Source organism: Megalobrama amblycephala, linkage group LG22 (genome assembly GCF_018812025.1).
Source record: "Megalobrama amblycephala isolate DHTTF-2021 linkage group LG22, ASM1881202v1, whole genome shotgun sequence".
In the NCBI taxonomy this organism is placed as follows: Eukaryota; Metazoa; Chordata; class Actinopteri; order Cypriniformes; family Xenocyprididae; genus Megalobrama; species Megalobrama amblycephala.
This window is the reverse complement of record NC_063065.1, coordinates 16,235,743-16,379,921: the sequence shown is the minus strand read 5'-3', so window position 1 is coordinate 16,379,921 and position 144,179 is coordinate 16,235,743. Positions and strand designations below refer to the sequence as shown.

At 37.5% G+C, this 144,179-nt stretch overlaps 3 protein-coding genes across 12 annotated transcripts in view; 1 reads left to right on the top strand and 2 right to left on the bottom strand.

Annotated features, from left to right (window-relative positions):
- The window catches only part of LOC125258247 (guanine nucleotide exchange factor VAV3), a 69,906-nt gene extending 62,190 nt beyond the window's left edge, over positions 1–7,716 (top strand). Inside the window, exons 25-27 of one of the 2 annotated variants that reach the window (XM_048175144.1) lie at positions 304–390; positions 1,365–1,516; positions 3,935–7,716. In XM_048175144.1, coding sequence (XP_048031101.1) covers positions 304–390; positions 1,365–1,516; positions 3,935–3,979 — 284 coding nt within the window. In that variant the 3' untranslated portion in view covers positions 3,980–7,716. The remainder of the gene's footprint in view (positions 1–303; positions 391–1,364; positions 1,517–3,934) is intronic. The other variant, XM_048175143.1, reaches the window with a different exon arrangement.
- A 17,875-nt stretch (positions 7,717–25,591) lies between these two features.
- Positions 25,592–128,405, bottom strand: ntng1a (netrin g1a). Of its 9 annotated transcripts, none has more exons than XM_048174206.1 (8): positions 128,108–128,405; positions 115,575–116,303; positions 74,269–74,912; positions 49,867–50,039; positions 40,523–40,549; positions 34,991–35,158; positions 32,242–32,376; positions 25,592–27,216 (listed from the first exon to the last, which is right to left on the bottom strand). In XM_048174206.1, exons 2-8 carry the CDS (start codon positions 115,818–115,820, stop codon positions 26,963–26,965), a joined length of 1,647 nt encoding a protein of 548 aa, XP_048030163.1. In that variant the 5' UTR covers positions 115,821–116,303; positions 128,108–128,405; the 3' UTR covers positions 25,592–26,962. The 9 variants fall into 9 exon arrangements, with proteins under 9 accessions (XP_048030163.1, XP_048030162.1, XP_048030164.1 ...); XM_048174205.1 differs by lacking the exon at positions 128,108–128,405 and adding an exon at positions 125,839–126,715; XM_048174207.1 differs by lacking the exons at positions 34,991–35,158; positions 128,108–128,405 and adding exons at positions 37,691–37,735; positions 125,839–126,712.
- Positions 128,406–133,970: 5,565 nt separating this feature from the next.
- prmt6 (protein arginine methyltransferase 6) lies at positions 133,971–135,441 on the bottom strand. Its single transcript, XM_048175140.1, has one exon. It carries the CDS (start codon positions 135,396–135,398, stop codon positions 134,331–134,333), a length of 1,068 nt encoding a protein of 355 aa, XP_048031097.1. The 5' UTR covers positions 135,399–135,441; the 3' UTR covers positions 133,971–134,330.
- Between the last annotated feature and the right edge of the window lie 8,738 nt (positions 135,442–144,179).

The following is a 144,179-nucleotide window of genomic DNA, read 5'->3' as shown; positions in this document are numbered from 1 at the left end:
TCCACAGCCGAGCACAGGCACTCCTGGAGTTTTATGAGTAAACCCAGACCTCACCGAAAGTTCTCAGTGGAATGGGACTTGAATAGAAATATCCCACAACTGGCATTCTACCGTGTATAACCAGCGTGAAGGCCAAGTGTTGATGCACGAAGTTAGCGTTTGTTTACAATCTGCTCTGTTTGCTTGCAAATGTTACGTTTCAATTAAACATGCTTTTTCTTTTGCTTTTCTTCTCTTTACCCTTGCCGCACCCCTACCTCACTCTGTCTCGCCCCACCGCGCCCATGCCTCCGCCCACCTCAGCCCCGTTGCTCTGCGGCCTGTCTTTTCTAACTCCTGCCGGCTACAGCTTTGTCCCCCCCTCTACCGCCCCATTCTGGTCAGGTACAGGTACACGTTTTCTTATCCATTGGTGTCATTTTGTCAAGGTCGTAAGAGATCTGAGGCTGCCATGCCCTGCGTTTAACCCCGCCTCCCATCTCATTGTGCGTGTCTGTTTATAGATCATATCATAGCCGCTATCATCTCCTTTAATGCATGCACCATATGTCTTTTGTCAGCAGCACGACACTGACTGACAGACACTACGACTCATCATTATCTCATTTCAGGTAGTTAGCTTATTAGATCCGTCATTACAGGCGGTTTTGTCAAGGGAGCTGTGATGAAAAGGAAGGAGTCGGCCTAACTTTGTGACATCTCTCTCTCCCTTCTTTACAAACTTCTCGCTTTGAGCATGACGGCAGCTAACTGGCAGCCAGTTCTCTGTCTGTACAAGTCTTGCTCACTTTAAAACAGCTGAAGAGAAAGCATCCTGGCACCGAGGCGGATCTCATCAACACACGTCTGGCGGAGGGCCTAGCTTCTCTGGCTGCCGTTCACAAAGTCCTCAGAGCCTCTGAAGTCCGATAAAACAAAGGCTCATTTGAATCCGCCACCACGTATTTCCCTCGGCCCACCGCGTTTAGAGAGAACCGCGAAACGAGTCCAACAAAACGTCCAATAGTCAGTGAGCTGGTAGAAGGAACATGATGTGTTTTTGATGGAAAAGTCTCCTGAAATGTAATTAACCCAGCGGATTATGCTGTTGACACATCTCAAGACATAATCAAAACAGCCACTTCAGCTGTGATTGGACCCGTCCCAGATTCACGAGAATCATTTATTTAGAGTGGATGTGCTAAGGCAGGCAAACACATGAAGGAGTGCGGTGATTACAAGAGTCCTCAGGGAAACTATACAGCCCGACTCTGCTGCATCCATCCTCTCTCTGTTTGTCTGGTTAATTTTGTCTGATTTTCATCTTCACTTCTGTCCTGGGATGTTTGCTGCTAAACGTTCACTCTTATTTCTTGTCTCTACAGTGTTCACTCCCAAGGTGATGGGTGTGGCGATAGCCCGCTACGACTTCAGCTCCCGGGACACGCGGGAACTGTCTCTGCAGGAGGGCGACGTGGTGAAGATCTACAGCAAAACTGGAGCCAATGGCTGGTGGAGGGGCGAAGTCAACGGGCGGGTGAGTGTGTGTGGATGTGTTTGAACGTATGCTAGCTTGCTGCATACTACATATTAAACACTGCATAAATAGTATGTGAAACTCATGCAACAATAAAAGTTTTAAATAGAATTCTACAAATATGACATGATTTCGTGTATTGTACAACATGCCTTCAAGTTATCTTCAAGCAAAATTCAATCAATCAATCAATCAATAAAAAAAACAATGCTAAAATAAAATAAAAAAAGTGACAGTAGATATTTAAAATGTCACAAAAGATTTCTATTTCAAATTAAGCTGGTCTTTTGAACATTCTATTTATCAAAAATCCAGGGGAAAAAAATGTATCAAGGTTTCCACAAAATGAACTTTTTTCAATACTGATAATAAGAAATGAGCAGCAAATCGGCCTATTAGAGTTATTTCTGAAGGATCATTTGACACTGAAGACTAAAGTAATGGCTTCCAGTTCATTTGTCAAACTGGAAACAGGTTTAAAGGAATGCTTATCATTATGGCATACAGTATTTCTTGGAGTTTGCTTCAGTTTACACTGCACATTTTAACACATAGTTAATCGCTAAATACAATTTGCTTTATTTTATAACAATATAAGTTCACTAGATAGTAAAATATTTAATGTATTTAAATATTTAAAAAGTACATAGTAATCTGTATTTTAAAATATAAAGTGCGTTTAGTGCACAGTCACAGAGTCTGTTTATACTGTCTGTTGATAACATGCTTCTCTTCTCTAATCTAAGATGACAGACATCCTGCTAAGAATGTCAGAAAACTGAAACCGCACAGAAAATGTGGCGTCACTATCAAATTAAGCGGCATTATTTCATACTGAGCCCAAAAGCTTATTTGTACTTAAAGCGTATCGAACTGTCAAATGTTTTTTTGAGCCTCTTGAGCTGTCTTATAATAGTTTCATCAGGGAGGCTGTAAGTATAATTTAGTGAATAAAACGTTGCTGTTTTATGGATGGCAGTAATAGATTTTGTGATCAGTGCTTTGAATAGTTCCCCTGCCTCCTTCTGAAATGGACAGAACTGCTTTTACCCCTTTTGTATTCATTTTGTATTCGAGGTGTGATATTTCTCTTTGAATCAGACTAATTTTTCTTGAATCATGTTGTACATTAAATTATTGAAAAATAAATTCATCTGCAATACATTTATGTTGGTTCTGTAACCCCCCAAAGGGGGTTATCGCTGTGCTCCCTGCTCTTATCCAGGCTAGGCTGCATGGATGGTCACCCCGCTAGAAATTTAACGTTCTCAGAACGTCCCCACTGGTGATGAGGACGTTGCCTAATAACGTTCCCAGTACGTTCCCAGTCACGATGTGGTGTTCTTTTAAAGCCCGGAACACAAGCCGACGGTTGGCCGTCGGGCAGTTTTTGTTCGTCGGCCTACTAAGTTTTCTCAATGTGTTTTTCACCGTCGGCTGAAGTTGGTCCTCGTCGGCTTTTTTTCCGGCCGATTTGACATGTTTAATCGCTGTCGGAGCTTGTCGATCCATCAGGCCATCTGATCATTCTAATTGGCTGTTCAGCTACTGCGAGATGCTGGTACGGAAAGGCATTTCTTCTTACGCAGGCGCAGAATGGACGTGCTACTTGACCGTCGGCTGTCGAGCATTGATTTAGTGTATCAGGGCAACTTTGGACCCAGACGCTGCTGACCTGAGCCAACCCCCAACTCTGCTTTCGTCTCCACTAGTTCATTGGCTTGGTGTGTTCCAGGCTTAAGGGTTGGGGGACATTGGGGACGTTACGTAACATTCAGGATGTTCTGGGAATGTTGAGGGGACTTTACTATAGGATGTTCTCTTAATGTCCCAAATGTCCTCTTTGTAACGTTCTTATGTGACCATAAAATAACCAAAATGGAACGTCCCCCTAAAGTCATATAAGGAACCTTGAACTGCTGCACTTTCATTACCAAAAGAGGACGTTTTAGAAACGTCCCTAATGTTCTGTAAAGGTTCGGATCAGGTTCAAAGGTTCGTAACCTTTTAGGCAACGTTGCACAAGGTTACGAGAACGTCGCCTTACCCAGGACAGAACCATACTGCCAATCCAAACTGTATGTTAACTGTCAGTCATCTTTGATGATAGTGTCCTGACAGAAATTGAGTAAAACTTGTTGCATCACAAAATAGTCAGTAGACCATCACAGGAACAGCACAGCCATCTCCTCTCCCTCCCTGATTTGGCCGATCAAAAGAATGTTGGATATTATTGCTCAGGCCTGTGTGCAGCCACCAGAATTGTTTAAACAATCCAGCGCCGGCTCACTTCCCCTCCTCTTGCAGCAGGCGCATCTTCAAGGTTATCCAGGCAATGAAGTGACGCAAATCCTCTGTAATACCCCCCGCAACCTTCTCCTCTAATCACTCATTCCTTCTGTTCTGTCTCATCCACAGGTGGGCTGGTTCCCCTCCACGTACGTAGAAGAGGGCGAGGAGTGAACGGCTCAACGATTGCACACAAGAGAAAGGAAATTGAAGGAAAAAAGCAGATGGACTGCATTCGACTGGACTACACTGAGCTGAGTCACAGAATCAGCTGATTGGCTGGTGCTCTCGCTCACTCTCTGTCTTGTTTGTCTATCCTGGAGGAAGTGCACAGGGTTTGATAGATGAAGGACTGTCTCTCAGGGAGCAGATTATCAAACACAACCCCGATCCCTCAGCCAGACTGCATCTTAAAAGACCCTTTCGGCGCCTGGACGTAGCGCCGCGGATGAATCCGGGCCTTAGATGGAACGCACCGAATCGGACTTACACCGTGAGCTATTTCTGTATGTATGTGGCAGTTTGTCGGCTCACAGGGACACATGTTTGTCCTGACCTTGCCCGAGTCCTCCTTACCTCCACTATTATTGATGATACCCCCTCCCCGTGTGTACACTGCCCTGGAGGTGTTCTCACACACGGAAGACCCTCCCGCCCTGCTATTCATCTCCGATTAAGATCATAGCTCCCTGCCATGTAGGCTGCGGTAATTGATTGCTGTCTCTTCCCTGTTTCCTTCCTATGAAATCTCTCTTATTTTCAGATTTCCACTTAAAGGGAACGACCGGTTGTTTTGTGCGTCGTGTTTCTCGCGCGCTTATCTCGGAAGATATATTGTGGGGTTGTCACGGCGCGTTTATCTGATTTACGTGGTACGGCGTCGGCAGGGAGACACGCAGCGAGACGTTGACAGGAAACAAAAGAGATCGCGGTGACAGGCCTGTAAACAGCTTTTTCAGCAGGGGGTTCACAGCCCCGAAAGCATTGCGTCACCTCATCCAGAAAGGATCCTGGTAGATAGCGCAGACAGTGCCTTCTCAATCAACTAATGAGGGGGATTTATACACATTTGAAGGAAGAATTGACACATTGAAAAACAATGAAGCAGATCATTCTGTTTTAAATCCAGTGAATCAGAACTCTTGAAAGTCTTGTGATGTGTAAATTAGTGGTTGACCGAAATGGATTTTTCAGTGTCTGATGCCGATATCTAAATTTTAGGGTGGCCAATATTGCATCATTATTGAAGTGATTATTATGTTTCTGGAATATTATATGTTTAGCAACAGTTCTTCTAACCCTATTTGATGGAGTGTGTAGCTTTTCATTTCTTAAACAACCATGTATGAAGACACATCATGGCCATATTCTAGGATGACAAAGCCATGATTAATCAGGATCAAATTGTGCAAGAATGGCTTGGAGGAAGCATGAAGAATCATTTTCACACAGACCTTAAATTCATTGAAAGTCTTTGGGTTGTGCTGGAGGAGACTTTACAGAGTGCTCACCTCTTGCATTGTCAATACAAGATCTTGACCAAAAATTGATGGACATCTTGATGGAAATAACATCATTTTGTCTTAGAAGAACTGTTGCCAAACATATAACATGCTAGAAACATAATAATCACTGCAATAATGATCCAATCATAGACTCTTAAGCATTAGTTTAGCTTTAGTGTATATTGACAACCTTCTTGGCCAAGGGTTAGTAAGTCAATTCTTCATTTTATCTAAATATAGGAGCTCTCTGTACTGTTGGATGGGATACTGGATACTTTTCACTTCCTGCGGTATTCCCCTTTGGGACTCATTCTTCCAAGAATTTTCCAGTGCTGTAATGAACTAGGTGGATGCTTTACCTGTCTGCAGCTGCATGTAGATCTGTGCAATCTGAACTGCCTCTAAACTGTGATGAAATGAAAGTTTTTAGAGTGTTTAGACTGAGTTGAGGTGACAGACTCTATAACAGGAGAAAGGTCATATCAGGAAACGCTCAAACCGCTAGTTTGTCTCAAATGGTTAGATAAAAGTGCACTCACAAAGGATTATTTATTTATTTGTGATCTAAGAAGAGACTTTGACAGGAAAAGACATTCAAAGGAATACCGACAAATGACTGAAAAGCTGCAACCTATAAAAACGAAACGCATAAACAGAAATACACTCTCATGTGCCTATAAAGAAGTCCGATGTAAAGCGTCTCCTTTTATAACTGGCTGTTCTTTCTTCACGTTATGCTTTGATTGAACACAAAGACGGATCTTTTATCGTTTTACTTTCGCCTTCCCAAAGAGCTACATAATGTACAAAGTTGTCATGTGAGCAAAAATTATGTATTTTTTTCATTCCTGTAAAATGAGCAGATGTGTAGAGTAAAAAGGGTAAATATTTATTGATTTATATATCTTTATCTGTGTTATAAAGATTTTGTCTTCTAAATGTATAATGTGAATATGGCATTGATCAGTCGTCTCATTGTGTGATCTTTGTCTCAATGTAGCACAATGTAACACCACTAAGTGGCAGTATCATTACCAGATGCATCTCTCTTCATTCTCACCCTCATCTGATGAGCTTATAGTTTTCCTTTCTCCTCTTTGGTTCATTTTCCCAATTATCATAATGCTGCCTTTAAGTTCAGGAATGTCTGAACTTAAGAGTTTGAAAGACACACTTGCATTCGAATGATTTTAAAAATCAAAGATGGCATTGCTGTGAAAAAGGTCTATACTAATTAGCTTCCGCCATGATCCATGAACACATTCGGAAACTCTGGGCTCAAAGTTTCCCGCTTAATAACTTTCATGTACGCTCAACTCATAAATATGATAATTGTGACATGATTTAAAGGCAGCATAAGGCCCAATGATATTTAAAGATTCAGTATTTTCCTGTAAAGCTGTATCAGTTCTCTCCTCGCTGTTGTTATGTCACAGAGGATTCGAGTAGATTAACTTCTCATTAGGAAAATCACATTTACCAGCTGTTTATGGCATGACCATACCTCTCCCTCCCTTTATTTCTAAAGGTTAAAGGTTGGTTTTAGCATTGCCTTTTTTTTTTCTTTTGGGCTTCGACTGAAAGAGGATTTTTGGTCTGGCACCGAAATCTGGGGCGAAATCCGTGCCCGAGGCAGATTATGGTCTTCTCTTGGGTTCGCTGTTCCCTTACACTCTAACTGCGAGCGGTAGAATTGGTTTTCTAAGCTTTCTCACCGGTAATCTGTTCCCACTCCTCTCTCCCCAGAGATGAACCCTGACAGGACGGATTTAACAGGCTTCCACACATCGTTATATATTTATATACGGCAGAGTTTGTTTCAACAGAGTTGTGGGCCACTAATCACCCAGCGATCTCTAACCTCGAAGGAAAGGGATTTCTGTCTCTATTTTCTCTTTCTGTGGCATCTCCTGATGTTTTCTCCACTCACGCTTGCATAATCATATTCTCCACTCTTTATCTAGATGCCCTTCAAACTTTTTATGTAATGCTAAGGGCATCCTATGGGAATTAAAATTAAGTGAGCGCATATTTGAAGGCTGGTTTGTTGTGCTGAGAGTCACTAAATGTCTCATGCTTTTTTGTGTGTAATAATCACTATTGTGGCATTTTCTATGTGTAACAATTTCTGGGGCTATTAAACAAGCAAAAAGCCATATTTATGTAATCAACCTTGAGTAGCAGAATGACGGTACTCTGAGGCGCTCATGGTTAATGATCTGCTGTCCACTGAAGCCAAAGACATACACAAGCCTGGCCACCATGTAAACCACCGCAGTGGCCTAACCTGTAGCAGTGCAATCCGAGTGTCCTACAGCGCCACCTAGCTGCTGTATCGCACTCAAACTGTATATATGTTAATAAAGTTGCAATAAAAATGTATATTGCTTCTTCTTGCAAACTGCATTGCAGTCTTTTGTGTCTGGTTTTTGTGTGGAAAAACTGTTCAATGGAGTGAGAAGCCAGCGCAAATGTTTTTTTTTTTTGACTGATTAAATTATGAAAAGAAACCAACTTTTTTGGGGGGAAAGAAAATGTGCTGAACAGTTTGATTTTAATAATTTAACCAATTGTTTGTTAAAATCACTCTTAAATATTGTTTTCTACTGGTGTACAGAGTGATATACCAATAAATGATCTTTAAAAATTTAAATTAATATTTTATGACTTGTTTTTTTATACCTTTATTCTTATACTCAACCTCTATGTGGGAGCAGTGTTATTTTAGTATATAAACTATTATCATTTTATATTAATATTTTGATTTTTTTTTTTTTAAAGTTTTAATTTTTAGTAATTTTGTTATTTGCTTTTGTCATTTTCTTGTATTTGTTCGGGTTTAGTTTTTAATATTTTTAGTGCTTAAACTGTTAGTTATTTCAGTTAGTTGCCAAAGCAACATTTCAAATTTTCATTTAGTTTAGGTGTTTCAGCTAATATTTATATTTATATTTCGTTTCAGCTTTATTTCAATGTTTTAGTAAATGATAATAACCCTGCATTGGAGTTTCTAGTTTTAGCTAGTGCAACAACAGAATAAATCTTGAAAGGGTTAGTTCACCTAAAAATGAAAATTCTGTCATCATTTACTCAACCTCATGTCGTTCCAAACCCATAAGACTTTCGTTCATCTTCGGAACACATATTTTTGATGAAATCTGAGAGCTTTCTGTCCCTCCGTTGACAGCTACGCAATTACCACTTTGACTCTTCAAAAAGTTCATAAAGAGATCATAAAACTAATCCATATGAATTAAGTGGTTTAGTCCAGATTTTCTGAAGAGTCACAATCACTTTATACACTGAACAGATTTCATTTAATTTAGTAAATGATGACAGAATTTTAATTTTTGCCTGAACTATCCCTTTAATCCACAATACAGGAGACTTTTGCATTTCAGTTAGCTCAAAAAATATGTCAGTTCTCAAGGTTGGCAGACTTATGCATTCATGTATGCGGCTGGGAAGAGAACTTACTGTCAAATTTTGTAGTCATGTAGAAAAGCGTGCGTGTAAAATAGGGCTTAAAACCGTGCCGGTCACCATCTGTTTGAGCGTATGTGGAGAACACGTTCTGAGGAAGATGACGGGTCATTCGGTTGGTGATGAGGCGCTCGAGGTGTCTGCCGAGATTCAATCTATCGCCTCAAAGCAATGTCTGCAGAAGAAAGCTTGCTCAGATGAGGATTGATTTACAGAAAAGTCATGACTGCGGCAGAAGTCTCGAGTCCCTTTATCCCCACTTCCAGCTCCCGAGGTAAACACTCATTTGCTGGTGTAAATGTAGAGAAATCAGACAGGAGACTCATCCCTGAAAGCCTGGAACTAAAGAAAGACACGTTAAACCACATCAAAAGTGACATCTACTCGCAAAACAAACTGGTTTTATGTACCCACCTCTATCCAGAATAAACCACCTTTGACATTTAACAAAATGCACTCGCTTTTTGTGTTTTTCTCATATCGAGTTAGCCTGTACCTTGGTATTTTGATTATTATACAACAATCTGCAGAGGATATTGTTTTTAATAATGGAGCACCTGAAAAAGCTCATAGTGTTTGCTTTTTGCCCACAGTGTCTGGTAGACGTCTCCTTAAAGATCCATGTTGGGCAGCATTTGCTGCAGTGGCCATCTGGGAGCTGTCAGTGGAAAAGGCAGTAGCAGACGTGTAAATATCAAGTCCTACGGCCCACATTCACACGCCCGCATGCAGTCTCCTAATGTATTAATAGCAACGTCACTGATCTTCCTATTACACGGTCTTTTATCTTGTGAGCCGTTTCAGGAAAATGCAGCGGCCCCTAAGTTCCCAACTGCATGTGTTCACTGCTGTAGCCGACTCTACTACTCCTACTACAACAGCTCTTCTCTTAATATTTTAAAATCTTTCTTTTCTCGTAGCATGGTCACACTTTAAAACCCGATAAGCTCAGAATACTCATTTAAGTAAACAACTCAAAGATTATTCTAGTCCCAAAAAAATATTACTTTATACTACACAAATTCAGTAACTACAATTTATTTGAAATATTGAATAAAATAACACCTAATCTTTACTGTTAAAGGTGCTCTATGTAAGAATGACAGCTAGTGGTTGAAATGGGTACTGCAGTCCAAATTCAAAATATTGTTTGCCCCGCCCCCTCCTCCTCAGACTCATCGCTCTCGCGGGTTGCCAGTTTGAGGACACGCGACAGGAGCGAGCTCAATTGACATTGGAAGGCGAGGAAAAAGTTGAGATAAAATGTTGAGAATAAACTCGTTAAGTTACGAGAAAAAAACTCTTTAAATTTCGAGAAAAAAGTTGAGATAAAATGTTGAGAATAAACTCATTAAATTACGAGAAAAAAAGTTGTTAAATTACAAGAACAAATTCGTTAAATTACAAATTTGTTCTCATAATTTAACAACCTTTTTCTCGTAATTTAACGACTTTTTTTCTCGTAATTTAATGAGTTTATTCTCAACATTTTATCTCAACTTTTTTCTCGAAATTTAACGACTTTTTTCTCATATTTTAACGAATTTGTTCTCATAATCTAACGACTTTTTTCTCGTAATTTAATGACTTTATTCTCAACATTTTATCTTGACTTTTTTCTTGAAATTTAAAAACTTTAATCTCCAGATGGTTTTATTTTTTTATTATTGCTTGGCCCTAATCCTCTTCCGTAGTTTGTAGGGACATGAATAAGGGACAATATTTTTATTGTGAATGATCTCATATTTGATATTTCATGTCACATTTTATTTATTAATTTTTCTTTCTTTCTTTCTTTATTTTTTTGTATATATAAAATGCTTTATGAAAGAAGGGAGAATAACAGTGTAGGCCTACTTACAGAAAATTGATCCAGTTTTATATATATATATATTATATATATATTTCGTTTTTCATCAGAAAAAAATATTAATCTTAAATAAAATACTTTTTTTTATATATTTTCAAGATCATATTATGGGGGCGGGGCTCAAAGGTTTTTCAAAGCAAAGTGTCCTTTACCCTATAATGCCTATTGTATCATATTTGATACACAAATTCTAAGGCATCTAAATGATCCTTAGTAAAAGGCCTTTTAATATAATTCTAAAAAATGTCCCCCTTCACATGTCTTTTTGCTGTGAAGTCTTTACTGATTTTTATGTAGTAAATGTAAGAATAATCTTTATGTTATTAAATTAACACTAACTGGACTGAAGCAACTTAAGTTTATTTGATTATCCATACATCATGTTTTAGAAAAATCATGTAAAAATCTGTTTCAAAAATGATAAAACAGGCTTTTAAGGAACATTTATTTGTACATCTCTCAATCATCATTATACTGTATTAAAAATACAGAGCTTTGATTATAAAACTAAGCATTTAAATATCATTTTACAAAGACTCTTATTTTGCTCAGTTTGGGCCTCTGAATGAAATTGAGAGTATGCAAAAAATTTGATTTATTTTAATAAGCTGTCAGGATTTACAGGGTTAATGCTTTGTCTCAAAGAGTTACTGTATTTCAACATGACCTGAGCATAAAACCGAACGGGGCTGTAATAAAACCCTGAGGTCCACGGGGCACATTTAATACCGCATCCTCTGAGCTGAGCAACACGTGGAGTTACAGCATGATAGAATTCATCAGAATCCATCAACAGCAGATCTGTGCCATCACTCGGAGCGTATCACACACCGACAACAGTCTCGCGTCTATCCGGCACTTGAACCCGATAAGATAAGACCATCTCCGCAGTTTTTTTAAAAAGGAAACTGCTGTCTGCAGCGAGCAGAATCTTGCCAGTGATCTGCTGAAGCTCTCAGTGGAGGGATGTGGCATCTCTCACCCTGCCTCTTACAATGTCTAGTTTTCATGTATCAGCGGGTGAGAAAAAAGATGCTTTCGGTCTCTTCTGCTATCGGATCCTGACGTGTTGCTCTGCAGAGTCCAGGAAATCCGATTCAATACATGGATATTGTATCTGCAAAAATGACTTAACATTTGCAGGGATATAGAGTCATGTTAAAATATGAATTTGTTTTTCTTATTCAGTATCCTGTTTCACTCAGAAAGCCTCACATTGTGAAACTGGGTTGCAAATGGCGTTTCGTGATTTAAAACACTAAATATGCATACAGAATTGTTGACAGCTCTATTTATAAGCCTATAAGTAGTGATATAAATGCTTTAAACTCGAGGTTGTTGGCCTAAGCGTCCCGATCTAGCAGGTTGTTCTATATGCGGCAGGAGAATTACCAGACGGGAGAGGTGCTTATTTCTATTTGGTTCCTGAAGAACCATCCGCTCTGGCTGTGTCAAATCCCTTGCGCTCTTCCAGAATGCCTCCAGGTATATTCCACTTTCATTTGTCATCCAGAAATATGATGGCATCTGCTATTCTCTTCAACTCCACAGAGAGAGTTTTTCATAACACTGCTGCAAGACATTGACAATAAAAAATCCACCAATCACTTCTGGAGATGGGTGAAGTCATTGTGGCCTAGGTAAGCAGATTTACATTTAGAAGTTTTTAATGAAATACTTGGTTCAGTATAAAATCTCATGTTTAGTTGGTTTACATTCAGGCACATAACTTTCCTTGTCTTTTATACTGTATATGAAGGTACCTAGCTTTTGCTAATGGCTGACAACTCTGATGTGTGTGTTGAGTTTCGTGCACTTCGAAGCATGTTAAGAGTCTCAAAAACACATGAAAAGAAGATTAAAGTTTGACGCATTGTCATGCTAACAGTATTAAATATATCAAGAGTCCCTTTGCGTTTCTTGACATTATTCTGATCAGGTTTGAAGTGAATCAGTTAGATATAAGAGGGCGAATTCAAAGCAGTTTGAAAATGACACACTTCCTGCTGCCAATCGGTGGCGCGATAACTTTGACACAATAGTCACTTCCATGTGATAGGCCTCCTACCCACGTAGAAGGTGACGTTCTCAGGACCTTGCGCAACATTCCCTAAAAGTTCTTTAAAGGTGACGAAAATTCCGAACCTTTACAGAACATTCGGGACGTTCCTAAAACGTTCTCTTTTGGTAATGAAAGTGCTGCAGTTCAAGGTTCCTTATATGACTTTAGGGGGACGTTCCATTTTGGTTTTTTTATTGTCAAAAAAGAACGTTACAAAGAGGACATTTGGGACATTAATAGAACGTTCCCACACGGTCCTCTGTTGGTCATTTAATAACGTTCCCAATATGAGTTTAGGGGGACGTTCTATTTTGGTTATTTTATGGTCGCGCGAGAACGTTACAAAGAGGACATTTGGGAAGTTAACAGAACGTCGTATAGTAATAGTCCCCTAAACATTCCCAGAACGTCCTGAATGTTCCCTGAAGGTCCACCAAATAACGTTCCCCAAACCTGTAAAGGTTCTGAATTTTCGTCACCTTTAGAGAACTTTTAGGCAAAGTTGTGCAAGGTCCTGAGAACATCGCCTTCTACGTGTTTTATATATATATATATATATAAAAAAATAATAAAGTTTGAAGTCACCGTTATGGAGGCGAGCGTTTGCTTTAGATGGGCTCTTGATTCTTCACTTTTTAACATTATATTTACTCTGGTTGTTTTAACTGTGTTTTCAAAACATGCTTGTTATATCAAAAATGCAAGATCACCTTCACTTATTACAAACCACTCTGATTTTATATCTTTCAAATAAAAAACCTTTTTAGTGTTAATGTTTTATCAAAATTTATAAATGTCACCGTTACGGAAGTAAGCGCCTGCTTTAGTTGGGCTCCTGACCCTTGACGTTTCAACTTCACTTTTTCTCCAATTGTTGTAACTGTGTGTTTCTAAAGCTGATCCTCTCCAGAGGCTAAACTCTCAGTGTGTTAACTGTTTTGTATTAATTAATGGTTAGTTTTTTTTTTTTTTTTATTCATTATACAGGTAGTTTTGAACGTGTATTTTAGACTCACACGGACATCATGAATCAATGTATGATCTCAACAATGGTGACACTAAACAAAAATCTTTTTTGTGACTTTAGTAGCTTGTTTTGTGATGCTCAGAGTTAATCTGTTTATCTGAAAATATTGTCATCATTGTTAAGGGTCATATGCAGAATCTTGATGTCTGTCTGAATCTACATGATGGCATCTGAATAATTCTTGCCCAATGATAAAAAGCTTGAAAATATCAAAGCAGGAGAGGATTTTATGCATTATCACAACAACATGAAAGAAATACAAAGCTCAGAGATCAGTGAACAAGGCTGCTGAATGATGATGAAATCTTCAACAATGAGCAACCAAATCCATTCAATCTGATTTTTTTTCTTTTTTATAACAAAAGCTTTAGAAACACACAGTTACAACAATTGGAGAAAAAGTGAAGTCGAAACGTCAAGGGTCAGGAGCCCAACTAAAGCAAGTGTTTACCTCCATAACGGTGACATTTATAAATTTTGATAAAATATTAACACCTCATTAAGAGGTTTTTTATATGAAAGAAATAAAGTCAGAGTGGTTTGTAATAAGTGAAGATGCTGAGATCTATTGAGATCTGTTAGTGTTTAATGTTATTTCTGTTATCTGAGTTTTGTGAGGTTATCATTGTGCTGGAGAGTAGAGCCTGTGCTTAAATCAGTGATGATCCAGAAACACTGATGTTCTGCTGCATGTCGCTTTATTTAAAGACAGTAACTGTGTAGATGCTGATGCAGTGATACAGCAGTTGCATTAGCTCATGCTTGTGCTGTTGTCAGCTAATGATTTACTGCAAGAGATTGGCATTTAAAAAAAAAAAAAAATAATTCCATAATGTTAATCCAGGAATTACTTGTAAAGAGCTTTTTTTATTGTTGTTGAGTATTTGAGAAAAAATAGTTTTTGTTTGAACAGCCACTTTTGTTAGACAATTTAGCTCTAATTGTCAATTCAATTTTTTGACAAGGGCAGCAGCAGGGACGTTCTGAGAACATTTCTAAATAAAATACAGTTCCCTAAACGTTCAGAGAACGTCCTGAATGTTCTGTGAAGGTCCGCCAAATAACGTCCCCCAAACCTTAAAAGAACTCCATGTCATGACCGTCTCTAAACGTACTGGGAAGGCAACGTCCTCAGGACCTTGCGCAACGTAAAAGTTCTCTAAAGGTGACGAAAATTCCGAACCTTTACAGAACATTCGGGACGTTCCTAAAACGTTCTCTTTTGGTAATGAAAGTGCTGCAGTTCAAGGTTCCTTATATGACTTTAGGGGGACGTTCCATTTTGGTTATTTTATGGTCAAAAAAAGAACGTTACAAAGAGGATTATTTGGGACGTTAACAGAACGTTCCCACACGGTCCTCTGTTGGTCATTTAATAATGTTCCCGATATGAGTTAAGGGGGACGTTCTATTTTGGTTATTTTATGGTCGCGCGAGAACGTTACAAAGAGGACATTTGGGAAGTTAACAGAACGTCCTATAGTAATAGTCCCCTAAACATTCCCAGAACATCCTAGTCCGCCAAATAACGTCCCCCAAACCTTAAAAGAACTCCATATCATGACCGTCTCTAAACGTACTGGGAAGGCAACGTCCTCAGGACCTTGCGCAACGTTCCCTAAAAGTTCTCTAAAGGTGACGAAAATTCCGAACCTTTACAGAACATTCGGGAAGTTCCTAAAACGTTCTCTTTTGGTAATGAAAGTGCTGCAGTTCAAGGTTCCTTATATGACTTTAGGGGGACGTTCCATTTTGGTTATTTTATGGTCAAAAAAAGAATGTTACAAAGAGGATTATTTGGGACATTAACAGAACGTTCCCACACGGTCCTCTGTTGGTCATTTAATAACGTTCCCGATATGAGTTTAGGGGGACGTTCTATTTTGGTTATTTAATGGTCGTGCGAGAACGTTACAAAGAGGACATTTGGGAAGTTAACAGAACGTCCTATAGTAATAGTCCCCTAAACATTCCCAGAACATCCTAGTCCACCAAATAACGTCCCTCAAACCTTAAAAGAACTCCACATCGTGACCGTCTCTGAACGTTCTGGGAATGTTAGGTGACAGGTTACCCCGCTAGAAATTTTACGTTCCCAGAACATTCTCAGAACGTCCACTGGTGTTAAGGACGTTAACGTTGTAAGTCTAGACAAGACAAAAACACCATTTCAAAACACAGATTACACATCCACTTTCTCCTGCAATAGTCTTCACAATTCTTTGTGTTTTGTTTTCAGCACTTCTTTTTGTTTGACTCTTATTTTGATCTCTTTTGAGTCTTTTATTCTGCATATTTTTCAAGAGGTCAAGGTTTTATTTTTTTTGTTATTATTTTGTAGCTTGACAGCTTCAGTTCTCATTCACTTTGTTTATATTGAAAAGCAGAACCAGAATATTTTTCAGAATATTCAATCTTTTGTTGTTCCAGAGACAAAATAAACAACATGGGAATGACATGTGGGTGAGTAAATAATGAATGTTAAATTTTGGGTAAAATTTTCCTTGAATTTTCTTTTCCCCTTACAACACTGCTGTTTTAACACAGGTGGGTTCATGCAGTCCTCTCAAAATGTCTTGGCATGGTACTATGAATTTTAAATCCGATATCCACATTCACAAGATTATATTAAAGTGTGCAGCTCTGAATTGGCGACTTTTGCATTTCTTCTTTGTAGCAACATTTGTGTGAAAAACATGTGCTTTTGTAATAATGTCCTGGGTTGCAGCATATGTTCTTCACAAAAAATACTAAAATCACGTTCTTTTTTTCTTGACACTTTTGAATATCTGTCTGTGTGCATAATGCAAAATCCATCGAGAACAACTGCACAGTTGGGGTTTTTGGCAAGAAGCACATGAAATTACAGTGTTTGTATTCCCCATGGCTCATATTCAGCGCCAAGAGCTATTTTATTAGCCAAAAACCTCTCGTTGCCAAACATGACTAAAGGTAAGTAAGATCTGTATCTTTTCAACTTGTTCTGAAGGCTGATGCCAGTTTTCTTGCCAGTTCCACAGTTTTTTTTTTTTTTTTTAATCCTAGACAGCAGTGATTAAATGAGAGATTTTTGCTAACCCAAAAGTGATCTCATCAATGTCTCAAACTGTGACCTGATACGATACCAAAGACAGCAATGAAAAATGAGAGTTTTTAATATGAACTCAAACATTTATCAGCAAATTATTCCAAGACCAGTTCATTGGAGCTATGCCATCCACATTCATCATGTTTCTGCCCTGTTACTTCCTCAACAATTTTTATTTCCCCTTTAAAAAATATTTTTCAGCACATTCACACACACACTACTGTTAAAAGCAGTGTCAGTAAGGAGGTCAAGTGAGATTTTATTAATTTTTTAAAGAAATTAATACTTGCATTCTACAATTGTATTGATCAAGTGACAATAAAGACTTTTCTGTTTACTTTTTTTTTCAAATCAATGCTGCTCTTTTGTTCATCAAAGATTCCTGAAAAAACATTTCCATGGAAATATGAAATGTTTCTTGAACACCAAATTAGTGCATATTAAAATGATTTTTGAAGGATCATGTAACACTGAGGACTGGAGTAATGAAAAAAAATAAAATAAAAATAAAACTAAAATCAGTCATTTAAAATGCTAAGTTAACCTTGGTGAGGATAAGGAACTTCAAAAACATTTACAAACCAAACCAATTCCAAACTTTTGAAGGGTCGTGTATAAAAAATTGTGATAGTGCATGCAGTGTGGTTAGCTAAATGAAATTTGGGCCAGAGGTTTTCACAGTTCTGCAGCAGCAGCTCATATAGTTTCAGTCCCATCTCTGATCGTGCTGCACTAGTGAGAGCTGTCATTAGGAGGAATAGCGGGGTAGAAGCAGGGAGGACTACATTAGCCTAATAACAGACATCTGGTGGCCATTCATTAACTTGACCATCCTTGATGTCCTCGACCTGGAATGTCATCTCTCACTTTGTAGAGATTCAACTTTGGTCAAATCAACAAAAGAGATTGTAGAGAGGAAAGAGGCTTTAAAGGGAGGGCAGAGGGACAGTGCTGAGACGTTCATTAGCTGAGTGGATGCCTGTCGTGGGACGTCTTAGAACTAGTGATCAGATGGATGGACAGGTAGGAGGATGAGAGGCTCTGATCTCCGATGACCTCGGATTAACTAAGGGGATTTTTGTGCTTGTGCAACTCAGGATCTTTACATTTTGATTTACCACCCTTAAAGGGTCAGTTCACCCAAAAATGAAATTTATGTCATTAATTACTTACCCTCATGTCGTTCCACACCCGTAAGACCTTCGTTCATCTTCAGAACACAAAATATTTTTAATCAAATCCGATGGCTCAGTGAGGCCTCCATTGACAGCAAGACAGTTAACACGTAAGCTACTAAAGACATATTTAAAACAGTTCATGTGACTACAGCGGTTCAACCTTAATATTATAAAGCGCAGAGAATATTTTTTGTGCGCCAAAAAACAAAATAATGACTTTATTCAACAATATCTAGTGATGGGCGATTTCAAAACACTGCTTCATGAAGCTTCGAAGCTTTACGAATCTTTTGTTTTGAATCTGTGTTTCAGAGCGTGTATCAAACTGCCAAAGTCATGTGATTTCAGTAAACGAGGCTTTGTTATATCATAAGTGTTTTGAAATTTCAATGGTTCACCACTGGGGGGCGTGACTTTGGCAGTTTGATACACGCTCTGATTCGAAACAAAAGATTTGTAAAGCTTCGAAGCTTCATAAAGCAGTGTTTTGAAATCGCCCATCACTAGATGTTGTTGAATAAAGTCATTATTTTGTTTTTTGGCGCACAAAAAATATTCTCTGCGCTTTATAATATTAAGGTTGAACCGCTGTAGTCACATGAACTGTTTTAAATATATCTTTAGTAGCTTTCTGGGCTTCTGAAAGTGTTAATTATCTTGCTGTCAATGCAGGCCTCACTGAGCCATCGGATTTTATCAAAAATATCTTAATTTCCGTTCCAAAGATGAACAAAAGTCTTACAGGCGTGAGGGTGAGTAATTAATGACAGAATTTTCATTTTTTGGTGAACTATCCCTTTAAAACAATGAGTTCCTACCTAAACCTTTTGAAAGGTCATATTTCAACAATGACTGTAACTTGACTTTGTGAGCAATATACCGTAAATAAAAGTGTTGCTTCAAAACCCAGTGTTGCTATACAGTTCTTATTGGTTTTAGTGCGTTTCTAGGGTGCTGCTAAGTGGTTGATTCCACACTTTGGGTGGGTCTCAGAGCCTGGACCAATAGTGATGCTTTTCTTTAGCAAACAACATTATTTTACCATAAAATTATTATGAACTCAAATAACCCACATTTCTTTTCTTGCAGCTTAGTACAATAAACGAGAGTCTTGTGGTGCTGCATTCTTTTGTTGTGCAGGTTTGCTTTGGTCTCGAGCGTGGTCAAAATCTGTCTGACTAATTTATAGTAACACATAGCTGATAAAAGCACTGGAATCCAGGATTTTGTACTGGTTAAAAGACATTCATACTGGTGTTTCTTTATCATTTTAAATCTAAAATAAATTAAAGCTAAATAGATTTTAATAAAACATATAAAAAGCAAAAGCACATACACAAAATTACTAAAACTTAAAACTTAAAATATAAAAATAAAAACTAATTCAAAATATTAATAACTGTAAAAAATGACTGTGATTTTAACAGTAAAAGACTGTAAAAATGCTGTGGTGAAAAACTATCAATTGGTTTACAGAAAGTTTCCGTACTACATACGGTGAATTACTGTAATAGATCTAACAGTACATTTAATGTAATTTTACGGTAAAATACCGTTAAATTCACAGTTTTTGGAAGTGAAAAATAACAATTCATTGTAAAATTTACAGTGAAAAACCGTAAATTGACATTCCCACAATTCCCTGCGTGACACTTCACATTTGATATATTTTCGTTGAAATAACTGTTTCTTCTTAGTTTTTCTCATTTTTTTCTAATCAGTTATGTAAATTAGGGTTTTATGTTACATCTAATGTTGTTAAATTAATGTTTATTGCATTTTTAAAATTTCATGCATGTTACCATGATGGTGTTTAGTGTGTGTGTGAATGACACTGTGTGCACCTTCTATATGTTAGTGTTGTCCTTCTCAGCTTGTGGAAAAGCTGCTTGTGATGAACTTTGATTCATCATGTGATTCTTATCACCACTGTGATTGGTGACTGTCAGTGTATTATAAAGGTACAAAACAGATATTAGTACTTCATTAGGTTGGTAAATGAACATTATATCAGTTAATGAAATATGTTATTTTACCATAGATTTAACATTGCTACTGTATTTTTTACGGTAAAGTTCTGGCAACCACAGCTGTCGTTTTTTTACTGTAAATTTTACTGGGAATTTTTTTACATTGTACAATAAAATAATAATAAAATAACACTGAATTTACTTTGGGTGAATTTGTTTAGGCATTAAATTGGATTCTGCACAAACTTATTTTTAAGGAATTTATTAAGATAAATCCCACCCCCCACCCCAAAATCTGGGGAATATCGTATTCAATTTATAGGTTTATACTTTATTGTTTTCTAGGCTTTTGTAATGTAAAAAACAAAAAACAAAATAAAACAAAAACAAAATAGCCAGTTCTATAGTGACATCCTGCAGGAATTGACACCATTTTGTGGGAAAATGACAAGCACATCAGTAAGTATTAGCCATGAATTTGGATTTGTGATTGGGCCTGACTAAAATAAACTTTACAATAGAAATAAATATCTTCAATAGAAATACTTTAGCTTTTTTTTTTAATTATTAATTTGAAGTTCAAAAGGTACTGCATAACAGAAATATACTCACATAATACACAGTGGAGCAATTGTTGTGTACACCTTGTTCTGTGAATATGGCTGCCATATTATAAAACAGGAAGTAGTCACTATATAATAAGAAGAGTATTAAACCATTCAATTCTAACCCTTAGCTGAATTGTTGTTCCCAACTGTGTGTGTGCACATCCATCCATTGAAATTACATCCACAATGTCTGGTGTTCACACTTCTTGCTTATCTACTGCTGGAAAGGGCATGCCGTAGGTCTAAATAATGCATTACATCTTTAGTTTATCTTGGCCATACTGCAAAAGAAGTCTATTTCCCCACTGCCAGAGAAAATATGCTTGCAGTGCTGCTAAAGTGTCAGTGTGTGTGTACCTCTGAGACACCGAGAGGGAAAGAGAGAGAGAGAGAGAGAGATACACAGCAATATAGTTCTTGTATATTTGGATCTCTGAGTTTTGTATTCTGGAGAGGTGTGAAAAACTAACTTGGAAAATGGCAAGAATAATCTTCAGTCATACACCTGCCTCTGCCCCAGGGACTCGTCCGTGCCAGGAAATATTTTTATTTTTATTTGTATGAATTCGTCACATGAGGTTCGGTGGCTTAATGAAGTTGTGCTGGACTATATAGCTGATCAAGTGTAGAAACTGTTTTACCTACAGTTCGTCTCTAATGAAAGCACTATTTAAATTTGCATTAAATCATAGTAAGGAAAACGTGACAGTGTACCAGTGGATTTCCTTATTTCTCGCCTCTCGATTGTGATTGGTCATTCGCTGCATTCAGCAGTCAGATATTTCCCAATATTCGCTATCATCCATGGCAATCCACTCATTTAAGTAACTAACCACTTTCATGTCTCTCTCATGTCTTTCATTCAAACTCTACTGAAGCCATCTTGCGCCATTATTCGTTCTAGTGAAAATGACCTTAACTCTTAAAAATAAAAGATTGATGGGTCCACGAAGAACCATTAACATTAATTGAACCTTTCCATTGCACAAAAGGTTCTTTATAAAAAAGGGTTCTTTAGATTATTGCATGAGTTTCTCTGTTCTGTTGAACAAACAAAAAAAGATATTTCGAAGAATGTGGGTAACCAAACAGTTGCATTGACTTCCATAGTATGAAACAAATTACCATGGAAGTCAGTGGGGACCAGAAACTGTCTGGTTACTCACATTTTTCAAAATATCTTCTTTTGTGTCCAACAGAAGAAAGAAACTCATACAAGTTTAGAACAACTTGAGGGTGTATGAATGATGACAGGTTTTTTTATTTTTATTTTTGTGTGAACTATCCCTTTAAAATGTTCTTTATATTAAAAAAAGTTATTTTTTAGAACTGTTAACTAAAAGGTTCTTTGTGGATCCAAACATGCTTCTTCTATATGGCATCGCTGCAAAAATCCCATTAGAACCTTTACTTTTAGAGTGTATAGAAGTCAAGTCAAGTCAAGTCACCTTTATTTATATAGCGCTTTTTACAATGCAGATTGTGTCAAAGCAGCTTTACATTGATAGCTGGTACATAATTTGGCTGCACAGCAGCTCTTAAATAATAGTGTCAATGCAGGCAGATCAGAAGCACTGTTGAATAAATGTCAAGAATACTATTGAATATCAAATGTCAAGTGTCCCCAACTAAGCAAGCCAAAGGCGACAGCGGAGTGACTCAAGTGTTAATATTACCATAATATTGTTGCAATGTTCGTTGTGTTGCCAGGCCGAATGTTTTGATCACCTTATATTTTGCGACAATAGCCTAACTGCATAATTGTTATAGCTTTTGGAGTTTGACATGTATGTTTCTTGTAGAAAGATATCTTATTATTGTGAAAAATTAATGCTGTAACAGACTCTAAATGACTTCAGATATAATTCCCTTTTTTTTTTTTATCACCTTTTATGTTTAAAACATTGTATAGTGACGAGTTGAGAAGTTTCCGTTGTTCATGTTTGTTCTGGGATTCTTGAACTGTTTTAAATTATATTAAAATGTTCTTGGTTTTAATATTATTCTTTGTGCCAATGCTACTGCTCGCATGCATTCCTGTGGCTTTTTATTGTTTTTGAAATGAATTTCATACCAAACAACCTTGAATACCTTTTACATTTCCACAATGGTTTGACCTTCAGGATTCTCCAGCGCTCATGCATGTTCTCCAGCCCTATACTTCATTCAGGTATTCTGCATTAAGCGTGCAAACATGAACCCATGCACTTTGTTTTGCTCTCCAGCAGCTCTTCATAGAATGAGCTGAGCTTCTCTATTCCTTTAAATCTGACAAATGAACATCCTCATGCAGCCAAATACCAAATGCAGTGTGTATTCTCCCTTTTGAAAGCGCTTGTTGCCAATGTTTTTGCAGCGATATTCCCATTAGCGGCAGAGGGAACAATATCACCATTACTCCTCCAGGAAAAGGACTTAGATGCCGAGCCAATGTTGGGCTTTTGTACTGGGAAGAAAGGCGAGATGCTGAATGGTGGATAATGATCTTCCCGAAGCCCGTTGGCTGTCTGAGTTCAGGCGGCGGTTCTTTGGGTAACCTTGGTTCACTTTTCCTCCGTGTTGCTGTGATGTTATCAACTTCAGATGGGTCTACCAGAAACATATTCTGCAGTGGTTGGCAACAGGAATGTACGGAAGAGGATTAGGGCCAAGCAATAATAAAAAAATAAAACCATCTCGAGATTAAAGTTGTTAAATTTCGAGAAAAAAATCATTAAATTTCGAGAAAAAAGTCGAAATAAAATGTTGAGAATAAACTCATTAAATTATGAGAAAAAACGTGTTAAATTTCAAGAAAAAAGTCGAGATAAAATGTTGAGAATAAACTCGTTAAATTCTGAGAAAAAAGTTGAGATAAAATGTTGAGAATAAAGTCATTAAATTACGAGAAAAAAGTCGTTAAATTACGAGAACAAATTCATTAAATTGTGAGAAAAATGTCGTTAAATTTCGAGAAAAAAGTCGAGATAAAATGTTGAGAATAAAGTCATTAAATTACGAGAAAAAAGTCGTTAAATTACGAGAACAAATTCATTAAATTATGAGTAAAATGTCGTTAAATTTCGAGAAAAAAGTCGAGATAAAATGTTGAGAATAAACTCATTAAATTATGAGAATAAAGTCATTAAATTACGAGAAAAAAGTCATTAAATTATGAGAACAAATTCGTAATTTAACGAATTTGTTCTCGTAATTTTTTCTCATAATTTAATGACTTTATTGTCAACATTTTATCTCGACTTTTTTCTCGAAATTTAACAAATTTATTCTCAACATTTTATCTCGACCCTTTTCTCGAAATTTAACGAGTTTTTTCTCGAAATTTAACAACTTTAATCTCGAGATGGTTTTATTTTTTTATTATTGCTTGGCCCTAATCCTCTTCCGTAGGAATGTCTGAATACTTCAGACATTATTACTGTAATGTTATTAGCTGATAAAAATAAAAGTGTGTGTTTGTGTGTAAACTTTGAAAGTCTTACTCTCAGTAAGAAACCATAAATCAAAACCTTGAAATGGTCAACATTAAACAAATCTTCAGTTTTTCATTCCTGTTATCAATGAAAACGTTGAATGTGCCTGAAGTAAAAAAAATCATCATGTTTACTGAAGCTGAACTTCTTAACAAATGGAAAAGCTGATTTAAAAATCAATAGACTGCCTTGTTCAAGGGCAGATTAACTCCAGATGCAAGAAAAACTGACACGTTGCTTTAAGGAAAAAAAGTGATAATATATGCAGAAATAAAAACACTCACTAGATCTTTTTAGAAAATAATCTGCAATATCTTTCCTCCTATAAATAGGAGTGAACAATGGGGACGATGCAGCTGATTTTGGCTGAGCCCGTTTGTTGGCTTGGTTCAAAGAATTTGTTGAATACACAGTGGATCTGCTGAGTATATAGATGCACTGAATTGTTTATTCTCTTTGTCAGTGTTGCATATGTGATAAAGGGAATGTTGCATTTCTGAACCAATATACCACAAATGTACACAGGGTGATGTTGTGAACTCCAGCCAGGGAACAAATACAAGAGCGTCTGTGGACCAGTTGATCTGTGTTGTGTGTGTGTGTGTGTATATATATATATATATATATATATATATATATATATATATATATATATATATGGTACTTTAATCGACCTGTAGTGTGATTATATTGTTTTAAATTCATTTCCATCAACTATCATGTCATGATTAACTATCACACATGATTAAAATTATGAAAACAAATCAAAATGAAGTCATTTGTAAAAAATACTATTGATACTACTATACTACTAAAGATTGTTTAACAATTGAATCTTTTAAAACAATCATGATATTTGCAAATAATACTACACCATCCATTTCTTAAAGTAGCACTGTAATGTAAAGAAACAGTTGATGAATTGATTTGGTCACAAATTTCCCATAACAAATATGTAGATTGTGGATTATAAAGAACATAAATGTGAATATCACTTAAACAACATTTCTTTTGTTTGCTAAGTAGTCACACAAATACATGACACACGAAGATTCATAAATCAGTATCCAGTCTCATTGCAGATAAAGACAAATGTTTCTGAAGCATCTCCTTCAAAATGAATCATTTAGCAGCCCTGTGTTGTCACGCACTCTATAATTGTGAAAATGGCTGTAAAACTTTCTGTTTAAAACAAACCTGTGCGATAGATGGGCAGTTTAGTCACAGGCAAAACCAACTCCATAAAACAGGCTCTCAAAGAGACATCAATAGCTGTTAATATTTAATTTTGCCCATCCGATAATGCGTTTCACTGAAACAAATCATTACTGTATTGAATTTGAGATAAATGGTGTGCAGAAAATTCTGAGGCTTAAAGCATTTTCCACTCTTCTGCAAAGTATGCAATTTATATGCACGTGTTATATAAAGACATACGCAATTATTTATTACGCTTTCGATGCAGGAACAATTTAGATTCTTCATTTTGCAATAAAACACACATAAAACAGTACAACACAGGTACATAAAGTCCTTTTAAAGTTTTATTCACTTAAACTTTTCAGTGTTAAAGCAACAAGAAAACATTTAGAATGTCCTTTGGTGTGATTTTCTTTTTTACATGTCAGTATATATACTGTATGTAAACTGATATTCTTTGATGCCAGCACGTTGCCAATATACGTTGCCGAAAACTTCACAATCCAACTGAAGGAAAACAAAAAAGCGTAAATGAAATAAAACTTCAGACAAACATAATTGAATATTTAATTCTGTTTGCACCTTGATTGAACACACTAAAATGTTGCCCTTAAACACATTTCAGCAATAATACAAAAAAGTTTATGTTCTACATTATCTTTACTCTGTCAAGAAAATAACTTCTGTATTAATACAAAAATTAAATACACTGATGACTGTCTAAGCATTTCATCTGTTTGGGTGAAAACATACATCTTTGACCGTGGCCTCAGCAAACAGTCCGTCACATTGCAAAGTCATGAGTTTTTAATCATATTTTTTGGAGGATAGGGGTTGTGCCACATGAGTGTGACTAACATCACACAGACTGAAAGGAAACCCAAAAAATATATGGAAAAAAAAAAAAAATATCAAGGGTTACAGAATAACATTCACAAAAGCACATGGTGGAGGAAGGACGGGGCTCTTGACACAAAGGACACTCTAAAGTTTATTTTCGAGGGTGGGGTCGGGGGTGTTGGCGGGACGAGCTCAATTTGAAAGCGGATCAAATGTGACAGTCTGAATAGATTTCCTTATATCCACAATGCACTGACAGCAAAGAATGCTTGTTTCTTTTCATAAGTCTTTCTCCATAGTATTACTGCTTTATCTTTATTTTTTTTGTAATTGCCAGTTCATACAATCCGGACAGTTTTCCATCGCTTCGTATCACAATAGCTGAAAGCAGTCTACAGCCAACATGATACCCAGAATGGCTCAGGTGAGGGGCGGCAGCTGGCTTGCCGCTGGCTGAACGCAGCTCCCGTTGCCGTGGTGATAAAGGGAGGAAAGGGATGAGTCTTGTCCGCTCCGATCCCTGTCGCTCTCTCGTTCTGTTAGGGGAGTGAGTATCTACTATGGCTTTGTTCACATCTCTAGTTCCTCTTATTTGCCTCATAAAGCATATGCTCAGGTAAATTCTATAAATAACACCTTGATTTTTTTTTTTTTTTCTTTTACTTTTAGATTTTTATATTGAATCAATTTTTATAAATGCTATTTTTATTGATGTATTTATTTATTATATTTTGTCTGTCATCCTCTGAAATTTCGCTTTGATATTTGGGCACATTCCACATGGCCGGCCGAGTGTCGGTGGGTTTGGTGCGCTGCTCATACAGAAGAAGCTGGATAGTCAGAGATCTGCCTCTCAAAGGACTGTGACCCAGCAGATCTCCGTGAGGAGAACGGGACCCAAGACGAACAGCAGCAAAAGCAGGATCGGCGCAGGGGGGTGGAGGGAAGCCTTGCCCGAGTAGGACAATCCGCAGCCGGCCGGCTCGTTCTCACACCGCGGTTTCTCACACAGCAGGCCGATGTACGCCGGAGGACACTGACAACGGATGTTGTTCACACACACACCACCGTTTTGGCAACGCAGAAGTTCATTGTCGCACACCCGGGCTGTGGCATTGAGAGGAAAAGGATAAGCAGAAGACAAACACACACACAGGCTAAACCCAAACAAGTATGAACACTTCTATGATTACATAGAGCTCTATTCCTGAGATATCATATATTCATCTATTGCTGAAAATAGACAGAAATAGTCAATACAAAGTGCAGGCAAAGTATTGATTGAAATGAATCACAAGTAGAAAACTTAATATCATTATTAATAGAAAATCATAAGTAAAAAAATATTGATAGACTTTTTTTTTTTAACAGAAAATTGAACTGTTCAGCTTAGATTTTTATTATTTAAAAATTGTTTTTTTTTTCCTTCAAAAAGTTTACTTGGCATCCCTGCTCATCGGCCACCTCAAAATTACTATTTTGAAAAAAGAAAAAAGGATTAGTTCACTTCAGAATTAAAATTTCCTGATAAATGACTCACCCCCATATAATCCAAGATGTCTTTCTTTCTTCGGTCGAAAAGAAATAAAGGTTTTTGAGGAAAACAGTCCAGGATTTTTCTCCATATAGTGGACTTCAACAGCTACCAATGAGTTGAAGGTCCAAAATGCAGTTTCAATGCAGCTTCAAATGGCTCTACATGATCCCAGACGAAGAATAAGGGTCTTGTCTAGTGAAAAAAAAAAAGTATATACTTTTTAACCACAAACGCTCATCTTGCACTGCTCTGCGATGTGTCACACATTACCTAATCACGTTGGAAAGGTCACGCGTGAAGTAGGGGGAAGTACCACGGTAGGGCGACAAACTCTCATTTTCTCCTCCAACTTCAAAATCGTCCGACATCGTTGTTTTACCTTATTTTGTAAAGGGCGTTTGACTTAGTCTTTGCATGTTCGATTTTTAGACACTGGATCGATACTTCCGGCCCACGTCACGCGTGACCTTTCCAACATGATGATCGCATCGCAGAGCGATGAGAGAGATGAGCATTAGCGGTTAAAAAGTATATACATTTTTTCTTTTTTTGAAAATAGATAAGACCCTTATTCCTCAGCTGGGAACGTGTAGAGCCCTTTGAAGCAATTTGGACCTTTATCCCGTTGGTAGCCGTTGAAGTCCACTATATGGAGAAAAATCCTGGAATGTTTTCCTCAAAAACCTTAATTTCTTTTCGACTGAAGAAAGAAAGAAAGAAAGAAAGACATCTTGGATGACATTGGGTTAGTAAATTATCAGGAAATTTTAATTCTGAAGTGAACTAATCCTTTAAAGTACTATAATTTGTCTGGTTTCATTTGAAACATTGAAGAAAATGTCACTCAAGAGAGCTCAGCATTGCCATTAACCCAAACCATTAACATGGCATAAGTTTCTACAAATCCCTGATAATGAATTGCAATCTCCATTATGTGGCGGCACTGCACCCCTCAGGTGCATCGGGCATCAGTAAATTTAACAACAGGGACACCAAGGCCAGACCTGCTCCCTTCGGATGCAAGCTGTTGAGCAAGCATCAGGCAAACAAATTCCAGTGCAAACTAGCAAAAACAAAAGAAACAAATAAAAACCGATAAACAAGCCATGCCTCTCACATTTTCATCAAAGCTAGAAAAGCACTGTAAACCTGCTGATTGGAAAATAATCATCTAACACACAATCATTGACCTATCAGCTTGCGAGGAATGGTTCTGAGAGGCCTTGTGCATTGCAGCATCTGTTTAATGGCTGTTACTGAGCTATTTTGGGATGGACTGAGCTGACAGGAAGAGCTGGATGATAGAGAGAGGAGGTGCAACTCTCCCAGTCATAACAGGCTGATTAGGGAGCTGGCAGAACTACATGGTCTCCAGCTTCTCTCTCTCCATCTCCTGTGTGGATACGGGCTTTATGGTTGAGTCAGGGAAAAATGAGCCCCTGTTTGTGTCCATAATTCCCTCTGTTCATCATTGCCGAGTCTTTTTACGATGCAGATCAATCGTTCCCTAGTGAAAACCCACACTCGTACCACAAAACAAGACACTGGACCTGCAAGATGAACAAGCTATTTGAATTATCAGTGATTAACACATATAGATTGAATGTATTCAATTAATATTAGTCTTATTAGTATTTGTTAGTAAAGACATGCAAATCATACATTTCTTAACGTTTGGATACACACTGATACAGTTTATTTGCGATAATAATAATAATTATTATTATTAACAATAAAATTAAAAATAAAATTATCAGTGTGTATCCAAATGTTAGGAAATTATCATTACAATATGTTAAATTGAGTTATTAATTAAATTTTGCAAAATTAATGCATTTTCCTAATTAGAAACTGCAATAGTTTCAATGTTCTCTGTCTGATCTTTAAAGACTTATGTGTCCAAATTTAAAGCAATGCATGAGTGTTCGAACAAACTTGATTTGCAGTTACCTCTGAATATCACATGGTTGTGACAATACTGAGTGAATTTACATTCAACCAACAAGCTATACTGAGTTAGAGGAACTTAATTTGTAGCATAAACACAATATTTTTTCTTTTTAAGTTGATTACTCAAAAAAAAAAACAAGTCGCTCAAACTATCAGAGTTGTAGCCCTGGAACCAATTAATCTTAGCTATCATAGCACATGCTAACATAACTTATTTAATGTATATTTAATGAACAAGTAGGATATTACTTGTTATTAGCATTAGCACAGTCATTGCTTATTGTGTCAATGTAGTGTTTACATTCATGTATCTACTCTTCAGCACAATGGTAACCACAAAAACTTCAACATTACTGAAACTCTTTTAAATGTAAAACATAACAGCATTAAACACTAACAGGTCTTTCCCTTCACTAAAAACAACTAAATTATTGCTTAATTCCAACATTTATTTATTCATGAAATGACTATCAACTGTCCTTCTCCGAGCACATTTTTAACGTGTCAAGCCTGCTCTTAAGAAATGATAAAGAAATGGAAATAAAAAAAAGACTGTTTATAAAAGAGGTTTTATTGATTCAATGTTCTGGATAGGAGCTTTTTATCTTTTTAAATCTTCAAGTTGCCCAATGCTCTTTTATAGACAAGATGTTTCCTATTATAAATGAATCTTTTTTAAAAGATGTGTAGGGCATATTGACTGTTTGCAATCTAGACATCAATGTTGCCTCTTACCAAACTGTCCATGAGAAGGAGATTGTACAGAAAGAGGTAATGAGTTGATTGTGTCTGTGGAAAGAGTTTTAGAACTCCTTTTTGTGGGAAAGAGCGAATTGATCGATTACCTTTTCCACAACTGCGGCCTTTGGCAAGAGTGTTCTTGTGCTTCATCTGAAGACAGACTTAAAGAGGCACAGTTATGTAGGTAATGTATCTCTCAAGAGTTTGGGTCTTTTTGGTTCACCCTGTGAGTTCAACTCTTTCTGTCTCCTCAGTTTGATATCCCCCGATGACCAGAAAAAGGTGCTGAGGCAAGAAGAGTCCCGTCAGTGATTTATAGCTGGTATGGGTGCTAACAAACACCTTTAACTTCCAATAGAGGGGGGGGGGGGACGGGGGGCATGGAAACTATTTACTCTGCTGTTGGTTGAGAATGTATCTCTCATATCCTACAAACAGTTTAACCTCTGTATCCTACCCCAAGCTCTCTAGAGCCCATGCACAGGAAGGCGTTTTTATCTAATAAATATGAGCACGGGTCTATTTTAAGAGAGCAACAGAAGGTCTGTATATGTTTAAAGCATGTGCACTCATAACAAAGAAAAATGTGCTCAGCCTCTAATTCTGCATTCATAATGTTCTTGCATGTAAATAAACCATAATAAGCGAATAAATCGAGCCATTTATTTGGTTTGCTTTTGATAAGAGGGATAATATTTATTGAGAACAGCAGCAGACTGCATGGTGCTCTGGAAAGAAAAGGCTTATTTGAAGAAAGATTTGAGCTTTAATTGCATACCGAAATCTGCATACAGATGGACGGGATCAGGAAAACGAGCCTAAGATTACATTTATCACACACATTTTGGCCTTCGGGACTTTTAATGAGACAAATGCAACAAATTTAAATCTGTTATCTAGGACATCTAACAAAAAAGCGTCTGTGTTGATGACAACATCAAATTAAAATGGTTATGGTGCTATACCATAGTGCATTCCATTGGCTGAAACAGTCACATGGCAATGCATCTTCATGCTGGTGGGAGATGGATGTGTATAAAGAACGTGTCTCTTTATTTCTCTTTGAGTACATCTTCTAGAACAGACAATAATGGGAGTGCATTTGCCAAATGCCACCATTTGTACCAAACTCTGGTTTACTTTAATCTCGTGACATGTGATGGTGTGAATTTCTGCTTCTCACACAAAACCAGAATGAATGCAACTGAATGCAACGCACTGTTGCATTCAAAGCCACTCTGAACTCGATATACACATGTACTGGACTGTCCATCTAACATTATTACAGCCAAAAATCCCTTTGTGTTATCTGAGGCTTTGGTAAATGTTGACCTTTGATGCTGGAAGCCCATTGAAGAATACAAATCAATGCTTGACCTACGGATCGTTTCAACCGCAACACTTGGAGCCAAGAGAGAAGACCAGCCATCACAATGTGGCCATAACAGCAAACAGCCAGAGAACACAGCGCAGGCGTCAAATGTTCTGCTCACTTCAAATATTAGCTCAGCTGTCTGCATTCATCTGCACAAATGCACATGCATGGGATTCTGCCGAGATTTGTTTGCATGATTTATCTCTGTGCTTGAGAAGAATTCTACAGTAATACTATTAAGAAAAAACAATTCTAATAAATGATGATAATAATTCCCTCAAAATGAAATCTGCAGTTAAACCACTAACAAGGCAGTATAACAGGTGTGACTGAGCCTCGGAAGGAAATCAGTCCAAGTTTATTTGTTCCCAAGTGCTGTAAGCAAACCAAGCTGCTCATTCCCGGGTAAGCCAAAAAAGCAGCAGCAAACAGAGAAAATAGAGGGAGGGAAGGAAGAAGGGAGGGGGTGAGAGAGAGGGAAAAGAGAGCAGGGGACTGAAGCTGCAGGTTGGTTGGAGGTTCTACTTACATTTGCAGCCATTGTCCCACAAATATCCTGGCAGACACTCATGGCACTTAGCCCCTGTCGTTCCCTCCTTACATTTACAATATCCTGTGCCATTACAGCGATCAGTGTTTGAGCCAAAGGGATTACAATTACAGTCTGTAGAAACAAGACACACACATACACACAGTGGAGAGACGGGGTCTGTGGTCTTCAGCCTCTCAGATCAGCTCATGAATAAAATCCCTCTGTTTTCTACACAAAAAGCATTTTTGCTCAAAATGGGCCTCTGCTGCCTCCTTCATGCACATTGCTAGTCTACAAAGGACAGATTTATAACCCGTATATCTGAATATTTACCTTACATCTTCCATTTCAAGGGAATAAAATGAGAAGCATCAGCTGGGGAAGGTGAGTGAGGGTGGAAAATGGAAACAATGGCATTTAGTTTAGTGAGGAAAATGTATGTTTGTGAATGTTTTAAGGTCTTAGAAGTCCCATAAAGCGAATGACTGCACTGTGCATTCTGAATAATTTTACGAAAATACATTTCTATATTTAGTTTAGCACAAAAAATGAGTGGCATGAAGGAAAGGAACATACAAAAGAGAAAAAGAAAGACAGAGACACATGGTGAAGGGTTCCTGAGTAGCCCAATTGTTTGCTGTCAAATACTGATAATTTCTCCTCAAAAATATCTCATAATTAAATCCTTTGAAACTACAGGAAATGTCCTTGAAGATGACCATTTTATTCAAGTCAACATGAAACAGCATTTGCAACACATTTCACTTGCATAATTTTAATTGCATTTTTTCTGAGTGAAACAAGATACTGAACAGGAAAAAAAAAAAGAGTGTGACTTGATTTTGGGAATGTCAGTAACTCTCTAGGTCATGGATCACCCCAACTAACATTTGACCTAAAGGCATCTGGCCAACTACCCAGGGTCTGATTACTTTCTTGGTGCTGAAGGGCCATTCAAAACCTACATCTCTGGGACGTCTATGGAGAAGACAAATATTTTGAGCAGATGTTGAGCTACTGAGGGGTTTTAAATATGCAAACGTTTTTAATATTTTCTATTCAAAAGAGAATCTGATTAATTCTCTTGTGTTTCCTCTGAAGAACTTAGCCTGAAACTGTGTACTGGCATTTCTGATCACAACTGCATTTTTGTTTTTTGAAGAAACTACTTATTTTCAGTATAAATTCACCAGTATGCCCAGCACAACAGAACTCTCTATAAGTGTGAATAGCCTTAAAGGGTTGGTTCACCCAAAAATGAAAATTCTGTCATTTATTACTCACCCTCATGTTGTTCCACACCCGTAAGTCCTTCTTTCATCTTCGGAACACAAATTAAGATATTTTTGATGAAATCCGAGAGGTATGTGACTCATCCATAGACAGCAATTTAACCACCACTTTCAAGGTCCAGAACGCCAGTTCAGTATTGGCAGAGGCTGTTCATGTGAGCAGCACGACGCATTCGTGTGATGTTGACACCAATAATGAGTCAATAAATAAGATATTTTTGATGAAATCTGAGAGATATCTGACTCAATACTTTCAAGGTCCAGAAAGGTACTAAAGACATTGTTAAAAAGGTCAACGTGACTGCAGTGGTTCAACCTCAATTTTATGAAGCGACGAGAATATTTTTGTGCGCAAAAACAATCTCTTCTGTGTCATTCTCATACACTGTTTACATTCAGCGCTTCCAGGTTCTATGTCAGAACGCCGACTCATTATTGGTGTCAACATCACACGAATGCGCCGTGCTGCTCACATGAAGAGCTTTTGCTAATACTGAGCTGGCGTTCAGGACCTTGAAAGTGGTCTATGGACAAGAGACATACCTCTCGCATTTCATCAAAAATATGTTAATTTGTGCTTTGAAGATGAACAAAAGTCTTACGGGTGGTCTTACGACATGAGGGTGAGTACTTAATGACAGAATTTTAATTTTTAGCTGAACCCTTTAAGGTTTTGATACAGTGAGTAGAACACATTAATGCTTATTAATTATTAATGCTTTGCTAGAACACTAACACAAACCTCTCCCAAGATGCACTTTTCACATATTTTGACAGCTCTTTGGCCCTCCTGTGAGTACAGCTTTTGCTGGGTTGAGGTGGAGGTCAGAATCTGTGACCTGTAACACCTAAAGATGTGTGTGTAAGTCACACAGCCGTGACCTGCTCCCAGACACCTCTCTCGCTCTCTTCTTTTCCAGAGTGACATATGCAGCACGCAGCACCTTTTTCTGTGGCTGTGAGCCCTCCCAGACACCTCACTGGGGAAGTGTGATGGCAGACATCACCTCTGTCTCACAATGACACCTTTCTGGCTTTATTGTCTGTCTTTTGTTTTTTCTTTCTGTCTTATTTCTTGTTCTCTGCTTCATGATACTTTTTCTTTTCCTTTCTGGGCTTTGTAATAAACATTAAAGTTTACACTAATAAACATGCCAATTTTAGCAATTTCAGACAGTGTGTTCTGTTATTATCTGCCATGGATCATTGTGTCATATACTTGCTGGTTCTGTAGTTAAACACTAGAGCGATGTGGTTCAACGTGACATTGTTGACTCACACAAGCATGCGTGAAGAGACTCGGGTGATGACAGAGAGATGGACAGACACAGACAAGGGAGTGAAGAGATGAAGGATGATGGAGCAATAGAAAGGGAAGGCCAAACGGCAGAATTTGGGAGGATGTGTGATGTGCGATAAGCTGTGTTGGTGGTTGGGAGTGCTGGAGGACTGACCTATGCAAACATTCTCATCGTCCAGCTCTGCTGAGGCATTGCGGTAGTATCCAAGCTTGCACAGCTGGCAGTGCTGCCCTCTAGTGTTGTGCTTACAGCTCACGCAAATGACGGTGTTTAGCACCTCGATGTAACTGCAGCGATTGGAGTGACTGAAGCATTCACAGTCTTGCAAAAAGGGGAGAGAGATGTGGCTGTGTTTAGGGTATGTGTGTGCGAGTCGCGGCGGCGCTGCAGAAGAGGGGCACCATGGCATGCGAGGTTTGGATGGTCTGAAACAGCGGAAGGGTGGCAGGCACTGCCATGGATGCAGCCAGCAGTGTTAGATGTACGATCACCTTAAGATGAATGGAGAAGCGGTGTTGTTATTAGAGAGTTCGCCTCGAGCACACCACAGCAATGGAGAGGAAAATAAGAGCAGGAATGGAAATCAAACACGAGCAGATGTAATTTTCAACCTCGGCAAAATGCGAGTGCACATGCGATTTGAAATTTACATCCACAGTATTTATATTCTATTGCTCATGGAGAGTTGTCTCAAAGAAATGATGGAAGGGTGTAGTGAAGGAGCTGGAACTTTCAAACATGAGAATAAAACAATGGCTTCTATTTTCTATGCCCCCGAAATAACAAAGCCTCTCAGGTCGAAAACGGGTACACAAACTGTATCCTCTCCACAGAACTACTGCCATAAAATGAAAGACAAAGCACTTTTTTTCAGTATTGATTCTGTCAGCTCCAAAATGAGAAATAGCACAACCAAATCAGAAATAACTTCCTATCTATTTCCCCACAGCCTCCAAAGAAACCAAACAACGTTTATCCAGGACCCGCAAGGAGTCTGTCCTAGTTTCAAAGTGAAGTTGAATCTCAATACTCGGATGCTGCTCTTGGCATAACATAACAAAGTGGCGCCCTGACCTGCCAGGGACACTTGGTCAACCAACTGGCCAGCACTCTCAATCCAACGGGTCTGACAAATCTTCTCGTTCATAAAGCCTCCGTGTCCTTCCCTCCTGAGATGATTTCAGGGCTTTCGGGAGAAATGGAGGGATTCTCATTATCAACATCTGGATTGAGGTCAGGCCTCCTCAGCAGCCTTTTCCCCCGTCCCCTGACTGGAGGAGTCGAGACAGACATATCTCCTGTAAAACGATCTCTAAAGCTGCCTGGATATGTCAATCATTCTGTCTGAGAAATGTTTTAGAGGGCCCACTTTAGCCTAAAAAATTGACGGGCTTCTCGCCTGTGAGCCACTGTGGAATTATATCAGATTCAATGTTCTCATCCAAACTCGGATCAGCAACATCGACTGTATACAACACATTAATCCGGCAGAATCTACATGATGCTTCACCTTCTGATTCATCAAGTAAAATCTTTGTCTCCTCGAATTTCAAAGACTCGTGTCCCAAAAGCATTTGGGACAGAGTTTCCATGCTGATTCAGGATGGAGTTAATTAACAAGTTAATAATAAAGAAATTAAACAATAAAGTAAATACAATAAAATCAATATCTTTTTACTGGTACATCTTGATATTATGGAAAGTGGGAAAAGTAAGGTCAGGGATAGGTGTTCTGCAATTATAGAAAGTACAGGACTCACTCTGGATTCATTCAGGGGATGGTGGGAGGGTAATTCGGACAACATACACTGACACAGAGTAGTGAGAGGATATGAATCGAGTCCTCCTACCTCTCTTACTGTTTGCAACTTGTACAGAAGGAATGGTTGACAAAGCAACTTGAGGAGCTACTGGACAAAATAAATCAAAAATAAAAACATATTAAATTATAATATGAACATTACATAATGTTTGTACCAAAAGAAGAATGAAGTTGACAATAAAACAAGAATGCAGACTATTTAAATCCTGTTTCTCTCTGTCATAAACGATAAAAATAGACACAAAAAGAACACAAATTTGCATAGTGCACGTTCCATTCCTTGCAGCTGTTGCGGTTTGGAAGTTTTCAACGGCTCTGGAAAAGAAAAAGCCTGCATTGCTGGCAGAAACTCCTCAGCTGGCATTAGCGTAGTTGAGCTTCCCAGGCTTCTTGTGTGAGAGCACGTAAGGCTTAGATCCCTACATCCCGCTGCCAGTCTGACACAACAGCAGAACAACGGGGCTCAGAACAATCCCAAAGTTATCAGCTCATCATGCATTCACAAAACAACCCAAGTTGCAATGAGCACTATGTCCTTCACTAACCTCCAACCCCCAATTCAATCAAAAGCACTGTTTATTCAGGCCTGCTGTTTCCCTGATGTTTCTCTTTGGACATCTTTCTGCATATGTATTAACTTGAATCAGTATACCTAAAACAGCCATGAAAACTCCCCAGCAGGGCTGAGAAAAGATTGAGAGGGCCCAAGAGAGAGCGCCATTCCTAATTAAAATGGAGGGCATAATGCTTTAAATCATCTTCGCATGTGTCTATATGGCTGTTCAGCTTGTTTCTTAGAAATGCTGATTGCTCAAAAATCTCAGCTTTGAGACATGTCAGAAACTTGTACGTGAAAGAGAAAAAGCAAAAAGATGTTTGTCCATCTGGAATGAGTCAGTACAACAAATATACAAAAAAGACTAGCTGTCAGCAAACTTCTGCTGGATCTGTTTCACTCTCATAGCAGTCTAAAAATTGTTCTGTGAGTCAGATCAAAGGAAATTTAATCCAAGTTGAAAAATATACCCTACCTTGATTTCTGTTAGCGACACCTAGAGATGAAATGTTCTGCCGAACTGCATGCAAGCAGGAGAAATCAGGTGTTAATTGAATGCACTGGCTGTCGGATGTCAGATGCACTAGGACGGGTCTAGTTTGGACTCATGTACACATAAACAGCTACACACATCTCCAGATGGGTCATTCATAAAGTTGAGCTGATAGGCTCGATGAGAACAAGCAACCAATAGACCAATCACAGGTCATCTCTAGAGATTGTATGTAATTGAGCTGTATTGGCTAATTCTATATTAATACATGGGAATGACGGTTGACAGAGATGAAGGGAAATTGTGTCAGTCTTTCGGATGCACTGTGAGACTGGATTGTGCGCATATGTAATCATGGTTGCTTGAGATACTTGTTCAGTTTATCAAATTGATTCATGTGAAGTGTGCTTCTGGTTGAAAAAAAGCTGACAATTGAAATGATGATTTGATGGGAATATCCTCATAATTACATACAATTCATTTCCTTAGATGTGGAAATATTAAGACTGGGAATGGGGCAGTCTCTCAGTCAATCTCAGAGGCAGCACTAAAGCGAAATGACCAAACCAAACGTTCCCTCCATCCAACACAAACATGGTTAAGTCCCTTATGTGCTGCTTCATGGTTGACCTCAGCGTGTGGGCAAAGTGTGTAAAACGAGGACAGGGTGCAGGAATTCCAGTGAGGACACGTCTATGAATTTGAATCAATTTTTTTTTCTTTTTCACCAGGGACATAGCATGGTGGTTGGGGACTCGGAATGCATGCAGACGCAAGTTACTGACAGAGGAAACCCATCTTGAAGACCCATTATGAAATGGCCTCTATGTCCAATCACATTGGGAGAAATGACTCTTTTTCCATGTGATTCGGGGAATTCCGTGAAAATAAATATGAGTTTTCAGTTCAAGCTCCAGAAATATTTTATGATAGAAATTAAAGATGAAAAACAAATAATTATTCTTGTAAGATTAATAGGATAATGTGAGCTGAGGGTGTGTCAACGTTGTAAAGTGTTTCTCATTCTTTAGATTAGTATTTGTCTTGTCAGCATCACCCCATCAGTTGAAGAATATTCTGATACTCAACCACATTAAAACACAAACAAGTGTCTTAATGTGCTAAATAAACTCTTCTAAATTCTTCTAAACTAAACAATTTGGATCCATCAAACTAACCTAATATTTGGAGAAACACTTTTTTCCACAACTATTTTCATGGAAGTTTTTTTTTTTTTTTTTTTTTTTTATCCAGTTAGACACAAAGAGTGAGGACACAGCAATGAACAACCATTGGAGTTGATAACAGTTTGGAAGTTATCTGCCCTCAGAGTGATGGACGAATCCATCTGTCCTCTTTCATTACATTACATGACACTCAGAAGCCAGTGTCATGATACCCATGGGACAACGTTGAGCACTTTATTATTGATATAAAATGTGTCAAGTATTAGCAAGTGATTAAGAGCGTTGCTCATCACATCTGCTCTTCATTAATGTTTTTGTTAGTGGAAATTTGGATAAAAATTGGATAAATAAGAAGTGACAGATTTTAATCAATGCCATCCCAGTAATGAAATGCAATCCTGTACAGCCAAAATCTCATCTTAAAATATTAATTTTGCTCTAATGCCTGCATTAGGCAATTCTGGCAGGCTTAATAAACTTGAAATAGAATTGGGAAAAGTCAATAAAGAATTCAATTACCCTCAAGCAACTCTGAGGAAACTGCAGTGTTTTCTTTTTCAGTCTCAGGCAAAACATCTCCGTCCTCAAGGACACTCTTTACAAGTTCTCTCTCTGTAGGTTGTGTGAAAGGGAGAGAATGGTGTTTATAATTGTTATAGTGATGGTCAGAGGACAGTTTTTATGGCTTCAGTATCATCAAACTGTTCAGGACCCTAGTTGTACTGTGAGTGTCTCATTTTTGTGTCTTTCTGGACGGAGGTGTGTAAATTCACCATGAAGGACAGTGAGTGGATGTTCATGGTACAGTAGCATGTTTGAGGGTGGTCTGACGATTGAATAAGAAATAAAGGAGTGAGCCCATGCAGAAATGGCACAGCACAAGCCATGCTTTACAGCCAAACACAAAACACACTTGAGGAGAGGAGGAGAGGGGAGTGTCCACTTGGTTCGACGTGCATTTCTGATTAAAAGTGCAAGAATTTCTTCTCAACAAATGTTCATTGGTAACACTATGTATGTATAAATCAGATATGTACAAATCCTTATCAACTCCTGTAATAATTCCAATGTTCATTATTGAATATTTGATATGTTCAATGTTATTCCATACACCTCTGATATGTTACACCAATCTATCCAAAGAGGAAATGTGTATATTTGTCCTGGACCCAAGAGAAGTGAAGCGTGTGGAAATATTCAGGGCTCTACATGCATTCTGACTTGTTCAATATCTCTGTGGCTCCAGTTTTCACATTCAACCCCCCTGCACCTGTAACTCTATCTGTCTGCTGGCTTATGAGGCCCCTGGCAGGACCAGATAATACCAGATAGACCTGCATTTCTCATATTAAAATGATATTCCCCCCTTTTCTACTTTGGAAGAGATCCTGAAATGCTTCTAAGCCCCTGTTGTATTTATGTGGATGTTTTCTAGAAACAGTTTACTTTAACCCTTTTCTAATTAACTTCCAAACCAATCACATTAGGTTGCGCAGTTTAATATTCAACAGATCCAATGAAAATCAGAAATTAACGTTCAACCAGAAGTGGACTTGAGGTAAAGTGAGAAGCAAAGCTGTTCATCTCGCACTTCCTGTGATTTAGCTCTATGAGTTTGTTTACTTACTAACTGGACCAACGCTATTTGGCAGACCTAGAAGAGAAATGAGAGAAAAGATTATATTGATCGCAGTACATAACATAAGCAACAGCAAAAACATTAATTTTAAAATGTGATAAAAAAAAAAAAATTTGGAGAACAGTGAATGGAGAATTTCCTTTGAATGATGGAGAACTCTTGGAGCCAATGCTCTGGTGGCAGAAAGAGAGCTGAACTCACGCCCCTGCCATGTGCCATCGATCTAGTGTGCGGCATCTAATCTCTCTCTCTGATCTTTGCTTCATAGGGACAGTTAAGAGTCAAATTTATGACCTTTGGAAGGAGGGTTGAGAAATCACTAGGAAAATAGGCACCTGCAGGCACCTCCAATGAACACGAGTGAAAACAGAAAGATAGAAGAGGGAAAGGAGTAGAGAGGACAACCTGCTTAGCGAAATATAAATGATAACATCATGCTATTCACATCTATTCTGCCAATACCAAAAAGAGTCCCTCATTGATGAAATTCTGTATGATTTTCATTGATGAAATCCTAGAAATCTTTCACACTTTCACAGAAGACTTCATGCAAGTTCAACTGTGCAAACTATAGCACATGAGAGTTTTACTTACTGCTTGGTTTCGTTTTATTACCATTATTATTATTATTTACATTTTTTGTCACCTAAATTTTTTCACTGACCCCTATAGCACCCCCTTGTGGTCTCCTGGGTGTCTCAATCCAAGTTTTTTTTTATATATGGCAACAATGCAACAGCACTAAATTCTTTAATTTTTTTTTTTTTTTTTTTTTTAAATTCAAAGGAGCGCATCCCCAAGTCTCTGTGATATTCTGATTCCTAGATACAGCAAGGCTTGGTTCCCTCTGTTAATGCAAGTCTATGAGATTTTTTTTTTTTTTTTTTACTTGAATGTCATCATGGAAAAATTACAGCTTATATTGATGCTGGATCTGACACCACAGAAACAAATACAGACGTCTCTATATACTCTAAACAGCATCAACAGTGTAACACAGCACCTCTCATAGCACATTGTCCGCTCTCTTTGCTTTAAATACAGTCAGGCTTTTAGTCATGGTTCACATTCATCCTCACGATTCATGTAAGTGCTATACAACCTCATTTTTAATTTATTTATTTATTCACCTCTCCTCTTTTGAGTTGGACAGTCGTCCGCCTGAGACGGACGCAAAATATCATGTGTCATATCATTAGATTACCTTTCAATCACAGCGGTTTTCAGCCCCCCTCACCTGCTGGAACTCTCCATTATGTCAGAGAGCAGGAATCAAATTGTGAAGCCTGATGCAGAAACACATTAGGCTGCTTATGTTTATTGCACACTCCATTGATTTTTACCATCTGAACTTCTGCACTCTGGGGTCACTCGAGTCTCCAGAATCAACTGATGATGGGCAGGGTTGTGTGTGCTAAATGAATATATATCCAGGAGGATTTGTCCATTTTTCCTGTACCTGATTTTACATGTTAGATTGTCATCTTTTATGATAATGCCTGTTTAACACACCTGAAATGATCTGAATGGCCTCTCTACACTGTCAGAATTTTTTTTGTAAAAATCGTATATATATATATATATATATATATATATATATATATATATATATATATATATATATATATATATAAGATAAGATATATACATATATATATATATTATACATATATATATATATATATATATATATAAGATATATATATATATATATATATATATATATATATATATATATATATATATAAACTGTATATATATACACACACACATACATATATATGTATATTATATATCTTATCTATATATATATATATATATATATATATATATATATATATATATATATATATATACATACATATATAAGATATATAAGGGAGGCAGTGCCTCCTCAAAAATTAAATGAGAAAATTTACATATTACAAAAATAAACCAAAGCAAATATTACAAAATGTGACATTAAAAAGTGTACAAATTACTTGTTTTTCTAAAGTAACTGGCCAACAGCAACACCAGTGAGTTTTAACAGACTCCCTAAAGCTTGCGGGGGTTTGGTGGGGGGTAATTGAGAATGAATGGGAGAAAAGTTAAGTGAGAGGAGGCAATGCCTCCATCACGCTATAACTGGATGTGATTGATTTGTGCGATAAATCCCGCCTCTTGTTTTTGTGTGCATTCACAAATCGGTCTGAATGAACAAAATTATGGCATTAATGGGTGGACTTATTTAAAAGTAAGTAAACAACTAGATATCACAGCTTTAAGTCATGAATGTTATGTTTCAAAATTAAGCTTGAAATGGCCTGAAAAAATGATGACTGTTTTTTTTTTTTTTTTATATCTTTTTGTCTGTGACCAATGTTTACCGAGCTTGATGATTGACTGATGAAAATATATTTTAAAATATTATTAACTATTACTACTACAACTATTAAACAGAACAGCTCAACATCAGTTTACAAATAGAATATATATTGTTTAAATTGTTACTGCCTTTAGTTATTATTTTGGAATAAATGTAAAAATGCATTAAAGGCAAACTTAATGAGATTTTTATTTGGTTTTACATTGCCTCCTCATTTCAAAACATCACTGCACACCACTGATCTAGGAATATATACTGATACTATATATATCCTATATATATTCTATATACTGATTCTTATTTAGAGTAGGCTTCATCATTTCATTAAAAAAAATAATTTAGAATTTTGGAGATAGTTTGCCAAATTTTTATTTATTTACATTTATTCACCCTCATGTCTTTACAAACTTTTATGACTTTCTTTTTTTTTTAAGATATTTTGAAGAATGTTAGGAACCAAACGATTTTGGTTTGTAAATATATCTAAATACCAATTCAGATGCAGCTTATGAAAAAATTCATGGCTGTTGTATCCTAAAAGTTTGTTTATTCCTTCCTACATTCCTTCTATTCATATTTTTTAACAAATTCTTCCTTGATTTTGTGCAAATCTACCATTCCATAAATTAATAAGACCCTTTTCTCACAATCAAGCAATTATGCTGTCAAAATACACCTGCAATGTTGTATGAACCTGCACAGAATGATAAAGAATAGAATCTCTTGGGGAAAAATCCACCCACACACACCTAAACACATGTTATACTGACAGTTAATTTTTCAGGCTTCCTCCCAGAGGTTGACGGGACGTAATTAACCCAACCTGGGCAAGATACCAGATCTGTCCTGCCCTACATAACACACTCACTCGCCTGCCAAGTCATCCAGCTTGAGGGATTCCCGCTGGACGGCATGAAAATTGTGACGACTTCCCTTTTTTCTCATTTGAATGCCAATCTGTTCCTTAACTGCCCACTTCCGTCACCAGCGAAAAGACAAAACCCTCTGTGATGCTTTATTTCATGTTTCATGTTGGAAACAGAGCTAGTTGAATTGCTGGTGGCCTCATTATTGTTGTTCTAGTAGAACAACACCCTGACCTTCATAGAGTCTCATCTGTTTGCTTTTCTGTCCACCTGGACATTCCGGCAAAGCTTATCTACAAAATTTCTACCCTAGGCAAAGTTTGTAATTACTTTCCCTGGCCACTTACATCTCCTGGCCATCCATCATCCGGTTTCTACACGGACGTGAGCCGTGACATGCAACCGTGTGGCTCAAAACGGAAGGAAATGTGACAATCCACACCGTCGGCCAACCTCTGCTACAGTAACGGCACCTCCATCTGAAAGTCTTACAGGGCAGAGTGAATAGATTTGTACGGGAGATGGCACGTATGAAAAAGTGCCTACGATGAGTCACAGTCACAGTTAAGATTCTGGGAATGTGACACACGGCGGAAAATCCTGTGATGGAAGAAACAAATATTTGAAAGAGAGATTACCGTTGCGGCAGCACAGAGAAAGATGTGGAAAAGGCAGAGTAAACAAACCAGGTCCCATGGGGGAATAAGGAGAACATAACACAAAACAAAGAAAGGGAAAAAAGACAGAAAGAGAGAGGGAGCGTAATATGCTTTCCGAGTTGACACTACAAGAGTCAAGATGGAAATGGTAACCGTGGTGGTTGTGGAGGATATGCAACCAGGGTGGAGATGTTAAAATGAATAATTAGATAACACAAATGGTACAAAATAACTCTCCTCTTCTGGGAGAAGACAAGATGGCCACCTGGCCCTTCAGATAACACTAATTAGAGCATCCGTACGGCAGTGGAATGAGGATCGAGGACACGCTTAATTACACTTCAAGATCGTTCATGTTACAAAAGAAGAGAGGCAAACATCTTACATCTACAGGACTAAGTGCGCTCCAAGGCTGGAACTGTCTTCCTCACTTCCTCCCTGTGTGTAAGTTCTTCCTATAAGAAAGTTTGCATGTCTGAGGATGGCAGGTGGGGGAGGAAGGGTACAGCTGTTATAGTTCCAGCCCAGGAACGAACCGTTTGATTCAAGGACGCTGAACAACGGCAGGCGAACAAACTGACATCTGGCAGCCCTTTACTTATGTACACTAATTAAAAAACAAAACCAGCCATCAGTCGTACACTACGGCACTGCTGATAATAATTTACTCTCATTGCGACTGTCATCTCCAGATGTGCTGGGCTGTCTTTGCTAGCTAGGCTGAACAGAAGTAAATGAGGTATTATGAATCTCCTCCCTCGGTGGATCTCGCTCAAGCGTGATTTCCATGGCTCCTGTTGTATACCGAGTGGAATTTTGTATCCAAATAATTAAATGTTAAAAAGCTGTAAAATCAATAAGTCGCATAACAGCATATATCATGTTCAGCTTTTATCCTCACGGACTGAAGCCGAGGTAAATGAGAAGCGAAAAAAAACGTTACTGAAACTGTGTCGGGACACATCTCTCTCTTTAAGTGCTTTGATCGCGAGTAATTTACAAGGCCAGACCGGTTTGATTTGAAGTTTCATTTGCACAGTTTAATCCTGCCAGGACAAGAGGAATTAGTCAGTTCTCTGTACAGAAGTGCTGTCTTAAACCACAGAGTATTACTCAGCAGAGACGTGGAAAACAATTAGCATTGCTTGCTAATCCTCCCATTTTTAAACGCTAACAGGGGCTTGCTGATCTTGTGTGCGTGAACCATATCGAATGCCATTGCTTCGCTTGGGAAACAGCAGGCACAGTGCAGATCAGACCTTATTTTGACTCGCGTCATGAAACCCTACATCAATCTGACAAGCCATAAAACACACAAACATTAGTCAAGTATAAGAAGGCATTTTAGATTCAGATCAGCACAGGCCAGAACATTGTGTGTGAGTCCCGTTGCCGCCTTTTCCAGGAGGGAGAAAATGGGGGGCGCCCTCATCACTTCCCCTCTCCTCGAGAGCAGGAATGGTCTGTCACGGCTAATTCTCGAACTGATCGCTCTCCGACTCGCCGTTCCGATGTGAAGCGAGAACCTAGCCACTTCCCAGAAGTCTGAGCACGATTTGACGAAGAGTGATATCCAACACTCTTTCCTCAATCTCAAGCTCTTTTCTTGATTTGTCTGACCCACTTGGACTAGCAGAAACTACTCTGCTCTCCACCAACACAAAAAAATTAAGAGCTCATAATTTAAATTAGTAAAACTGCAGTCAAGATACCCATATCTATTTAAAAACAATGTGTGTATATTTTATATATATATATATATATATATATATATATATAAATATACACACAAATATATATTTAACTTTTTGTTCTATGATACCACAATTGTTAAACAGACAGCCTATATATTAAGACCTACTGTACTGCACGGATCTAATATAATGTTACACATCAGATGTTTTCCCCAACAGTTAACCAAACATTCACTTCAGACATAACAGATAATGTTTGTGTGAATACTCGCCAAGACAGATATTTTGAAATACTGTAATTCTGTGTATATGTGTATATCAGGATTGCGTTTTGTGTCTTTTGTTTTGAGATTGTTTTGTTGACATCAGAATGAGTTTGAAAATCACATTTCATTGGTTCAGGCTCATGTCATCGAGAATTCGCTGTGAATATTCACAAAGTTGGAATTGCTGCGCTTTAAAATGATACCAAACTTGTGCTGAGGGGAGCGCCAGTCATCGAGAAGTGAGCAGAGAAAAACGGCATTTTTCATAAACAAAGGAAAGGTACTCCTCTCAGAAAACGTAAAAAAAAAAAAAAACTTTTAGATGTTTAATTGCTATTTGGAGCATTGGGATCACTAGACGAGGTCTTAATGAGCTCATATTTGTGAAAACCTCAAATTTGACCAAAATTGACATTTTTCACTTGTTTTGCCTGTAGCTCGTAATTAGCCAGTGCACATTCTGAGTCATTTTGCCAGCATGGGTCTCACACACACACACACACGCACACACACACACACACACACACACACACACACACACACACACACACACACACACACACACACACACACACACACACACACACAATAAACCAAATATGAGAATAAAAGTAAAAATGAGCTTAAACTAAGTATAAACAATAAAAATAGAAAATGCATTTTTTTAAAATGCCAATTAAAAATAACTTTGTTGAAAGTATTGTGATGAACAGTAGAAATTATTTAACTAAATATTTTGCTTCCATAAAAACATAAAATGCCACGAAGCAAGCAACACACCGTTAGCCGTGTTTTGGATTATTGCCATTTCTCACTCTGCTGCATATGTAAACAATCTGAGGGGGTAAAACAGAGTAAAAAAAGCACTATAATGCAACCGCTAGTTTTAATTAGTTACTCCATTTGTCTCCATTGCCTTACCACATGGTGTCAAGCACAAAGAACTGTTGTAAAATCAGCTGCAATTGGTTTTAAAATAACAAACAGCCTTTCTTCTGTCTGAAATATTATTATTTAATCTAATTATTTTGAATCCAAAGGGAATGATCTAAGAGCCTGTCTTTTACAGCATTATTATGTTATGGATTTCTCACTCTCCTCACACAGGACCATAATAAGGGGTTTAAGGTGAGGCTGTGTTTTATAGTGGGTTCAGAGTCTGTGCTGGCTTTTTTTTTTAATAATGTCCTGTCAATCTCAGTCCTTCAAAACACTCCACCAGCTCCTAGAGAGTCATGAGGTACAAAAGCTGCCAGGAGGCACACGTCGCTCCACTCATACACATGCATGCACACGCACACACACAGACCCAAACCTTCTAACCTGCTGAAGATTGAAAAGAAAGTTTTGGCATGCACACAGTTTCTGTGCATGCTAAGGTCATATCTGTGATATGTGCTCCTGCTTTAGTCCCAGAAGCATATAGTGAGTGCTAGTTTACTTCTGGGCAAACATTCTGTGAGTTGGATTGAAGGCTCTGTCTCCTGCCATTTGAAATAAACAGCAGTGGTGGTGTAGTCCCCAGGCTTACAGACAGCACTGGTTTTCTAAAGGCTAACTGTCCTTCTGTTGTAGTTCTAACATTTGACATGCACTGTGTTCTTTGAAAGAAAGGTCCTACAAGTGTTCAGCATCTTTCTGAAAGGTAAACACTCCTTAAAGGGATAGTTCACCCAATAATGAACTGCCATCATTTACTACAAAAACAACTGAAACCTTTTTCATACAGGTTTGGAATGACATGATGGTGAGTAAATGATGACAGCATTTTAATTTTTTAGATGAACTATCCCTTTAACAAATAGCATGATTGCTTCCATGCACTTCCATGATGGTAGTACCAAGGTGTTCTCTTAAAGGTGCCCTAGAACCAGTTTTTTCAAGATGTAATATAAGTCTAAGGTGTCCCCTGAATGTGTCTGTGAAGTTTCAAGCTCAAAATACCCCATAGTTTTTTTTTTATTAATTTTTTTAACTGCCTATTTTGAGGCATCAACTATGCACCAATTCAGGCTGCGGCCCCTTTAAATTGCGGGCTCGCGGGTTCCCTGCCCCCCGAGCTCTCAACTATAATACAGTGCATTTACACTGTAGTTCACACAAACCCTCAAATGGATCTTTACAAAATGTTCGTCATTCATGCTGCATGCATGCATCGATTCCTGTGAGTACAGTATTTATTTGGATGTTTACATTTGATTCTGAATGAGTTTGAGGCTATGCTCCGTGGCTAAAGCTAACATTACACACTGTTGGAGAGATTTATAAAGAATGAAGTTGTGTTTATGAATTATACAGACTGCAAGTGTTTAAAAATGAAAAAAGCGATGGCTCTCTTGTCTCTGTGAATACAGTAAGAAACGATGGTAACTTTAACCACATTTAACAGTACATTAGCAACATGCTAACGAAACATTTATAAAGACAATTTACAAATATCAGTAAAAATATCATGTAATCATGGATCACGTCAGTTATTATCGCTCAATCTGCCATTTTTCGCTGTCGTCCTTGCTTGCTTACCTAGTCTGATGATTCAGCTGTGCACAGATCCAGATGTTAATACTGCCTGCCCTTGTCTAATGCCTTGAACATGGGCTGGCATATGCAAATATTGGGGGCGTACATATTAATGATACCGACTGTTACGTAACAGTCGGTGTTATGTTGAGATTCGCCTATTTTTCGGAGGTCTTTTAAACAAATGAGATTTACACAAGAAGGTGGAAACAATGGTGTTTGAGACTAACTGTATGTCATTTCCATGTACTGAACTCTTGTTATTCATCTATGCCAAGGTAAATTCAATTTTTGATTCTAGGGCACCTTTAAGTACCCTGAATGTAAATACAATATATGAATATGACATATGGTAATCATACAATACCATAGTTTACAGTTGGGCACAAAAGTTTCATTTAAAACTGGAAATAAAATGGAAATAAAAAGTTTATGATTTTGAAAAATGTAATACAACAAAATGATGATGTAAAATTTATTCATAGGGCTGCTATAATTTACAATAAAACTATTATGTTCAATTAGAAAAATGCAAAATAGAAGCATTCTTATGGTCTGAGACTTTGGAACCCATTTTATATCAAATTACTATGGATAACAATACCATGGTATCACCCCAATTTCTGCACTTGGTCACTAAATCTGTAGTAAACAATAATAAGCATTTAGTTTATAATTCAACAGAAGTAAAACAAATATGAAATATGTCTGATAGCCCTTCTTAAAGTTGAGAAGTGACTGTGATGTGTCAGAGTTCCTGTGAGGACCTGGTTTGAAATTGGAAGTAGGGTAATGGCTTCTGGGGAGACACCATGAGCGCATTGTGAAAGGTAGGACAGCAGTAAGAGAGATGGTTTATGGTCAGAGTAAAAGGACATGTGAGCCTTGTTATCCACAAACATAGAGCGCATATTGTTCTTTCCAGTAAGTGGAATGGGAATGTGTGTGTGTATACTCACAGATATTTGCTGTGCCCTTGGGGATGGGGAGATAGGATCCAGCGCTCCAAGCTCTGGCCTGATAATTCCTCCTACAGCGGCCACAGTCAGGCCCCGTAGTGTTGTGCTCACACTCGCAAGTCAGTTTCTCTTTGTCAAAGATGCAGCTGTTGGCATGAAGGTTGCACTTGCACCTGTCACGGTGAAAGAAAAAAAAAAGAAATAAAACATATGCCCTTGTGGATTTTCAATTGTGGAGTTCAATTACACCCGAGAGGGGAGAAAAAATTGGAACCAGCACTTAGAGACCAGGGTGACCTTGTAAATCATTTGCATTTCAAGTAAATGTGCATCTGCATGTAGAGGTATTCTGAAGCTTCCAAAAAGTGACTTCAAAACCTTGCACACGGTGTCAAGGATTCTGCAAAATCCACATCGTTATTTTTCTGTTTTGTTTTTTTCTCTCTCGAAAGATAGGTTATTTATAATTATCCCACTGGAAAAAAAAATAATTACAGACAGGTCACACTTAGAATGAGAGAAAGAAAATATTCTAAAAAAAAATAAATAATAATAATTAATTAATTAATTAATTAAGTGGTGTATATTAGGCATATATGTTGCACCCTTCTTTACATATTCACAGTTCTTATCATTTATAGATTTTGTACTATATTTACAGTCAAACCTTGAACATTTCATTCATTAATACAGTTTATTCACTATAGTTTAAAAAATGGTAATAAAATATGACAAGATCTCTGAGTTAAACTGTCAGAAAAAAATAATCTTAATTATGTCAAATAACGCTTAAGCAAAACATGGTCAGATCCAAGTGTCTGAATAATTTTTGGTTCCAAATATTTATTAATTTTACTGGTAGTCCACTGTATGTAGAATTTTTGGGTATAATATGTCACAGTTTACTTTATTTTGCTATCCTCACTTACATAAATGAACTATAGTGTCCTGCACCCACTAGTAAAAATATATATAAAAAATTGATCTAGTGTCTGAATAATTTTTGGTTTGATTGTATAATGTATAATACCAGTAAATGCTGAAACACTTGTGAATGTTTTTAATCCTCAGAGGCAGTCATGTTTTAAATGTTGTTGGTTATACATTCACGATGGCCACTGAGGACAACTCCCATGCGAGCATCTGTCCCTCACACACACTTTACAGGGAGGTTTGCTCTCCCCAGTTTGCTCTCTAAGCACGCAAATTGATTTTGTATGGAGAAAGGCAAAAGATGGATATTTCTGTGACACTCATGCAGTACTGACTGTAAAGAAATGTGATGCAGTTATGTGAAACTGTTCTGCAGCTAGAATAGAGTAGCTTAACTTGTTTATGTGTGCGTCTGTGTTTTTCAGTTCACCTGCAATTCTGTAAATGAAATTGACCAACACTTGCATATTTTATTTTATAACTTATAAACTAAATAACTTAATTGTTTTAATCTTTATCTGGATCATAATCATAATCTTTGATAATAATAAAAATATGGTCCCACTTTTTATTAGGTGTCATTTAAATGAATCATTTGATACAATGCACTTATGTACACAGACGTTTTTACATTGTACTTATATTACTATAATTAGCTGCATGCAATTACATCTGTAATTAAAGGGTTAGTTTACCCAAAAATGAAAATTCTGTCATTAATTACTCACCCTCATGTTGTTCCAGACCCGAAAGACCTTCGTTCATCTTCGGAACACAAATTAAAATATTTTTCATAAAATCAGATGGCTCAGTGAGGCCTCCATTGCCAGCAAGACAATTAAAACTTTCATTGTCCAGACAGCTACTAAAGACATATTTAAGACAGTTCATGTGACTACAGTGGTTCAACCTTAATGTTATGAAACGACGAGAATAATTTTTGTGCGCCAAAAAAAACCAAATAATGACTTTATTCAACAATATCTAGTGATGGGCGATTTCAAAACACTGCTTCATGAAGCTTCGAAGCTTTACGAATCATTTGTTTCGAATCTGTGTTTCAGAGCGTGTATCAAACTGCCAAAGTCACATGATTTCAGTAAACGAGGCTTCGTTACATCATAAGTGTTTTGAAATTTCAATGGTTCACCACTGGGGGGCGTGATTTTGGCAGTTTGATACACGCTCCGAACCACTGATTCGAAACAAATGATTTGTAAAGCTTCGATGCTTCATGAAGCAGTGTTTTAAAATCACCCATCATTAGATATTGTTGAATAAAGGCATTATTTGTTTTTTTTTGTTGCTTCATAACATTAAGGTTGAACCACCGCAGTTACATTAACTGTTATAAATACGTCTTTAGTAGCTGTCTGGGCACTGAAAGTGTTAATTGTCTTGCTGGCAATGCAGGCCTCACTGAGCCATCGGATTTTAATGAAAAATATTTTAATTTGTGTTCCGAAGATGAACAAAGGTCTTACGGGTTTGGAACGACATGAGGGTGAGTAATTAATGACAGAATTTTAATTTTTGGGTAAACTAACCCTTTAATTTCAATAATTACAGCTATAATTACACTGTTGACCCTTCCCTTCCCTTTTAAACCTACTGATACTACTAAACCTGTCCCTAACCTTACCCGTATCCCACCTCAGTAGCACAGTGTTTGCAACACAACATCAACACAATAAGTACATTGTACTTATTTTTTGATGTAAGTACATAGTAGTTAAAGACACCTAACATATAGTGTGAATAAGAATATAAAACTATAATTTAATATTTGAATACTATAAACCAGTGTTCCAATCAACATGATTAAGTCTGTGATTATGTGTGACTCCCATGAGAATAAGAAAGTACACAAATAATAATAGAATGGAAATAGAAAAATAGAATGTATGCATATAAATAAGAAAGAAACAACATATACTGTATATGGCATGAATAATAACAATGGTAAAGGAGAAGACGAAGAAGGTAGAAAATTATTTCAGACCTGACTATCCATAAAGCTTGGGTTATATGAAGCAAACTCCACCCAGAGGTGGAGGTACCCATAAGTTATACATGTCGGCAGTAAAGTATAGCTGGAAATGTAGCCTATTTAGAGAGCAAAATAAATTAAACCTAAATTAAACCTATTAGTGCTCTGGCCCACTTAAAAATTTTATGTAATTATTATATCTTAAATTCCTTGTGGTAACATACAGCATGTCACAGATGCTGCCCAAAGATATTACGTTAGAAAATAACCTGAATTAATTCTAACAGATTAAAGTAACAGTGTTAAAAAAAAAAAAAAAAATCAAAAGCTGATCAGTGACTAGTCTTTGATCTAACTTTTTCCAGACTGAAGCTCCTCACGGATTATGGGTATAACTAGGCTCTTGATGTCAGCCATCGCTCTTTCTCACACAGGTGTACGGTCTGCCCAGCATGGGTACAGAGGAGCATTATTAAAACCATTAAAACTGTTGTGTCCGAAGAGATGTGCGTGCAGGGGCTGATAAATGTGATTCACCGAATCACGTTTGGAAGTGACAAATGACTGCTCAGTCCCTGCAGGTATACACGGACAGAATAAATGAGGGGGCATTATTCTCCAGACGCCCTAATTTGCATCTCATTATATATCTTTTTTTTTTTTTTAATTTAACAGAAGGGCATGTCAAATCTCAAGATTCTAGGGCATCCTCTTTAAAAGTGGCACCTGTCAGCCAAGCATGAATCTGTTGCTTCTGTGAAATGTCAGTAAGCTTGCATACATAAAATCTCCCACCAAATAATGACATATGATGCAAATTAGTCACTGATATTATGGTGGGTCATTAAACTGCATATAAACAGCAAGTAATAGACTTCTGAGACATATTAAAACTACACAAGAGTAAAAACCATTAAAAAAACGGGCTGTTTTACAGGGGCATGCAACATTTCCAGTAGGCAATGAGGTAGTTGTATTATTCAGAATGAATGGCTCGCTAGCCTTAACTAACAAGACTGGTCCAACGACCGAGCAAAACAAAGCCATCAAGCTGCAAGGAGTTAAAGGCATGCATGGAATTCTGATGAGCCCTTCTTGTTCAGTTCAGGTGGAGGTCTCAGATTCCACGCTGCACTTCTTGTAGCTTGACCTTCATATCCTCTTATCACCAGTAACATTTTAATCACGGTGTTGATACGAGGCAGAGCTGTGCTGCTGATGTAATGAAGGGGACACAGCAAGGGCCTGCCGGGTCTCTTTGCCGTCGGCATGGTACCATCGCTAACAGAGACGAAACATTCTCGTTCCAGTCTGGTCACCAGGGGAGATGAGGTGGAATAGCTGCCTCAAGGAGAAGTGCAGTAAAAAAAAAAATATATATATTTAATTAGACTTTAATGCCAAAGCTGCTCTCCAGGGCTCCACCATAGAAACTGTCTGTCTTAATTTAGCCAGGGCTTTGCCATATTTACATTACAAGCACTGCCTTGTTGTGATAAAAGATTATAGTGCATGTGCAGTTTGTTTGTGTGAGTTTCTAAAGCAGTCTATAATGTTGTTTAAGGAAGAGTTGAACCAAAAATTTAAATTCTGTCATTATTTATATTATTTACATGTCATTGCAAACCTGTATGACTTTTGTTAATGTTTTGTTGATAAAATATATATATATTTTAGCCCTCGACTAAAGATTTTTCGGGTCAACTAGTAGTCGTTAATTTTAAGCAATTAGTCGACTAATCGCATGTTTTATAATAAACCATATAAATCATAATAATGAGCCTTAATTGCCTACATAGCCTAATCAGTGTTCAAGCACACGCACGAAGCTTAAAGCAGCGCACTGACAAAAGTAATGATCAGTGTTGTGCAAGTTACTTCCAAACTAATACATTATAAATTATTTGTTACTGTTATTTAAAAGTAATTCTTTACTTTACAATATTACAGTCTCAGAATTGTAATGCGTTACATAACTCCTGTATTACTTTTGAGTTACTTTCACCAAAATAACTACAGAGGTAGAACTTAACATTCTAAAATGACAAAATGTACTGCAGAGCATTTTCCATCCAGTAGAGGGCGATATATTGTAGCATAATGGCTGTGGGCTATCCAAGCTACTAACAATATAGCTTATAATTGGCAAAATGAAGGCTCAAGACAATGCAAGAAAGGATGACAGACAGAATCACAAACAATCCAAGTCTGTTATAAGTATGACAGAGGTATAAAGTGATTATCCGACAAACTCAAAGTAATGCGCATACGTCCATCTCGCAAATGTACAGTCTCCTTCTGCCATCTTCACCCATTAGCCGTGTTTCCACTGTCAGGCCAGTAGCCTCGTGGCCCTCCGGTAAAACCTGCCCTAAACACGCCTTCACTGGACTACGTCACACAATACAAATTTACACCAGTGAGAGGGAGATGAAATAAATAAATCGCTAAACAAATATATCAGAAGCTGTCATTTAGTCTTACAAACTTGGACACCACACGCCACATTGACTGACCACGAACAGGTAATAGAACTTACTTGCAGCATTTTTCATTTGTTAAAGTCCACTTTCTAATAAAAAATTCCTGATAATTTACTCACTCCCATGTCATCCAAGATGTCCATGTCCTTATAGTGGACTTCAATTGGCCCCAAACATTTGAAGGTCAAAATTACATTTTGATATTTCAGTGCAGCTTCAAGAGGCTTTATCTAGTGAAACGATCGGTCATATTCTTCAAAAAGTGTACGCTGAATGTCCTACACCTTCCCTATTCAACTTACGGAATGAACGCGGCGCCAGCTCTTTTTTTTTTTAGTACGTTTATTAGGGACGGTGTAGAACATTCAGCGTAAGCTTTTTGAAGAATACGGAATTGCGGTCTGGTGGAAGCACTTGTGATGCAATCATTTGTGTCTATAAAGCATATACATTTTCATTTTTTAAAGAAAATGACAGATCGTTTCACTAGATAAGACCCTTCCTCGTCTGGGATCATGTAAAGCCCTTTGAAGCTGCACTGAAACTGTAATTTTGACGTTCAACCGTTTGGGGCCAATTGAAATCCACTATAAGGAGAATAATCCTGGAATGTTTTCATCAAAAACCTTAATTTCTTTTCAACTGAAGAAAGAAGGACATGGACATCTTGGATGACATGGGGGTAAGTAAATTATCAGGACATTTTTATTAGAACGTGGATTAATCCTTTAATGCAGGGGTCGGCAATTAAGTTTGGCATCAGACCAAAAAAATATTTTGCGGACAAGAACATAGTCAAAGGAGACTTGAATAAGCCCATTAATGGCATGTTTGAGTCATGCTCTTAACAAACTGTTTTATTTCCACTTTCCATATTGTGAATAATAAATGTGTATCATTTTTATTTGCTTGTTACACAATGAAGCCTAACTTATTGTAATAATTATTTGACTAGCCTACTTTTACACTCAGAATTATTCCTTGGCATCCTCACGTACTAAACTGCATTTATTTAAATTGTTTGCGTGCTGTAGGTATGCTATTACGTTGTGTACAGAGTGATGTTAACATTTAAGCTCTGGTGAGAGAAAATGACACTATCAAAGAGTCAAAAGAGGAAAGTTGATAGCAAAAATGTGGCATACAAAGAAGAATGGAAAGACAACTATGCATTCATCCTACCTGGTTTTGTGAATGCAAAGCCGGTGTGTCTTATCTGCAACGAAGTTGTCGCTGTTTGCAAAGAATACAGTATTAGGGGCCGTTCACATGTCGTGTCTAAAAACGCGTGGAAAGCGTGCCCGCGCCTCTTTCTCCTCCTTTCCAAAGCGGTTGCGTTACCGTGGCGTCTCTTGTTGATATGCAACCATGAACTGCGCTCTCCAGACAGATCTACTTCAGAACCAGCCGCTATCAAAATAATCTGGGCTAATTTTGGGCTAAAAGTGTGTTGTAACGCAAGCGTTACTGAACATGTACTGGGTAAATATTACTGAAAATTGATAGTAATGCCTTACACTACTGCGTTACAGCAAAAAGTAATATGTTACTGTAATGCATGATTTTGTAACACATTACTCCCAACACTGGTAATGATTATGAATGCGTCGGGAGAAAGCTCCAAGGAGATTACTTTAACATTTTAGTAATTAATTTATAAACTAGTGTTTTCTGTATTTTCGACTACAGTAATCTCTGCATTAGTGTAGCTATGCGCCTATATGCACATTTCATACGGATTACATAACCTGAGAAAATTTGTTTGCCATTTGAATTGGTTCATTAAAAGTAGACATTTGACTTTCTATAGATATATTTTTCATGTCTGTGAGGCAAGTTTACATGGAGTTTTGGTTCTTTTTATTTTTGACGTGCTCAAGTTCACAGAGAGAGACAGCAGATTGCACCGGCGCCTCCATGTTAGCTGTCAGGCTGTAAGCACACTACTATTCAGCTTTCACTCTCCGCAAAAACACTTGAATAGTGCACATTTTTCTAGGTTAACGTTAGAGTGTAAAGTTGCCATGTAAAGTTGCTACTACTTACATGTAATAGACGATAACCCATATTTGAGGTTGAATGATAGGCAAGCGTTTGGATGTCCTGCCTGATGTACTGTAATTACCACATAGACCAGCTGTTAATGATCTGTCCGTCACAGAGTGTGTGATTTCGTCACTTCCTGTGGATTTTTTTTTCCTGCGACTAAGCCAATAATACAATTTTGGTCAACTAGCACTCGATTTGTTGACGGTCAGTCAACTATTACATAGCAGCCCTAATATATATACAGAATGAAGTAATGCATACAGGGTTTGAACAACATGAGGGTGAGTAAATGATGACAGAATTTTCATTTTTCGCTTGTGTCAAATTGTGCAGATGGCTAGCATGCTACAAAGAAGAATATGAAGGAGGTTTTTGTTCAATCAGCTTTCAGTCTAACAAAAAAGTTTAAAGGCAGAAAGTCCTCCTTGAAAGGCAGGGGGCAGAACATGCTTATAGTGTTTTATTTATTTATCTTGAAATCCTAGCCTGAAGCAGGAGTCTGTGACCTTCAAAATAATAGAAGATTGACAATGAAAGCACAAACAACACGTAGTCTTTAAATGGTCCTCCTTACAACTGACCTCTTGAAAAAAAGAGCTCATCTTCATCAATTCATATCTTATCTGCTCTCGCACCAGTTCAGAAAACCGACCACAAAACAGCCCCCGTTCTCAAGCAGCCTTGTGCTGTACTGACTTATCAGTGGATAATTATTAGCAATTATCTCCAAATGAAGCTTACACATGCACGGCTAAGCATGCTGATCCAACCAAAACAGGCTAAGCAAAGACAGAATGGCCTGTGAGTGAGCTAAGTAAGTGAAGTAATTATGTTCAATTAAATGTGCAGGTGTTATTGTAATACAGAGAACAAGGTCAAAACTCTCACTAAAGTAATTGTTTGCTCATGTCAGTGTATAAAAACCATTTTGCAAATCATTAAGATAGGAGGCAAACAAACTTTAAATAAATAATATGAGAGTGTTACTGAGTAACTGGGTATCGCACAGCTTTAGAAGACTTGGAAGAGAGAGCACAAGTCATATGGATTCATTTAACTTTTTAAATGACCTTTTGTGTTCCGCAGAAGGAAGAAAATAATTTGGTTTGGAACAATATATGATCACTGTTAGACTGTTAGCACTGAAGGCAAAGTGCTATGGTTCTGAGGTGGACTTGAGTCCTCAAATGTCTAAATGCAGAACTCAGGTCTGTAGCCATTCAGGTGTAGTTTCATGGGCTTTTCGAAGAACAATGGCTGCACTTTTGAAGCAGATGGGAAAACTGCAGTGTTGGGCAGTGCTGCTTTCAAAAATCCAGTTACTTGGATCCTTTTGTTCAAACTAACACATCCTGGCCAGCACAGTGTTACATTTCGATCCTTTATCTTTATCTTTTAACATCCTTCAGTAATTTTGTTCAGGAGCATCTGAACATGTTTACCATTTTTTGAAGATGTTGGCTGAATTTTGATGATGGGATTGGTTGATGTAGGGTGGTTTGGGGTTTTGAGTAAGGCCTGACTGTTTCTCATCTCAGTTGATGCAATCCTGTAGGTTTCCCATATTTTAGATAGACAGCTGGTTCAAAATTGTTTTCCCAATTTTTAAAAAAAGAACCCTGTTCTGATTCCACTTTTTAGGATGCCAAGTTCTTAGACACTTTTGTTTCTTTCTGATCTACTTGTAGATGGCCAAGTAGATCAGAACTTAGCAGATGGCCAAATAAATCAGAATTATTTGGCCATCTGCTAAGTTCTGATCTACTTGGCCATCTACAAGTTGTTGTTTTAGCACCTGATTTTCTTCTGTAAAACACAAGAGGAGCAAATTTTCTTCTTTTTCCTTTCCTGAAATTATCTTCTTTTTGTGCATACAATGAAAGTCACTGGGGTCCAGTAATGGACCGCATTGACATGCATTGTATGGGCAAAAACATGTCGGTTCGCAACATCATGAGGGTAAGTTAATGACAGACCTATCCCTTTAAGAAAGACATTGCAGCCCATTTTCTTATGGAACTGCATCACACTTTTCTATATACTTCACTTCCCTTCACTTGATTTGTGTTATTTTATTTTTTAAAATGTCTCTGCCCAGCAAGTATTACTAATCAGCCTTTCCCCCATCAAGGTAGAGACAAATTTTCCCTTCTCTGTAAAGTGTTTACTTTTTCACCCACTGTAAAGTGATTACTTCAGCCAGTTCTGACTCTTTGTGATTGGCTGTGAGCAGTAGCGTGTCATAGGCTGACAAGGTGAGGCCTGAGTACCGCACCACACTCTGAATCTGAGATAAATGAAACAGGGCATCTTGTGTGCTGACTCTAATTGCCTCCTGACAAACACAGACAACTGCTCCGCAGCACAGCACAGGAAGTGAGAAGTAGGTGCAATCTCTCCGAGACAGATCTGTGCAACTATTGCTTTTTGCTAAACTGCATGGACTTGACAGCAAGAGAAGTTAGATTCAGGGACAGCTTAATACTTTGGGGAGCCAAAGATGACCATCTGAGAAACCAACAGACTCCTCTGGGTTCAACTAGATGAAACAAAAACAGTTGGTACAACCTGCACCACATTAATCTTCTCACTCAACCGCTAATGAGTGACAAACATGACAATTCAAGTGGACATGGTGGATATTTAATGGATATTCTGTACTTGAAAAGAGGACTGTGGATGTTGTCTAAGGCTCTAGGCTTACAATTATCAGACGGCTTCACATTTGCTAAATAACAATGTTAGCAGGATGCAGTGAGGAGCTAAATTGGAATAAATCTGAATGACCCTGAAGCCAAACATTGCCACTGAAATTACAACACTATATCCACAATTCATTTAACAATTTAAAGAACATTCAGTCGTCCTACTTTTGTTTTGTGCAGCAGCCACAAGCTATTACAGATTGTTAATGTAAGTCCCAAGACATTCATATTATTCAGGGGTCAGTGAACTAATCACAAGATAAAGAAAAGCTGGAGAAACTGGAGAGGCAAAATCTATTCTGGGCTAATGCTGCATTCAATTGCTGAATTTCAAAATTCCTACTTGAGAAAGTGCAATAGAATGCCAAATGAAGTCAGACATCCTTGGAAACTTTATCTGAAATCTAGAACATTGAGCTGGGGTGCAGGTGTATGACATCATGCAAAAAAAAAAAAGAGTACTAAGGGAGATGTATACTGTTGTATAATGTGCTTAGATGCAAAATTAGTAAATGCAAAAATTAGTAAATCAAAAAGATGTAACATTACATGATAAAACTTTGCAAAAATTTATTTAAAGACACAGGCGAGTTTTTTCTGTTCAAGTATTTCTCATGTAAAACATGCATGATATAAACAAAAAAGACAGATAAAAGTATGAAGAAGCTTGATAAAAAAACGAGTTAAAAAATGACAGATCAATAGGCTGTATGAAACTTGTGTATTATACTGGCGGTAATAAAGGCACAGTCTGGGGAGGGTTTGAGATAAATGTCAAGGAGATTCTGCTAAAATGAAATAAGAATATTCCTTCATTTCTCCTTGAGTGTACCTTTACAGACACCAAAGTGTGTTTCATTGCTTTCTAGCATCCTCAATCCTAGAATAAGACTGAAAAGCTAAAATGTAGTATTTGTAAATGCAGCATATCTAACCAAAATACTTCAACATAAAATTGATTATGATGAAAGTATCTATCTATCTATCTATCTATCTATCTATCTATCTATCTATCTATCTATCTATCTATCTATCTATCTATCTATCTATCTATCTATCTATCTATCTATCTATCTATCTATCTATCCATCCATCTATCCATCCATCCTACATTTACATTTGAATTCTTTTTGATACCACAATTCAAATTCAAGAATATAATCAAAGTCTAAACACCATTTTAATTCAGTTCTGTAGCGTATGAAAGATAAAATTGAAAAAGGACATTGAAATCACTGTAAAATGCAAAGAAGAAGAGAAAGAATTTCCTATTCATCTGTAGAGCCTCATTCTGGTTTACAAAGAATCTTACAGCGCAAGCACCAGAAAAGCCCTTATAAGCCTGACAGCCGAGCTCACCACACGCCTGCCATGACCATACAGATGACATGGCTCTCTCTGATGAAGTATCGCTGCGGGAATTAGTTTTAAACAAAACTCACGAATCTGGCTTTACACAGCCAATCTGTTGTCTTGTTTCCTGTCCCTTTCACACCACTGTAGCAAACAGATTGTGTTTCCGTATTATCATTCTGGAAAAACAAGGGTTCGTGACCTTCTTCGATTGCTGAATGTGTAGTGTGGCGGATGAGGGATGTATTTAAATCTTAATGTGTTGGGTCTGAGGGTGGCGGGTAAGTGGAGGTCGGAGGATATCTGTGTTGTAATGATGCATGGCTGTATGGGGCTGGTGAATTGGCCTGGCTCAGATTGCCAAGTTCTCCCCAGACGCTCTGATTAAAGACTCTTAATCCATCATCAGAGGCGGCCTGAACCGCACAGATGTGCCCGGGGTCAGAGGGCAGTTCGCGATCGGAATCCTACAGCGCTTTGCGTCATCATCTGTCCCATACAACAGGCATCAGCCCAGAGTGAGAGAGAAATGTAAGATGTAAGCACCTCATCAATTTTTTGCCAAACCACCTTGAGACATAAAAGATGTTCATAACGCATGTAAAAGCTTTTCATGCATAGTGATTGAAAGAAACATCACGGTAATCTAAGCAGGGTGACACTTGAATGTTGTATGTGCATGTGTGGGTGGGTGTGTCAGATTGTTTGGGGTGGGGTAATCAGAGGCAGAGATGTTGAGTGAAGGTGAGGTCAATGAGGGGATTACTCATAGATATTCATCAACAGTCGTATTATGAGTGACATGACACCCCCTCCCCCCTTACTAATTAAATAGGTCATGCCTAGTGATGAGGCCGAAGCTGAATACCTTATTCGGAAAGGCACGGATAATGGCTTCAAAACAAATAACAAATAATGAAAAATTCTGATGAATAATAGAAAAAATATTCAGCTGACACAATCACTCGTGTTTACTGGAAAACAGGTGAGCTGGGGGACAGCACAATAGTATACATAAACCTCTAAAATCACTAAGCAATAATGAGTGTGTGAAGTGAATGAGTGTAAACTTTATGAATGAACTGAGCACAAATCACATAGCCGTGTTGCCGTCACCGTGTGTTTCTCAAAAATGAGAGCTTGGCAAGAGTAATATCAACTAAAATAGTATACATTGTACACATGTTCTTCTATTTGATATGCATTTTTAAATGTAGGGCTGGACGATATGACCTAAAATCAAAATCTCGATTAATTGAACATTTTGCCACAATTAGTGTTGCTTTCGTCAACGAAAATTATGACTAAATATCGTCGTCAACGAACCTTTATCACGTGACGAAAACGAGACGAGACGCAACATAAATGCTGGTCATGTGACGATGACGATAATTAAATGTATAATGCAATATTGTTGACGAATAAAAACAAGACTAAATGTGGATTACAAAATAAAACTATGCTAAAATGTCTCTTCATTTTCATTAACCAAAACGAGATGAAACAAAATGTTATAACGTTATTTCGTCTCGTTTAGTCACGTTATTATTATTATTTTGCAGTATTTCCGTTTCCTGTGTCTCACTTGCACTGCGCAGACGCAGGCGACGTCACTTCCTCTGACATAGAGAAAGGGACCGATATGTAGGTAAATATGTAGATTTCACGTGGTCATAACTTAATGAAAAATGCACAGGTCATAGAAAATGCACATCATTATTTAAAGCAGATTCTCACGATTAAAATGAATCCAAAATCATAATATATTGCGTTGATCACAAGATATTACTCACGGAATGATTTAACATACTTGGCTAAAAACATGTCTCTCATCTTTCCGGGATGCAGTGTGTATCCAATGATCCCGGACCCATCCATGTTCGTTTTCCAACATCTATGACTTAAACCTATTCTTAAACCTCAAAAGAGAATAAAACTAAAACAATGAAAGTGTTAAACTTGCAGACAAATAGTTTTTCGTACCAGCTAACATTTTTAAGATACGAAAACTGGCATGAATTGAAAAATTATGTCGGAAGTTCTCAGAATGGCTTTACGAATGATTTACACAAAATTAATTCTGCTTGTGTTTCATGAATGAGGCCCAATGGATGTAATCATGTGCCTTAACGTTTAGGATGGACTTTGTATGGAGCCAGACAGTGACTAAAATGGGCCAAAACTTTCCTCCTCAGAAGGAATGACATAAAGTTAACCCTGATTTTGACACATTAACATAATAATTCTTGTGTTACAGTGATAATCTGGAGGGAGGCTAATAGCTTTATTCCAGTCAATGGCTATGAATGGGATAGGGATTTTGTCGGAACCTCTAAATGGGATCAGCCTTTCCGGGGTAACACTATGGCTTTGCCCTGTAAAAATCCTCCCATCACCTCAGTATCAGCCCTGCTTATGGTGCTAAGCTGTGTATACATGTGTGTGTGTGTGTGTTTATGTGCATGTGAATTTGCGCATGTCTGTGGCAAGGGACGTCTGCATGTGTTGGTTTTTCACACTGTGTTTGTATACAACAAGAATTCACTGAGGTTTTCTTCCCTGAAACACATAATTAATCCATTTGTGTAGTGATTGCACACGTTCCTTTGCTGAACGCTTTGTAAAGGAGGAGGAACAGAATAAGGGCTGTGCCATCTGTGAGTGATCAGGTCAGAGAGAGATAAAGAGAGAGACACAGACAGAGACGGTATGAGTGAGTGGAATGCAAATCAGCTCTGCTTGGGAGGAAGGACTCTTTGTGGCAGTGTGAGAGAAATGTTCATCTTCTAAACAGTGATTCAGGCACATGTACACACTGACACTCAAGAAATATTCACACTAATTGCCAAGGCACTTTCACAAAATATACACGAATCACTGATCACATCAACTGCATTTAATGCACACATGAAATGACTGATTTCAAAGTCGATATGTGCAACATTTGTGCTTGTAAACACACTGGGCCTCTGATCTGCAAATTGCAGAGGAACACTGAAATATACAGCACCTTTCACATGTCTGCTTATTTAATTAATTTTAATATTTGATGTTGTCAACACTTCTTTTTTTAAAACCATTTTTAAATCAAACATTAGCAGCAGGTTTTTATTTTTAAAGCGACTGCAAATAAATGTCACCCTCTTAATTTTGAGATATATATTTTTAATTGCATGTGAAATGAGTAGCAGTGCTCCTACTGCACTGCATCTGTTTCTAAAACACCTTGTTTCTCGACAGAATAGGCATTGTATATAAATGTGTGTGTGTATACTTTAATGTATACACACACACACACACACACACACACACAATAATATATATATATATATTATGGTATGTCCACAAAGTAATTCAAATGGTTTTATTTCAAAATAGCAAGAAAACTTTTGCTACGATTTGGCCTTCTTTAAAATAAATTGCTGTCTTCAGTCTAAACAGAGTATATTGTTTAAGAAAGGTCAAAAAGTTTACAATACAGGCAGACTGGTTTGCTAACACCCTCTAGGCTATGGTCTGTCTCTCCTCTGACTGAAAGTGCTGGATCAGGTAGTCGCTGGTAATCAGTAAGGGTGTCTAGAGGCATCCAAACGTTCAGCATGTTATCATTAACACAGTTCTCAGTCAGTCAGCAGAGTCCCAAAAGACATAACATTCTCTTCACGGAGAAGCGAATGCATTTCCCAGTCTCTGGATGACTGCTACATTATTGATAAGTCTGAGTGGTTCAGCCGTTCTTCTTACTTAATGTCAAACAGGTGAAATAATTATCAGCATGTTTACTAGGCTTGCTGGTTGCAGGTCTGAGAAATCTGGAATGCAACCACGAAATGTTGAGTAGAGGTTTTTTTTTTTTTTTTAATGAGGAGAACACTTTGTCTCATGAGCTTGCTTTCTATTTGATGGACTTTCAAATACATATTTTAAATCAGTGGTGTGTGTGTGTGTGTGTGTGTGTGTGTGTGTGTGTGTGTGTGTGTGTGTGTGTGTGTGTGTGTGTTTGTTTATTCGTGCATCAACCAAAACTTCACCTTCTGTGAAACAAGTGAAGGAGAAACCACCCAACCCACAACACTGACAGACTTTACAATAAACACATACACAAATATTCAATGGAATCTACAGATCTCAAAGCAACAAGTAATTTTCATATAATTTAATTATATCAGTTCTGTTCCAAAACCTAGTGAGATATTTACCTATACAGTAGTTCAAGGCAGTATTTTAAAACATCATTCTCAACACAAATGCTGCCTTTTAAGATGCCTTATTTTACTGAAAATTCAGTCAGCACTTCAAATATAAGGCAGTCACCAGAATTCACTGACATGCTCAATGACAAAAGACATCTATTGATTATAAATATGATTATATGATTATATGTATAAATAATTATGCAATTTGTGTGCTTTTCAGTATATATATATATATATATATATATATATATATATATATATATATATATATATATATATATATATAAAATTAAGTTTATTAATTGCTGCCTATTTAGAGTGTTCCAAATCAATCACTTTTGAGATAATATTTCAGTTCGGATGCTGCCTTAAAAGGGAGCAAGGTAGCTCACTGGGGTTTGGAACAGAACTAAGATGTTTCATCCACTAGTATTCACATATTCACTAGTTAATGCAAATATATATCACATATATAGACACATATTCACTAGTAATGTCAAAAGTACTAGTAGGATACAAATACATTTATATATATATATATGTATGTGCAGTGTCAGGAGTGCTGACTTCATATACTGTGTGACTGACAGGCTCCTATCTGACACCAAGAAGTATTTGCTTTTGCTTGTAGGTCAAAAAAAAAAAAAAAAAAAAAACTTTTAAGAAAAAAAACCTTTTCAAATAATATTTAATTAATTCATTTGTTACTGTATTAATAGATTTATATGGTTGATTTTCATTACAAAATTAATATTAAAGGTCAACTGGCATTGGTATTGGTATTAACTACTGAAATTTTAGTCTTGTGACATCCCTAATATGCACTGAATGTAAAAATGACAAATACCCACTCTCTTAAGTCCTTAAATATCACCACAAAATGTGATATTTGATGGACGTTTCCTCTAGAGTGGTGCCTTTATTTAGTCTGCCATCATAAATTGCTCCTTTATAATTCATAAAATCAATTGGCCCGACAAACAAAGAGCACACCAGCATTTTTTCAAACAGGAGCTAATTAAACATGTGAACTGCAGAACGATTCACATGGAACAGAGAGAGATTAGCCCTCCCCCTTTCAATTCTGACCAAGCATGGCAGTCACGCATCAGCCCAGCACGACACACACACATGCACACGCGCACACATCTGGGACCTGGCAGCTGGGCTACCCAGATACGGCACATTCTGCTTCTGTTTTGCCGCACAACCGTTCTCCTCTTCTCTCCCTCATTTTTTTCTACCTCCACGGCCTGCAGGTGCACTGCTTGGGGAACTCTCAAAGCAGTGGGTATCTTATTATGGGGAGGCGATGGTGGAGAGAGACAGAACAGTGAGCCCCATGTGCTCAGACAGGAAGTGCTGGGCAATATGTGAAGCTCTTTGTATGAAAGCCGATGAAAACCACAGGCTGTGAAACACCAACAAGCAGATCTGTTATCCGTAAATAAGTTAAAGAGAGTGCACAGGTCAGGCAGAGACAGGGGGAAGACATGTGAAAGCAAAACAAATGAACTGAGAGATTTTCTGGACTGCAGGAGTGTCAGTGTTTCTGTTTGCGACTTGTTAAGATGCTTTAAATGAGCTTCTGCAGGTCTAATGGTAACAGGGCTGACAAGCCAGGTGTCACCTTCCATTTCCTTGAGTGATGCTACCTGTCTGCTGTTCATTCATTCTGAGAATTACAACTGCCTGTTCAAGAACAACAGAGAAAATGAGCCACAAAGAGATACTATTAAGTTTGTGCAAAGAAAAAAAGAATTACTCTTTACTGCATTGCTATTCTTGTTTTTATTTTTTGTATGCTTTCTTTTACTACATTTTTAGATTTTGACATGTGAAATACTTTCAGCTGCTATGAAAGATGCTATACAAATACTACCACTACTAAAAATAAATAAATATTATTATTATTATTATATGGGGTTGAGACGAGATCTCTCGAGATTAAAATGTGACAGGATTTCTCGATCGAGGGGAAAAACTGTCTCACAATATTGCCATGACGGAGTGTGAGAGTAAAATTAGGATAGAATATGCTACCGCTGCATTTAAATTATACCTCCAGTGTCATTTTGCTTTTTATATAAATAAAAACCATTTAATTCAGTTGGATAATGGTTGCTTCAATTCCATCCAGCTCATCCAGCACAAGCAGTCATATGTAGTGCACGTGACGAGAGTAAGTGACAAGATGGCTGACGAGTCCATGGCGGAGAATTTGTTGCACAACAGAGCCTAAGCGTATCATATGAAATCATACAGGAGAGAAGCTCAGTTTGTGGCAAAACCTTTTACAGTGCTTGAGTATTGTTTATTGTATATAGTAATTCATATTTAGAAAGTAGAACTGAAATGACATTTATAACAAGATGATTAGTTAAAACATTTCAAATGCACCTGCAGACTATTTTTCTAGTCTTGTATTTTGTCAGTGAGGATTTCTTAAAAATACTGTGTAAAAATCTCATCTCGCCTAGTACTCGTGAGCTCAATCTCATGTCTCATCTTGTGAGCTACCTGTCTCGTCACACACCTATTATTATAGCACGAACAAAAGACATACAATGTAAAACAACTGTGCATATTGAATAGTTTATTATAATCTAAAAAAAAAAAAAAAAGATAAATATTGATGAGAATGAACTGGTTCTCACACGCGTCAAGCAAACATGCTTGAGCTTCCATTTAGAAATGATGTATGTGTTGATGAATGTTTATGTGAATAAAAGCTTAAAATAAATCAGTTCATCATATAAAGCGATCGTGTATCTTCAGAAAATTTGGACTAAACCGCTTAATTCATATGGATTAGTTTTACAATATCTTTATGAACTTTTTGACAGAAAGCTCTCAGATTTCATCAGAAAGACCTTCATTTGTGTTTTGAAAACTGAACAAAAGTCTTACAGGTTTGGAACGAAATGAGGGTGAGTAATTAATGACATAATTTTCATTTTTGGGTGAACTGTCCCTTTAAGACAGTTTAAAATCATATATTCTTAAAAGGGTTCTAACAAGCACCAGCTTGAAAACTCTTTAGAAAATGTGTATGAGGACTGCTGAGAAAGGGCAGTGGTCTTCAGAAGATGGACTAGAATCAAGGTCAGGATTTAGGAAGATGTGGACACAGATAATCAGATGCAGAGAACAGAACAACTAAATGCACTCATCAATCACAGGGAGAGCAGAGCTACTCTGAGGAATTGCGAGAATTAATCCTTCACCTGCATTTGGTTTAACTCCCAAATCGCTGAAAGGAGAAGTCAGCTAATGCACTCTTATGAGAACACAAGAAAGCAAGTTAAACAGCGAGAGAGACGACTGATTCAGGCTGTGAATTCTGCGAGACTGAAAATAAGAGCTGGAATTTCTTGAGTTGGCTCAAGGGATGCAGTGACAACAGCTGTCTATCTGCAGGGTCAAGTGTGTATTTTTACACATTAAATTGTTTTCTTAGCTGAGTTGACGCCTGGAAACGGCGTTTGTGAATAACATGATGACTGGATGATGAATGAGGTGCCAGAATCAATTGGGTGTGTAATTACACTTCATCATTTGGATCTCTTGTGCTCCGATTCTGTTTCTCACAGTAGAAACACACACACACACACACACACACACACACACACACACACACACACACACACACACACACACACACACACACACACACACAGTCTCAGATTAACTGCCTGGGCAGCAGCTTCCTGATCTGTCAATGGTGTTAAGAGGTCAAATGGAATATATCTAAATCAGTGTCTGTATCAACCAATATAAAAAGTTGCACTGGAATTCTTCAATCTCTGTAACAATAGCACAAAATCAAACACTTTAAATAAAATCACAGAAATGCAAATCGGATTGCAATCATTTGAGGCCGGGAGGTTATAACATGATTAGATTAAGTTTTGTGGTGAAAGAGCATGTGGAACAGAAGACTGCTGAAACATCAGATGACCGGACCAATGAAATGTGCTGATGTGGAAGAGCTGAAGTGCCGAGCACAGCACATGAGATGGCAAGAGGAAGATACAGAGTGGAATGACTTATTCTGGAAGGGGCGGGGGGTGTGGGGTGAATCTCGAAATTAGCACAAATAGATTATCTGTCCTCCGGTTCCTGGCCTCAGCACAGCCCAAGCAGGCTGGGAAAAAAAGAAAAAAGAGAAAAACACATTGACTTCTCAGCAAACGACTGCCCGTCCGAGCAGCCAAGGAGGACCGCAATTAAGCGATCAATCACCGTATCATCGATCCCCGAGGGAGACAACTGTATCCGGCCCTAACTAAATATGCAAAGGTTTTGCACAGATAACAGAAAAACATTTGAATTGGAGTTTAACATTCTTTAACATGACCGATGCATTCATCTTTTAATACCAATGATTTTTTTTTTTTGATGAAAAAAGAATATATATATATATATATATATATATATATATATATATATATATATATATATATATGTATGTAGACAATCTAAAGACGATGAAGTATGTACTGTGTGTGTGTGTATATATATATATATATATATATATATATATATATAGAGAGAGAGAGAGAGAGAGAGAGAGAGATCTGTCATCTATAGATAATACTGTTTTATTGTTATATGTTTGTTTATTAAATTTTATCTTTAATACATATTTTATTGAAATATTTAATATTATTAAATAATAATAATTTAAATATAAATATTAATAATTTGATATAAAAATAATTAAATTATTATTAAAAGCATTTGAAATGGATTTTCAACATGATTAATAAACATTATTATTATTATTAGCAGTGACCACATACTCTCGGAGAGCAGCAGGTTTGAATCCAGTGCCATGATCCCTCCACTTTAGCTGTCAATACAATGTCTGATATATATTCAACTAATAAGTGCAAATCAAATGTCAAACAAACAAACAAACAAACAAAAAACAATCAATTGTGATTGGTCCATATACAGACCCCCTCTTTCAGTCAGTAGTGAAATGTCAACCAGTTAATAAGCCTGTACTGGTCGGCTGATAAAAGTGACAGAGAAAAAGACCTGCTCAACACACTAAATGACCCATCCAACAGCAAACTACTTGAAACACTTAATGAAGAGTTAATGCTGATCTGTAAGATCTGCTAATTCAATTTCTGTCCCAACTGTTTATCATGTAGCACACAAAGATGCATTAATCTCAAAAGACAGCAACACAGTTGTAATTCAAAAATCTAAAGATTGTCTTTTAGACATGGCTGTTCAATGAGACATTTACACCCCTCTTTGTCTTCACTGCAAGCTAACCAGGAACCGTAGGAGTCTTCAGTTCTCCTGCAGAGATTACAGTTGAGTGAGAGAGAAGGCTGATGTATAATGCATACATTATACATCAGAATGAGTGAGGGCCAGCAGTGTGTCAGAGGAGACAGAGTCAGACTCAAGCTGTTCCTCCAGGAGCCTGCTTCATCCCTCCTTTAATTACACTCTATTGATCAAACACAGATGGAGGGGGGAATGAAGAATGGAGTAAAGGAAAAAAGAAAGACATGGAAGGACAGAAGTGAAGAAAGGGAGAAATAAGTGTTGTATGTAGTTTTCACACTGAGAGGGAGAGAAAGAAACTATTTACTATTGCTGCAGTATATAGTATGTATACACTGCACATTATGCAAATGATGTGACCTACTACATTTGCAAAATGCTTACTACATGAAATAATGCATCTCACAATGCAATGTGCTTGACTTGAACTACCATTTCCAGTGTGATGGATGAACCAAAAGTAATATCAGCCATAAAAATATAATTGAAAATGGAAAATAAATATAATATAATTATAATTATAATAAAGATAATGTAATCAAAATCTTTTTAATGCCTTATATTTATGAATATATAGATTATAATAGTATATAATATATTTTAAAATATAAGCAACTAGCTGTATACAGTATATACTGTGCAGTATTTAGTAAGCAGAAAGGTAGCATTCAAGTCAGATAATCTAATAAGGTTCACATCAGGGCTTTTAGCATTAAAAGTCACTTCAGATGTAAAAAGGACAGCCTCATTTTTTCTCTTTCAACTGTTTCTGACACAAACAAAATGTCACCGCTCCATAGTTACTTCTAATATTAGATATCAATCTGCTCTTCCAAAACATACATAATTAAATATTATTTTAAATCATTATTATTCATTACGGCATCTCCATACAACAAACTTTAAGCGTGCGACAAAGGTCTGAAGTGTATATTCTCCTCTTTTCTCTTTCATTTTGCTGACCTACTTAGCTCTCTGTTCCAGGGCTGCATCTTGGCTCCTTTGTTTCATACCGATATAGACTGAATCTCTTCTGAGATCAGGAATTTTGGTGCTTGGGGTCATCCGCCTCCTGCCAGACTCTAGGGGCTCATGCACTGTGAGGCAGAACACATTTCAGGGGATGAAGGAGCGTATGCTTCCTGTGAGCATGTGGAGGGAGATGAATCATGATTCTCCATGACAGGGAGGCTCGGAGAAAAAGCCACTACAGCGAGCATGCTGCTGAACTCTGGATTACCTTTTTAGAAACAAAACTACAAGTCACTGCTCTCATAAATATCCGTCAGAGATGACACTCACCGATCATCACTGTGCACCATTAATGAGAACACAGCCTTGAGGGAGGTTTTAAATTTACAGTCTTCTGTGATCAACTGTCATCTACAACCAGTAACTCGTTCAGAAACATCCACACACTCAACACACAGCATTGTACACTCTGATGTGATATTTGCTGTAGATAAGACTTTCTTTTCCTTCGTGGTCTAATTTCCATATAATAAAACAATATTGATTGATTACTCATTGGTAAACATGCTAACGAATTTTACGTAGCACTTGTGAAAACAGATGTAAGGCTCTATCTCTTTAACGCTTTAATGTATTTAGACCAAACTTGGTCCATGTCATCACAAGCATGACCTGAGGTTATATGCTGTGTTTTGCCACCTACTGATCTGGAAATGCGAAAAATGGCTATTTTTGCTTATAACTTCTGAATGGTTTGTCCAAAGTCAAATGTCAAAGTTAAATGATATCCAATTTTCCTATATCGGCCATTTTTGGCGTCGGCCATTTTGAATTTTGAAATAAAATGCTGTATTTTACGAACTCAAAAACGTATAATTACGAAACTCCGTATAGGTCATCGCCACGATGCCCTGAGGGAGTATGAGAAGTTCTGGACCAGCACCATGTAGTGGTGAAAAACTTATTCACATGCTTATAACTTTGGATGTGGTTGACTTTTATTTATGGGAGCCATCTCCATGTATTACTGAATTCTTGCTGATTCCAACAATACCAAACATACTAGGTTTCACCTTATGGTTAGTGCAACGTTGTGATTTAGTGTTTAAACAACATTCAATAATAGCCTAGAAACCATTAATCCAATTGAGACAAAACCACCATAGGCAAAACGGACACATAGGTCATTGACTAAACACAAATGGCCAAATGTCAAAATTTTGATAGTAAGTGGCAAAAAAATGCAATCGAAGTCAGGTGTGGGTAATTTTTTATGTGTTCATACATATAAATGTCTATAACTCCTAAACGAAATTAGATATTTTCACCAAATTTGACACGCTTAATTGAACAAAACATGAAATTGGCTCTAACTACAGTACTGTTGGTCTGATTGACTTCATAATTGACATACAGTGTCTTTGTCTCAGTTGCTATCATAGTCCATTATGACATTGTTGGTCTGCTGCTAGCTTCCTTGTTTGCTTCTTTTGTGCTTGGCCCCTTAATAGCTATTTGCAGCTATATTTATTACGATTATTATTATTAAATTATATTTATTTAATTATTATTGCACTATTGTTATTATAATTATATTATTTATATTAATCTAGCATGCTCAGGTTAATTTGGTGTGGGAGATATTACTTTGGTGAATCCTTTAAAAAAACAGTACATTAGATACATTAAATATGCTTTCTTAGAATGAATTATCATGTTTATTGTTGACCTCAGACAATAATGAAATGGAAGAGCAGGGACAGATGCTGAAATTAATCTAGTCTCCTTGTTAAGACGAAAGAACATATAAAGGTGAGATGAGATGGAGGCGGGTATGGCCCCTGATACGTGTATAATTAGAGAATGAACTCCTGTTTATAGCCTGGGTGTCAGAACAGTGAATTTCACAGTCTTGAGATTGATCACAGGGCGTCAAGTTAGAAAGTATATTTCAGAATGCTGCAAAAAGTCCTGACTATGAAAGAGTTTTGCAAAACATAAAGAACAATCCAAGAAAGCTTTCCGAATTCTCATTGTGGAAAAAGAGGCACACTGAAATCAAAGAGTTAATGAGGATAGTAGTTAACAATGTTGATTCCCAAGATACATATTTGCACTTATAATAAATATTTCCCCCAGAAGTGTTCTCTTTTTTATTGCATTGTTAAAACTAACTGTAAAACCGAAGAAGTGTTATACACTGTAGTTCTGTCTAGCTGTTTATATAAATCAAGCCTATGCATAAAACATGCCCCTAAAAATATAAAGCAAAGTACATCTACCCTGCCTCCCAATACACAGAACTACAGAATGAGAAAGGGATTGTAAGGAAAATGAAAAAGAAAAAGAGCCAAGGGCATCAAACTCCAACCAAAATTTGACTGCAGCAGCAACTAAGCCAAATGTCTTACCTGCCATGTACTTTAATGTCAGAGATGGCGTAGAAGTATCTGGAAAGGTTGTTCTCATCCACCATGGTGGCACCTGTGGCAGGCCTGAGCAGACGTACGCGCAGGTCAGTAATGGTGAAAAAGTCTCTCAGGTTCTTGGTGGTGTCCAGTTGTCCATACAGCGAGGCCATGTTGTGCAGCTTTGGCCCGGCGAACAGTGCGAAACGGTCTTTGATTTCGAAGCGCACGGTCTTGTCGTTCTTCCACACGTAACCTCGGGAATATTCCTCGGTGCAGATAATGTCCAGCAGTGTGTGCTGGGTAATGTCTCTCACCGTCTTTGGCTCCATAGTGAAAGCATCAAGGCAGTCAGTAGCATAGAACTGGTAGGGCTGCCAGCTACGTCCATAGTCCAGAGACTTCTCCAAAACCATCTGCTCAGGCCGACCTGACTCAAAAGTGATGACAATGTCGTCGGTCAGCTCAATGGTCTTGTTCCACGACAGGGTTATGTTGACCGCCAGAGGTTTAGGGTATTTCTTCCAGGAGGTGGACTGCCAGAAGGTGGTGGGGTTGCGGCCCTCAAAGTCAAACATGAGCTCAGGTGGGTGGGCCAGCTCGTCTGTGGCTGCGTCACACTCGTTGTTGCACATATAGGGGTTTTCCTACAAGATAAAGCAAATAAAGAAGACAACAGTTCAGTAAGAATCCAAACAAACATGTTTTTATGAGCTTTATCATATGTGTGCAGATATGGGGTATATGGGGCAGATATGGGGTTGGCGTAGGCAAATGAGATGAAGAGTACTTATATTTCAAAAGCACTGGCCTTGGTGGTGGTACATCTGTGTTATTATGGATTTGAGTGGTTGAATCTATTCTCCAGATGTTGGCTGAATCTAGATAAGGACTGGCCATTAAACGCCCAAAGACTCATAGATCTTTTATAGAGACATTTAAAGTCGAGTTCCCTCATGCAGACAACCAGTAAAACCAGTCTTGTTTAGTACATACTTTATGAGAAGATTATTCCCTGTTTTAAGTTCCATCTATCCATGATAATAAAGAACAAGAGAATGGAGTCTCTAAAGAGCTAAAAATGGACATGGATTCATGTTAAAATGCTCATTAAAAGAGAGAAAAATATGAAGGTCAGACTGACAAATTGTGAATAATACACTCTTCTCAAGTCATTCTTTTGCATAAAGGCTACCTTGTTCTACACCTTGAGGTAAGGACACCCAGAGGTGCACTTTTGTCACAGCCACCGCTGGCAGGTGAAAAATATACCACATATCTACAATTCAGAAAGAGGCATTAAAATAAGAGTGCTGCCGGCTTGCGTGAAGACTGTTGGTGCCCTCATGTCAACTGCCCTTCTTCACTCTGTAGCCTCCCCCTCTCAAACATTCACACTAATCAGCATACTGGTATGTTCTGCTGTGCCACATGCTGGCGTGCACTAAGCAGGGGATTGTGGGGCTGTGATACTGTTGGGTGGCTGTGTCGTCCTCCAGGAAATACCTCTCAAGAGGAACAAGCTCCAATTTATCTGAACAAGAAACACAGCAGCTGATTAAGTGGGAGATGTCTGTCTCTCTGCGGGTATCCGCAGGCCTGGACACTAGGGAAGAGCAGAGTGATAAAGGATAGGTGGAGAAAGGGACTGCGGAGAAGAAAATGAGCGACACAGTGGCAGAAAAGTACACAGGGGGAAAAAAGGAGTGCTTCTGTTAATAGGCTTTTCCTCTTGCCTTGTCCTCCAAGGCAATGTGACAACGAAGCCCTGACAACCATTTAACCTCTTAATTTTGACAAAGTGGCATTAATATGCTCTTCAGCCAGTCCTCTACAGCTGTGCATGTTAGCTTGGAGAACGATCAGACCCACCATTGGAGTCCACATGCCTCTCACTAGACCATCCAGTCAAGAGGGCAGAGCTGTTCATGCTGTTTTATCTCAGCATGTGCTTCAGGCACTAGCCCTCCTATGAAGAGAAGAACTAATCGGTGTCTATAACACTCTATATTTAGCTAGTAAGCATCAATACTACTATTTCTTATACTTAGAATGTGAGATTAAGTTATTTAAACAAACCCCTATTCAACTTTAGTACATAATTTTGTCCTATATTGCACAGCTTGTTGAGGGGAGGTATGCAATTACTCCTGGCAAACAAGTAATTATTTTAGATAGAGTATTTCAATTTTAGTGACAAACTTTGAGGTTTAAGTGTAATGCAAAGTGTCAAGTAACAAAATCACAGCCAATCAGAACATATTTGCTGCAGGATTCTGGACCAATGAATTTTCACTGAAGGTGGGGCTACCCAGAGCAATTCAATAAAAATAGAAGATTGCAAATGACAAAATGTATACTAAAAATATAATAAAATGGCAAGGCTGGTTTTGAAAAAACAAACAAACAAAAAAACAAAAACAAAAAACTATAATTTATATGAAACAAATGTGATAACAGAGTCATTCATAACAGAGAGAGAGGACTGAGGATTGAGTAAGAGAGAGGCAGATTTCATTATAATTGTAAAGAATCAGCCTTTGGCCCTATTTGGGTGTGAGCAAAAACATGCCATTTTTGTGTGTGTCCCTTTAAATGCAAATGAGCTTTCCAGAAGAGGGCGGAGCTTTAACAGCTCGTGCTTCCTTTGCTCAACAACAACAAAGCTGGAGAATCTCATGCAGCCAAAATGACGATTGTCAGTAACAGTGTTCAGCCATACATTGTTCATACCGGAGTCGAACACTGATGGAGAGACTCAAGAAGTTACAACTTATATAATGCATTTGGACGTTTCTGAATGGTTAGTGGATAAATTTATGTGGTTGGACCTGCAAAGGTTTTTCTCTGGTGTGTGTGTTGGGGTGGGACACATAGGCTAACTCAGGGGTCCTCAAATCCGGACCTCGAGATCCACATTCCTGCAGAGTTTAGCTCCAACCCTAACAGTTATGATATAATTAAGTGATTAATTAAGGGATGATTAAGCTTTAATGATGAACATGTGCTGTTAACAAGCAGAATCACTGAAGAAAAGAGAAACACAAGAACTACAGCTGACTTCAGCCACAGCCTTAGATGAAATCAACTGAAGTTAAAAGAAGACATTAGACCTCTCAAGATCTGATTAAACAACTCCACAAACAGCTTCCCAGCTTCACTTATTATTAACCAGATTGATTTTATTTCTGTCACACATCTAAAGAAGTTGTTATTGAGAATTAAGAGGTTTAGATGTTGATATCTTACTGAAAATGTTTCGTTTGAGGTCACCATCATGGAGATCAGCGTTTGCTTTAGTTGAGCTCTTGACCCTTGACTTTTGTTGAGATGCTTCTTTATCAGAAATTGCAAATGTTTATGGAAAACATTTCTGCTTTGCTAAAGCAGATCAACATGTCTGTTTTAATGGTCAAATGACTACATTAAAATGGTTTAAACAGCTGCTTTTTCTGTATGTTTGCTTACTTTTGGAATTGAAACATTATTTGAGAAGAAAATAATAAACTCAACCGACGTGATAAAAACCATTTGTAATTCTGAAGTGATTTGTGTAAGATTGTCCAAAACTATTTGAAAGTCATATATGACACACTTAGACATCAGCACTCATCATACAAACCTCAACAATGGTGACAATAAAAAATCAGCTGCATAATTTATTCATGCCGCAATGCATGCTGGGATCCATGAATATGTTTTGTATGCTGGCATGAAGCATGTCACCATTGTTGTGTTTCATATGCCGAATGTTTATATGAGGGTATGAATAACACAAAATGGGTTTTAAACCAAGTTAATAATGACAGTGTTATTTATACACTCACAGATTTATACACCCATCAACCTTCAGCATCTGAAACCAAACAATGGTGTTACAAACAATATTTTTCACATTGGTTGAGTTTTATACTTTTCAATATTGCTTCAGTTCTTTAAGTCAACAATTACAGAAAAAGCAATTGTTTGTCTGTTATTAAAACAGACATGTTGACTTGCTTTATCAGTGCAGAAATGTTATCCACAAACACCTGCAATTACTGAAAAGGAAGTAGCTTAACAAAAGTCAAGGGTCAAGAGCTCAACTAAAGCAATCACTGATCTCCATGATGGTGACCTCAAACAAAATATTTTCAATAAGATATCAACATCTAAACCTCTGTTAACTCTCAATAAAAGGTTCTTTAGATGTGTGACAGAAATAAAGTCAGTCTGGTTAGTAATAAGTGAAGCTGTTAATGCTGTTTAATCAGATCTTGAGAGATCTAATGTCTTCTTTTAACTTCAGTTGATTTCATCTAAGGCTGTGGCTGAAGTCAGTTGTAGTTCTTGTGTTTCTCTTTTCTTCAGTGAGTCTGCTTGTTAACAGCACGTTTATCATTAAAGCTTAATCATCCCTTAATTAATCACTTAATTATATCATTAACTGTTAGGGTTGGAGCTAAACTCTGCAGGAATGTGGATCTTGAGGTCTGGATTTGAGGACCCCTGGGCTAACTGATGATGATTGGTGTGTGACTAGAGATGATAGACCTGCAAAGCATTTTGTTGTAAAGAAATAGTAGGTTACAGGTTAGTCATACACCAATATAATTTTAAACTGATAATAATGTACAATGCTCTGTGTGTGTCTGTGTAAGAGCATGCGAGCGGAGCGTGAGCTCAAACCAGAATACCCTTTGTGACGTGCTGGATCGAAAATATGTTAAATACGTTTTTTTCTAGTCAACTAGTAGTTGTTCATTTAAGCCATTAGTTGACTAATCACATTTCTTAAATACTGGAGAGAATAAACCATAATAATGAGCGTTTACGTATAGGCGTATAGCACGTATACATATAGCACTCAAGCGCATGCATAAAGCTTGCCATAAAGAACTAAAAGTAATGATTATGAATGTGACAAAAACAGCAATGAGACATTTTAATTGTTTATTAATAAAGTAATGTTTTCTGAATCAGTGTCGGCTGCAAAGATGAAGTTGACATTGCTGACTCTTATCATCTCCACATGGACGCGCCTGGAGAGAGAATGCACGTTTCATTCAGATTACATCATCAGAGAATAGCCTGTTTCTTTTAGTTTTGAATTATTTTGTTTAGAAGTAGACATTTCAAGCTTTCTATAGATATATTTCTCATGTCTGTGAGGCAAGCAGCCTATACGCTGAGTTTCGGTTCATCTAGCCTGTAAGACACGCTGCAATTCACGTGCAAGTGTTCGCGCCGGTGCCTCCATGTCATGATTACATTGTCTGCTATATTTGCTTCTTTTTTTATTAAATCCAGGCAATTGGTTGATGCAACATTGATTAAATTTAAGATACAATTTTTACAAAATGAAATTCACTTAAAAGAAAGGCTTTCTACAAAACTTAATGAAGTGGTCAAAATCATGTCTGACCCATCCATGTTTCCCGATATATTGCGCATCTTATGATATATTCTATCTTACTCATGCTGTTCACTTTTCATAATCAAATAAATGAATTTAAAACATAACATAGGCCTATTTAAACATAAATATGAAACTACGTTGTCTTTAATGGCTACAACACGTAGTACAGTACAGAGAAATTTCATGTCGTGAGCAAGAGCAGATCATGAGTCACAAGTCGGATCAAGCATAATTTATTTTTAGCCTTATATTTAATATTGGGGGCATCCAAGTTATTTGACATATTTTATTTTTTTTTTTTTTTTTTTAAAGTAATGCAATAATTACTTTCCCTGGTATTTAGTTACTTTTATAATGATGTAACTCAGTTACTATTTGTGAGAAATAACTAGTAACTATAACTAATTACTTTTTGAAAGTAATGTGCCCAACACTGATGGTAACAACACTCTATTTACAACAACTCTTCCTCTTCTCTAAAGCAGCCCAACATGGCCTCACCCCCTTTGTTTTGTGTTCCCAGGGGCAGGGTTTTTGTGATGTCACCAACCCGGGAAAAAGCCGTTCGTTGTAGCCCTTAAAAAGTGATTTCTGTAAAAGAAAATATCTCCCTTTGCATTAAACTTTGAGCATCATAACTTTGCAAATGTTGTTCATGCTCAAACAGCAACATTACACACTAACTAAAGTTATAAAAGTGAAATCATAATCAAGGACCCCTTTAAGGTTCACAATCTGATTTTTTTGTAACACACACCACACCCCCCACAAGCTTGTGTTATTTATTTATTTATTTTTTTGTCCAAGGACAGAAATCTGTAGAGTTGCAGCTGCAAAACTAGAAGCTGATGTGAGTAAATAGGCCACACAGTAATGCCTTACAAAGATTAATTACGTGTTTTTCTCCCAGTCACTGCAAACCTCACGTTTATCGAGAGAGAGAGAGAGAGAGAGAGAGCTCACCTTTAAAAGGAACCTCTGAAAAGCAAACATAAAAAGTTCTTTCATGCCACTGAGAGCTTTATGTAAGGATTACGTTAAGGTTTGACTCACATTAGAAAAACTGATATAGCTGTCAAATCATTAATTACTAAAGATGTTTTTATTAATCCTAAACTGACCAGGATACTTGGACCAGGGCTGGGGATTTTGATGGCTAGGCTCAGTTGGAAAAGCAGACAGCTTTCTGTGAATTGGTGTTAATGACAGTGCAAGGCTCCAAACCATGTAAGGTTAATCCCCTCCACAAAGAGCTTGATGAAGTTTGATCAACAAGAAAAAGGGTCAGAGATATAGAGAAAGAAAAACAGAAAGAGAGATGCACTGCACATGCACTCTGCTGCCTGGGTCTAATCCGAGGCTGTTGTCCCCATTAAATGTGTTCTGGGTAATTTCACACCAACAAACACGCACACAGTCGTCATGAATCACCTCTCACTTGCTTGCTAAACACAGCCTTAAAAAACCCACCCGTCCTACAAATGCCGTTTGTCTATTCAGTGCCTGGCTGAGTGTTTTTCTCACGGCTGATCACACATCTCTGTTAAATGGAGATGTATTATCAATGCAATAATTTGTCTCGAACAGAAGAGTGCAGATGAAAGCCATGTCAAAAGCCTGCCTCTTCACAGCCACAATCAACAGTGTATGCTTACACTCTGTAATGACTCCCATTATTTTCCTGCTGATAATCTCACAAATTGGGATCGAGAATCAAGACTGAAGGCTCTTTTACATGACTCATGCGCACTGAACTGAACTGAGCGTCAAGCAACAACATTAGCACTGCCTAGCATGTAGGACATTGTAGCATGACTCTCAGAGATCAGAGAGTATTAACCATGACCTTGTTTGCCACTGAACATTTGAACCGCAGCCAGTGATGACAAGGGAATTTGCACGACGTATCAATTCATGGGTGATGTAACAGAGTTGTGCATCACTCAGAATTTAATTGACAATGTCTTTTAAATTCCTGAACTGCGATTCGAAATTGAATTTTAGTAAGCAGAATTAAAGCAAAACAAAATGTAAAGAAATATAACTAATTTTTAACAATGAAAGCAAAATTTGTCAAGACAAACATTGAATGATGCTTTGACAAACCCTAGTTTGAATGTTTTTTTTAAGTTTAAAAAGACTCATAGGCCTTTGAAACCTCACAAAACATCCCTCTGTGATGCTATCTGCAGTATTTTTCATATGGAGGTCAAAGTGGTGTATGAAGCTTGTGTGAGAGGAGTCATATGAAAGGGTCTCAAAAGCATGAACTGTAAAGACAAATATTAGTATTTTAGGACCTATTCTGACCAAGCCACATGAAAAATTACTATTCTGGTGGGAATTTCTTGTCGAGGCCAGAAGTGAATGAGATACGACTGTCCCACTGGCAGGCAAGGCTTCAGATTACCAGATCACCAATGTGACCATGTATAAATTTACCGTGGCTGACAGCAGACTGAGATATATAGGACCAACCAATCAAACAAATTCTTCTGTGTGACAGATGTTTGTGACATGAAATCCGGATCAAAGTTGCTCTCTCTGTCTCCATTTCTCTCTCTTTTCCCACTCTATGGTCCTTTAACAAACACATATGTGCAAATATCCGTACACACAAGCACACTCACACATGCCCACACACCAATATGCATCGCAACTCAGCAAGCGTATTGTCTGTTCCATCCCTCTCTTGCCATGCTTTTCACGTATTTGATTGTGGCTGTTTTGAGCTCTTCAGAAATGACAAATAGATCAATATCGTTTCATTGGAAATGAAATTACTATGCAGCGGCCACACTGAGATCAGTGCTCACGTTGTGAAATCTACTGTGTAATTGTCTCAGCTAAAGGAGAACAGTGTGAAGAGCGAATTCTCCTCGATCATTTCAAATGTTAATGTCTAATCTGTCAGAGGCCGTTTTGCCAGACCATATGACAGGCTCAGGTCAGTCCATTTGCATATCTCTTTTTCTGATGCTAACATGAAATGATTTAAATCAAACTTGTTCATATGGCACGACATTAGCCACTAAATTACAAAGGAGCAAATTTGATTTTACGAGCACGGCTTGCAGGTGTTACAAATAAACATGAGGGTCTGGGTATGTAATTTCCCTCGATCTCTTTCTCTCTCTCTCTCTCTCTCTCTCTCTCTCTCTCTCTCTCTCTCTCTCCCCCAGACTGCGGTTAAATCCATCACTTGTGCATAAATGAGACCTTGGTGGAGGGATAGATTTCTCCAAGGCCTTCGGTTTGATTGAAGCTCCGACTCCTTTTCAATCTGCCTCTGTGCTCTTGCAAGCACCTTTGAGCTCGTCCTGCAGAACAGCCACAAACGCACTTGGGCTTCACCGCCACGCTTCTTGAATGCAGGAAACACAGATTACTGTGTGTAATAGACCCCAGGATAAATCCCACCAAGAATTACAGTCACATTTTTAAACTAGAGGTCAGTGGGACGAGATAGCAGACAAAAAGTGAAGCCAGTTCAATCCCTACCTGCCAAATGCATTGACACATGCTGCCTGGATTTAAAATATACAATATATGTAACACATAAAAGGTGTTCATGAAATCCTAAAACACATTTTTTGAGATGTTAACAGATATGCACACGTTGCATATCAACAGTAGCACTCATGTTTATTATTAAGGAAAAAGTGGTAATTTTTTTCATTTTCAGAGCTATTTTGTTCTTCCATTTCAAAAAGCAAAGTTGAACCAACGTCACAAAAAGTGAGGTATATGCGTTAATTCGTGACTAGAGAGTACGCATCTACATGATCAGTTTCTGAGCTTTTCTCAACCATTTTCATGAGAATGAACTCTTTTAATCCAATCCCTGCACTGTATTATGCATGAGATTTCATTACAGTGGAGAATTCAAATTTCACACAAGACGTTTCAGAGCTGTTCGTTCACCTCTGCTTCTTCAGCTTTGCGTTCGGACATATTGTAAGTGTATGTTTCCTCACTACAGTACCACAAAAGTGCTGTTTGCATTTTCCTCACGATGTGGTCAGAGCTGAAGTTTGACTACCATGGAAAATATGACTGTAACAATTTTAGATTTTTAGATAGATAGATGTAATTTCAAACAATGCTCAGAATAACTTAGCGACATCAAAGCATCATGCCTGTGACAGGAGTTTTCTGAGGCTTAACACAATCTGTTGCACTGTCTCCTCTGTGTTTCATAGAAAAGCTACAGCGTATCATTTTAGATGGCCTGGGCAACTTCCCTACGGACACAGTGAAAAGGGGGAAAAATCACAATTCAAAAGACACCACTTAAGAGGCTGTATTCACAGATGCAGATCACACCTACTGACTTCCAATATGTCAAGGTGAATCCTTGAGGAATGAAAAGTGAATGGCTGTCTGCATCTTTATAAAATGGACTTAGTAAAGCATGTAAAAAAACTGCATGAGGGCAGAGCTATGAAGATGAACCCTCATTCTTATATCATTTATCAAAAGCTCACCACTAATTATTGATGGCTTTCTGCTGTCATTTAGCGTTTAGAGAGATTACATGTCAGATCTCAAGCTGATGTGTTGTGACAGCAGAACTCTCTCTAGCTTGCAGTTGTCTGTTTGTTTTGCTGGGTCAGCACTATCAGGGCCAGAGGTTCAACCTTTGTTCGAAAATGAGAGTACAAATGAAGTCAGGATGAAGTTAGATGCTCCACCCCTAATGTTCTAAGTAGTACAGAGAACTTCAAGTGGTAGTAATTATTTCCTCTTTTCAATGTCATTAAGAGCATCCATTTCTTTTCTTCATAAAAGAAGCAGCCATTACATGCAGGGAAGCACCCATAGCTGATCTCATTAGAGAATCACAAAAGATCAAAAATACCACACAAAGTTGTCTGATGACCTGCCTCGCTCAGTTATTTCTTCTTTTGATCTGCCAGAACTAATCAGCGATATTACCACAGAGCACAGATTCACCACACACACATTGCACTTACACATAAAATGAAAAATACTCCACTCTAAACAAAAGTCTGACATACCAAACATACACACTCTCTTTTTAAAGGGACCATACAGTATCATGAAAAACAGCATTTTCTTGCTCTTTTGAAATACAAAAGTTTAATATATTATAGGCATACTCCCTGACCATTCCATTTATGGAAACTATACTACACATATTCAGTATTCAACAGCTTGTTCAGTCTTGGCAATAGTATTACACAATTGGCTATAATGGGCAAGGCAAGCTGCTCAATACTAGATGTAGACCGGAGGCTGCAGTTTCAGGACCACAGTCCTAGAACCTAATTTCTAGGACCGTAGTTTTTACTCAACCAGAGGAGAACTGATTCAAACCTGAAACAAACAGGTGTAAAGACTAGACCCACAGAAATTACATTTTTAAAATGTATTAACTTTATTTGTATTAATACCTAATTTTTAATGTAACAGTGGGTGGGCCATTTTAAAATTGAATGTGCAAGACTTCATTATCCTTCTTGATGTTGCAAAATGGTATTTGTTATCACACTATTTTAATTCATTACTGTAATAAAAAAACAAAACAAAACAGCACAAACAGTTTTAGTTTACTGCATTTTGTTAAGGTAGTCATACACCAGACGAGAAGCACCACGCCGCGGGTAATGAAATGGAAGTCATTGGCGCAGCCGCTGATCCAGAGAGAGCAGCTGTCATGTAAAGGTATGAAACCGCTTCACAGTCAACTTTTTCAACCACACAGTATTGTTATTTCTGTCTTACAAACATTCAAATTATCACATAAGTACCGGGATAAAAGTTTATAATCGGATATAAACAATGATGGATATGGATCACTTTTTGAAAATAACTTGACAATTCAAATAACAATTTTATCGATTACATCATTGCAAGTGACTGCTAATAAATGTATATGTTTATCATTGAATCATTCATTCAAGAGATTCGTTCAAAAGCGCTGTAAATTGTTATTAAAACGTTAGTAAAATGCTATTTTGTTTAGTTGTCTTTTCAGAATCATGGGAGAATTCTTGAATCGTGCAGCTCTAGCAGGATATCTTAAGATATCAATATATTTTATTTCCACGTTCTTTTGTTCCAAGAAAAATGAATTTAAAACCAGAGTATAGGGGTGCATACACTGCAGGCTCCGGTACTGCAGGATCATGCTACTCAGACGTGGTGAGGAAATAAGGAAGAAGTAGGAAGTAGATATCAGTACACCAAAACACCAGAAAAAGATACTTTTCCAATTAGTAGTTAGTTGAAGGGGACGTTTGCCAAACATTTAGCTATTTCTAGCTTTGTATAGTGTATGTTGCTCTGCAAATTCTCCCATGTTTATTTTTGACCATCATCCCTGATAATTTCACTCTGATCTAACAGTTTATGCTTCACATTTCAGCATGAATTGCTTTGAGAAGCTTTCACAATGTAGGCTTTGCAAAGAGGCTGTTATTGAAGAATGGGGCAGTGCCAAATTTATTGGACCTGACAGCAAATTTGGAACATAAAAACGTGTTACTCATTCACATTCAAAACATTTAACCAATCATATCAGAGGTTATTTAAACATAGAAGCCTATTAACAAAAATAGCCTGTTTAATTCTAAGGGAGTTTTTGATACAAAATTCAGAATTGGTGGAAGTTTCTAATATCTTTGATACTCAGTCAAAGTACAAAGTAGCCAAAAAGATACTCGAGTACAGTAACTAATTACATTTACACAAATACTTTTGACCACTGGTTATAAACATTATAAGAGGGTTTGAGAAAAACATGCTAAAAATACACAGTAAATGCCCTTAAATAAAGCACAGGGCCTGGAGAAATTTATTAAAGCGAATTCATTGGCTTTTGCAGAATTATTTACACACTCTTTCATCGTGCCATCCACTGTGATCATCCACATCATGAGTCTCTCTGCGGTTAACAAAGCATCATTCATAGTGCATGACCGAGGCCATGGTGTGGGTTACTATGGCAGCAGAAGTTATAGAGGCTAAGGCTGTTCAATGTTCACACTGTTGTAGACCTGATAATCCCGCCTTTGTCTTGAACTGACTGACAGATCATATTTTCTCTTTCTTCAGTCCTTCTTCCTCTGTGTTTTCTACCGCCAGTCAGAAATACATATTTTGCATGTCTGCTTTGCCGCTACGGCTGAATGGCTGAATGAACTACACTCTAAAAAATGCTGGGTTAAAAACAACCCAAGTTGGGTTGAAAATGGACAAACCCAGCAATTGGGTTGTTTTAACCCAGCGGTTGGGTTAAATGTTTGCCCAACCTGCTGGGTAGTTTTATTTAAGTCAACTATTGTTTAAAAATTACTGTATTGCTTAATTAAAATGAACCCAAAGTATGTTGGAAATGAACATTTATTAATGTTCAATGAATAATTATTAAACAATAAACACTTATTAAATTGCGTATTAATACATTTATATTAATAAACTATTAAACTATTAAATTTATATTAATAAAATATTAAAGCTTATTAATAAACATTCACCTTTTGTCTATTATTGTTGCCTCTAATTGCATCTGGTTTTTAATTTCCCAACTATTTTGGGTTCATTTTAAGCTAGCCATATAGCAATTTTTAAACAATAGTTGGTTTAAATAAAACTGCCCAGCATGTTGGGCAAATATTTAACCCAATCGCTGGGTTTGTCCATTTTCAACCCAACTTGGGTTGTTTTTAACCCAGCATTTTTTAGAGTGTAGCATCTCGGTGTTGACCATACCCTCCTTTGAGGGCGCTTAGGATAGAAAACTCATTTCATCTAGTAAGGTGTTCAATTTTGCAGTATTTCCAAAAGACTAATATTTTTATGATAATAGTAACGTGCTAAATGCGAGGAGACAAGCGTTGGTTGTAGAGATCCGCAAATAACATTGCTGCAATTCATAATGCCTTATAAAGATCTGCGATATGGGCCCATATTGTTCCTGCCAGCTACAACTTGCATTTTAAAAGTCATTTCTCAGCCATGTCATTGGTGAATCTCTGTAAATAGCAGCCTGAGGGTTTCATTCAGAATAATTTCATAACAACTCTTCTGGGATTTTCTTTTTGACAGGGAAATTGTCCCTTGATAAGAGAAAACTTCTTTTGAATTCTCAGGCCCCTAGAACAGCCATTTAACTCATAATACAGTTTTATTATTTTGTGTCTGCTTAATTAAGAGTCGCTGCGCAGACATTAATTACTATTGGCTGAGAGATCTCAGTTTGTGGTTAATCTGGTTTATATTGCAATTCTAACAATCTCAGAAAAGCAAAAGGTGTTTGACTTTTTTTATTTGCTGAAGGTGTCAAAGAATTCAGTCAAATGTCCCTATTTGACACCTTCACCATTCTTGGATGAAAGTCTTTTTGAGACTGTATTTTGCTCTCTTTTTTTTCAGGGAACTGGAGCACTGTGGGATGATTAAACTCAATATGGCTTTGAATGTCGTCTGTGTGTGGCAGACTGCTTTAGTGGTCTTTAAATTCTGCTCCTACCACCCCTGCCGATCAGTGAAGCCTCCTTTGGACCATCCGCCGGGGATTCTTTTACTCTTTTTCACTGCTGAATGTGAAATATGATTGACAGATGACTCTAGGGACCACAGAACAATCCTCTGTACTCTGCTAGACTTATTCATGTGTGCACATAGCACACACACAAGCATCTTTTGTGTTTACAGAGAAAGAAAGACGGGGTGAGAGAGACAGACACAGAGGACATTGCACAAAAAAAACAGTAAAAAAAAAAAAAAAAAGTTTAAAGGTGAATATGCATTCTAAGCATGGAGATGTTTTTTTTTTTACTTCTCCATGTGTAATGAAACCAGGATGTCTTTCAGTCCAGACGGACTCATTTGCTTCCTGACAAGCTGCTATTAAAAACTTTAAAAGGACCAACTTGGCTGATTAACTCCATTCCTCAGAAATAAAAGATGAATTAAGCTCTCTTAAAGTGACTAATTAAGCCTTGAGACTAATCTAATGAGACAACCCAGAAAATAGCATGAAAAGCCCTAAATTCTCATTCTACACTTGTCAGGGCTCAGCGTGGGGGTCCACAAGTGTGCGTGCGTGTGTGTGTGTGGAATCAAGTATGGATAGTTTAAAGTGTCATATTGTCAGCATCATATAACTTTAAAGAAATGTCACTTTTTCACAATTCTTTGAAAAACTAAGGATGAATTCAGATATTTTAAATATGTTGTTTTTCCTCTAAATAAAGAGGATCCTTGCAGGTTTTGAATAGCACCACTCAATGAAAGAGTTCCATGAATTTGAATTTCTGCAAATTCATGAAAGTTCTGTGTGAAAAACAAGACAGCCAAGAATTCCTCAGTTTGAATGGAAACAACAACAACAAAAAAAACCCTTCTTTTTATATCAATAAATAAATAAATAAAAGAGCGAAACGATTCCTTCTCTCCTCTGGAACAGTGAGTTCACAAACAACATATTTATCATACTTTGGATATTGGAGCTATAGCATCCTAATAAACTACCTCATAAATGACTGGCTCAAGGGACTATGAAAAGGCACAAATTTTGTTAACAGCCACTTGTGCACTCTGACTAACATACGCAGCTGATTCTGATGTTAGCATGTGACTGCTGAAACGAGACTCAAGCAAAACGCATGTACATCAGTACTGTGAGTCATAAAACATACAGACTACTGTTGAAACATTGGGTTCAGTAAGATTTTTTTTAATTATTATTACTGATATTATTTAGCAAGGATGCATTAAATTGATCAATTGCAAGAGTATTTTTACATGGTTACAAAAAAAATCTATTTCAAATAAATGCTCTTCTTTTGACCTTTCTTTAAATCAAAATGTTACATGTTTCTTGAGCATCAAATCAGCATATTAGAATGATTTCTGGAGAATCATGTGACACTGAAAACTGGAGTAATGATGCTGAAAATTCAGCTTTACAATCACAGGAACATTCACATTACATTTTAAAATATATCAAAATAGAAAACCGTTATTTTAATTTGTAATACTACTTTACGTAACTGCTTTTTATCAAATAAATGCAGCCTTGTTGAGCATTTTTAATAATTCTAAAAATCTTACTGAACCTTAAAGTTTTTGAACTGTAGTATATATGTGTACCACCTTGTTGCTGAGAAATGTAATGTAGATATTAAGTAGTGAAGCTATTTTAATTATAAAAGTCACGGAGCAGCACTAACAACAAGTTTCTGTGCTTTCTGTGAGTAAATTTTAACTTTTGGGTGAACTGTCCCATCAAAGTTAATGTTTTTTATATGTAGAGTCGAGTTAGGTGTGTCCCACATGCTTTTTTAAAACTACTCTAAAGCCCTGAAAGAACTTGTGTTTTTATCTGTGAACAAACTATAAAAAAATAAAAGTGTATTAGCCTGCGTAACCCTGCAAGCACTTCCACCCCACATTTATTAAATTATTTATTTCCATGTTTTAAATCTCTGTTACAGACTGAACATTCCACCATATTCCCCTCTTTCTGTCTCAACCCATCTTTCCTTTCTCTGATGTTTATTGTCAAACTTTTTTTCATTATTGATGTTTATTGTCAAACTATTCCTATCTCCTTTTCTGCTATTCTATCTGTTTCTCCAACAGGCCCCTTAGCTCCGACTCTCAGCCACTTCTCTCGGCTCTGTCTGACACATCTCTCCTTGAGATCGATGCAGCTGACAGCTCCGACTGAAGTTCTGCGCGGGGGCTTGTGATTTTTAGATGTGAAACGGCACAAAAAACCCTCCCTATCCTCTGCTAAAACATCTTTCTTGTACTTTTCTCTCTCTTTATGTCACTTTCTCTAAGAGAGAGAGAGAGAAAATAATACATTTCGTTTGGTTTGTATCTGAATTATTTCATTAGATATGAGTCAGAGCAAGGCCAGAGGTAGAAGTGATGTACATGTGTCTTGTATAATGCTGGCCTGGCAGTGAGGGAGCTAGACCAGCTCTGATGCAGCTATTCACAAGCACATGCTTACACATACACAGAGGAGCGATGTTTCCATCCCACACTCAGAACACCACTGCAGCACCTGTCTGTAGTATCTACCACTGTATATTTCATGTCTCAAAGCTGCCCCAGATTCTGCTGCAAACTTATGGCAACTAAATAAAACCTTTCGTTTCGTCTCTTGTTTGTTGCCACAAAGATCTGAATTTAGCATGCAGATAATAGCTGTTTCTCAATACGTGTTCTTGTGGACTTGTGAAACGTCATCAGTCGCTGTTCCAATTCAAAGTTCACATTTAGCCAGGTACAGTTCAAATCCCCTGATGTGTTCTTGCTCTCCCTTTTTATCAAGTATGCACTGAGAGATGATTTTTGCAGACTTGAGACAGCCAAGTATCCCAGAATGCCTGTCACACAACCGGCGAGTGACGGAGAAAACCCACATAATTTTCAAAATACTACTATTGTTGTGTCACGTAATGTAGTTTTAAGAGTTTATCAGGTGAAAATGTAGTTATTTAAACTTTAAACATGCAGTTTTATAGTTCGTTTTGTAATAAATATACATAAAGTGAGTATAATGCATGTGTTGGCTGAACCACATAATACTTTTAAAATGAAAACTAAAGGAGGCAGGGTTGTGTTTTATATCATATTTTGTTTTATTGCCAATATAAATTACAAGACAGGATATTGTCTTGATAAATGATTACAAGATAAATTACTGAAGTAGACACATATAACCAAGAGCTGAGCGAAGTCATCAAGTTTTGAGAAATGCCTAATGTCTGGGGGAAAAAAGCATTGCTGGTCAGATGTAAGACAAATATCTGCTGTTTTTTGACCCATCAACAATATCATTTGAGCTAATAATATCTAAAGAAAATCTTAGATGCTATGTTCAACACCTGTGCTGTCAACAAGCCAGGAAGTCAAGTCAAGGAATAGAAAAATCTAGAAAATCACTCCCGGCAAGCCTTGACATTACATCTCTCTGAGGTAAAAGGTCAGACCCAGCAGCATCTTGCATGACTCAGGGAGAGGTCTGAATGAGTTTTATACACCCCACACAAAGCCCTTTGAGTGGAAACGTCATAAGCCATCAATTTGAGGAGTTTTCTAAAAAAAAAAAAAAAATAGCTCACTCTGAAAAGACAGATTCAGACAGGTAAAAGCATAAAACATTTAGCAAAAATCCTTAAAACAATCCCATGACTCTCTGTAAAGAGCACAGGCTTTAAATGAATTAAAGGGGTCCTGTTATGCCCTTTTATGAAGTCTTGATTTTGTTGTGGTGTGTACTAGAATTTTTCATGCTTGACTGTTCAAAAAACACACTATTTTTCACATATTTTGCATTATTGTAGCACGTCTCTTCCCAGTCTGTATCAAACACACTGTTTAGTTGCTGTTTTGATGAAGCCTCTCCTTCTAAAATATGAAATGCGCTCTGATTGGTTAGCTAGTATTTGTAATTGGCGAACCACTTAGAGCGTGTTCCGGAAATGTCACACCCCTTACAATAACCGCGAGTTTCATCTGATCAGGTGTATTAATGATGCTGTCCATTGACCCTGAGAAGGATAATACAAAATTTTTGAAAGCTCATATTTTACAGTAAGTTTCAGAGTGATAAGTTCCTAAAAATTAATTTTAACCACTGTTTTCTATGTTCGTCTGCCTTAGGAAGACCAAACAAAGGGGTGGAATCGGCGTGTAAAAAAACAGTGTCTCTTCGACATGGCAACAACACGCTACTAAAGCAGGTCGTCTTCTCCGTCTTCTCTAGCGCAGCTCAACCAGGCCTCGCCCCCTTTTTTGAGTATTCCGTTGACGGGATTATTTAAATGAGTGACATTGTGAATTCACAAAATCCAGAAAAAGTGTGATGTAGTCCCAACAAGTAGTTTGTTGTAGTTCTTGAAAAGTATTTTCAAGAATATCTCCCTTTGGAGTGGACTTTGAGCTTTGTAACCTTGCAGATCTTTTTATGCACAAGCAGCAACATTACACACTAACTAATGTTAATAAGTTAATCAAATTTAGCAAATAACATATTACATTAAACTGATTCAATTTTATCTATCTATTATAGATAGATATACTATACTCTAGATAGTATAGATAGAGCATATGTGAGTGTCTATCAAGGCTTCTTCACTGAGAAATTAACACTTCCCTCCAGCAGAGCGTGTGTGGGGCTCTAGCCAGCGGCAGAGGGAGGTTGGCTGTTGGCAGAGAGGTGTGATATCCCTGCCAATCCCCCTCTATCCCTCCGCCCTCTGATGGGAATATGGAGCTCGCTACAAGTAATTAAATCAGGCGCCATTCAGCTGCATAACTGCCTAAATTACAAGAATGACAGTGAAAAGGAAACATCAAAAGAATCACATTGTGGATCTGTAATTAGTCTGGATTTAATTTGGCGTGCTACTGACGTATATACAACGAATACCTTCATGCATTATCTACAGCACAATCAGTAATTTTGCAACATAAAAGATTATTTAAAGATATCTGGTGCCATAGAATGGCACAACAATTCAACTCAAGAGATCTGATGGACCCTTCAGGACTCATGAACCGACGGGCTCTATCATGCAGTCTGGACATGCGTTAGGATTCTCCTTACTCAAACTGTGTTTAGCTGAGGCATGCTGTGAAAGCGATCCTTCATTTGATGCTGGCAGACAGAGAGGAAGTGAGAACGCTTGAGCTGAATGTAGACTGGAGAGTGGTTTTAACTGTCCCCTGTCAGACAACACTACATATCACATTTATCAAGAAGCAAAATCAGATCCAGGGGAAGAATGTATGCAGATAGCATGTACACACATACCACTTATCCAGTGCTGATGCTGGAGTCGATGTTAGGCGAGGGGATCTGCGGTCGTCTGTTAGAACCAGCCTTGTTTCCACTGACTTAGGAGACGAACAATACTGAAACTAACTATATTACTACAGTACACACTCATCCTACAAACAAAAAAGAAATCACAGCCTTATAGCTGCAAAAATATTTTATTATCCAAAGAAATTTTATTTAGTAATTAAATGTTAAAGTGCCCCTTTTATGCTTTTTTGATTATTACCTTTCATGTAGTGTGTAATAGCTTTTTGTGAATGTAAAAGGTCTGCAAAGTTTTAAAGATCAAAGTGCACAACAAATAAAGTTATTGCCTCCTAACTGAAAGAATCGATTCTGAACTGCCAAAACGAGTTGTCAGTAATTCCAGTCTCACTTCCTGTTACATACCTACGAAACAATGTAACAAATTTGCATAATGCCAGACAGTTGTCTTCATTGGCTGCCCGTGAGCAATGTTTACTTTGACCTGCCCTCAAACACTGTAGTTGTAGCTGAGGCCTGGAAGAGTTTGGGTTTACACCGTGTCCTAACCAGACACAATGCGATAAGATTCCAGCGACAAGCAGTTTGTCTGTCCACACCAGATGCAATGCGACTAAGAGATGTGATAAAGTCAATCAAAAACCACAGCCAATCAGAAGAGAGCGCGGGCGGGCACTCGCAACAAAAAGGATAAGTACATAATCAAATTAATTTATTACATCATTTTAACATTATTAAAAATACATACTGAGTCACCAAAACATTTTTGTCAGAATACATTTGTCTGTTCACAATGAGTTGACAGCTGGAACGTTCTTGTTTCCTTTAATTTATTTTGAAGATCTGAGGTGAATTGTCCATTGTTGCTTTCAGTACGGCTATAAAAGACACACAAAATGATATTCAAACTCAAATTAGATGCTTTTAACATTAAATAAAGCACATAAACAATTTCCATACTTTTTGTTGTTGTTCCAGGCACAACGTCGCAGAAAAATAGAGTTTCTAAAATAGAATCATCGCATGTTGCCGTCGCGGCTAGTTAGGACAAAAACTCTGATTAACATGGAAAAGACACCTTTTATCGCGTGTTGTGGCGTTGTGTATGGTTAGGACACTTTTGATATGAAATATATAATTCAAAGTGATCAATTCCTTCATTTATTTGTGAATAAAAAAATAGTAGCTTTGCAGTATGACCAAAATAGGATTGGACCATCTGTCCAATCAACAGAACTGAATATGACGTGCAAGATTGGCTTCCACTCTAGACAGCTTTGCTGATTATAATGGGAGCGATCTAATTCTAAGTTTGTCTAGTCAAACTAACACTGAACAGAAGTAGATGATCATTTGCACAGAATTTTTTATTGCGTGAACAAGGTATGCACACGAACTAACTGCAAATCAAATTATATAAATATCTTCACTGCAGAAAAAAAAAAAAGAATGCTGTTCGACATGAATTAATTGCATACATTAAACGCAGTAACACATTCATTTTGACAGCCTGTCAAAATATAACATCTCCAACTACACTTTCCATTGTTGAGTGACAATCATCTCCTTAATTACAGCAAGAAAACACAACATAGTCAACTATGTAATCTGGGTAAGTGAAACACCCTCTGGGAAACTCTGCTGCTTTTTATCAAGCAATCAAACAAAACCACTTTAAATTAAAAGGCAATGTGGCCACCGTGATAGTCAAAGGAAAGAGTGTTTGTTTGCTTATTAATTTTTAATTGTTGCACTTAACTGAATGGTTTCACAAGATAATGCAGCACTGTGCTACTTCAGTTCATCTCCTGAGTGTTCGTTAGTAAATGTGAGATAAATCATCCCAGCAAATGTAAACTCAAGGCTCCTTAGCTCTCGAGGTTTTCAAGCAAGACATTTTTTTCACATTTGTGAATGGAGATAATATTTGTTCCCAAATTTGCAACTACCACTTCTTATAATAAGCAGCTCAAACTGTGTCATTTATTGGTTTCCATGTTACTGCTTGTTTTACTGTTGTTTTGTAACAGCTCTGACTCCCGAGTGAACGAGCACACAAAACTCTTCTGCATGGAAAAGCACTAGCTGCAGCTTTGTGATCATCTAAATTTATCTGCAGAAATCAATAGTCCTAATGTGCAAAAGTGAAGAGCATCAAACAGAATAGAATGAGATGATGTGTATCAGAGCTCACTGCAGGCTATTGGCTGCTTTTTAAATCCTTTTTACGTACAACACAAACAAGGCTTAGAAGAGATAGATAAATTGATGAAAAAGAGGGAGCGCCTACAAATTGTGATTAGAAACAGAATTACTAATTGCAAGAAAATGAGAAACAGATATAGAGGTGCATTTTTTTTTCTTATCATTCAACCTGGATTTCAACTTCCTGTTACTTTTCCTGCCACTACCATATCTAAATTAACCCCCACACCTTTGCCTTCTCACTCTCTTTCTCTCTGGTCTCCCAGGGCTGATTACTTCCCAGGTTGGATGTCATTTATCCCCTTAGCTGTCGAGGTGTGGGCCAGACTCCTCTCAGCTCTCTGTCAGCTCTGAGGGACCAATGTTCTGAGGTTGTGACCGTGGTTAACTGGCTGTCCTTTTCGCCCACCCCGGGATGGCACACGCTGACACCATGAGTCAGCCTCCTGTCTGTTCCTGCACGCCCCCTGGGACCCACTGGCCTGGCTGAGGATATTGAGTCTTATTTTCAGATTGCACCTGATTATAGTATATTGCTGTCAAGTACATGGACATATTTGACTATAAACTGTGTGCAAAGTCATGATGGTAATGTAATGTCCCTGCTGAGATAATGTTTAACTGTTCAACGCAGCAGTGAATAATATTTAATATCAACAGATTATGGGTATTTCAAAGTTTTTGCTCAGACCAATGCATCCACAGGGGGCAAATGATATATAGTTTTAAATCCAGTGGACCCAAACCCATCTGCTATTGAAATCAAAAGGAAGAGATTTTGATGACTCCCAAAGGTCACACAAAGAAAAATCAATGCATAAACTTCAAATGCACTAATTGAGAAAAAAAGAAAACTCAAAATAAATAAACTAAATTTGCCAGTGTTTGTGACAGCTGTCAGCAGCATTACTGAGTGAGTTTGTAATTGTCATGCAGAGGACGGCTCATGGCCGAAAGGGAACGATTGAAGATGTTTTGGTGCTGCCAGTCAGAGACATATCAGCCTTCCAAAATGATCCACTGAATATTCATTAAGTTTAGCTCACTGAAAAAAGAGGTATGCCTAGGGTTCCTTCATAATAAAAGCTGCAGAAACATTAGATGTGTGTAGGTTAATGAGCGTTGGTGTTCTTTTCTGGCCTCCTTTGATAGTGGTAGCATGTCTATGCATTTTCATTACAGCTCAGTTATATGAATGCCATGCCAGACTTTCTGAATTATGCATGATGATATTGACAAAGTCAGAAATTCTGAGCAACCACACAGAAACGTTTGGAATTCTGCAGATGAACACATTAAATTAAATGAAATCTCTTAATTAACTGAAACGTATTGACAATTTTAATTGAAAAATAAAATATTGCTATTCAAATAGATATTTTTAAAAACAATTTCACGGAATGCAAAATAAATTAAAAAGAACTGTTCAAAAGGACCAATTTGTGAAAATGAATATAAAATGAGAATGAAATGAAAATGAGGTAGCTATATAAAGTATATTTATAAATGTATATGAAGAGTTCAGATGCAAAAGCTGCTAAATGCCACCTCCGACAAAAAAGAGATAATGATATTGATAGTATACGTTCAATACTTTAGCTTCAAATCTGCTAAATTCCAGTGTCAGCCCATTCAGAAAAACTGGTTCATTGGCAGAAACTGCTAAACACACTTCCCTTTGTCAGCAAAAGCCTCTAAGTCCACAGAAGAACCAATAGGAAGACGCAAATCGAACCATATGATTTCAAGATGAATGACGGTGTGCATATGAGCCGGCTTTCAATTGCCAAGCTGCAAGTTTTTATCATGTTTCGTCCATCGTTACAGTGGCAATGATAGGATTTCGCAAGTAGCACAACAGTGTTCCTTTTGCTGCTGTAAAACTGACAGAAACTGATGTTTTAATATGTCTTGTTGTCCAAAGAGGTGGACTTAGAGGTTTTTGCAAAAAAAAAAAAACACACATGGACTTGCAGCAAAAGACAGTCAAATTTGTTAAATACAGATAAATTGACTAAAGTGACATAGACTTCAAGAAGTAAGGTAGACAGAACAGTGTTTCAAACAAGATTGGAATGGGATGGTAAAAGCTTTGCTTGTGCTGTCTTTGGTGCACACCAGGGGTGTCCAATCCTGCTCCTGGAGGGCCACTGTCCTGGAGAGTTTAGCTCCAACCCCAATTAAACACACCTGAACCAGCTAATAAAGGTTTTTAGGCATACAGGAAACTTCAGGCAGGTGTGTTGTGGTTAGTTGAAGCTAAACTCTGCAGGACAGTGGCCCTCCAGGACCGAGTTTGGACACCCTTGGTGTACACCATCTAACCTAACATGGACTTACAAAATGCAGAGCTAAGCCAGTCACCCAGACAGCAGCCAGACTACATATCACCACTGCATGCTAAGAAGACCACTTCAACCTAAATGCTGTTGCACACCTTAATCCAAAACCTGAAATCTCAGCCTTTATGTTTCCTCTGCCCACTTCTGAATCAGTCACACTTGAAGGAATGGTGAACAGAGAGGTGACCCCCCCCCCCCCCCCCCAGTGAAATCACCTGATGCCCAGTGTCAACAGCAAAGCTATTCCTGTTCCACTTTAAGCCTAGATAAGCAACACATGCAAACAGATACAGAGATAATATTCTCAACCTTTTAGCTTTAAACCCTCAAACCCAATCCTAAAAACACAGCAGCCATTAACCCCAAAACGGGTTTTATAGCAAATAAATCATCAACTAAATGCAAATTTTCATATAATAATAGTACATTAAATGCACTATAAAAATGAAATGAATAAAAATTAATATTTCATTAATATAGAGAAAACTCTGCAAAAGTCATCCAACTGACAGCTATGCTGCACATAACCTAGAAGCAATATCTTTATTGAAAAGAGTACATGAAACGATTATGGCAGAAGACATGCCTAGGCTTCCAAATTGCCTGTTTAAAAATAGACAGCAGAAACAACTTTGGACAGAGATAATTCCATGGAAAGGCCTGTCGTCTGGGGAGAAGAGAGGCTTATGCTGTGTCCTTATCTACGAGCAGAATAAACCCCAACGCCGTGACACATGGCACGCTGGCACACACCTCTACTTTCATCCATTCTATGAAAGCAGAACAGAGTTCAAAAGCATTAGAAGAATTCAGTGCCAGTGTAAAGCACCGCTAGAGATCTTTAGTGCTCACATTCTAAATAGGTTTGCTCTCAGCAGCAGAAAAAAACAGGCTCTGATAACATTGACGTCCAAGCTAAAGTGCTATTAATTGGCAGAAGGCTATTACAAAGTTGGTACAGAGAACCATTTAAGCCTGGTTTTGTACCATAAACTTGTTTGCCAACTGCAAGAATATGTGCCGTAAAGTTTTCTAATTGAGCTGATCATAGTTAAGTGTAAACCTCACCGACAGCTTTAGGCAACCATAATGGGCCCTGCACTCATGGCTCACTCTAGAGGAAATGTTTGAGGGGAAATACATTAGGAGGAGTAATTAGGATTATTAGCAGGGTGTAATTTGCTCAAGAGGGAATAAAACAAATTGCTGAGGCGTTTCTAAGCTAAATCGAAAATGAATACAAAATTAATGGCATGATGAATAGAGGGATTTCGCAACTGTTGACACGAAAGGCCCTGGTGTCACCACCAAACTGCCTAATGAGCAGAGAACGCCACAGGGTCCTGGCATATTGTGCCAGATACTGTAAATGCTGACCTGTGGTTTTAATGCAGCCATCCTTTCTGTTCATATTCTCTGAGGAAATATTAATTGGCTCATATGAGTTATTAAATAAAAATAAAACAGCCATCATCACTTGCAGGCATCTGAATTGTAAGGAAGCTTGTTTCCGCCATGAAATAAAAAATATAAAAGGTAATTATTACTTTTTTATCTCACAATTCTGACTTTTTTTCTTGCAATTGTGAGTTTATATCTCACAATTCTGACTTTTCTCTCAGAATTGCGAGTTTAAAAAATCAGAATTGTGAGATATAAAGTCAGAATTGTGAGTTATAAAGTCAGAATTGTGAGTTATAAAGTCAGAATTGCGTGAAATAAAGTCAGAATTGTGAGATATAAAGTCAGAATTGTGAGTTATAAAGTCAGAATTGTGAGTTATAAAGTCAGAATTGCGAGTTATAAAGTCAGAATTGCGTGATATAAAGTCAGAATTCTGAGATATAAAGTCAGAATTGTGAATTATAAAGTCAGAATAGCGAGATATAAAGTCAGAATTGGGTGAAATAAAGTCAGAATTGCGAGTTATAAAGTCAGAATTGTGAGTTATAAAGTCAGAATTGCATGAAATAAAGTCAGAATTGCGAGTTATAAAGTCAGAATTGTGAGTTATAAAGTCAGAATTGTGTGAAATAAAGTCAGAATTATGAGTTATAAAGTCAGAATTGTGTGATATAAAGTCAGAATTGCGAGTTATAAAGTCAGAATTGTGTGATATAAAGTCAGAATTGTGAGTTATAAAGTCAGAATTGCGAGTTATAATGTCAGAATTGTGAGTTATAAAGTCAGAATTGCGTGATATAAAGTCAGAATTGTGTGATATAAAGTCAGAATTGTGAGTTATAAAGTCAGAATTGTGAGTTATAAAGTCAGAATTGCAAGTTATAAAGTCAGAATTGGGTGAAATAAAGTCAGAATTGTGAGTTATAAAGTCAGAATTGTGAGTTATAAAGTCAGAATTGCGAGTTATAAAGTCAGAATTGGGTGAAATAAAGTCAGAATTGTGAGTTGTAAAGTCAGAATTGCGAGTTATAAAGTCAGAATTGTGAGTTATAAAGTCAGAATTGCATGAAATAAAGTCAGAATTGTGAGTTATAAAGTCAGAATTTGGTGAAATAAAGTCAGAATTGTGAGTTGTAAAGTCAGAATTGCGAGTTATAAAGTCAGAATTGTGAGTTATAAAGTCAGAATTGCGTGAAATAAAGTCAGAATTGTGAGTTGTAAAGTCAGAATTGCGAGTTATAAAGTCAGAATTGCGAGTTATAAAGTCAGAATTGGGTGAAATAAAGTCAGAATTGTGAGTTGTAAAGTCAGAATTGCGAGTTATAAAGTCAGAATTGTGAGATATAAAGTCAGAATTGTGAGTTGTAAAGTCAGAATTGCGAGTTATAAAGTCAGAATTGCGAGTTATAAAGTCAGAATTGCGTGATATAAAGTCAGAATTCTGAGATATAAAGTCAGAATTGCGAGTTATAAAGTCAGAATTGTGAGTTATAAAGTCAGAATTGCATGAAATAAAGTCAGAATTGTGAGTTGTAAAGTCAGAATTGCGAGTTATAAAGTCAGAATTGTGAGTTATAAAGTCAGAATTGTGTGAAATAAAGTCAGAATTATGAGTTATAAAGTCAGAATTGTGTGATATAAAGTCAGAATTGCGAGTTATAAAGTCAGAATTGTGTGATATAAAGTCAGAATTGTGAGTTATAAAGTCAGAATTGCGAGTTATAATGTCAGAATTGTGAGTTATAAAGTCAGAATTGCGTGATATAAAGTCAGAATTGTGTGATATAAAGTCAGAATTGTGAGTTATAAAGTCAGAATTGTGAGTTATAAAGTCAGAATTGCAAGTTATAAAGTCAGAATTGGGTGAAATAAAGTCAGAATTGTGAGTTATAAAGTCAGAATTGTGAGTTATAAAGTCAGAATTGCGAGTTATAAAGTCAGAATTGGGTGAAATAAAGTCAGAATTGTGAGTTGTAAAGTCAGAATTGCGAGTTATAAAGTCAGAATTGTGAGTTATAAAGTCAGAATTGCGTGATATAAAGTCAGAATTGTGTGATATAAAGTCAGAATTGCGAGTTATAAAGTCAGAATTGCGAGTTATAAAGTCAGAATTGTGTGATATAAAGTCAGAATTGTGTGATATAAAGTCAGAATTGTGAGTTATAAAGTCAGAATTGCGTGATATAAAGTCAGAATTGCGAGTTATAAAGTCAGAATTGCGTGATATAAAGTCAGAATTGTGTGATATAAAGTCAGAATTGCGTGATATAAACTCAGAATTGTGTGATATAGAGTAAGAATTGTGTGATATAAAGTCAAAATTGTGTGATATAAAGTCAGAATTGTAGCCTGGGTGCCAGCCCGAACCCCGCCCACAACATTTTTTGGACGGGAAGTTCGGTCTGGACTCGATCCATTGTGGAGTAATTATGCTCGGCTCCCAGAAGGCCGAGCCAATCAAATTGCCAGGGCGGGCTTTAATCGATGATGGACAGGCTATCTGCGGTTACGTAACCACCCACGTCATCAAAGAGCGCTTGGGTTGAATTGGTTTTCACCAACGATGACTGCAGCTGGAGAAGTAAGATGTTTAGATTCCGCTATCACATCTGTAATAAAAGAAATCGACAGCGCATTAATTTTAAAAGACGAACATAGAACCGCAATCAAGGTATTTGTCGATGGGAAAGATGTGTTTGCCGTCCTTCCAACGGGATTCGGCAAAAGTTTAAGTACAAGTTCAACATACGTCACTTACTGCGTTCCTCTGATTGGTTGTAGGTCTATCCAATTGAGTGCAGAGTTTTTTTTTTTTACTGGTTCGGTTAAGACACGTCCCATAATTCAAGTGCAATGGAGCAGTATCAGACTCACATTCTGCCTAGAATATGAGTATGACGAAGTCAGGCTATCAGAATTGTGTTATAAAGTCAGAATTGTGTGACAAAGTCAGAATTGCGAGTCAGAATTATGAGATATAAACTTGCAATTGTGTGTTATAATGTCCAATTGTGAGGGAAAAAAGATGTTTTTTCTTAGAATTGCAAGTTTATAACACGCAATTCTGACTTTATATCGCGTAATTTTGACTTTATAACTTGCAATTGCGAGTTTAAAAACCGCAATTCTGAGAAAATATCAGAATTGTAAGATAAAAAGTCACACTTACCTTTTTAATTTTTTTATTTAGTAAAGGAAACAAGCTTCATTGAATTGGGGTTAAATGTCAGAAAATAATAATAATAAAAAAAATCTCAAACAGAATAAAAAGATAATTTGTAATCACCTTCTCTGGATAAGGCAAAATGAAGGGAGTTTTTTCATAGCAAGTCAGTCCTCAATACGGATTTACGTTCTCACAATTTTTTTTCCTCATGCATGCAAGGTTTTGTTCTTTTCTCTCTAAGGCTGCTTCACTGTGAAAGAGCAGCTTGAAACAATAAGAGCTATAAGAAAAGGCTCTAATGAGATTTCTACAAATTCCAGCATACATCAGAGAAAATAGCCCGTAGTATGGCGGCTGTCGTTTTGAGCTATGAAGTTTGGTGGGGTGGGAGAGAACGAACACATTAAACACTATTAAAGAGCCCCTTAACACGCCCCGAGATGAGCCGTTACTCCCAGAGCAACATCTGAGGCTCAATGTGTGTCACTAAATCACTTCATTTCTATTCTCTAATGTGCAGCGAGAGGATACAATACATTTGAAGCCAAGGCTTTTGAAAACGACGACCCGGTGAAGTTACGAGAGTTTCTCATTACGTTGTCTTCTCTAACTATGGACAAAGATACATCTCCCTGTAGAAAATACGTGGATAGCCACTAAAATCGATGAATAATGCCCTCATTTTCATCTGTGAGATAATTGGAATAAAAAGAAAAGTTGCAGGTTAGGAGAAATGGAGGTGAGGGAGAGGAAGGGTCCCACCCCAGTACATTCAGGCTATTTATGATAACTTATCTGCAAAAATGGGTAATATGGAAACAACCACAAGAACATTAACAATATGACCACATTTACATATCAGCACCTATTCAGCATTTTGGTCCGGCCTGATAAACACCAGTACACACAGGTTAGCCAATCATAACAGAGGCAATTTAAATATAGGTACAGTAGCCTGTTTAATTACAGAGAGAAGGTGGAAATTGCCCATAAATAAAAACTAACTTGACTTTTTTCATACAAGAAACCATAGAAAACCATTCAAATGGGGGGATGGGGGAATAAAACACTACAAATATGGGCTTTTTTTCCCTTTCTTTTTTTGGAAAAGAGAAAAGTAGATAGGGCAGATGGGAGGAGTTTAGGACAGAAAAGACATCAGTCTAAATAGAAGGGAGTGGTAAGGGAGAAGTTTAAATGCCAGACATGTGCTGCTTGCTGCCTGCGGGACACAGACTTGCAGACACTGCAGTCCATCCACCAACAGACTCAATTTACAGATTGGAGAGCAGCAATAAAGAGCTAACAATCGCACTACAGACAGCACTTCTGTAACCGCTCAGTGGCACGTCCATTTCTCTTCTTCTCATCACCCTCCCAAGAAACTGTAATTTGCTCCTGTTTTTTAATCAGGGTCTCACTAATTAAATGAAAGCTCTTGGGCCTCTCCTAATTTGGTCCTAGGACAGTCTCATTTGCACAGTAAATACTGATTATATCAAAAAGTGTTTATGAGAACTGAAGGTTTGTCTCTTTAATTAAAGAAAGGGTGATTTTTCTGAAACTGACTGCTCATGAAAATCATATAAATTATATAACATATATTATAGGGATGGGCATTTTTCCAAAATATTGTATTCGAATATTTGGCCTCATAAAAAAGAATATTCGAATATTCGTTTATTTAAATGATGTTACGAGAAAGGCGTTATTTTTTTTAATTAATCAAGATTTTGTAACCATTTCTGAACAAGCTTATGATTAGGCAATATACACAACAAGCTTACGTTATATCTTAAGCTTTTCTTTTAGTTCAAAGCATTAAACAATATGTGCAAAAAAAAAAAAAAAAAAAAAAATATATATATATATATATATATATATATATATATATATATTTAGCCAATATATATAGCCAATCAGATTTGAGAACCAGACAGAACTGATGTATATATATATATATATATATATATATATATATATATATATATATATATATATACATACATCAGTTCTGTCTGGTTCTCAAATCTGATTGGCTGATAGCCGTGCGATATTTCAGTGATAACAGCACTCCTACCTTTTCACCGTTTTTATCACTCCGCTTGAAGTGACCGCCATGGCGGCTGATCAAATCCACCGTAATTTTTTAAAATACTACTTGTTGTACCACGAACTGTTGTTTTAATAGTTTTTTAGGCGAGAATGTAGTTGTTTAGACCTGAAATATGTGACACATATTTAATAATAGTGCCTATTTTACAATTTGTTGTGACGTTTTCGGAGATGCAAGCTCCAGGGCATCAGCGGCCGTTTAGTGCTCGTGTACGCGCCGAGAACAGCTTCATCTCAGCCAGTGCTTCAGGGATTTGCTGCTTGCACTTTTAGTGGTTAAACATGAAACATAATTCAATTTGAGTACATTAAACGGGCAATCTTTGGTCTTATTAATCTATTATTTGTTCCAGAGCAAGTCGAATTGTGCTATGTTAAATTTGATAATAATTAACTTACATCCTTTATATAGCATAGCACATTGGCTACAACTAAGTTATATGGGACATATCAGACGAAGACTCTTCTCCGCTCAAACACGTAAAACATTAAACCTGATAGACATAGTGTTTTTTGAGTAAAGAAAACGCTTTACAATTTTTTTTCCCAAACATCAGTTCTTTATTTACCTTTGCATTGCATAGACGAGATGACCAAACTGAGTGCGCACTTCATTCACGAGGTGGGCGGATTTATGAGGTTTGACTGACAGTTACGAGGTTTTGGCACAAGCTCTTTAAAATCCTTTTCATTCATTAAATATTTGTAAAACCCACATACAAGCCTAAATAGTGACCTATAGATTTTTTTTTTTTAATAACTAGTGCTTTACGTTTGACTGAACTGTACAATTGTGTTTATTTGTTGTTCAATAAATATTATTTTATATAAATATGTCCATTAGTGCGTAATATGGATTGAGTGAAAGTTACATTAATACGCCATTAGATGGCGGCAACACTTTACAGGTGAATGAGTCAGTCAGTCAGTCAGTCAGTCAGTCACAAGAGACTTTTAAATTGAAAGGAACTTTTGCAAAGGAAGTTGTTTTAGCGCTGTGGTGTTATGGATGTTATGGAAAATTCCCATAGCTGTAAAAAGGACAAATACAAGATCGCTTTCCTCAGCAGACATTCAAACTGACTTTTATAATGGATATAATATTATGGACATCGACTTTAAGAATGAATGTTATGCAATATATCAGACACAGGTAATAGCCTACTCTCTCAGGCGATCTCTTTCTCTCTCTCTCTCTGTAATACTGTACAAAATTCAATGAGTTTCAATGAAGCGACTCAACATTCCTTCGTTACTAGTTCTAAAGTGACGTTTTAGAATTAGTAACGGAGACTTGGTCCAACTGTCAACTTGAGATTTGAATCCGTGACGGAAGGAAGTAGTGCTGCACAAAAGAGGGTTTTAAAGACACTCCGTTGTTGTTGTTTTATTTGTTTACACACTCGTGCCGTCGAACTGTTGTATAAACGCAATATCACACTTTTAGTCGTGCGATATGGCTGCATATCATCACGCTGTTATTACCTACGGCCTCGTGCCTACGGACGAATCACAGCCGTGCTGATATACAGCCATATCGCACGGCTACGAGTGTGATATTGCTCATATATATGAAGAACAAAAGCATTTAAGCTCAAGCAGCACGAAAGGGAAAAACGCTAATAAAGCAGACAGCGGCAGTTATCGTACAGAACGTACATATGCACTCGAGTCAGTATATGGTTATCGTGTTTATTGTTTCACATGTTCATGCTGAGAAAAACAATATCCACATGCTTGGGTGAGAAAACGAGCTGTGCTGACAGACATTGGAGAAGACACAAAGATAATGGTGTGCTAAGCTAAGTTTCTAACAGCAGCAGACTGTGTTTTCGTAAATATGTCTCCCTCGACGAAACTTAAAGGAAGCATATGTCTCGAGATCATTTTGCTATCAGATAAGTTATCTTCTCTGCTCACTTGTGGTACAGCTGCGTTTACCTGTCGTGAATGCAGTGATGGACAGCTGTCTTTCCTCATTCGACGGTTGTTTTGATTTCATGTGCTTTCTCATTATGGTGGTGATATTATGATAACTCGGTTTCATTAATTCATTTGATCAAAAACAATTCCATTTTTTAAGATTATTAACATCTATAGCCTAAGTAATTCCAAACTTCGCGAGGCAGAGTAGACGACAAAATTATGTGACGATCAAATACAATAAACTTGTTAAACACGCTTCACAGCGCCACCCAGTGCATTTAGTTATAACTGCGAGCTTTAGTGCTTAGGATTTATCATGGATTCACTGCATTTACGGCCAGCAAAGCAACATAGTAAAAGTCGAATAGTATTTTTTATTTTTCGAATATTAATTACAGATCGAATATTCGACTATTTGTGCACACCCCTAATATATTATATATATTTTTATATATTTCTAATTTATTAATAATGATAATCAGAACATATGATTATTTTAAGTAATATAGTTAATTCAATCAGAAATCAAAGAGACGGAACCATTCTCCTGTTCGTTTTTACAGAACCCATCCATTAAATGTGAATGAAATAAAGTAAGTCTCATAAATATTTGTATGCAATTTTGTGCTCTTCTGCAGCAGTAGTGTCACACCTGACTGTGGGCTACTAGCAATAAATTCAGAAGCACATTAGCAATTCATCAAAAAAGCAAATGTCATTCTACAGTAAATGTCTAGGGAAATATTTAGCATTTGATCCTCAGTTCTGATTGCATTGTCATTGATTTTGAATTTTCTCAGCACTGCCTGTGACAGACATAACAGATCATTGCATTTTTGAACTGTCAGTCAGTTGAGGTGCTCTGTCTAGGGGCCAGTGAAGCCAGAGTCTCTCTCTCTCTCTCTCTTTTTCTTTCTGTCTTCACACGGCTCTCAGAAAGAGAGATCCAGCCCTCGAGGCCTGCAAAGAGCCTCCTCAGCCCTTTTCTCATTGCCCGCTATCCCTTGAAAAGACAGCTTTTTCCTTTTCTTTCCTCTCCTTGAAAATGAATAGCCCTATTAATCCATCCTCCACTGACCATTCTGAAAAAAATAGAAAACGAGAGAGACGGCTTGAATTGTGTGTTTGTGAAGTTTTTTTTCGCCTTCTTTTTTAATCAATCCCCTTCACCTCGGTTAAGAAACGTTGCTGTTCGTGGTCCATTGCCCATTTAAGGAGATCAATGTTTTTTATCGATAAGGTCCTTCCTTTACTCAGCTGTTTCTGTCAGTCTCCAATTAGTAAATGGCCTGACTTTGACATCTAGAAACTACACATTTTTGGTTAATATCTCTGTCCCTTCACACACTCACACTGGTCCTGTAAACCCCTATGACCCAGTGCAACACTGTGAATGATACCGGCCTTCATGGATGTAACTCGGCAGTGCCAAAAGCAATCCGTGTCCTCGTAACTGCACACAGGATGATTCATTCATGCAGGTAAAATATTATAGGTGTCGTAGGAGTTATTTTGTGATGCATGTTTAAATAGTAGTTTATTTTCTGGTGCCTATTGAATCATTTCCATTTCACAGCCTTTTCTGTTTTTGAATGCCAAACAGGTGTGTGAAAGTCACCATGTCTGCTCAGCCAACACAAGCGTGCTACTAAGTGTGCTAGTAACACAGAGAATGAGACGGACAAACAAAAAGAATGTGTGAGAGAGAAAGAAAGACAAAAGAGGGAGGAAAGGAGGGAAAGATCTGTAGCCTAAAGGCAGAGACAGCAATTAAAAGTAAATGGATCCCAGGGCCCCGTTTCAGATAGGCTACTACAGAATTCTGCCTATTCTTAGAAGCCGTCCTCAGAGAAGGTTTGAGCTGAGAATTTTCCATGCGTGATGAACTGTGGAAACCAACAAAAGCCCCATTACCAAGAGAGGGATTTAGCCTCGTCTTGCATTAAGAGAGGGAGAGAGAAAAGAAGCCCTTAGTCAAATGGAATACATTAAAGAAAATTCCCTGTGTCATAGAAATAAAAACTAGAAGCCAAATGACGGTACTCTCATTATCTGCAAACCAAGAGCTTCAGTGGGACATATTCACAGAGCAAATTACAGACCAGACAAAATGATTTTCCAATATTCTAATGCACAGTTTGACAGTGACTTGCATTAATTTAAGGATATAACTTTCAAGTTGAGCAGCATTTGGAGGTTATCTTTTTGTGCCATTCTGTGAGGGTAAATGTCAGAATAAATGTTTATGTCAAAATCATTTTAGCTTAAGCCACCTATACTTCCTCCAAACTTTATAAGAGAAAAGATAAGATGGTACATTGCATATGTGCATATGCAAAGTATGACACTTTATTGTATAATATAATAGGAAATTTCCGCTGGCTGATTCTGTTGTATTCTCCATTCTACTCGTTTTTCAGCAGGTACAAAAACTGATGAAAAGTTGTCAGCATGCATTATGGGATAGCAGCAATGGGGAAATACATTCTTATCTTGTTGTAGCAGCCAGTATGCCTTAATCCATGTCCTGATAGAGTTACTGCAAGAACGATATCACAGAGGTGAATAAATTCAAAAAGTGTAAATAGCTAACATATTTGTGTGTTTGTGTGTTTTTAGACATAGCATTTTCATGTGAAAGACTCTGCACTGATATAGCAAATATTAATTTGGTGGCTAGGGGGTGTGTAAAGCCACATACTACACATAGGAGGCGCTATAACATGACAAACTGTTAGCAGGTGTCACTGTAGATAAATGATAGCTAGATAGATCAGTGTCAATGTGCATGTAAAAGACCTTATTAAACCTTATTCAACAGCACAGCCATTGACACACAAAGTAGAGCTGATGAAATAAACAATGCCATTTACTATGCCCTTCTGAAAGTATCTATCTTTCTTGTTGCAACAGTTGTTTGAAGACCAAGAGTGTAATTTCCACACTTCAGCCCCTTGATCGTGGGTTTCCCTGTGATCCATTTTCTAACATAAAACCCCAGAATGTTTATGGCCTTCTCTTTACTGCAATAGGCAAAGGGATGGGTCAGAACACACAGGCACACAGTCATCCTGCAGAGCCCCTGGAGCAAGCAGAGGTTATATGCCCTGCTCGATGCCCCTCACAAGGGGAGACCCTTCAGCACTATTTGAACCAAACTGTTTTCATTCATGCCAAGTCACCAAACAGCTGACAGTGTACAGATGTGGATAGGGTGCTGTGGTTCAACACATAGGTTGAAAAAATCTAAAACCAAGAATATGAAATATGTTTCCGCTAGACTTTCAAAGAGATGAACTGTCAAAGAAATCTCTCAGAGAATTTGAAATGTCAGACATGCTCTAAGTCTATATTTTTATTCTAGAGGGTTGTACTAACACCTGACCAAGATTGATAATTCCATCTGTTTTGTTAAAGGATTAGTTCACTTCAGAATTAAAATTTCCTAATAATTTACTCATCCCCACATCGGTTACATCTTTCTTTCTTCAGTCGAAAAGAAATTAAGGTTTTTCAGGAAAACATTCCAGGATTTTTCTCCATATAGTGGACTTCAACAGCTACCAACAGGTGGAAGGTCCAAATTGCAGTTTCATTGCAGCTTCAAAGGGCTCTACACGATCCCAGACGAGGAATAAGGGTCTTATCTAGCGAAACAATCAGTCACTTTCTAAAACAAATAAAAATTATATACTTTTTAACCACAAATGCTCGTCTTGCACTAGCTCTGCGATGCAGCATGCATTACGTAATCATGTTAGAAAGATCAAGCGTGACATAGGCGGAAGTACCGAGCAAGTGTTTACAAAGCGAACGTACAAAGACTAAGTCAAACGCCCTTTACAAAAAAAGGTAAAGGTTTTCCGCCCTACCGCGGTACTTCCAACGTGATTACGTAATGCCGCTCAAAAGATGGGTCTCGGTCCGCTTCCAAACAAACTCTGGTGCAGTTTGAATCATATATGAACGCAACACGGACCAAAGACCAAAAACAGGAAGACGAGACCCTAAAAAGTACAGAATCCTCATGCATGTCGGTTTTTCTCATCAGGTGCACGTCTCCACGCTGCAGATCATTTGTGTGTGACCAATGGATTCCCACCGCTGTTTTGACTACTTTACACATTTTCTAAGCTCTTCACGAGTTCCCAGCTGGCTAAAATAACATCATACGCAGGCTACGCACACACAACAAGCGCGTTTACCTCAGCACACAGCATTGTTTTGGATGTTCTGTAAGTTCCGTCTCAAAATACGTCATAAAATCTGACCAATCACATTGTCAATGTATCCCTATGCCTTTAGGTTGGCTGTAAATTATCAGGAAATTTTAATTCTTAAGTGAACTAATCCTTTAATTTTTAGGCTCTGATACAGAGCAGCTAATTCAGTTAGTTCCTACAGTAGCCTTTGATTTCTATCAGCTCTACGACTCGGCTAAAAAGAAAACAAATAAATATATCAATCATGCGGCACAACTCCTCAGATGTTTAACAGCTCTATTGAAAAGTAATTAGTTTTTCAATAGTGTTAAAATGCAAATATTTGCCTCAGTCCATTCATGAAAGTCAGCACTTTTGAAAAGCTGCTTTGTGGCTGGTTTTGTGCAATCTCTCAGCATGAATTCGGCATGAATAAACTATTTGATTAAAGTCGAATGTCACCATTTGTCTGAGACAACACTGTATTGGCAGGAGCCTTTTCCCCTCGGCTTTCATCGAGATGCACATTTAAATATGAGAGGAGGCATATTGTAGCTGACAGCACACTCAAATCTCACTGAAATGTCAATGCTAAGCCACTTGAGGAATGGCACCACTCTGAGAGAAGGCTGATGAACCAAAATGTCTTCCATCACTTCCTGAGCTCTGCAATATCACACAGAAATATGCAGGAAAAGGTCAGAATTATATATCAAAACATAAATAAAGCGGTGTCACTTTAGAGAATAATGAAAGCTTGAGTAATGCTGCAATGGGACAGTCTTCAGATAAAAGCCATTATGATTTTTAAACCACAATCTAGTTTTCTTTCTGCAACTGTTTAATTGTTTCATTTTCCTTATTAAAAAAAGCTCTCTGTCATTATGTTCTTCCTTTTAGAATGTATAATATCACATGATGAAAGGAAAGGTCTTCTACGGCTGTTGCATTAGTAAGGACGTCTCTCTGAATTAGTGTCATGCCACATCACTGACGAACAAGCCATTTGAATTATAGCTTTTCTAACTGTAAAAATAAAAAACACTGCCAATTTTGTTTCAACAATGCTTTTTAGTGATGCATGAGGTCAATCTTATAAATGTGAGCCTTTTTTAGATAGCTAGAGAGTTCAAATCCAATGCAAGTGTGGGGAAAAAAGTTCAGACCATAATGAGTGTGAACATGGAGAAATTGAGAAGCAAGGTGACAGAAATGGCTGATAGCAGTGACCAGGTTGGAGCCGTTTGATTAAAGTCTAAAGGTAGTGGTGGCACAGACCAAAGCAGCGTTTTAGGCCTGCCTTAAATTCATTCTAGCAATTACTGGAAGCCTGCACTGAGACCTGAGCAGAAGTGTAACATGAGAGAATTTCCAGAGGTTAAATACAAGGGCAACTTTTTTGATATGTTCAAGGGACCAAGAGCTTGAGGTGATAAGCATTTATTATGAAACGCTAGAGAGATTCTCTTTAAAGTTTCAGATGTTGAGAATGAGAAAGAGATTGTGAGAAGTACGAGGTGATCTGGTGTAAATAGAGAGGAGGGGCCAACAACCACCCAAGAGTGAGTTCACAAAGGGTGAAAAAGTAGATGTCTTCAACTGACTTGACATGATGTGTTATCCAAAAAGTGTTTGACATTAATTCCCCATCTTTGGACAATAAAGGCAGAAAACATTCAGAGACAAATAGCACTCTATACAGCACAGTCTACAGCTTAAAGAGCGGCTGAAGAAGCGTTATTATGTGGTGTAGGCCACCGAGGGTCAAGTTTTTGCCATAGAGAAGGTCATCACCCATGGCAGTATAAAAGCTTTTCACAAATGGATCTCTGCGGCTTCCTGCTCTTTAGATTGCAGGGTAAAGCATTGGTCTCTCCAGTGCTTGGTTCTCTCCAGCCTGCAGCGGGTTTGCTGTCTGCCTGCGATGGCTGTTACGGGTCTAATCAGCCCAGCAGCCTCAGAGAGGGAGAGAGAGAAGCCCATGGCCAGCCTGAGTAGAAATCAATTACGGAGGATTGAGCTCTTGTATAAAGAACACTAATGGCAATAGCCGGAAATAAAAGAATGATTACAGACATCATAAAAACTGTTATTGGCATAATCAGTATATCTATGTAATGTCTGCTGCCAATTTATGGCTAACAGCTCAGAAATTGATCGGTCTCGATGCACTGGCAGAGAACCGAGTGGGTTTCAAGGCTGGACAATAGCAATTTATGTTGCTTGACAACACAGGGGCCTGATAACCTAGCGATGAGAGGAATGTTTTACAATAAATATTTTATGTAAACATGGCCTATGAGTGTACTCAACTGTTAAATCAGGTTTGTTGCAACTAGGAACTATATTTCTATTGTAAACGTTAGGGGTGGGAATCTTTTGGAATCTCACGATTCGATTAAAATTGATTCTTGGGATCCTTGGGGTCATTTCTTGATTTTTAATCGAATTTTCGATTCGATATATGCATAGTTTTGATTTTAGATTTGAATCTAAACTTGTTTTTAAATTTTATTTTATTTATTGTCCTTAAAGCCCTCCTTATAAAAACTGTGCCCCATTTGATTGATATTAAATACGACTCATACTTGTGAAATTTTTTTTTTGTTGAATTGTTATTTTTCAATCTCATGTTATTGTTTTACTTCAAATTAATTTTATATCTAAATATTTTATATTAAATTATTTTATTCACAATAAATTACATTTCCTGCCTTTTAATTTTTTAGGATATTGGTAATACTACTTATATTATTTATATTTGGTACAGTTTATTATATTGCATTTTTCAGGGGCTTGTTTTTCCTTTTATATATATATATATATATATATATATATATATATATATATATATATATATATATAAAATCTGGCAACCCTTCACTGGAGCTTTAATGAAGACAGGGAAAAGTTCAGAAGACAGTAGAAGGAGAGCAGCAGTATGCAAACTTAACAGCAGCTACTGTTAGTGGAGTTATTTATTAAGGTAGTTTAAATTGTACACACCTTGTAACTGCATTATTATTTTACTCTAGTCCAGTGGAGACTGAGACACCGCCGCTGCTCAGGCTTTCACATTCGGCACTACGGCGTGAGAATGCGCGCATCTTTTGCATCAGCAAAATTTATGATTATCAAGCTGGCCGATCGTTTTGAGTTAGAAAAATATTATATGTGCTGTTGCATTCTTAATATTTAGTTTAATATTCATTTGCTTTTACAAGCAGGTATTGTTCATTACCACGGCAACCGCTTGCGCATCCACACTGTGTAAAAAGTACAATAAAGCTTGCCGTGTGCTGGACTGCTGGTAATTATACATTATTTAAAGCTATTTTCTATACCTTAAAATATTGATTAATTCATTTGTCCCCCGTTGCAAGTTTGTACGCTCCCTAAACTGTCCGGGTGCTGCACTGTTCTTTGTTCCATCAACATCACATTATTAACAGACATTTAGTATATCGATTTTTTTAATTTATGAATCGATTTGAATCGTTAGAAGATTCATGATGTGATTCATTTTTGTATCGATTTTTCATCCACCCGTAAAAATCGCCACAGAAATGTTATGAGTACTGTATAGAGTAACACTGAAGCCAGGAATGAAGGCAGGTATGACCACAGTGCATGCTGTTTGTCAGTCAACTGTTATTGCAATAATAACTGACTGGTGTACTAGGGTGAAATTATGTGTCAATTTTTTTTTACTCTGGGCCCTTGGGAAACCAAAGAGCGGAGCTATATTGTGACAGTGACCCTCCAAAATGGATAACAGCCCTTGCTCTAACCTTGGGAATCTATCAGAGGGAGTCAGCATTTTCAAAAGTGCCTCCCAGATATGGCTCTGAATAATGTATCCTATGAATAAAACACATTAGCGACAAAACATACTGAATAATTCACTTTTCATTCCCTGCACGCCAGATATTAGGTCCTCTGTCACTCAGCGGACTCTCATTGGACTGTCCCACTCCACTATTTTCACCTCTTAAATACTGTAAACAGCCTCTCGCTCGCTCTCTCTGAACCTGTAGTAAAACTTTAGAGTCTTCGAAAGCACACACATTTGCATGTGCTCACACTAGCACAAACAAAACTGATAATAATTAACTCATTTCTAATAGTCCAGGCCAGCTGTGAGTTTCAAAGTACCATGTGTAAATGTACAACTGACATTTTTCTAATTAAACACAGTCCTGCCCATTAAAAGACGTGCAGCTCACCACCTCAAAGAAAGCCAGATTTTAAGTGCCTCTTTCATCCGTCTCTCTCCTCTCCTATCTCTAATTCTTTTCTTATTCTCATTTTCAATGCTAATGACAGACAGCATTTTGTTCACAAAGACCTAATGAAGGCTTCCACCAAAGCTGAAACTAGATAATTAACCATATATATCGAAACAGTCAGTGACCCAGCACAGGATGTGGACACCATTTACATTGACACAATTTTGATGTCAACTGAGATTTCAGCTGCAGTACTCCTTATTAGCAGTTCTAATGGCATAAATGAACAAAATCAACTTTGTCAGGTACTTTTGAGTATCTCAGCTCCATCTCAGATTTCGCAAATCCATCCCACATCCTCAAAACTATTTAACCTCCATTGTAGTCTGCATGCGGCACCATGCATATCAAATGTTAAGGACATAAATAAATGACACAAAAATGAGATGAAGCCAGAACAGGTAGTACATACACTGTAGGTGAAATCATATGATTCATTCACTCACCAGGGTGCAGTAGGTCTCAGGTGGGTCTCCACAGGTGATGTTTGGTGGGTCAAGAGTGACTTTTAGGTACTTGGTCATGTCCGCGGCTTCAGGCTGACAGGCCATGTAATACCAGGTCGGGCCTTCGTCCGTGTAGCCATGTGACTTGCACAAGTCATAGTGTCCCCAGGTTGTGGGATAGTGTTGCGTGGCCTGACACACAGTCAGCCATAATGCCTGCAGTGTCAAGAGCAGCGGGAAACGCATGGCTGCTTCCTTTATTCGGGCCGCCCCTCTAATAGACTATTCACTGTGATGTAAAGTATCCGTCTGCTCCCTCCTCTCAAAGACGCATGAGAGAAGGGGAGATAGAGAAAGAGGGTATGGAGAGGAAGATCTAGGTCTGGTTTACAAAATAATCCGAATTTTGCTGAGCGTAGGCCAGAAGAACAGCAGCAGCATGCCAGCTTTCCGTTGGTCACTGTAAGGTCGTCAAGTCTGATGCTTCAATCTCCACCTCTGGTCTTTATTGTGTCCACTGGGAAGGAGCAGGATGGCGGGCAGGGTTGGAGGGTGCCAGCAGAGATAAGAGAAGTGGAGGCAGAGAAGACGAAATGATCGGTCAGAGTTGGAGAGAGAGCAAGGCTTCTGACACTCTGATGAATCGACTCTCTGGCTAGATGTTGACTGACAGCCGTCTTAGCTTTGCCTTCTGTCAATCATCCTCTATTCCAGCTTGGCATCTGCACTCTGCACAGAAAAAATGAGAGAGGTGATGGTGAATATCAGTTAGGGGATAGAGTTTGACAGCAAAAGGAAATTAGCACTCCGACTCCTCTGAGGTGGTGCCAGTCAGGTGTCTGGTGTGCGTCATAGAGAAATATCAGATATCTAAAAGGCCATCAAAGAAAACGTGATCTTGAGAGCTTTCATGCATTCACTCCTGGCATTACCCATAATCCTCTGTATGCCCATTCTCTTCCACCATACCTACACTTAAAATGCTCTTTTGATACTGAATGTAGACCAACAGCTATGTGTATCACTAAATGAAATTACAGGATGTAGAGGGTTCAAGTCATAATTCAGAGAATAAGTGCAAAGCTGATGATTGCTTGGATGCCTTTTGAATGGGAATTGATGAAATTGTGAATAGGAGGCAAACTCACGAGGTTACTCTCACAAAAGTTACTATAGAAACACGTTATCTTCTGTTCAGCAGCAAGCTGAAGTCACTTTGGAGCCCCTAAATGAGGCCTGTAAACTGCTTGTGTAGGGAGTTAATAATGTGAAACACCTCTCTCGCAAAACAATAAATGCTTTCCCGTTAGTATAAAAAAAGAAACTCGTCATCTAAATATTTCACGGCATGCATTGCACATAGAAACCAGAATCCAAAGCATTCTTGACTGACTGTTTACTTACATAGTTAAAGAAGCAGAGTTGATCTGAACATGAAAATAGCTCCATCAGGTTGAACCAATGATTTAGCTTTTAATGGAGATGAATATGCTTTTTAGCTGACAATTATATTCTTTTTAGCTGACTACAAAGCTTCAACAAGTAATGGAACTTGCAGAAACACTCTACTTCAACAAAATTCTGCTTTCATCTGTTGTGCTTCTGAACAGTAAAACAATGTACTGAAATAAAACCAAAATACAAGAGAAATACTAAGATGAGAAACAAAGCAAGAAAAGGAGCCATGCCTATGGTTGCATGAGATCTCTGTACAATTGGTGGTTTTCCAAAAAAAAAAAAATATGAATCACAAAAAAAGCATCTTAATAGCTCATTCACATTTTACTGTTTTTGAAACTACAGCAGTGTTGGGGAAGCTACTCCGAAACTATACTTTGACAAGCTACTAGCTTCTCATAAGTTAAAGGAGTTAAGGTATATCTTAAACTGACTGTCAAAGTGCAAATTTGCAGCAAATGTAACATCAATACGGTAACAAAACGTATGCAACCTAAACTGGAAACAGAGGAGTAGTCAGTGCAGCACATGCAGTGATGGAGCTCGCAGCTTTTACTGTGAACGGAGCCGCTCTGAGACATGAATCATGAGCTGCTCGCTTCAACACAGTGTGCTATGCACTGAAACCCACTGCTACTCCTCAACACTGTACTACAGTCTTGATTACAATTAATAAGCTGACATAGTTCCCCTGTCAATAATTGTATCCTCTTAAATCTCAATGTCACCAAAATGACATATTTAATTAAATTGTTCATGCCTTAAAATGGCTTGAATGTAACTCTACACCCTTTCTTCATTTAGTATACATGGATCTATGAATATGCTAATTAGCCCCGCCTCCACTCACTTGCACAAGCTCAGAGATCCACTCGGTCAACTTACTGAGGTAAACGCTGCACAATGGTGTCGCTTTTTACAACGTCGGACACATAACAGTAATTAATATCCTTAGCCTTTTGCTTGTCTACATTATCAAATAGCTAATAATGTGCTGCTAATGTTACAGGACTCACTTGCTTCAGAGCTGTCATAGTTAATGATATGCTAAAGCACGTTGACGTGAATGGTTACAAGGAAGTCTGTGATGTCAGAAACACCGCGATTTTGAAACTATCTTTAGATCACTTCAGTTTTAAAGACAAAATACTCAGCAAGGGTGTTGACTTATGAACTTACACATGGTTTGTCTTAAAGCATATTAAAAACACCAAATAGATATATATACAGCATTAAAAACTTGATTTTCACCACAGGGGGACTCTTAGGATGCAAAATTGATGCCTAGATATTTTTATACTAATTTTTCTTAGCATATAGCCTATAAACTGTTACTTATTCAATGTGCACACATCTGTTTGCATCAAGTTTTCAACAATGAGGTTTTTACTAAAATTGAGAAAGCTATCCGTTTACATTCCCCTTTCATTCAAATGGAAGCTGCTTTGCCCTCTAAAACAATATTGGGCAACATTTTGGCAAAATATATGTTGTTAGCAAAAAACAAAAAAAAAGTTATTTAATCAGAATAAATGGGTGCTGATGAAAAAATGATTTATTGATTTTCATCTAATCCCTTAAAACAGGTTTTTATAAATGAGCCATTTTCTGATAGTTAACAGTGTTTTGTTGTATGTACATGTAAATGTGCTCATTGTCACAACATCAGAAGATTCAGTTTTTCAGACAATCAGTATATACCTGTCACACAGTGTGTAACCATTTCTCCAATATGAAATGTTTGTTAGATTCAATCAGTTTGTAACCCTTGCTAAGAGCAATCAATACGGAGCAGTTAGAGTCGTCCATGTGCGTTTTGCAAAAGCACGGTTTCTGCACAGCGCAGCTACAAAATGAAGAGAGAGCAAAGGTTGCCAGTTCCCCCTGATGGAGGCTGGCAGGAGGATAATTGACGACGACTTATCAAACATTCTGAAAGCGGGGGCCAGGAGTGTTTTAGTGCTTGTTAATCAGTCTGCCCAGTCAATACAGATGCTGACCCCACACTCATCCCGTCACCAGTCCCACAGTGATCAATTAACCTTGTGAGCCCCAAACGAGCTGGGGCGGTGAGTCAGATCACAGTGCAGTCTCGCAGTGGACCACCCTCAGACAGGAGCTCTTTTCTCACCAGAGCAGAGCTCGTGCACTTTCTAGTGCAGAAAGGATCATTTGCACAATCGCTGTCACTGTAAAGTCACAGAACAGGGAGTTGAGTGGGGTGTCTGTAATAGAGACTAATCTCCAATTAGAAAAACATGGAGCATGAAATCACATCACAATCTGACTGTTGACCAAAGCTGCCTAAATAAAACGATGTTTGGTGCCAATGGATCAAGGAGATCATCATAACTGAACTTGTGCAAATATTTTAGGATCAGAGATGTACTTAAACTTTGAAAAGCACAGATTAGTCATATTAGCTGTTATGAAAGCCAGACCAAAACCATGCTTTCAAATATGCATTAGAGAGAAAAAAATAAAAACAGACATTTTCAAAAACTTAAGACATTTAACAAATGGATTAATCAAAATGAATACCAACAGAATTGGAAAAGTCAAATTGGTCAGTTTTTTTTATGAATCTTAAAGATGGCCATGTCTTATTAAAACTCATCACATCAATCACAATGACCATTATCCAGAACTATGGATGGAGGGCGTGATTAGATTTGTCCAGATTTAATAAGGACAGAGTGAGGAGACAGTGAGGGAGAGAAGGAGACAGCAAAGAGATAAAGAGTAGGTGGGACATCTTAAATGATTAGTTCACTTCAGAATTAAAATTTCCTGATAATTTACTCACCCCCATGTCATCCAAGATGTTCATTTCTTTCTTTCTTCAGTCGAAAAGAAATTAAGGTTTTTGAGGAAAACATTCCAGGATTTTTCTCCATATAGTGGGGTACAACGGGTTGAAGGTCCAAATTGCAGTTTCACTGCAGCTTCAAAGGGCTCTTCACAATCCCAGTCGAGGAATGAGGGTCTTATCTAGCGAAACAATCGTTCATTTTCTAAAAAAACATAAAAATGTATATACTTTTTAACCACAAATGCTCGCCTTGCACTGCTCTGCGATCCGCCACGCATTACGTTGGCAAGGTCACACGTGACATAGGTGGAAGTACTGTGGCAAAGCAAAAAACTGCATCTCATTTTCGCCTCCAACTTCAAAATCATCCAACATCGTTGTTTTACCTTTTTTTTGTAAAGGGTGTTTGGCTTAGTCTTTGCACGTTCACTTTGTAGACACTTACTCAGCATCTTAGATCATTTCACTAGATAAGACCCTTATTCCTTGTCTGGGATCATGTAGAGCGCTTTGAAACTGCACTGAAACTGCAATCTGGACCCTCAACCCGTTGTACCCCAATGAAGTCCACTATATGGAGAAAAATCCTGGAATGTTTTCCTCAAAAACCTTCGACTGAAGAAAGAAAGACATGAACATCTTGGATGACATGGGTGTGAGTAAATTATCAGGAAATTTTAATTCAGAAGTGAACTAATCCTTTAACGTCTGTAATGCTGAGGACAGGGACCAAAAAAATAAGAAAAATAAAAAGGCAAACTTTTGGCAGGCAGCTCTCGATAGGCACAGAATCCAAACGTGCAGGAGGAAGAAAGGAAGACGAGGGACGAGGCAGGAAAAGAGGACAGTGTAATGAGCCATTAGAGATACAGGGAGGATAAGTGTCTAGGGCACATTAAAGATCACACAAGCCCGCTTGTTATCACTTTCCATGATCCATATACGAGTCCTCTTAATTATTCTGCGCTGCCTCCGGTGATGTGGCTGGCGCAGGGTGCAGGATGCATTATGACACAGAGCGGGGTGATCTGAGGCAGGTCACCTCATCTAGCTTCTATTGTATTTAACATGGGACCCCAATGAGGAGATTCACAAGCAATCTCATCGTTTAATCCTACCATTACAGGGCAGTCATATTCGTCATCAGCTGGGAGCCTAGTTTAGCATGGAGGGGAAACAAATCCTGGTGAACATTGTTACATGTTAATTTTATATGGGGATTGGAGATGATTTTTTAGCCAGTGAAATGAATGAAAGAAGCTAGAAAAAAATAAGCAATTCAGCAACAATATAAGAGTGAATTTATAATTTGAAAAAAAAAAATGTTTTGCAAGAAATTAGGGCTGTTGATTTAACGCTTTAAATAGATTATTTAATTACCATGAAAAATAATGTGTTAAAATTATTAACACATTTCACGCACTTCCCCCGCCCCAGACCTACGTAGGTCATGATGACAAATCACCACATAGGTGATTGATGACAAATATGATGCAGGGCAAAATAACGCACTGCGTGATGAAGCCTATAGAATGTAGTTAGAATGTCCCTAAAATTCAAGATATGGGGCAAAAAAATGCCCCTGTTTGAGTTTTGTCTCATATTTACATCATATTATATGGTTAAGCTATATCACATGAGTAACGAATGCTGCAGGAGTGCAAATTTGATACTGATTTTATACAACAGTTCAATAAATAATTGGTTAATATTGTTATTTTATACACAATATTTTCTGTTTTGTTCGTCTCCGAGCAACACACAGCAGCATTTAGTTTCTGAATCCACGTTTTTAATGAATCGGGTGAATCATTAGGCTTGTTCAAGTAAGTACCGCGAGAGCGATTCAAAAGCATATGGAGCCGTCTGCTCTCTAATCGCTCATGCGGTACTTTGATGTCATACTCTAATCGGTCTGATTTTGATGACCCGGTTCAAATCAAACAAGCCTAATGATTCAATGGACCAGTCATAAAGAGCCATTTACCATTTACTTCACTCCTGAATGAATCAGCCATTTCAACAAATCGAATGAATGAATGACTCAATGACTTAATCATTAAGACATTTACCGCCACCTACTGGCAGTTTTAGTTTCTTATTTAGAGTATGGCCACATCCATACGAAGCCAGAGCTTTCCCTATCCAATCTGTTTTTTTCCCTCGTTCTAAAAAAAATTCTGTAAACACGGCGTCATCTCAAGAAATATCTGCGTACACACGAAACCACTGAAACCGACTCAAAACGTTGTAGTATACATGCCAGACCAGTGTGTGGCGCTGTAATTCTGCCACAGAGATACACTAAAAACGCATGCGCATAAACCTTGCACGCTGTATACAAACTTTAGTAAAGCTTAGTAATAAAGATTTACTTTAGTAAACCTAATAGGCTCAGTAGCTTCCGCGGCACGAACACAAGCATTAAGTCCGCTATTGTTGTTGTTGTTGCTGTTACATGATGTAGCGATGTCTGACTAGGGTCGAGACGTGGGGTGATGACATCATTGTTTCACAAAATACATGGATTAACTGTACACACAAAAACGCAAGGGTGTTGTTTTCAGTTTTATCCACTCTGGGACCCGGTTTCAAAAAATAGCGGTTTCAGACTCCCAAAACGCCGAATGCATCTGGATGAAACGCTGATACGATACAAAATTTTTACATATACATCTAAACGCGTATCCGTGTGAATGGGCTCTATAATTTCATTAAAAATATGTTTCCATAGTAATAATAAAAAATCATTAAAGGTGTAGTTCACCCAAAAATGAAAATCCAGTCATCATTTACTCACCCTCATGATCCAAAAGGGTATGTGAAATAAAATCTATATTGTATCAAATAAAATATTTCTTGCTGAAGCTACTTTTTGTAATGTCTATTTGATGTTTTAGACAATAATGACTTTAAATTATCTTTTGTGAGTAATTTCTCAGCCATATTTGATGTGCAATTAATTAGATTAATTAATCGCAACATAATTAATTAGATTAAACATTTTAATCGCTTGACAGCCCTACAAGAAATATTAATCATTACTGGTGATTTTATTTGTTCCAACAGGAAGAATATGAATGAATGAAAATAATTACATATTATTTAGAAAACCTTGAAATAGTCTAAGTGCATGCAGCATTCCACTGTCTTTTTCTGACATTTTTTCAGATACATCTTTCTTTTTTTTTTTTTACCATTTACTTATTTAAAAAATATGCGGAGACTTTTGTCATGTTGTCACTGAATTGCTTATTTTCACAAGGTTTTTTTTTCTTTACTCAGTTGGCAAAAAAAGAAAAAAAAGTCTGGATTTTTGCTTTATTTACTTTAACTGTAAAAAAACTTTAGCCAACAAGACTTGAAAGCCCTTTAAAAAAAAAAAATATCAAAATCGAATTTATAGCACCTATAGAAATTAATTTGCTTTCTCCCACAGGTGGACCACAGGTGGACAAGACCTCCTTGCAGTCAACAAACCTAAAGCCACATGACAAACATGCGTCCCTTCAGGGGCAGGTGAATATCTATTCAAGGGCTTCACCAGTAAGCCACGTGTTAATATTATATTTAAACAGATGAATCATTCACAGATTTCATATGACCTTGACAGGACTAGAACTAGAGGCTCAGATTTCCTCATCCATGTAATGCCGTGAAGCACACCCCTCCCTTTCTAGTGTCCACTTCGATCTTGTCCCCTGGGCTATTGAAGCATGCCTGCATGTCTAAACCTCAGAGGTGCTCATAAACGATGGCCTGCTAAACTAGACTTGCCAGTACAGACACATGTCTGCTTTTAATTTCATTATATATCAAATTCTATACACCAGCCTCCATCTTCTATCCCAAAATCCTTTTCTCCTGTCGCCACATTTCTCTCTCTGCCATTCATGTCTCAGCCTGTGATAGAGAGGGAGGTGCAGCGCTCGATGAGATCTACGCTCTCGGGATTTCTGCGCCTGCCTGCACGGGATCAGTGATTCTACCATAAACAGCCTGCCAATATGACAGGTCTCATAAATAAACATTCAGTGCAGCAGGGAGTGAGTATGTTTTCCCTTAACATGACAGCCCAACACATACACCCACAGAGTCTGATGATCTCTGCTCTAATCCAGACTTAACCACGGCACAACCATCCACTCCGCCATGTCACCTCTTCTAATATTCAGGTGCGAGATATTTCTTTTTATCGTAATGTGTGGCAATTGCAAGCAGAAGGCATGATGATGGCTGCATGTGACTCAGCCTGTCAGCACAAGGCAAAATCAAAGCACAGGTTTGTCTACACTTTCATGAGTGTTACTGGACCTGGCAGACGTCCTATCCCATAATGCAATCTGATTGTCTGCAGTAGACAGGTCCCTGGCCTCGGAAGAAAGGGATCTCCCTTTGCACAGCTGCTAAGCCTGGCTTGACTTCTCCCACTCTTGCTCTTCATTCTCTTTTTCTTTCTCTCTCCTCGGCATGTTCTGTCACTTTCTGTTCATGTGTGAATGCGCAGGACGCTTGACAGGGCGACTCTCGACTCTAGCAATGCCATTTGTGTTGTGCAGCTTAGCTTTAGGGGTTTGTTTCTCAATCTCCGTACACAAAAGCCCCTATAAGGCTTGTGTTGTCACAGTCAGACCTTCTCCCCCTCCGCTCGAGACATCACCCTCCACCGCCAAGCACACACTTTGCTGCGACATCGGAACATGTTATGCATTATTAAATATACTTTTCCTAAAAGGCTGCTGTGGCATTCAGTTTTCGTCGCGATATGTCAGACTGCTCAAAATATCCCACTGGAGAACGAAGCTTGAAATCATTATCTTGGGATGTTGAGAATAATTTTGCACTGAACTAAAGCTCACAACTCAAGTGAATGCTATTATTTCTTTACTCCATATACTTTCATGAGTGATATTGCTAAATCTGAGATATAATGTCATAAATGTCTGATGATGATGATTGATACTTATTCCCCTTCTGTTCTGACCATACAGATATTTTGGGACAAAGCATGACTCAAACGTAACCTCTATCCTATGTCTTTTTCTTAAATGAAGGCTGAATGAAAGTAGATTGTAAAGACAACATGCACTGACTATTTTAAAAATAATTGATGTTGTCAGAATCTATTCAGTCATCTATCTATCTCTCTATCTCTATCTATCTATCTATCTATCTATCTATCTAGCAACAACATTTTAGGTGTAAATGTATATGAATGTATAAAGGATGTAAATGTATAAACGCAGCATGCATGCATAACATGCTTACAAAAATATTGTTTAAATAGGAACGCATGCCACATTAGTTAAGTTCTGCTAACTAGTTCAGATCAAATACACTGAAACTAACATCATTTCCCGAATAAACAACCTGAATCGGTTACAGGTAAAAAAGGAAACACCAATAAAAAATGATTAATTCAGTTTGACGTTTAAAGTACATTTATAAAGAAGCCTACATGCAAAATAAACCAGATATGGACATTACACAAATCGCTTTTTCTAACCATTATCGGAACAGTATTGTGGAAATTATTTCTTAGAGAGTTTGATCAAGTTTTCTACTGAACAAAGTGGCCTACTTTGATGAATTAACACAAATTAGGGCATAGCAGGTAAGAGCTAACCGTGCGTGAAAGCAACCTATACATAGACAATAAAACGCATTTCGGCCGCAAGGGGGCGCTTCCATTCGCACTCTCTCAACGGAAAGTCCACTGTTCAAGGTGCTGAAATCATATTCGCATACGTTTTCTACTTTTATATCACAAATATAACGCGTTCAATGTTACAGCAGAGCTTGTAAGTCGGTGTCCGGTTAAAGTACTAGGCAATAAAACATAAACTATTCTGAATTAATTTGAAAGAAGGCTGTGGAAAGTTAAAGCGGCACCGAAACCACATTACTAGATCCCACATGTAAACTATTAACTAACGAATGGCACAAATATTCATACAAACCAACCAAAACTTAAAAAGGAAGGGGAATACTCACGTTATTGAGATTTACTCTCGATATGAAGGGTCCCGCGGAGGGCTTGGTGTTCAACAAGTTCATGAATGACCATAGAGGATCCTCTTAAAGACGGCTTGTTAATCTTAATGTGATGAGTTCGGGGAAAAACGGAATCTCCCCCACCTCCACCCTATCTAAACGGGCTGACTAAACAAAGCGACTGAAAGGTGGCTCGCGTCACGTCAATCTTTCCTTAAGTCGCGTGCCACATCTTTCTAGTGCGAGACGTTACTGAAGCAGAAATTTCTGAGGTAAACTTCAAAGGAAATGTTTTCAGTGCCAACAAAAATGGGCATGAATTCAACCTCTGCGTGTGTCCCAAACAATATAAACTCACAAATTCCACAATTTCTCCTTCTTCATCGTGTTTTCTTTTGTGAGCATCATGACAATCACCTCAGAGCAAATAACCGTCCTCACTAAACTTTGAATAGCCAAGTGTCCGTTCCTCCTGACGGCTTTTTTCAACCGCCCTATATCCAAAAAACGAGATTCGCTTCTTGTTTGATGGGATAACGAAAAAAATGTTATTTTTTGTGATATTTTCACTATTTCCTCGACGTTTTAGTCGTGAGCGAGACACGAATCGCACCAATTGGACCAGCGCGCGCTGAGAATATCCTCACGCGCATTCCCTTACGCGCATATACCGCGAGTGTTCGGCGGGAAATGATGGCTGGGGAAGATTACGCACTTGGACACTCCACACACACTCTCTGCTTTTACACATCCACTCAGCCCTCACTGTTTTCTGCTCATCCTCTCCCTCTCAGCAGTTTAAAACTCAGATGGGACTTCAGCAAAGACACAAGCGGGACAGAAAACAGTCTCCCTCTTTTATTCGAACAAATGGTGAGGGAGATGGGTTACAGATAGTTATATATTTTCGTCTGATCATGAGGATCTCTTCACTGTAAATACTACGCAGGATATGCCATCCACAGGGTCCTAAAGGTAGCATTTACTTAAGACATTATGCCAGAGCTTCTGTCTGTTGTTATTAAGTACAATAATTAATTATATCGATTCAACGAGAATATGATACTGATACATAAAATGTAGCTGCCTTTTCTATTTAAAAAAACTGCAGTAGAATTTCACATATAACCTACTATTAATTAAATGTTAAATTAACCAACTAAAATGATCAATATATAGGCTAACTGATAATATTAAATATAATATAAAATTAACTTACTCATAAATGATTATATTCACTTTACAGAGAAAAGTTGAAAGTGAAAAAAAGGGAAATTATTTGCTTTAACTTACAGTTTAAATCACTTATATAGCTATACTAAGTGGAGAACGACTTGGAAATGTTGTGGATTTTAGCTAAAGAGGGAGAGGGTAACATCTATAAAATAGAAATAGCCCAAAAAGAAATCAAATTAATTAATTATTACAACAATAAAACAAAGTTATTACTGTTTGGAGAAGCTAAAGTAACTGTATTACAAAACACTGATTCTTTTCAGGCTGATGTTCTGATGTTCCAGTCTGATGTTTTTTCAAAGCAACAACTAAATTTCCGCCAGTAGCTAAGTTCAAGCACCCTATCAATATGCAATTAACTAATGGCATTTAAAACTTGGACTATGAAAAGACCATCTTATAAATGGTTGGAAATATTCCATAAACTACTGTTGCAAGTCAACTGGACCATCACATGGAGTGTGATGACTACACAGATAAAAAGAAACAGCTAGTGATAATCATTCATATCATAAAGAGGCAATGAGTTCAAGCTATGCTCATTTATGTAGTTGCTGTCAGAAAGCCTTATGGAAAACCAATAAACTAGATTATTGCCAGTGCGTGACATACACACAAATTGATGGCCTTTTCAACCTATGAGTAATATCTAAAGAAAGGTAACAGTAATTTAACAACTTACAAACAAACAAACAAACAAACAAACAAACAAACAAAAACAGTTTCACACCAGCGGGGTCTACTGTCAAAGCCATAAACAAAAAGAGACACAAGTGCGCAAAGGCGCATGGTAGATTTTACGCACTGCAGGCGAAGGAGAATAAAACCATCCATTTAGGAAAAAAATAGCAGTTCCGTAGACATCAAGACTCGTATTATATTAGCGAATTAAGTAAGTTACATTTAAATTATCCTTTAAGAACAGCGACAAGCCGTGGTATTCCCATAAAACACCTAACGCACATCAAAAGTTTGCCGAGACGCACCCATTACCCACACATGCATTGAGATAAAAAGTCCTCATTGATCTCACCTTCACTCAAAAGCTTCAATCCAAAGCGTCAATCCGAACAGTGCAAAGAGATCTCATTTTGCAAACCGATATTTGACGGGTTTCAATCGGGACATCTTGGAGACGCGCAGGTGCGGAGCTGAACTCAGAAGCGACCACTCCTGTCCTCGGCTCCGGGAGAATGGTGGTCTAATCAAAGGCACAAATGGCACTTCAGCGAGTCAAACAACTCAGCAAACAAATGCGACGGCGAGGAAACACTTTTCCGGCTTAGTGTAGGTTTTGGTGAAGACTCATTTCTTTGAGGCGGATCTGACAGTAGAGATGCCTTGGGAAGGTGGGATTATATTCAACATGTGGTGGATGGTCGTGGGTGCGACTTGAAAAAGATGGATTACACATATTAAACATAAATCATTACAATAGTTATAATATTATAACTATTGTGATACTACTAAATATATAAATATATAAATATGGGATAAATATATATATATATATATATATATATATACACAGTATATATATATATAGTAGTCATATATATGTCAAACCAAAATTTATTCAGACACCTTGAACTTTTCATTCATTAATATAAAGTTTATTCAATATAGTTTCAAAAAATGGAAATAAAATATGACAAGATCTCAGAGTTAAACTGTCAAAAAAAAAATTAATCTTAATTATGTCAGATAACACTTCAGCAAAACATGGTCAAGTCAAAGTGTCCGAATAATTTTTGGTTCCAAATTTTTATCAGTTTTACTGGTAGTCCACTGTATATGAAGAATTTTTGGGTATAATATGTCACAGTTTACTTTATTTTGCTATCCTCACATACATAAATGAACTAGTGTCCTGACTAGTAAAAATATATCAAAAAATATAAAAAATGTCTTTTTTGGTTTGGCTGTATATATGTATATATATATATATATATATATATATATATATATATATATATATATATATATATATATATATATATATATATATATACATATAAACCTCAAGAATTTAAGCTTCTAATTGTATATATATATAGATATCTAAAATTAGAAGCTTAAATTATTGTGGTTTTTAGACCATTGCTAATGTCAAAAGTCATCTGTCTACTCCAACAGACATACAATAGACTTTTTTTGTATATCATAACTGCATATTCAGAAATGGAAAAAGGTTGTATGTCCTTTAATATAGTTGTCCTCAAACTAAATGAATGACAAAAAAAAAAAAAAAAGAATTACTTGATTAAAATGTTTTATTGCATGCATGAAATGATGTGGGTATTATTCATGTGACTCCTGATTCACACCTGCACATCTAAATTAGCAATGGAGAAAGAAGATAAACTTTCTGTCACGGACCATTTAACCTAAAAGTGTTCAGTCATTAGTTCAGACAGGAAGGTCAAGTCACTGATATGAAAACCTAAATGCTGCTTGTCTACATAAAAGAAAATTGAAGGTGACTGCATGGAATACTGAGTAGAGTAATTCATGTAAAAAATAAAATAAAATACTAAACAGCCTTTAGAGTGATGAAAAATCACTTCAGCTTATCATCATCATGCAAGTCAACAACAAAACAAACAAACAAAAAACACACTGGTGGGACTAAGGCCATCTATACAAGCAGATGATGTATATCACCAATTGTTGTGCGCCTCCTAAACACACGCTTTAAAAATCAATTGATATCCTTCCTTCACAGACAGTGCACATCCGCTGTATGTGTTTACCATTTGATATTCCCCACAACCATGCATCTTAAAATCTATCATAAAGTTCAATAGCTCACTGGTGCCGCAATTGACTTGGACAGGCAATCACATGACTGCATCAGCCAGTAGGAGATGCAGCCTGTGTTTCCTTCAGTGCTGTCATACCTTCAGTTATCAGAGAATTGATGACTGCCTCTCATGTGGCTCATCACTGTCTCTCACATCTGAGGAGAGTATTGAGTTTCATCTGTTCCGTCCAGCGCATATCTGTCACATGGTAAGAAATATGAAGAGAGATCACTACGGAGTGAGATGTTTCCACAGATGGTTCAACCTTTAAGTAGACAATAGCACGTTAAAATTAAGACTAATTCTTCTTCTGATTCTCCAACAAGATGCTTACACTTTGATTTATTGTGACCTATAAAAGACTTAACCCTACAAAAGCTAGAAACATATTTTATCGAAATACTGTATTAAAGGGATAGTTAACCCAAAAACAAAAACTCTGTCTTCATTTGCTCACCCTCAAGTTGTTCCAAACCTGTTTGAATTGCCAAACACAAAAGAAGATTTTTTGAAGAATGTCGGTAACCAAACAGTATTTTTACCATACTATGGAAGGCAATGGGGTCCGTCAACTGTTTGGTTACTGACATTCTTCAAAATATCTTCTTTTGTATTCAACAGAAGAAAGAAATTCATACAGGTTTGGAACAACTTGAGGGTGAGTAAATAAGAGAATTTTCATATATGAGTGAACTATCCCTTTAAACCAAACCATGGAACACAAAAGAACATTGACAGCAAACAATGTTGTACCCCATTCATTTTCAGTTTCATTTAATAAAAAAAAAACAGACTTTTTCCCCCCAAATATCTTCCTTTTTGTTCAACAGAAGGCATGCAGGTTTAGAATGACACAAGGGTAAGCAAAATGAAAACAACTTTGATTTTAGGGTGAACTATCCTTTTAACTTCATAAAAAAGGTTTTTAGGGGGAAAAAATATGGCATGTTATCACTAACATCTGCTGAAAATGATAAGCACTGCAAAGAAAATGTGTCACATGACAGTGATTTTCAAAGCCATCTTGTGAGATGTATGTGACAAAGCCTTATTCACATGTTTTAAGCCTGGTACTTTTCAACACATTTAAAACCGAGCACCATATTTAATCTTCAGCCTTATTTTAAGTTTACTGACACGGAAGGGTAATATTCAGCAGCAGATGATGTTCCTCCAAATGAGATCTCATCAAACAATGAAAAACACACAAAACCTCCAAATCTACAGTAAACATAATAACCCCTCAAAATTAAAATTTGTTTTTAGCGGCTGTTCATTAAATCTACTGCCTTTTAAAGTCCACATGAGGGCAGATATCACACCATGTCACCATGTTAATGAAAGCAAACTGGCCTGCTAATGATAATGATGACAAATTGTCACTTGGCCATGGAGATCCGCCCAGTGCCTTGGGATTTGGTCTTCTAAATTAGGATTTGTCAATAACATGCTTCCAATTTGTCTTCTCACGAATCAAAAATATTGGTTACTGTAACTGGCAGGCGGCAAATGATTTCCCCTGGTTTATTTACAGTAACATCATTAGCATACCAGGGGGATGTATTGGATAAAATGATATGCCTTTGTGGATGAAACTCATTGAGGCTGTCTAGGATACAGAGACACAGCTCTGATTTAATTTGCTCCTTACTGTCTACACATCTATTAATAGCAGGATTCAATTAGTTGCATTTAATTCTTAAATATGGGAAGATATTTTGATCTATTGGTATTAAATGGAATACATCAAATCGAGCGTGACTCTGAAAGCAAGTTAATGAGAGATTGTTCCAATTAATCGTGACATGACACGAGCTCACATAAATAGAAAGAAAATGAATTTACTTTGCAACAAATGACTCCCTGTGATTTTGAGGATTAACAACTTTCTGCATCCAAAATGCATTCAATGGTAATCCGAATCACTGGTTAAAAACTAATGATGATTGTGTCAATAGGTAATTGATCTAAAGATAATACATACAACAAATGAGAAATTAGTTCTGAATGGATTCCACGGCCACAAGATCAGCATATACAAATCGTAACAAATTGTGCCAAGGCCACTGTCATGAAATGTGTTTATTGGGTAACTTTAATATCAATTGGCTATTGGTAATCATGCATTATTAAAAATGCAAAACACAGTACGTTTATCAAGAGGTAGGATAAAACGCCTCCAATATAATTTGTTAAAATCAAAGAATGTGCATCCAATTAAACTTTTAGAGAGAGATCACCTGATAATATAACTTAAAGTCCCCATGAAATCAAATTGTTTCAAGTTTTTTGGCTTTTAGTATGAATATGTTACTGTTATCTATAAGCTATAGTGTGCCCCAAAACAATGACAAAATTCAGTGACAATGGATCAGTGATTTTGATGACATCACTCTGCACTCATCTCTCAGCTTCTAATCAGATTTTCTGTCCAATCAAACGCTCTCTAGAATCTAAAGCATCCCGCCACCTACTTTATAAATAGATGCTGAAGCTGTGGCTAAATTCAGTCACTTGTTCACACATTTACTAGTTTCTACTTGGTGAATGGCACATAGTGCACTATATATGGGATAAAGAACGACTCAGTGTAAATATGCTTTCCATTGGGGCGAATGAAGTCTGGTTTCACGTTAAGTACTGCAGCATGCACACAGGCGCGTACCAGAAAATGTATCGGACCCATTTGAATTCTGCACAGAATGCTGTATATTAAAGCGATATGGAGGAGATGAGGAGGAAACTGCAGATTTATCGAGCTCAACGGCTCTGGCCGAACTGTGATATAAAATTAAACGCTATTGGCCATTTTAAAAAAGGGGAGGAGCTGTTGGATATGTCCCGCCCTGTCTTCCTGTTTCAGTGGAAATTACATCAATACATCGAATAGTGCTACACATTCTAAGGCACTTCAGTGGGCCTTTAATCACAGTCAAATACCACCTTGCTTTAGTAGGAAATACTTCTTTGCAAACTTTTAGTTAATAATGGTGTTGACTCGAATCTCGGGTGCAAAAATTCAAAGAGTAAACATTTAGCGGGAATTAGTTATTTTTGGTTTCCAGTGAGGAATCCAGCATGTTGTAGGCAGGGCTAAAGTCTGTAAAGAACTGTAAATATGGAGAGAACACAGAGACATAAAATCAGAAAAACCTTTCAAACCGGAAGACCACAAACACCAGTGTTGCAAATTTAGGAATTTTGTCACTAGATTTAGTGACTTCCCCACCCCTTTTGAGACTTTTTCAAAAGTCTAGGGACAAATCTAGCAACTTCTTGGACAAACCTTATCTAGATTCTTATCTTAGAACCTTATCTTGCCCACTGATCTCTATTCATATTTATATAGATCAATGAAATTGCCATTATGATATAATCTAGTGACCTTTAGCTACCAGTTTTAACTACTTTCAATTGAAAGCAGTTGGCAACGCTGACAAACACAGTGTTTTAGTCCAAACGAAGGGGGAAAAAACTACCATAATGCTGTTTAAAGAGTAGACAAAGCACAATACAATTTTATAAACCTACCCTTACCATAACTGTTTTGTTAATAACCCTCTGTCAATCCGACTGTCCGTGGGCAGGGATACAAAAATGCATAAGTATAATCTGTAGAGTTCACAAAATGCCGGAAGCTATCAAAAGATTTGCTGACAAATAAACGTAAATTTCTTGGTACAGGTAACATGGAAAACAAGTAAGCATTGTTCATTTATATGTATTACCAACATCGTAACAATACAAAGCGGGTTGAAAATCTGCAAAATTACACTTTAAACTAACACAATATCTGGCTCAGTGGCTGATAAATCACATTTCCCTTGTTGTTTATACATTTTCAAGTGTCAATTCTCATATTCAGCTTTTGCTGTGGTACTGTAATACCAATAAAAACACTTTTGCACAAAAATTGTTGGGTCACCAGCAAATCCAGAGTCAATTATCTAACCTAACCTCATAAACTTGCAAATATTTTACTTTCCTAAACTTTATCTAGAAACTGAATGATTAGATTATAGCCAGTTCTTCCTAATGTCCTCCAATAATTCTTTTCATATATTTTTCACACAAGAAGCAAAATTACAGAGCTCAGGCAAGCACTGTTTATTTTGTATAACTTTGCATATGTGCTGTCCATAGACAGGAGTTTCAACATGATTTTCCCCCAGACACTTAATAATTCAAGGAATAATTCATTGTGAAAAATATGCCATTCAGTGAAAACCATGTGTGGGGGTCAATCCAAAAGCAATGCTAATGGAATTTATTATTATATATTACCATAATTTGAATCTAATCTTATTTTATTGCATCCAGCAAGACTCTTTTTATTTTTAACGTTTCTTTGATTACAAAAAGAAAAATTCAAAATGACCATAAAATCCATTAGCATTCCTTCATGTATTTGACTAGGTAAATAACTAAAAAAAAAATATAATGGCCAAACTTCTATTTAACTTCTAAATACTGATCAGGAATAGAAAAAGTTTTGGAGTGTTTTTTCTGTTCACCTATCACATAGTCCACGCGGATGCATATGTGTCTAGAATTCTCCTCAGAGGGATACAAACTGATCTCCCCCTCAACTTTAGTGTCCTGCATCACATCCACAGCATCATCCAGATACAGCACAGCCTGTTTCCAGTGCGTCTCTGGTTTAAATGGAGATGTGGAGAGCACCAGGGCCTTCTCCTCAGCGGGGAAAGTCACGGTGAACCACACGCACAAGGCGTGGATAGAGGACGAGCCGAAACACTGGCAGCTGAACACGCCCCTCACATCTTTGAGCTGCTCGTGGGTGACCGTGTTCAAATCCAGCTCGGCAAACTTGCACGGGTGGGAGAGCACATCCTCCACAGTCACCGGATTCACAGTGATGTCTTTGTTCATGATGCACTTCCTGGCAAAGTCGGTCATGCAGGACATGTCCACGCCGTACTGTCCTTTAACGGTGCTCCAAAAATTCAACCTGCCCTCCACCACTAGATCGTTTATGGGAGCGATGTAAAGATCCGCCCGGCACGGTAATATGAGGCCACCGGGTTTGAGCCACTTATCCCGGGCGAAAATCACAGAGTTCAGCATGGATTCGTGGAGAAGCGCGTAGCCCATCCACTCGCTGACAATCACATCCACCTGTTCGGCCAGTTCGATCGTCTCTAGTGTAGCTTTAATGACTTCGATTCTGTCTTCCATCTGATTCAGTTTGACGATTCTCACAGCCTGATCGGCAATCGAGCTCGCTTCGACTGCATAAACCTTCCTGGCACCCGCTTGCGCACAGAATAAGCTCAAGACGCCGGTACCGGCACCCACATCAAGCACCACTTTCCCTTCTATTGACTTGCTGTTTTTAAAAATGCCCATTCTGTACGTGTTAGTGCGCACAGTGTCTGCAATCATCTCTTCGTGAATGGTGACATCGGAGTAGCTGTCAAAGTACATGTAATCCTCTGTACTCCGGTCTAGTTTTCTTTTCTTGGTACCGTGCTGTGACATTTTCCCCAAGTTTGCCATGCGTATTTAATTTTCTCCCAAGTAGCTTCCGTTTCTGAAACGCAACTCGTAGGGCATCATGGGAAATGTAGTTTTTAAACACATCAGTGTTCATCGGAAAGAACGAGAATTGGTTTTGAAATGAACTACACTTCCCATGAGTGGCCAGATATTCTTAATAGAACGCTTTTTTCTCCATTAAAAATAAATATAGGTTAATGAATGATATATTATTTTCTTATATACATTTCTGGGAGCTTTCTTTGCTGTCATTTACAATAGTTTTGCCTCCAAGAGGTTAGCTAATGTCAACCTCCCTTCAAATCATACAGAATCTCATAATTCATAAACCAAATAGGCCTAGTTAATTTTTTTTTCAGGTTAGGGTTAGTCTGTGTTAAATAGACTATAATTATTGTTATATATATAAACATTATTGTGAGAGTTAGAGTGAGGAAACAATGTATACTTAAAGTGACAAAGTATATCAAGAAATTCCTTAGACCGATGAATGTACGGAGCCTACTAACACTTGTTTGTCACAATATCCATGGGGATATTTAAGGTAATACTGCATGCTGGCCCACACAAATAAGTGGATTAAGCGTGATAAATTCTCATATTTTTTTACAGTGAGTGTTAGCATTGCTGTCTGCCTGTTTGGCAGTAGTTCCAGGACAGCTGTTTAAACTGACTGTGCCCAGCTGTAGCCGTACTAACATAACACCAGGGCTCCGTCTGAGCCAAACCGCATTTTCCACCATGACGGATAGCATGATCTGCTTTTAACCTTAATAAAATAGCACTGCTTCACCCTGGGCCGTCACTCTCTCCGTGCACGCTAAAGGCTACACACTGACAGCAGGCTATTCCTCTTGAATACAGTGTGTTTTATGATTTCTTCTGCTTTATCTATGGTGATAAATGTTCACGGTTGGATTATAAGATCTGGCCTTTTTTCAGCATTGTCCTCAGGTTGAACTCGTGGGGTAGGAAGTCATAGGACAAAGATGCACATTTGTATCTTTTAATAAATGACACTTACATATATTTCTTTTAACAGAAAATTAAAATATGCAGGGACAATGGCGTACACTGTAAAAAATTACCGTGATTTTAACAGTAAAAGACTGTAAAAATGCTGCGGTGAAAAACTGTTAATTGATTTACAGAAAGTTTCCATACTATATACGGTGAATAACTGTAATAGATCTAACGGTACATTTAATGTAATTTTACGGTAAAATACCGTTAAATTCACAGTTTTTGAAAGTGAAAAATAACAATTCATTGTAAAATTTACAGTGAAAAACCGTAAATTGACATTCCCACAATTCCCTGCGTGACACTTCACATTTTATATATTTTCGTTGAAATAACTGTTTCTTCTTAGTTTTTCTCATTTTTTTCTAATAAGTTATGTACATTAGGGTTTTATGTTACATCTAATGTTGTTAAATTAATGTTTATTGCATTTTTAAAATTTCATGCATGTTACCATGATGGTGTTTAGTGTGTATGTGAATGACACTGTGTGCTCCTTCTATATATTAGTATTGTCCTTCTCAGCTTGTGGAAAAGCTGCTTGTGATGAACTTTGATTCATCATGTGACTCTTATCACCACTGTTTTTGGTGACTGTCAGTGTATTATAAAGGTACAAAACAGATATTAGTACTTCATTAGGTTGGTAAATTAACATTATATCAGTTAATGAAATACGTTATTTTACCGTAAATTTTACTGGGATTTTTTTTACAGTGTACTGAAATCCAATGTTAAATATACATATTTAAAATGTAAAATTCACATGTAACTCCGTAAGTATGTTTACAGTTTGATGTCATTTTTACAGTATTATTCTGGTATTATTCACAGCTGCCGGTATTTTTCCGTAGAAACAACGGGATTTTTTTTACAGTGTATACATGAACTAAAAACATTTTAAATGAAGTGCATATTCATGCAGCTTAAAGAAAACTTAAAGTTGGCATGAAATTAATATTCACCATTTCTATTTTCTAAATGCATATAGATCTTATTGTTAATGATTCATGCATGTAGCCCTATATGTTTCATAAAAAGTGACCTTGTAATGTTTCAAAATGTCATAATTTCGAACAACAGACCTCTTCAATCATTTAGTCTGCCCCTCAGCCTTCATTTTTGAGTGCAATGCCCACATCTGAAAATCCAATCAATATCCAATACATAGAACCAAGTCCACGCTCTACATTTTTTCTTTTTTGATAATCCGTTATGCTTGGATGTGCATCACAATACAGAAGAAAAGATCTGTCACAACTTCTGACTTTAAACTGAATATGAAATCAAAATGGACCCTATTTACTTTCTTAATGAATGTTAATTGTCATATTATGAACAATGCATCTGTGCAATAGCTTATGTGCATTAGGTAATGTTAAAGCCATTTAGGTATTGTTTCAGCAAACTAGCATTTAGTCTGGCTCCATTCTGGTAATGCTCAATTGCACTGCCCAATCAATTCTTGTCCTCTTTGAATACTTGTATATATGTCACATAGAAGTACATTATGGATAACTACAAAAGATATTGGAAACATTTTCTTATCCTTTTAAAAAGTTTATAAAGGTATTTAATTTTGCTATTTCACATTGTTTTTCTCCACCTGTTGTCTGTAACCTGCGGCCCACTTTTGGGTGGCAACCCAGGAAAAGTGTATTAAAATTTGCTTTTTCAAAATTCCTTCCACTGTTTGTCTCTCTTTCTGTATCTCCCTTGGGTAGTTTTGAGTTCTTGCTATGATAACACACAATTTCCACATCCTCTGAATGTTTTTACACATCCTGAAAAGATTGGAAAATAAAAACTCTGTTTGCACAGACATTGGCACCTGATCTCGCTTTAATTAAAATTGCACATCACTGTTTGCCCATCTAAAGCACAGACTCTGAGCTGATTGGAAGGGGATGGACTGGCAACGAAGGAAGAGACTTTGCTCAGTGGTCCTGAAACATGTCTGGAAAGCCTGAGATAATTTCAGAGCAGAAAGATGGTGGCTTCTGCAAAGGGAAGAGACTGGTTGTTCAAGCATGAGTGTAACAGCGGGAAACCAAATCACTTTGGACAATGAAGGATGTCCTGAAAACATTTGATAACACAGCTCAAGCAGATTTTTTCCTGGGTGGCTCATGTTGTTTCCAATCCGCCTGCTGAATCTTGTTTGGTTGGATCAGTTAAGGGTGAGGACATGTGATAAGTCTGCTGAAAGGATGAAACTAGAAGAGGAAGTCGCAATCACTGCAGTGTATTGGTGGTTTGATTCAGTTGTAGCAGTGCCACCCTTCCAGCACAAATTTGATTCCTATCTGAAGCAGCAAGAACATTCAAATCTTTGGAAGCAACCCGTGCAACAGTCAGTCAAAATGTTTCTTTCAGTTGAATAAAACAATAATGTTGTCTGCTTTTTTTGGCCTCTTTTGGGAGAATGATGTGCTATTGTACATATTGTTCAAATGCAGTATTTTTAAAGGGGTAGTTGATTATGATTTCGCTTTTTTTAAAGGTGCCCTAGATTCAAAAATTGAATTGACCTCGGCATAGTTAAATAACAAGAGTTCAGTACATGGAAAAGACATACAGTGAGTCTCAAACACCATTGTTTCCTCCTTCTTATATAAATCTCATTTGTTTAAAAGACCTCTGAAGAACAGGCGAATCTCAACATAACACTGACTGTTACGTAACAGTCGGGATCATTAATATGTACGCCCCCAATATTTGCATATGCCAGCCCATGAATGAGTCATTACACAAGGGCAGCCAGTATTAACGTCTGGATGAAAGGCATTAGACAAGGGCAGAACGTCTGGATGTGCAACAGCTAGGTAAGCAAGCAAGGACAATAGCAAAAAATGGCAGATGGAGCAATAATAACTGACATGATCCATGATATCATGATATTTTTAGTGATATTTGTAAATTGTCTTTCTAAATGTTTCGTTAGCATGTTGCTAATGTACTGTTAAATGTGGTTAAAGTTACCATCGTTTCTTACTGTATTCACGGAGACAAGAGCCGTCGCTATTTTCATTTTTAAACACTTGCAGTCTGTATAATGCATAAACACAGCTTCATTCTTTATAAATCTCTCCAACAGTGTAGCATTAGCCGTTAGCCACGGAGCATAGTATGTAAACATCAAAATAAACACTGTACTTACGCGATTAGACATGCTGCATGACGAACACTTTGTAAAGATCCATTTTGAGGGTTATATTAGCTGTTTGAACTTTTTTTATGTTGTTTAAAGCAAGAGCGAGCTCTTGGGGCGTGGAGCACGGTATTTAAAGGGCCACACACCCTGAATCTGCTCATTTCTAATTATGCCCCAAAATAGGCAGTTAAAAAAATTACTTTAAAAAAATCTATGGGGTATTTTGAGCTGAAACTTCACAGACACATTCAGGGGACACCTTAGACTTATACTACATCTTTTAAAAAAAAAGTTCTAGGGAATTTCTAGGGAAAAGTTCAGAAAGTACATAAATTTATCCACTAACCATTCAGAAATGTCCAGTTGCATTCTAAAAGGTTTAACTTCTTCTTGATTCTCTCCATCAGTGTCCGACTCCGGTTTGAACAATGTAAGGCTGAACACCGTTACTGACAATCATCATCAACTGAAGTGTGAGCTGTTAAAGCTCTGCTCTCTTTTGAAAAGTGGGCCGGGAGCAGCAACTCATTTGCATTTAAAGGGACACACACAAAAATGGCATGTTTTTGCTCACACCCAAATAGGGGCAAATTTGACAAGCTATAATAAATGATCTGTGGGGTATTTTGAGCTGAAACTTCATAGACACATTCTGGGGACACCAGAGACTTATATTACAGCTTGTAAAAGAAGCATTATATGTCCCCTTTAACAGCCTAGGGCCTAAGCTAAATAGAAAAACAGGCTTTTAATTACATTTTTGCAAAAAAAAAAAAAAAATTACCTATATGCCTACATATAATTCACTGCAGTTTCCAGCTACAAACGTCTATTAGTGGCAGTAAAACACCAACATCTTTTATTCTTTTTAACAAATTATGATTTCAGGGGGCAGACTATCAATTAAAGACCAGAAGCAAGCTCAAATGTCATCTTTGCTTTTGTTAACACTACCTGGTTTGTGGTAGGCCTATGTTATTTTCAAACGCAATACAGGCCTACAGCATTAAACTTCGACAACCAACATAATAAAACATTGCCAGATTCACGTTGATCTCTTTGTGTTACGCTAACTGCTCGCCACCAATTTAAAATGCGGTGTTACAGCAAAATTACAATACTTGCGAAATAATATTAAAAACAATGTATGAGGTAACACATCAATAAATGATTGAAACTGATGAGCAATGCAATGCCTCCGGAGGTGAACCGATCGTTCAAACGAAAGAAGACTGTTAAAGTTTTATAAAATCACACTCTCATACAAGAGTATTTCAAAATGTGTGTGCATCTCACTTCTCTTGGCAGTTGCTGTTGGAATTCGTGTGCCTATGGGGAAATCCTAAGTGCTGACAGCAGGACTGAACCTGTCACCTGCCTGACCATCGTGTGTGGCTCTCCATCAGCGTCAGGCCTGCGGGCAGTACCGCCTGCCAATCTGCCCACTGTCGCGCTAGCCTATTCAAAAATAAAACCCTTCTGAGAAATTAATATGTGATGCTCTGGCTGAAGATCGATTCCAGCTGGATCAATGTGGAAGTGCCTTGATATTTTACTCTTGTAGTGAGGCGTGCATTTAGACAACAGCAGTTTGTTGAAATCTGCGTTTTACTGAACATTGATTATGACTGAATTCTCTTTCCAACTGATGAATAAGTTGATAAATAAGAAAGAGAAAAGACTTTATTTGTCTTTTCTAAGCAAAACAAAAGGCCTTTTACAGATTTAAGGCACGTTGCATTCTTTATTATCTTATTAGCAATAGCCTAGCTGTTTTTATTTAGAAGTGAAAATAAAGAATTTAACCCATAAGATGTAAAAAAAATAAATAGATATTAATAAGAATAATACCAAAAGTATGTAAAAGTTTACCCAGGAGGTATTTCTTGCCTCCGACAGGAATAATTTAAAGGGCATCTATTATGCAGAATCCATTTTACATTATGTTTGGACATAAATGTGTGAACACAACCACCCTACAATGATAAAAATCCACCCACTCCTTTTTTTTAAAATTTCCATTAAATCAAAGCAGTTTCATTAGACATGCCATTTTGATTCTCGTCACACTGCTCAGGCCCCGCCCATGGCCGCTGACTGACAGACCTCCATTTTGTCCGCGCTCGAGCAGCTATAGCGTCAACAATGTCTCCTAAGCAATCCCAGTGTTCTGTTTTTGGATGTAAGACTGAATATAAAACTCTTCATATTCTCTCAACATCTGAGCCACTGAGGACACAGTGGATTAGCTTTATTTTTGAAGGTAATGCACCCCAAAATCTACCTAAATTTGTTTATGCCTGCACAAATCATTTCACTCCAGACTGCTTTGTGAACGAGGGAAAATACAAGGCAGACTTTGCTAAAAAAAATTGGTACTCAAGAAAGGATCTGTACCAACTGTCCATGATCCAGCTTCACCTCCAGAAGAAGTAAGTGTCACACTGTTTATTTTTTTATGATATTTCATAAAATTCAGTTGATGTGCTTGTTAGCCAGTTCCACAACAAATGCGTCATTTTGGCTGCGTGAGATTCTCCAGCTTTGTTGTTGTTGAGCAACCGAAGCACTAGCTCTTAAATCTCCGCCCTCTTCTGGAAAGGGGGCAGGGAGCAGCAGCTCATTTGCATTTAAAGGGACACACAAAAATGGCATGTTTTTGCTCACACCTGAATAGGGGCAAATTTGACAAGCTTTAATAAATGATCTGTGGGGTATTTTGAGCTGAAACTTCACAGACACATTTTAGAGACACCAGAGACTTATATTACATTTTGTGAAAAGGGGCATAATAGGTGACCTTTAACATTTGTGCAATGACGACTAATTTAGCAAATGTTTTTGTTTATTTACCTTATTGGCTAATGAATCATCATCCTGCACAGACAAAAGAAAGATCAGTAGCTGTGCGACCAATTCAAGAAACCACTTTTAGTCCACAGTATTGCTTCATGGTTAGAAGTTATTTACAGAAGAGATCTCCCCCACTGGGATCTAATCAGCATGGAAGGACGACACACCAACACTGCCGAGCACAAAAAGTCAGTTCCACAGCATCATACATGACTCTCAGAACAACTGATTCTATTCTATTCTATTCTATTCTATTCTATTCTATTCTATTCTATTCACAAATTATCATGTTTTAAGCATAAATAATAAAAGCCTAATGCTTAAAACAAGAAATAATTTACTGGTGTGGTAAAAAAAATAAACTATGATTGTCCCTGAAAACAATGCTCTAAGGATGTTAAGATTTTGTAGTAAAATACTGATTAAGAAACCTGATTACACTGAAGGGAGAAAAAACCCAGTAAGAGCAGCATTGTGGAGTGCCAATTAAGCATCACATAACTTTGTGGTGTTTGGTCTACGGTTTGCCAGCATGAGGTGAAATCTGTGAATCTATTTTTACCTCCAAAGGCTTGTGTCCTACTGTGTTCGTACTGGACACTATCAGAACATCACCAATTAACAGGCAGGTGCTAATAAGGTAGACATAAGCCAGATGGAGCAGAAGATGAAAAAAAAAAGACAGTGAACAAGGCATTGCTTGTTCTTTTCATGATCAGAAATCACAATCTACTCCTACATGCACATTTAAGTGTAGCTAGAGGAAATTGTTGCACAGCACCTCTCATAAGGAATCTCCTACTGAGAGGAAATTATTTATACATTTATTTTAACCTTTTTTTTTTTCTTGTCTGAATTTGGATGTGAATTATTCATATACACACATGCACTAGACAAACATCAAGGAATTCAAAAGGAACCTATTTGGGATAGATGCCATGAAGCATGATTAGGTCTATTTAATGTTTACAAGGTTTCATTACATCATTTTAAAAAAGGAATGAATGCTTTTAACTTTAAAACAATAGAACGGCTTAAAGACATGGGGGGGAATACAAAGTTAAATGTCTGGTTATGTCTGCCACCATGCACTGCTAATACAGTACCAGACTATAGAGAAAGCCAAACATCTCTCCAGGAAAGACTGAAATTAAACTCCTTGAAGTTGCTCTCCTCAAACCTGACCTTGAGGTTCTGATAAATAAAACCAGTGACCCTCAGATGGCTTTGCAAAGAACACAACTCTCTTGAGTGAACGGGAGCTGAGAGTGTTCTTATGAGACGGTTCCTTATAGCAGCCTAAATACAGAACTGGACCCACTCTCGAAAGAGAACAACATCTTTCATAAGCAGCCAGATTGAGCCTGTGAAGAAAACATGAAGAAATAAAAGGAATCCATTTAGTACATTAGCAGGAGGTATAATTGGTAAGATCTGTTTATGTAATTGCACATATTGATTTTGGCTGTGATGATCAAAGTTAAAATTAAATTAAAGCATTGATGAAACGTTGGAAATGTATATTTTTGAAACCCATCTCAAATGTAGTAAGAAACGGAACGATAGATAGATAGATAGATAGATAGATAGATAGATAGATAGATAGATAGATAGATAGATAGATAGATAGAATCAAAACTCAAAAAAAGGTTATTTTTATCATCCACAGGCTCTCGGAGTTGGCATGTTCCAGTCCGTACCTTTCAGAGCTTTGGTTTATTTACACACTCCCAATCACCGTTGCAGACCTG

Bases quoted from the DNA above. Each gene is read 5' to 3' on its own strand.
- ntng1a (XM_048174206.1), bottom strand. From the start codon at position 115,820: ATGCGTTTCCCGCTGCTCTTGACACTGCAGGCATTATGGCTGACTGTG. The intron at 32,377-34,990 runs GTCAGTCCTCCA...TTGTTTCTACAG, and splicing joins CGATGAGAATGTTTGCATAG to ACTGTAATTGTAATCCCTTT. The intron at 27,217-32,241 runs GTAAGTAGAACC...TCAATGCCACAG, and splicing joins GTGGGACAATGGCTGCAAAT to CCCGGGTGTGCGACAATGAA.
- prmt6 (XM_048175140.1), bottom strand. From the start codon at position 135,398: ATGGCAAACTTGGGGAAAATGTCACAGCACGGTACCAAGAAAAGAAAA.